At 53.1% G+C, this 123169-nt stretch overlaps 1 protein-coding gene and 3 long non-coding RNA genes across 9 annotated transcripts; 3 read left to right on the top strand and 1 right to left on the bottom strand.

Moving 5' to 3' along the window:
* The first annotated feature begins 52475 nt into the window (after nt 1-52475).
* On the top strand, nt 52476-117236 carry ARHGAP39 (Rho GTPase activating protein 39). 4 transcript variants are annotated; one of them, XM_062634179.1, is made up of 13 exons: nt 52476-52516; nt 77189-77620; nt 85932-86012; nt 95310-96717; nt 102059-102620; nt 105481-105573; nt 108475-108548; nt 111560-111759; nt 113600-113691; nt 113777-113946; nt 115316-115708; nt 116415-116440; nt 116594-117236. In XM_062634179.1, the coding sequence occupies exons 1-11, from the start codon at nt 52476-52478 to the stop codon at nt 115508-115510; spliced, it is 3348 nt and encodes a 1115-aa protein (XP_062490163.1). In that variant the 3' UTR covers nt 115511-115708; nt 116415-116440; nt 116594-117236. The 4 variants fall into 4 exon arrangements, with proteins under 4 accessions (XP_062490163.1, XP_062490162.1, XP_062490164.1 ...); XM_062634178.1 differs by lacking the exon at nt 116594-117236 and having other exon boundaries at nt 116415-116572; XM_062634180.1 differs by lacking the exons at nt 105481-105573; nt 116594-117236 and having other exon boundaries at nt 116415-116572.
* On the top strand, nt 102627-104417 carry LOC134171704 (uncharacterized). Of its 3 annotated transcripts, none has more exons than XR_009967702.1 (4): nt 102627-103245; nt 103422-103520; nt 103762-103780; nt 104089-104417. It is a non-coding gene; the product is annotated as an uncharacterized LOC134171704 (long non-coding RNA). The 3 variants fall into 3 exon arrangements; XR_009967703.1 differs by having other exon boundaries at nt 102627-103281; nt 103413-103520; XR_009967704.1 differs by lacking the exon at nt 104089-104417 and having other exon boundaries at nt 103422-103613; nt 103750-103993.
* On the bottom strand, nt 117233-119041 carry LOC134171702 (uncharacterized). The gene is made up of 3 exons (XR_009967701.1): nt 119014-119041; nt 117425-117548; nt 117233-117335 (listed from the first exon to the last, which is right to left on the bottom strand). It is a non-coding gene; the product is annotated as an uncharacterized LOC134171702 (long non-coding RNA).
* A 570-nt stretch (nt 119042-119611) lies between these two features.
* LOC134171701 (uncharacterized) lies at nt 119612-120875 on the top strand. The gene is made up of 3 exons (XR_009967700.1): nt 119612-119900; nt 120131-120595; nt 120676-120875. It is a non-coding gene; the product is annotated as an uncharacterized LOC134171701 (long non-coding RNA).
* Nucleotides 120876-123169: the final 2294 nt, after the last annotated feature.

Genomic DNA, 123169 nt, shown 5'->3' with positions numbered 1-123169 from the left:
CCGCAGGGTGTAGCTTTGGAGCCCAACCCCACCCTGCTGCTGTGGGTGCAATGGGGGGGGGGGTGTGTGAATATTCCCCCCCCGGTTTTGGTGCATTGGGGGGGGGGGGGTGGAGTGCTCCCCCTGGTTCCCTGTGGATGCGGGGGGGGGGGGATGGATCCCAACCCCACCCTAATTTCCAGGGGTTGCTGGTGAAGGGGGGGGTGTATCCCACCCTCTGCTCCCTATGGAGAGGCTGTTTCCCACCTTACTTCCCTTTTGGGGGGGGGAGGCTGGATCCCACCCATCTCCCCATGGAGGGGCTGGATCCCACATTCTGCTCCCCATGGAGGACCTGGGTCCTTCCCTGGGGGGGGGTTGGATCCAGCCCTTCTCTTCATAGGGGGTTATGGAGGGGGCTGGATCCCACCCTCTGCTCCCTATGGAGAGGCTGTTTCCCACCTTGCTTCCTTTTAGAGGGGGGGGCTGGATCCCACATTCTGCTCCCCATGGAGGACCTGGGTCCTTGCCTGGGGGGGGGGGGCTGGATCCAGCCCTTCTCTTCATAGGGGGTTATGGAGGGGGCTGGATCGCACCCTCTGCTCCTTGCAGGGGTTCTGGAAGGGTTGGATCCGATCCCATCCTGCTCCCTATGGATGCTTTGGGGGGGGGGGGGGTGTGTGTGTGTATCACTGCATGGGCTGGATCCCTCTCCATGGGATGCATCCATGGGAGGTATTTTTATGGAAGTGCGAGGTGTGGCAGAGCGAAGGAGGGTGCATGGAGCCGTAGGGGGGGGGGGGGAAACAGGGTGGCATTCCAGTGGGTGTGGATGCAGGGATGAGCTGGGAAGAGGGTGCAGGCAGGGATGGGGCTGCAGCAGCGCTGGGTGATGGGGGGGGGATGCGCTGATCCTGGAGCGGGCAGGACTTGTGGTGGTTGTGTTGGAATTGGGGCTGTAGCCGCTGTTTTGGGGGGGGGGGGTCCCCTATCCTTGCGCTGTTCTGCTGCTTCCCCGGCTGCAGAAATGGGGATGGGGAATTTTTCCCCCCCTTCTCCTTCCTTGGCGAGAGCAGGAATCAACCCTTGAGTGACCTCTAGAGAGAAACCCGCATCAGCTGCGCTCCGGTTCCTCACCTGCCACACGCAGCTGGGGAAGAAACAGCCCTAAGGATGCTTCCCAAAGCACATTTGGGAAGCTCGGGGGGGGGATTTGGGTCCCTGCAAGCAGCAGGTGGCTTGGACCGGGGATGCTCCGCTCCTGGGTGTCTCCGGAGCAGGTTCCAAGCGCGATGCGCTGCTGGGCTCGGTGCCCCATGGGGTTGCTTCTCCCATCCATGGGGTGGTTGGGGTGGTGGTGGTGGGGTGTTGATCTGCTCCATGAAGGCGGTAGCTGCAGCTGAATGTTAATGCATCACATGATGGTTAAACCCAGCGTGATTGCACCTTGCTGCAAATCTGTTGCTGAGAGCTGGTTCCGTTGGTGCTGATGGGGTGGGGGGGGAAGCGACAGCCTCACAGCCCCATCCTCTGGCTGCTGGGAAGCGTCTCACCCCTGCTTTTGGGGGGGAACTGACATTTGGTGTTTGGGGGGGGTGAATTCGCCAATGGATGGGAGATCTGGGCTTGTGCTCGCAAGATGTGGCTGATAAATCATAGAATGGTTTGGGTTGGAAAGGACCTTAGGATCATCCAGCCCCAACCCCCCTGCCATGGGCAGGGACACCTCACACTAAACCATGGCACCCAAGGCTCTGTCCAACCTGGCCTTGAACACTGCCAGGGATGGAGCATTCACAACCTCCCTGGGCAACCCATTCCAGTGCCTCACCACCCTAACAGGAAAGAATTTCTTCCTTATATCCAATCTGAACTTCCCCTGTTTCAGGTTTAACCCGTTACCCCTTGTCCTGTCACTGCAGTCCCTAATGAAGAGTCCCTCCCCAGCATCCCTATAGGCCCCCTTCAGACACTGGAAAGCTGCTATGAGGTCTCCACACAGCTTCTCTTCTCCAGGTTGAACAGCCCCAACTTCCTCAGCCTGTTTCCATACAGGAGGTGCTCCAGCCCCTGATCATCCTCATGGCCTCTTCTGGACTTGTTCCAACAGTTCCATGTCCTTTTTATGTTGAGGACACCAGAACTGCACACAATGCTCCAGGTGAGGTCTCACAAGAGCAGAGTAGAGGGGCAGGATCACCTCCTTCGACCTGCTGGTCACGCTCCTTTTGATGCAGCCCAGGATACAGTTGGCTTTCTGGCTGCGAGCACACACTGAAGCCGGCTCATGTTCATTTTCTCATCAACCAACCCCCCCAAGTCCTTCTCCTCAGGGCTGCTCTGAATCTCTTCTCTGCCCAACCTGTAGCTGTGCCTGGGATTGCTCTGACCCAGGTGTAGGACCTTGCCCTTGTCATGGTTAAACTCCATGAGGTTGGCATCAGCCCACCTCACAAGCGTGTCAAGGACCCTCTGGATGGCATTCCTTCCCTCCAGGGTATCAACCGAACCACACAGCTTGGTGTCATCACGCGCACTCAATCCCACTGTCCATGTCAGCAACAAAGATGTTGAACAGGACCGGTCCCAATGCTGATCCCTGAGGGACACCACTCGTTACTGGTCTCCAAATCCCTCTTGGAGTTCTCTTCCCACATCTTGTTCTGTGCTGTATGCATCTTGACTTCTCCTGTCTACATAAAACACATCCACTTCTTCCTCATCGCTTAGGATGGGTGCAAGAGGGAGGGCTCAAGACACCAACCACTGTTACCCTTCCTCAAAGCACAGACCCATGGCGGTTTGGGCATCCTTGCCCATCAGCAACCGGTAACTTCTTATGTGTTGGCTGGTCCATGGGCTCTGTTGATCCAGAGCCCCATTCCCAGCCTCAGACTTAGAATCCTGGAATGGTTTGGGTTGGAAATGACCTTACGATCATTCAGTTCCACACACCCACACCACCACCCACCCACCCCCCCCAATCCATTCAGTATGGGTTACTTTAACTCTGTGCTGGAGTTTGAGTTGCTGATGGCTCATTCCAGCAGTACCTGGTCTGTTTTTCAAGTCTATATGACTCTTTAGTGTGAATCCAGATGGCTTCAGTTATGTGAATACCCTTGGGAGAGATGGTTTCAGTGCTCTTCTTACTTCGGTGCTGAGGTTTGGGCAGGAAGGTGTATGTTGAGGCCCTCATTCTCCAGGGAGGTCTCTGCTCTGATGCTTCCGAGGGGGTATTCCCTCTGAAATCCACGGTTGCTGTGCTCTTCCTGCTGCCGATCAAGCCAAACCAAGGGCTAGCCTGTCTGCGAGCCAGATGCCTTCCTGTAGCTCTCCCAAAAGAGCTTGGAGATGGCTTCAAAGGAGCTTTTCAAAGGAAGCTGCTCGCGAGACATCAAGATTTGCCAGTGGCTTAGAAAGAGGGGAGGGAGCGGCTCACTGATGAAATGCATAGTGCCGATATTGGTGCTGGCGGCTGGATGTTGGTGACTTATTGTTAACTTCCTTTGAGGAGCCTGTAACTAATTCCATGATATACACGGCTTAAATTAGGTCGTCAAATACCTTAATAAGAGAAGCAGAGATGCCACAGTGCCCCCTAAGCTCCAGCTCTAAGGGAGCAGAGGTGCAGCCGGTTGGCCATGAGCTCTGAGCTGTGGAGCTTGCAGCTCAATAAAAGGCGGTTCAGAGATGCAGGAGGAGGCCACGGGGATGCTCAGGGGCTGGAGCAGCTCCCATATGGAGCCAGGCTGAGAACACTGGGGCTGTTGAGCCTGGAGAAGAGAAGCTGTGTGGAGACCTCAGAGCAGCTTCCAGTGTCTGATGGGGGCTGCAAGGATGCTGGAGAGGGACTCTTCATCAGGGACTGCAGTGACAGGACAAGGGGTGATGGGTTCAGAGTGAAACAGGGGAAGTTCAGGTTGGAGATAAGGCAGAAGCTCTTCCCTGTGAGGGTGCTGAGGTGCTGGCACAGGGTGCCCAGAGAAGCTGTGGCTGCCCCATCCCTGGCAGTGTTCAAGGCCAGGTTGGACACAGGGGCTTGGAGCACCCTGCTCTAGTGGAAGGTGTCCCTGCCCCATGGCAGGGGTTGGAGCTGGATGAGCTTTAAGGTCCCTTCCAACCCAAACCAGTCTGGGATTCTATGATTGGTGGACAGGAGCCACTTCCTACTGTGGCTGCAACCACAAAGTGGGTTTGATGGTTAGTCCTAGAGCTGTTGAGTTTAACAGTGGTGCTGGGTGTTCTCTGCCCCATCTTTGTGAAGGTTAATGGAGATATGTGCATGTACCCTAACAAATGTGGCATCCTGGGAGCAGTGAGGTGATACAGGTTGTGTATGTGGCAAAGATGGCTTTTCATTCTGGTTTAAAAGGAAATCATTCTTCTAGCCTGTACTGGGAATCTGGGACCTGTGACTGTAGCTCTAACTCTATGAGTGGTAAGGTAGCTCTATCTTGAAGCAAGAATATAGGGCCTAGACCTGATGGTTGAGAAAGGTTCTCCAACCTGCCAATTAGTTGTCTGGAAGCCCTACATTTTAGGTAATGGAGCTGAATCCCAGATTCTTCCAAGAGAATAATACAAACCACAATATTTTATGGACTACCTGGCTTGTATGGGAAAATATCAGCCACAGTCAGTTTGAGAGGAGATCTCCTGGGCATGTGTTGTCAAACAGCCCTGCACAAGGGCAGGGCTGCTCTGCCATGATCTGATGCATGGCCGGTTTGATTCCCTGTTTCTGTGGCTGATCATCCACGTTAAAAAACCTGGGAAAATGGGGGGCAGCCCCAGCAGCCTGTTTGTACATCCCTATCTTATATATATAAGATATATAGATACATGTATATATCTCAAGATCCTGAAGCTGGTTCTGGCAGCATCATAGCATCATGGAACGGGTTGGGCTGAAAGGGACCTTAAAGCTCATCCAGTCCCAACCCCTGCTATGGGCAGGGATCCCTTCCACTAGAGCAGGGTGCTCCAAGCCCCTGTGTCCAACCTGCCCCAGGGATGGGGCAGCCCCAGCTTCTCTGGGCACCCTGTGCCAGCGCCTCAGCCCCCTCAAAGTGTAGAAGGTCATGTAGGTCCTTTTAAAGGTGAGCCTGATTCCCTTGGGTAGGACCCCAGGGAGGGAGTTATCTCATCTCTGTGCTTGTTTCAAGCTTTGTGAGGAGCTATCCCAAGGAATTAGGTGGATCCAGACTCCTGTGCCTGGGTTTGGAGGGTCCTGCTTTGGTCTCAACCAAGTCTTTCAGCTGCACGCCATTGATTCATGCCACCACGTGGTGTTGTCAGCTGGGATGTGTCTGTGGAGTTGAAGTCCTGAGCGGTGGAAGCAGGCAGCATGTTGGTGTAGACAACTTCCCCTGCTTTAGATGGTCCCCAAGGAGCAGCTCCCTAAATCCCTGTTCTAGGAACGTCCCCACGTGGCTTCTCCTTGTCCGGATCAAGTGCCATGACCATTATTTCCCCTGGGTCAGGCTGCTCTGACTCCTCCATCTGTATTTAGGCTGCTGAAGCTGGAGATCCAGGGCAAGTTCTTCTGGGTGAAGGTTCCAGGTAAACTGTAATCTAGATAGCAGACATCGTGTCTCAGGAGTCTTGTTTTGAGACTGCTTTGGGCAAGGCTCAAGCCCTCATACCGTGCTGGCAATCAGCTTGTGTTAAGCCCAAAGGCTTGTGGCGTGTTGCTCCTCTTCTGAAAGGTGAAGGCCTTGGTTCACTTTTGGTAACTTGTGAACTTGATGCAAGGGGAGATGGGTTTAAGGTGAAACCAAGGTTGGAACTGGGTTGAGCAGGGGCTGGAACTGGATGAGCTCTCAGGTCCCTTCCAACACAAACAGTTCCACGCTTCTATGGACATAGAGAGTTTTTAACAAACAAAACCCAACAACCTTTAATGAAACCACCAAATAAACCCCAGCCTGCAGGGTCTAGGCTGAAAGTGATGGATAACGTTATAGGGCTGCAAGTGCCTGACACTGCAGCAGCTCCATGGAGGGGCATGGCTCTGGGGGGGACGGACCATACATCATCCTGTGTCAGGTTTTGGGGGCTTGCTTGTGCCCGCTGTCACTGCACAGCAGTGTTTTTATGGAATGCTGCTTTAAACAGGCTTAGGCCAGACAATAAATATCAGCAGGAACGTCACTCTGGCTGCTTGCTGAAGATCACTGCAAATGTCACCATGACCTCTTTCCTCCAGAGCGACTCATTTCTTCCTCTCCTCGGCAGCGATGCTTTGCATCCTGCTCTTTTGCTCCAGTGATTATTCCCTTACATGCTCTAGATAACGCATTGAAGCTAGAAAGGAAGAGACCTTTCCTCTTCCTCTTCTCAAAAAGAAGCCTTTCCGCTGCAGTCCTGCTCTTTTCCCACTTGGCATCTGATCCAGGCTGGCTATTTTTAACTCCAAGGCGCAAGCGAGGAAGGGATGAACGTCCTCCAGGTGCTGAGGGGAGCAAGTGGAGCGCTCTCGAGGCAGCATCTGCACCATGCCCTTGGAATTCCTCCTGGACCTGCTCCCAGGAACCCCCGAAGCTGGTTTGCTCTTCCCAGCTCCTGGCTGGAAGCGAAAGAACCACAAGGGGAGGTGCCTCGTTTCTCAGGTTCTTCATCCTTCGCTGTTTCTCTGACCTTAATAGAGCTGGTGACTGTGTTTATTCTCTTCCTCTTGCTGCTGGGGCTCTTCCTGCCCTTTAAATGTTCTCACAAACACCTCTGCAAGAGGCAGTCCTTATGGAGGCCGGATTTTTAAGGGGTCGGACACATCGCTCTGGCTTTAGGGGGCTGGAGCACCTCCTGTATGGAGCCAGGCTGAGAACATTGGGGCTGTTGAGCCTGGAGAAGCGAAGCTGCGTGGAGACCTCAGAGCAGCTTCCAGTGTCTGAAGGGGGCTGCAAGGATGCTGGAGAGGGACTCTTCATCAGGGACTGGAGTGATAGAACAAGGGGTGATGGGTTCAAAGTGAAACAGGGGAGGTTCAGGTTGGAGATAAGGAAGAAGTTCTTTACTGTGAGGATGTTGGGACACTGGCACAGGGTGCCTATGGAAGCTGTGGCTGCCCCATCCCTGGCAGTGTTCAAGGCCAGGTTCAACACAGGGCCTTGGAGCACCCTGCTCTAGTGGAAGGTGTCCCTGCCCATGGCAGGGGTAGGGGCTGGATGAGCTTTAAGGCTCTTTCCAACCCAAACCATTGTATGACATTGTATGAGCACCATCCCAGCTGATGAGCAGGCAAGTGGAGATCCCCATCTCTGCGTTGTCTAATGAAAAATGAAATGAAAAATCAAATTAAAAATGCTGTTTTCCACTTGTTAAAGTGTTTTTAAACTGTAAATGGCAAGGAGATGGGAGTGGGGAGAGGGGACTTGTGAACTGTGACGTGTAGTGACCCAGTGGTGTAATGCAGAGAGCAGAAACCACTCTTCCTGCAGAGAAAGATGTGGAAATTTCTGATTGTTGATTAACGTCTCATAAAACTCACGGCCAATGAGGCCTGAAATAGGCTGTCAGAGGGCGAGGAGGGTTTGCTTATTGTATCTTACAGACAGGGTGATCCTGCAAGGGTTTGTCCCTGCATTGAGCAGTGATTGGAAGTTACGTTTCGGCTGCAGAGCAGAGATTTTTGACTTCTGGCTGATGTTAACGTTTGCTGAGTCTTTAAAACACTGTTTGACTGTGAAGAACGCCCTTGCTGGGATGAAGGGGAGGTGTAAGGAGCAGGGATAAGTGGTATTTGGGCTTGAATATGGCATAGAGGGAGGATGCCAGGGGGTTGGCTGCTCTCCTGGCCACCAGTGAATTAGTCAGGCTTGGACCAGTGTTGGACCTAAAGGTGGTTTGAAGTCTCCTCCCTTATGGTGCCGTGTGTAGGGACTGGGGGTTGTAATTTAGAGTAGAAACCTCAGGATGTCCTGGGTAAAAATGCAGCATCGGAACTTAGAGTTTCTGACCTGGCTGGGTGTATTGTGCATGTGTGTGTGGAGTGGTTTGGGTTGGAAGGGACCTTAAAGCTCACCCAGCTCCAACCCCTGCCACGGGCAGGGACCCCTTCCACTAGAGCAGGGTGCTCCAAGCCCCTGTGTCCAACCTGGCCTTGAACACTGCCAGGGATGGGGCAGCCCCAGCTTCTCTGGGCACCCTGTGCCAGCGCCTCAGCACCCTCACAGGGAAGAGCTTCTGCCCAAGAGCTCATCTCAGTCTCCCCTCGGGCAGGTTAAAGCCATTCCCCTTGGCCTGTCCCTTGTCCCAAGCCCCTCTCCATGTTTTCTGCAGCCCCTTTAGGCACTGGAGCTGCTCTCAGGTCTCCCCAGAACCTTCTCTTCCAACCTCGATGCTGTCCCTATTCTACAGATGGGAAGAGACCTTGATGTTTTCAACAGCCATGCAGTAAAATCCCTCTGGACTCGGATCTCCACTCTCTTCCCCATAACTGGTTCTGACCCTCCTTTGCCCCCCAAGCAGCACAGCAACATGTCAGAGCCCGTGCGGTGCGGGCCCTATAGAAATCACCCGTGCCTGCTCCATCTGTGCTCCTGTCGGACGCGCGCGGCTTCTGGGCCGCCTCTTCCCGAGGTGCTGACGTCTCTCTGCCCGCCTCGTCGCCTTTGTATGGATCCTCCCTGCCTGCTCCCAGCTCTGCTTGAGCATCAACATGCTTGGGAACCCAAGCTTTGCACCATGCGCAGGCGTTGCCCTGCCAGCTGCAGCTGGAGGTTTATGGGCTTTATTGATCTTTCCATGGTGTTTCTTGCAAGCCCGCGAGGGAGAGGTCGTTGCACCGCATGGCGAAGTGCCACGGCTGATGGACTGCGGTCCCTTCCAGAAGAGGAGGATGGGCAATAAGGGGTGTGGAAATCGGGGTAGGATTGAGGTTGCTTGAGTCTGAAGGCGGGCTCCAAGGGTGATGGAGAGGGATGCGTCGTCAGGGATTGTAGCGATAGGGCAAGGGGTGATGGGTTCCAATTGAAACAGGGGAGATTTAGGTTGGAGATAAGGAAGAATTTCTTCCTTACATCCAACTTTCAAGGCCAGGTTGAATGGGGCTTGGAGCAAGCTGCTCTAGTGGAAGGTGTCCCTAAGCTTTAAGGGCCCTTCCAACCCAAACCAGCGCATGACTCTCCAAGTCAACCCATGGTCTCTCTGGGTTGTTTAGGCCAAATAATCCCTCTTTGAAGTCTAAATCCTGTAAAGGCCTAGGAATGAAGCAGCAACAGCAGTGTGCTGAGGCACGAAGTTTGGGCTCAAAAGGCAGAATGCTGCTTCTTGAAGAGCCTGTTTTGCTTCCTTTGGTTCTGCTGGCGTTGGGTTGGGTTCGGTTATTTTTTGGTGTCCATCTGTTGGATTACTCACAGTGAGGAGCGCAGCTCGAGCTTGGGAGGATGTGCAGATGTATCATCAGTTTTATTAGTAATTAAGCTGTCTCTTAAGTACTTTCTGAGTCCTGAAGTTGGCTTCCTGGCTGCTGCTGTTTCTGCTTCATAAGCTGCTTTGCTGCCTGTAATCCAGTGTGGGTGCATCTGTGAATCCACAGCCCCTCAAAGGCAGGGACAGGAGTAAATCCTGTAGAACCTTTTCCATGTACTGCAGTGGCCAAGGCTTTAATAGTAAGAATACAGCAAAAACACAAACTCCTCTGACTCTGGCAGCGTTTCCTGTGCTCAGGAGCATTTGGGAAGAATTAGAGGAAAAAGGAAAAGACAAACAAGGAGAGTAAAGCCTGTTGGGAGCAGAGGAGAGGAGGAATTTGTGCTACGCGCATCTCTGACCGGATCAGCAGGCTCTTGGCGAGGCGTGTGGTTTTCTTCCTAGGAAAGCGATGGGATTTGGGTGGAATGAGCATAAAGCAGGTTGTTTGCTGAGGCTGCTGGACTTGGACTCGCTGCTTTGCATCCCTTTGGCTACCTTTGACTGCTGCTGCTTGCTGCCTGGGGTGTTTTACTGGAGTTGAGATCATGTTTTGGCCTTTGCTGGGGTGCAATCCAGTGGCTGTGTGGGGAGGAGAGCAAGAGGTTGCTGGAGTCAGGCTGCTGGTGGTTGTCTCTCAAGGCCATCCACAGCTGAACAGCTAAAGGAGCCATCCACCTGGCAAGCTTCCTTCTTACTGCAGTTTTCTATCCGAGGCAGGAAGGATGCTGAGGTCGGAGTGGTTTGAAACCCCTTTGCAACATCCCGAGTGGGTTTCTTGCCTTTCTCCTTCATGGCAATATATAGAATGGTTTGGGTTGGAGGGGACCTTAAAGCTCTTCCAGTTCCAACCCCTTGCCACAGGCAGGGACCCCTTCCACTAGAGCAGGGTGCTCCAAGCCCCTGTGTCCAACCTGGCCTTGAACACTGCCAGGGATGGGGCAGCCCCAGCTTCTCTGGGCACCCTGTGCCAGCGCCTCAGCACCCTCACAGGGAAGAGCTTCTGCCTAAGAGCTCAGCTCAGTCTCCCCTCTGGCAGGTTAAAGCCATGATGCTTTGTCCTGTTGCTCCAGGCCCTGCTCAAAAGTCTGTCCCCATCTTCCTTATAAGCCCCTCTTAAGCAGTGGGAGGCAACAATTTAGGAGGGTCTCCATCCAGAGTTACTCATTGGGACTGGTGGAGCAGCGACCACCAATGGCCTCTTTCTGCCTGTTTCCCCTTCTCGTGCTCTGAGCTCTCTCAGTGACATTCCAGCTCTGGTGCAGAGCTGGTGAGGTTCTGAACCCCCGTGGAGTTTCCTGATACAGGCTGTGCTGTGTGTGGGCGAGGACCTCTGCGTGATGGGCTTGTCTGGGGTGGAGGTCTTGGCATTGCTGTCTTGGAGTCTCCCATGTAGATGATACAAGGATCAGAGTAGCATCACTATGAGTGTGGCTTGCTGCAGTGGGGCATCAAAAGCCTGTAAGAAGCTCTTTATTTTGCTTTAAATTTCAGCTTAAAAGGACTCTCATTCCACCCCTGCCCCATCCAAGGCTGCAGAGAGCATTTGCTTCCCTGCTTCCACCTTCTGTGCCATTTCCAAGGGATGTTGTTGGATCTGTCAGGCTGTGAGGCAAAATTGCAAATGAATCCATCAGCGCTGCTCTCGTTTAGAAGCTTTTTCTTTTCCCCTTTCCAGTCCTGCAGATCTGCCATCTCCTGAATGTAATGTCACCTTGAGGTTGAGGAGTTCGTGTTGTAGCCTGCCTGCGTATCAGATATAGGGAAGTAGGTGCAGCACGTGCTCAACAAGTAACCCTCCATGGGAAGGAGAAGTGGTTTGGAGAACACTTTGGGACGTTTTCTGGTTTATCTTCTCTTTTTGCCTTATCTAACAGGAAGTTCTGTAGGCTTTTTGCTCAAGGTGAGTAATGTGCCTCCAACTTCAAACCGTGACAAGTGCCTCTGCAGCAATTATTTTGCTGTCAAGCTTGTGCTCACCTCAGCACTGCACCTTCCTTCTTCAGCTGGAAGGGAGAAGGTGCTTGGACAGGGTTTTTCATCACAGACAAAGGTGGGAATGAGTTCTGTAGGAAGAGGAGACTTGTGCTGAATGTATTAATTGGGGTTATTGAGAAGGTACAATGCCTGCCTTGCCCGGAATGTGTTCTACCATTGGGCTTCAAACCGAGGCTTGACAAAAGGGGCTTCTCTATGAGTTCTTAGCTGTCAAAATGTAGGTTTGGGTACTGGAGGTTGAAAACAGCCAACCATGTTCCCAGGCATGACTTAGAGCAGAGCAGAGAATGAGGTTGAGGAGGGCTTGCGTGGAGAGGGCTATGGGAGGAACACGAAATAAGCCCCGTTTCCCCCCGCTGCGTTGTTCCTTCATCCCCAGGTTGGCATCTGCTATCACCTGAGGAGATGACACTCAAACCAGGAAACCTGACACAGACCCTTGCTAGAAGCCAAGCTTGGTGTGCAGGAGGAACAGGTCTGGCAGCAGAACCCGCTGTTGTCTGATGCTCCTCTGTGTAGGAAGCACCTGGTCCAGACCCGTAAGCCACAGGTTGTATTTGTCTCGCTGTGGCTGCCTCGTTTCATGCGGTCAGTGCTGGTAGGTGTATTGTGAGCATTCATGGCTATTAACTGTAAATGTCCCTGCCTGTTACTCCCATCTGGAATACTGCATCCAGCTCTGTGGCCTCCAACACGAGAGGGATGTGGAGCTGTTGGAGCGAGGCCAGAGGGAGGCCATGGGGATGCTGCGAGGGCTGGAGCAGCTCTGCTCTGGAGCCAGGCAGGGAAAGCTGGGCTGGGGCAGCCTGGAGAAGAGAAGGGGAGACCTTAGAGCAGCTCCAGTGCCTAAGGGAGCTACTGGAACTGCTTGGAACTGGATGAGCTTTAAGGTCCTTGCCAACCCAAACTGTTCTGAAACAGAGGGGACAACACTTCAGCTTAGCCTATTTATCTGGCTTGTAGCACCTCACGCCAGGGTGCCAAAATGAAGTAGTTTTGTTTCATTATCAACTCTAGGGATGGTTACACGTAATATTTGCAGGTCTCCAAGCTAATGCAAAGTGAGCCTGCTTCCATTCTAAAGCCTTGCCTTGTCACCAGGCACTGGGAGGGTGCTTTGAAGCGTGCAGTTACACTGCCAGACCCAAGACTCACCTGTAGTACCCAAGTAGTCTTGCTTTGTGTGTCAATCGCCCTGCAAAACTATACCCCAAAAGGTTGGGTTTTTCCCCTATTTTAAAGTCTTAATGAATGATCTTTCCACTGCACAGGGGGAAAATTTATACAGCGTTATCTGCAAGTGTGTTTTTTAGCCACGGTGTCCACGTGCTCCGAGTGCAGATGGAGAGACATATGCCAGGAGTATCCAAAAGTGCATCTATGGATTTCTGTCTTTTCCCTATTGCTAAAAGGATTCAAATGGATCCAGACCCCTCCATTTGCTTAGAAGAAACCTTGAAGAAGAACCCAGGATGCTCACTGAAGTAAGAGACACTCATGGAATGGTTTGGGTTGGAAGGGACCTTAAAGCTCATCCAATTACAAGCAGTTCCAGTAGTCATTTAGGCACTGGAGATGCTCTAAAGTCTCCCCTCAGGGAGCTTTTTCCAGGCTGAACAAGCCCAACTACTTAAGCCTGGAATTCTGATTCCCTTCTTTGTCCCCTTTCTCAGACATGGAAGGTGCAAAATGCCTCAATGGGGAATATTGAGGCTCGGGCGGTGTGTTTAATAAGCTGGTGCCATGAACAGATGTCCTGGAATTGGATTCATCCTGGAGAATCTGTCGGCTTGGGAGACGGACTGACAGAGGCTACTGCAGCTCTGCCCATTGAACTAATTAAAGGTTATTGATGATTCATGTATCTCCACCCACAGAACGATGATCCCAGTGCTGCTTTCTCTGCTCGTAATCTGTTTCAGGCTACTCGGTAGGGTAGAGATCCTTAACCCGTGGGATTACCTGGAGCGCTGCATCCAGCTCTGGGGTCCCCAACACAAGAGGGATGTGGAGCTGTTGGAGAGAGGCCGGAGGAGGCCATGGGGATGTTGGAGCAGCTCTGCTCTGGAGCCAGGCTGAGAGAGCTGGGCTGGGGCAGCCTGGACCAGAGAAGGGGAGACCTTAGAGCAGCTCCAGTGCCTAAAGGGGGTACAGGAAACCTGGAGAGGAGCTTGGGATGAGGGATGCAGGGATGGGATGAGGAGGAACGGCTCCAGCTGGAAGAGGGAAGAGTTAAGAGATGGGATGTTGGGAAGAAGTTCTTTGCCACGAGGGTGGTGGGGCACTGGGAGGGGTTGAATAGAGAAGCTGTGGCTGCCCCATGCCTGGCAGTGTTCAAGGCCAGGTCGAACGGGGCTTGGAGCACCCTGCTCTAGTGGAAGAGGTCCCTGCCCGTGGCAGGGGTTTGGAGCTGGATGAGCTTTAAGGTCCCTTCCAACCCAACCCATTCCATGATTCTCAGCATTTTTGCATCCCATCCTAAGGTGGGCCTTTGGCTCTGGTGTCTGTCGCATCCCTGCTTTCATGTGGTCTCCACTCATTCAGCTCTGTTTCGCGTGGCTGCCGGTTTCTTGCCTAGCAGCAGGATGTGGTTTCTAGCAAAAGCACCATCTTTGCTCTGCAATATTGTTTTATTTCCCTTGATCCTTCACTAGATTGGCAACTTCAAGTCAACGCTCACAGTGCTGACCTGCAGGTGTGAGTACGGGCATGCAGGGTTTACCCCAAAGTGAGGAGATGCCTGTGTGTGTCTTCATCGTGAGGACATAGCACTGAATTTAGGCATATTTGGGGCAGTTCTACTTCATTTCCACTGCACTGATTGTTTTACACGTAGAGATCCAGTGGGGCTTAGGCAGCGACTTGAAATGCTAGAAGTTATTTGGGCACCTGTTGGTTGTGATTAGTAAAAGGCATTGATACCATGTTGAGATACCAAAACTGAAATTAATGTCTCCCAGGTATGTTAGCATGGTCCTCCAGTGAATGTATGTCATCGTGGTATGCATCTTGCTCAGATTGCAGGGTTTCATGGCTAAACCCCCGCAAAAACCCTGCTTCAGTTGTGATTTGCTGCAGAATTGCATCATGGAGGCCTTCAAACCCCGAGGTTTGGTGTCCTGAAGCCAGGCATCCACCCCAGGAGGAGCTCAGCCCCTTGAAACAGGGAATAAAGTGGGGACCTGGGGTAGTATCAGCTGCTTTTTAGCTGTGGATTCCCACACCTCTCCATGGGATCATACGTGTGAAGGGCCAGGAGCATCGTTCCTGAGCTACATTTGGCTTGGAATCTTGACCGGCATGAAACCACTTTGTCTGTTTGGGAGTATAATGGTTTAGGCTTGGGCTCAGGCATGAGTTGAGGAGGGAAAGGAGGTGAAATAGGGTTGTTTATGGCAAGTTGGAGCAAAGGTTTACTAGCCCAGTATCCCATCTCCTGACAGGGAGTGTTGTCATCAGCTTCTGTGCTCCTGGGAGGTCGGGATGTAGGAATTGCAGCTCTGGGTCCTTGACTTTATCAGAGAATCATTGAATCATGGAATGGTTTGGGTGGGAAAGAACCTTTAGAGATCATCCAGTTCCAACCCCATTGAGTCATAGAATCAACCTCATTCAATCATGGAATGGTTTGGGTGGGAAAAGACCTTTAAAGATGATCCAGTTCCAACCCCATTGAGTCACAGAATCAACCTCATTCAATCACAGAATGGTTTAGGTGGGAAGGGACCTTAAAGCTCATCCAGTTCCAACCCTCTGTGATGGGCAGGGGCACCTTCCACTGGAGCAGGTTGCTCAAAGGGGTTTGTGAGTGATGGCAGAGCTTTTAAGGGGGCTCCCAACAAAGCTCTGGTACATATCTTGGCTGTGTTGGGAGCATCTGAACTTAAATATCTTTGAGGTGAACATCTTCTAGTGGTTTAAATATTCAGATGTTAAATATTGCTAAATATCCTTTATTTTCCCATTCCCTAAGTGATGCTTTAATCCTACACTTGCTGAAATATAATTGCCCTGCTCTTCTGCGAGTAGCCTCTTGGAAGATCTTTATCCCGGAGCTATGTGAAGGCTGGGTTATCTCCTGGTTTTTAAAGCCAGCCTTTATGAGAGGCAAAGGCACAGCTCCCTCCACAAGGTTGAAGGAGACCTTCCCTTCCTCCTTAGCAACTCTAGTGTGGGTGCAAACTAGCACCTATAACGAAGTTATGGACCAAGTAACTTGGTTGGTAGCATTCAGAAGGATATCCAGAGAGTGTTTCATGCTGTTCAGCATCCCAGACATGTTATAAAATGAACCCTTTTGCTGGGAAGAAGAGGAATTGGCTGCTGGAAGACAAGATGCAATGAACAGCAGGGATCAATGGCAGTCAATTAAAACCTGTCCTCCCTGGGCTATGAAACTCTGAGAACATCTGTCCGTGGCACATTTAAGGTGAGATGTGGCTGTTTGAGCTGGTTTTCTGATGTTTAACTGGGTCTGTAAAGTCAAGGCTACGTGAAGCCTTAAACCTGTTTTGGCTTGAGCAGCATCCATGCAGTGAGCTACCCTCCTCAGGGTCAGGAAATCATAGTTTCTTTCTAATATATCCCAAAGAAGAGTGAATATAAAGGCACAAACGTGCAAGAGGGCTACAAAACCCTTGTCAGCAAGTAGAAGGTAAGAAAGGAATGCACAATAAATGGCTTAAACCTTGTATAGGTGATAAGTAGTAGGGACAAGGGATGTCAGGGAGTCAGGGTGGATTGGCCAAGTGGAAATGTGGGGAAAATGTAGTGTTAATGCAGACGGACATGAAGTAGGAAGAAGCAAAGTGGATGTGAAGGAAGGAGAGGATGCTCCAGGGTATGCATCAGAGTTGCGTGCAGCAAGAGGACGTAGAGGCTTTTTGATAGTGATAAGGGCTGAAGGGAAGTGCAGGCTAAGGGAACACGGTGACTTTGGAAGTGGTGGTGAGGAGGGCATGGGCAGAAGTTCATTTCCTAAGTGGCTGCTGGGTTCTTGAATGATCTTTGTGTTTAATGTGCTGCTTTTATGTCTTTGATGCCACTCGGAGACAAGGCATGTGGGTACGACAGGGAAAAAGGGGAACATGAGATATATCCCAGGAAAACTTAATTCAGGCAGAATATAGGGAGGATTTAATGTCTCTTCTGGCTTTTTTGGGGGGAGGGTGGTTGAAGTTAGATATTCTTGTCATGGGATGCCGTGAGGGTATTTGGTTAAGCAGTGCAGAAATAGATGAGCTTAAGAATGGCTGTCCTGGATAGTTGTCTGACGTGGTGGGATCTAGAGTGCCCTGCCCAAGCTTCGTGAGGGTGCTGAGGCGCTGGCACAGGGTGCCCAGAGAAGCTGTGGCTGCCCCATCCCTGGCAGTGTTCAAGGCCAGGTTGGACACAGGGGCTTGGAGCACCCTGCTCCAGTGGAAGGTGTCCCTGCACGTGGCAGGGATTGGAGCTGGATGAGCTTTAAGGTCCCATCCAACCCAAACCATTCCAGGATCTTAAAAGGCCTTTTCCAACCTAAACAATTCCATGATTCTGTTGAACACTTGGAAGTGATGCACAGCACTAATTTGCCTTTATTTTTAATTGCAAAGGCAAAATGAATGAAAGGCAGACAAGGTAGAACTCAGTTCAGGTTGGGTTCTGCTCTTGCTACCTTGGTTGCAGACCCTCATTGATATCAGTGGAGGAAGGAGATTAAAACAAAGCTCTCCTGATGTTGCTGGTAGCTGAATATGCTGCTTTCTTCTTGTGGAAGTCTCTTCTGAAGACTGAGTGCTGCCTTTCAGAGCAGAGCTATTGCGATACTTGCAGTATTTTTGGCTTGGGAAGATAATGAAGCCTTAATGCAGCAATCCATTTGATATAGAAGATCAAAAGACACAAAGAACTCGAGTTAGAATCCAAGCGTGGCAGGACACAGAAATAGAAATGACAAAGCGTGGGGGATCTCATCTCTTAGCCGTCGTCTTCCAAGCATTCCTTTTGGTTTACCGGCTGGGCAGCTCCAGATGCATCCCTTAAAGGAGGAAAGGGGTGGGATGGGTTCCAAGGAGCCTCTGTATATTAAACAAAGATAAATCCAGTGTATTGGTACTTTGAAATCTCTTCTCAGACTATTCATAAAGCTTCAAGCCCCAATAGGTTTCCAGGGAGAGCAAAGACGTGTTTGTGGCTATCCAGCTTGCTGAGGTGCCTGCTAACATGAGATGTGGGATGGAGGAAGAGGGGACACATCATGACACACAGCTTGAATTGCTTTGTTGGTAGAATCCAGCCTGCACTTTCCAACTGGTGCTTTTATGGTTCCTGGGGAGCTGAGCCTGAATTTACCTTCCTAAGGCAGGCAACTTGATGGTGCCGAGTACGCCTCTTCCTTGAGCTCAGCTCTTAACCTGGAGGAAGGAGCTCCAGTTTAGCTGTATTGTTGCCCTAGCTTCTATCCCCTTTAATCCACTGTATTGAAATCTGTTCCTAAGGGATGCCTCTTCTTTGTATTCCTTGGGATAAATGGAGTAGAGATGTTAAATGCAGACTCTTCCAAACTTGGTCAGCCCGTTTGTGTGATGCACTTTCTGCCCTTTCAGGTTCACTTATTGCTCACAAATCTTCTTTTATCAGCTAAAAAGAAGGAAGAGCCTTAAAGTGCTTGATAGGGTGAAAATGTCAGGAGCAGGTTTTTACATCTGGCTCAGGAGCGATCCTATGGCACCCGGAGAAGGAGAGAGAAGGGGAATTGAAAATACTCAATACTTCATGAGCCACAGTGCACGAAAGTGTCTAATGCAGCCGTAACCTGATTTGGGGTTTTAGAGCTCCCTGTATTGATTTGCCACTTAAACTGTTGTGTTCTGTGTCCATTGTGCAAGGAGGGAGGAAGAAGACAATGCTTTATAACTGAATTCCTGCGGACACACAGAGTGCTCTTAGATTAATGGCTGGGCCATCGTCGAGGTGCTTACTGGTGCTCGCATGGTGCTGGGGCTGTTACTGGTGTGTAATTGTGTTTATTTCTATGTAAAGCCACTGTGGGGCTTGGGGTTTTTCATGTTTCAAGTGCAAAGAGGAAAACGGGGGAGCAGGCAGGATGATTTGGGGGCTTTTGCTTTAGGATGCATCTCAGTGGCTGTCTACCCGTGTCCTGTCCACCTCAAATCCCACCCTTGCCTGCTTATTGGGGAACAAGCACGTCTTCAACTTGCCTCACACTTGTCTCTGCTTCCAGCTCTTCAGTCCTAGAGCCATTTATCAGCCTAAGTAGCAATCAATTATAAATGGGCTAGAAAAAAACCCACCCTTGATGTTTAAGAATTTCCTCTTCTCTACTCATCTTGCCTCATTTTTAACTGCAATTTGTGACCGTGCCTTTTAAAAGCACGGGTCATTGACTTTGAGATGGCAAAATTCCTTCAGCTCTGGTGTGGCCCTGAGCAATTAGTGTCTGGAAAGGCCGAACTGAGCACAGTGGGAATGTTGGGTGATTTGAAGCTGTTGCTTGGAGCTGTGGACGCTCAGACCCGCATTCAGCTTGTCTGGAAGTTCCTATTTCCCCTTTAAAATGCATTGCCCAGCCGAGTGGAATAGTCTTGTCCCATTGCTGAAGATCTCGTGTTCAGCAGAGGTAGCACTGCCAGGGTGTCTGTCTTTGGGCAGTGACCTTTGGTGTGCTTGGAGCGCAGCATCATCGGCAACCTTAGGCCCAATGGCTTTAACCTGCCAGAGGAGAGACTGAGCTGAGCTCTTAGGCAGAAGCTCTTCCCTGTGAGGGTGCTGAGGTGCTGGCACAGGGTGCCCAGAGAAGCTGTGGCTGCCCCATCCCTGGCAGTGTTCAAGGCCAGGTTGGACACAGGGGCTTGGAGCACCCTGCTCCAGTGGAAGGTGTTGGGGTTGGAGCTGGATGAGCTTTAAGGTCCCTTCCAACCCAAACCAGTCCGGGATTCTCTTCTGCGTCTGCCACCTTTGAAGAAGTTGTGCTTGGTGACCGGTCAGGCGTTGGTGCTGTTGGTGGAGAGCGGATGAGATTTACTGCACGCTGCTCGCTTTAACCTGCGGTCCCATTTGTGGCCATCTCCTCCTCCAAGTATTGAGAAGCAAGTCAAGAAAAGGAGCTGAGGGCCCCATCGGGGGGGCAGGGTTTGGTACAAGGCTTGAGTGAAAATAGAGCAGAGCAATGGGGACTTCTGACTGTGTCACGACTTCAAAGTGGGGGTTTCCTGGATTCTTTTTCCAGAATAGCCTTTCTAGATCATGTTGCCTTTCACTGTTGGCAGCACCTACTTGTCCATATTTCATCTTGCTTTTCCAAGCAGTATGTTCTTTGATTGCCTCCATGTTAGACAGGCTTTCCTCTCAAACATCTCGGAGCCCAGACCATCCTCTGTGTAGCCAGTGTCAAGCTGACTACACGCGTTCTCCATCGACACGTCACATGAACTCACTTGGAGGGCATCCCGAGCGGTTCAGACTTTGGTTTCTGGTGGTAAATCGTTTCTGCTGAACTGTGGGAGAGGTGTGTGCAAAGAGCACTTTGATAGGGAGAGGTGGGAGCATCGCCCGAAACCCGGACTGTGCAAGACAGGCAAAGCCTGTTTTGAAGACAACGTCTTCTCCGTGCTTAAATAACAACTGGCATCACCCAAGCCCCATAAAATAACATGGTCAGGTTTGCCTACAGGGAACCTGGAGGGGGGCTTTGGACAGGGGATGGAGGGACAGAGAAGGCTGCCCCATCCCTGGCACTGCTCAAGGCCAGGTTGGATGGGGCTTGGAGCACCCTGCTCTAGTGGAAGGTGTCCCTGCCCATGGCACGGGGCTGGAGCTGGATGAGCTTTAAGGTCCCTTCCAACCCAAACCATTGTCTGATTCCATGACGGTTGCTTATCCTGAAAGGCACCAACCAGACACTGTTTCCTTCTAGTTGCTAAGTAGTGTCTGGGTGATGATTTGACTAATTTTCCCCGCTGCGTTGCTCTGCTCAAGGGATCTAATCAAGGAGCAAATTGCAGGTCTGGCTGATTCCACTTATCGTGCTGCCTTGCTGTTCAGGTTCAAGGGACCTGCTTGGCTTTGTCATTTGAAAGCAAGCTCCTAAATATATGGATGTGTTTTTTTTAGGGTGGTATTAGTGGATTAAAGGCTTTACCATCGAGCTTGGGCATACAATAGCTGCTGGTGTGAGTCGCTGCTCCATCAAAGCGGCGCTGCGGCAGCGCGCACGCAGGCTGTCTGCCAGCAAAGCGCTGCCACTGTGTAACCCCAGGAAGCTTTTTGGGCTCTTTGAATGGGCCCAGTGGTGTGGCAGGTTAAGAACCTTTCCATGGAGATGCCCTGTGACAGCCGCTGTGGAATAACATCCCGCTTGAATCGCTGCTGCGCCCGTAATCACGTTAAATACAGCCGTTCTGTCCAAATCCCCTTGTCATTCCTGAAAATGCCATTACATAGCATCCTTTTAACCTGGTTACCTGCTTTATTTATGGCTTTTCAAAGGGTTTCCTTCCTTTCCTCTGCCCTGTTTTCCCTGGCCAGCTCTGCTGCAAGCATGACATGGGTAGAAGAGGAATTTTCTGCTTTCCCACAGGGACAGAAGTCTGATTTGCTCACGTAAGGCATCACTCAAATAATCAAGCCTTTCTGGTTCTTTGTTCCTGGTGCCTATTATTGGAAAAGGATGCTGCTGGGAATTGCTGAGGACTCCTACAAAGGACTAGGGAGGGGTTGGATAAAAAAGGAGCAGGTTCAGGAGAAGGATTTGGTAGCCTGTAGTCCTTTCTTTCTTGCCGCGTATAGTGTGTGGGAGTTGAGAGTTGGGTTACTTGTCCTATGTAATAAAACCAGGTCTAGCAGTCCTGGGCCGTGTTATCCCAAAACTGCTGTAACCATTTTTAATGCTGCCACATTCCCAAATTGACAGAATAGGGAAAAGAAGTGATTTTCATAACAATAACTTCCCTGTTTCCCTAGCCTGGAGCTCCACATCTTCAAAGATGTAGGCGATGGGTGGGTTGGTTGAAACTCTTCCAGTTCAATAGCAGCTTCTCTCCTGTTTTTGTTCTCCAGAGTGGTGGAATTTGGCTTTCTGTGTCTTTGAGCATTTGTTTCAGGGTGTTAGAGATTGGGGGAAACGGAGCACGAATTACTTTGGCCTTATATTCATAAAATCACTTAGCATTGGAAATGACCTGAAGATCTCGTCGATTCAGCCCTCTGCCATGGGCAGGAACACCTTCCACTAGACCAGCTTGCTCCAAGCCCCATCCAACCTGGCCTTAAACACTTCCAGGGATGGAGAATTCCCAGCCTCCTTGGGCAACCTGTTCCAGTGCCTCACCAACTGGTCCCAGTAGGAATAAATCCATTTTATATGGACTGGGGGCGATGGAAGTGGGGCTCTGTACTAGGGAGTTGATGGGTGCCTTTGCTTTGGCATAGCTCATCGCTACCCGAGTTGCTAGAAGCATGTTATTTAATGGATCTTCCTTATGAGCACCCAAGACCATGTTGACATCTGTGTCAGCCTCTTCCTTCATAGAACCAAGTTAACTGATGCTGTCGATGGTCACCTCAATGGGCTATCTGCTGCCCACCTTAACGTTCTGCTCTGAGGAGCCGTCTGAAAACAGGACTTTGAGAACTAAAGCTTTAAAAATACCTCTTTAAATAGGCTTTATGCCAAAGGAAGCTCCCCACGTAACTGGTACTGCAGGTATTTCAATGACTAGCCTTGCTCTACAGCTTGGGTAGCCCACAGCAGTCTCTCTTCCAACCGCAAATCCCAAAGCTTTGAGTCAGCTCCTCAGCTGTGCTAGCTCCAGTGTTTCTTCCCCCCATTACAATTCCTTTTCACTTGGCTTTCCCATTTGCCAGCACAGCAATCATTACCTGCTCTGGCACTGAAGAAATAGCCATTAATCATATTGACAGCTCTGCGTTGACTTCCAGGGCACCTATTATTCCATGGTACAAGAGCAAATCCTGGTTTACTGTGTCTGCCTCGTCCACTCAGCCGTTTCTGCTCCTTCCCTGACTGTTCACGTACTGTAAGCTTTGTACTATCCATGGTTTATCCTGTTCCTTTAGCCTAGTATTAGTATGTTGGAGGAGTTGCTGTGTGCTTGCACGAAGCCTCGCTAGTGTGTCGACATCTGTGTTTGGTGGTAGGGTGCCAAGTTGGATGGGCTTCTGGCCAGACCACTGCTATTCTTCTACTGCCTGGACATCTCAACAAGTTCAGAGGAGGTCTGGATGTGCAGGGAAGGGGGGGGCAGATCAGGAAATGCAGCTGGTCTGGTGTATCTCCTGCCTCTGTGCCCTGGGGTGGTTGGGTTGTTTCAGGTCTCAGGATTTCCTTGGGCACCTTCGTAAAGAACCATGGAATGGGTTGGGTTGGAAGGGACCTTAAAGCTCTTCCAGCTCCAACCCCTGCCACAGGTTGCTAGAGCAGGGTGCTCCAAGCCCCTGTGTCCAACCTGGCCTTGAGCACTGCCAGGGATGGGGCAGCCACAGCTTCTCTGGGCACCCTGTGCCAGTGCCTCAGCACCCTCACAGGGAAGAGCTTCTGCCTAAGAGCTCAGCTCAGTCTCCCCTCTGGCAGGTTAAAGCCATTCCCCTTGGCCTGTCCCTACATCCCTTGTTCCAAGCCTCTCTCCAGGTTTCCTGCACCCCCTTTAGGCACTGGAGCTGCTCTAAGGTCTCCCCTTAAGGAGCCTTCTCTTCTCTTCTAAGAAAGAGCAGGGTAGAGTTTGACTCAACCCCAGTAAAGATCTTAAGGTTGCGTCAGTTCTTCAGGTCCAATCTGTATCTCCCCGTGGTGTAAAAAGCCCAGCAGCTTTAGGACCTGAGCCTGCTGGGTTGGTACCCTCTTTCTTTGGAAGGTGTTTCAGTCTCTTGTACCCTTGGTGACTCCCCACCATATAATGATGTGGTTTTCCTACTTATATTAGTATCTGGTCTAGTGGAAGTTATCCCTGCCTATGGCAGTGGGCTTAGTCCTAGATGGTCTTTAAGGTCCCTTCCAACCTAAACTATTCCATGATTCTATGGTATTGCTTTGGAACCAGTTCCTCCTCTTGACTGCCAGTGTTGAGTGGAGAACCCCTAATGAATCTGTTGTATCTGGCTGCCGTGCAGCATTGCACTCGGAGGGACTCGTATGGAGTTGGATCAGGCTTCTCCAGGAGCAGGCATTACAAATAACACCAGTGATGCAGTTACCTTAAACTCAGTACTGTTGCTGAGTTCCTTCTCCCTAAAGACCCCGTTCTGCTTTATTATTATCCCCCCTTCCCTTCATCTTACCCCTTTGTGAGGCTTTAAAACACAGCCTTCCACCCCACCTTTGTTTCTGCTCCTGCCTTTGTGTGGCCACTAAACCAGGATTTGCTGGGCTGTCCCTAAGCTGTAGCAGGCCATGAGGTCTGCACAATGTCCCGGGCAGCCCCATGGGATTTGCTGGGAAATTTGCCCCCTTCCTGCCTCTGCTTCTCACTTCTTCCTTCTGCTCCATTTCTCCTCTCTTGCTTTTCTCGCACCTTTTGCGTCCTCCTTCTCAGCTCCAGCACAAACCTCTCTGCTGCCTTCCTCCCTCCAAGGAGAGCCTTGCTGTTACTGGCCCAGGGCTGCAGAACCACACAAAACCTCCCTTTCTGGCTGCTTTTCCCATAGCTGCTGGAGCCCAGTGGCACTGCAGAGGTGTGCGAGCCCCACCTGCGGATGAGGAGCCTCACGGAGCTGCGTATTTTGGGGTACAAGCGCCTCTGTCCTGCTCCCCAGGGATCAGCCCGTGGCTTCCCTTCTCCTCCCGTTGTTTTCTGGCCATTCTCTGCACGAGCATCTTGCTGCAGGTGCCTGAAGCATCGCAGAAAGGTTTGTGTTGGAAGGGACCTTAAAGCTCATCCAGGTCCAACCCCTGCCACGGGCAGGGACACCTTCCCCTAGAGCAGGATGCTCCAAGCCCCTGTGTCCAACCTGGCCTCAAGCACTGCCAGGGATGGGGCAGCCACAGCTTCTTCCTTCAACCCCTTCCAGTGTTGCACCACCTTCGTGGTAAAGAACTTCTTCCCAACGTCCCATCTCTTAGCTCTTCCCCCTTCCAATTGGAGCCGTTCCTCCTCATCCCATCCCTGCATCCCTTGTCCAAAGCCCCTCTCTGGGTTCCCTGCAGCCCCTTTAGGCACTGGAGCTGCTCTCAGGTCTCCCCTTCAGGAGCCTTCTCTTGTCCAGGCTGCCCCAGCCCAGCTCTCTCAGCCTGGCTCCAGAGCAGAGCTGCTCCAGCCCTCGCAGCAGCTCCATGGCCTCCTCTGGACTCACTCCAACACCTCCACATCTTTCCTGTGTTGTTGCCCCTGAGCTGGACCCAGGACTGCAGGGGGGTCTCACCAGAATGGAGCATTGCTCTTCCCAGCACTCTTGCCATCGCTGCGTTCCTTGCATCCACGTTGCTGTTTCTGCTCTTCTCTTACTTTGGTTTTTCTGCAGCCATTGAGCTCCTTCTACAGTCACACTTTGTCTTGTTTCCCCTTCCTGTCCTCCCACCCCTCTTGGTCTCACTACAGTTCCTTTGGTTACCTTGTAGGGAAAAGATGTTTTCAGTTCTCAGGATCTCGTGGAGTCTTTGATGATTGCATATGCAAACCTCTTTACATCTTCTTAGTGCTGCTGGTACCTTGCTGAGCCTTCCATGGGGTGTATTGTTGATGTAGCTCTGCTGCATCCCGATGGGAATTAACCACCGTGCTGGGAGACTACTGCTAGCAGCTAATCCTTAAGAAATGGCATTAACTTCTGGCTCATTTAGTAGGAGGGGGAGGTTCTTTGACCACTGTGAGCTGTAACCATGCGTTAATAAGAGGCTGAAATGAAAAACAAGGTGGAAACATAAGGTATGCAAAGGATATCCTCTGATCTTCGTGTGAGCCACAGTGAAATGGCTCAGTTGTGTCAAATAGTGATTAAATGATAAAATCCTTGGTTGCTGGAAGTATCGCAGAATCAGTTAGGTTGGAAAAGACCTTTAAGATCATTGAGTCCATTGCCCAGCCCTGCCAAGGCCACCACTGCCCCATGGCACTGAGGGTGTGTGAACACTTGCAGGGACGGTGACTCCAGTTCCAATGCCTGAGCACCCTTTGGGGCAGGAATTGTTCCTCAGCTCCATCTAAACTTGCCCTGAGGCAGTTTGAGGCTGTTTTCCTCTTGTCCCATCCCTTGTTCCTTGGGAAAAGGTTGCTTCCTCGAGAGTAACCTGGTGCTGAGCTCCTTGGGAGGGTGGTTTGAGGCTCTGTCCCTGCTGGGTGGGATGTCTTCAGTGGGGTTTTGGACGCTGTCCTTTAGCCATGAGTCTCTCTGTGCATCCTGGTGGTAGGGTGGAAGGGGGAGATTTCTAGGTTACAGAATCATGGAGCCTTCTCTTCTCCAGGCTGCCCCAGCCCAGGTCTCTCAGCCTGGCTCCAGAGCAGAGCTGCCCCAGCCCTCGCAGCACCTCCATGGCCTCCTCTGGGCTCGCTCCAGCAGCTCCACGTCCGTCTTGTGCTGTTGCCCCCAGAGCTGAATGCATGTCTGTATCTATTGGGATGATTGTAAGTTACTCCTATCCACGGATATCCATCCCATTTCCCTTGGGAAGTATACTACCATAACCCTTCCATGGAGGAACTTCCCATGGGAGACAGGTTTTGAGGGATGGAGGAGGTTGGACAAGACCTGGATCATCCAGCTCCTTGTAACTGAGGTTTACCATGAGGAGAAGGCATGGCTCCATGCAGTGGGGATGGGAACGCCATGCACATGGTACAGCTGATGGGCTACCTGGGAAACCAAAACGCACTGTATGGAGTAGGAGGAGATGAATTTTGATGTGGTAGGGAACAAAAACTGGTGTAGGCTGGTGGGGAGTTGCTCCTTGAAGATGGGAGGAATTTAACCTGGATTCTTGCACCCAGTCTGAAGAGGAGTTTCCCGTTTGAATCTGGTTTGTGGATGGGCAATGTTGGTTTTGCCCTGCTGAAAATACCTGGATCTGTGTATCCTTTATTTTGGCAGAGCCTCTAGTGTAACTGGGAGTCAGGAGCAGGGATCTGGTTGGGAAGGGATCTGATCTAAAAGGCATGGAGGCACCTGTGGAGATGAGGCCCTCAGTGATAGGTTTGGTGATGGACTTGGCAGTCCTGGGGTAAAAGTTGGACTTTGTCTTGAAGGCCTTTTCCAACCTGGCTGATTCTATGTATGTAGAAGGGAACCTGCAGGATTATATGGGGTGGGCCAAACAGGCTCATGCATGTGGTCCCACATCCCCCGTGTCTTTCAGGGAGCCCCCCTGACCATGCGCAGTGCCGCATCTGTGCGCAATCCTTCGAGGTGACTTCTTGAGCTCACCCTCAATGTCAGCTGCAGCAGGATTGTAAGCTCTGAAGCAAAGCCTGGCTTGTGATCCCATTCCACAGGTACCCTCCCGAGCTACTAATGGATGAGGAGTGTTTTGGCTACTGGCAATTAAACCCTGCTAATGATGACATTTCTCTTGCCTTCCCTCGTGACTGCAGAGGTGCAGCCCCCCTCCTGCTGCAGCTCTTTTATGAGCATCTTCAGATGCAGTTATGCAGCAATAAGGGGGGAAAAAAAGAGAGAAATATATAAATAAAACATGCGTATCTTAAGGAGACAGATTGCTGCCTTCCTCTGTCTCCTTGAGCAGATGCCAGGGCTGCGCCATGCTACGGTAGCTTCATTCTTTTCAGTGGGTACCTCCTGTAAATCACCGTTTTTATAATGAACTATTGTGTGACTGGGTGATTTGGGCCATCTAGAAAGACTTTGCCCTGCAGGGAGGTCCTCAGCTGCCTGTTTGCTGCTTGAACTCCTGCAAACCTCGAAGCATTCAAACCCAAAGGTGACCTGCAACGCAGCAGGAGTACAGGGAGCAGGAAGACGGCAGAGACAGCGTTCTTGGCTCTGGGAAAGGCTGGTTTAAAGCACGACTTCTGCTTGGTTTACTGTGTTCTTCATCACAGTCTGAGTGATCAGTGGTTTGTTGGGGCGTTCTTCATCATCATCTGAATTTTCTGTGGTTTGTTGTGTTCTTCATCACAATCTGAGTGATCAGTGGTTTGTTGGGGCGTTCTTCATCATCATCTGAATTTTCTGTGGTTTACTGTGTTCTTCATCACAGTCTGAGTGATCAGTGGTTTGTTGGGGCGTTCTTCATCATCATCTGAATTTTCTGTGGTTTATTGTGTTCTTCATCACAATCTGAGTGATCAGTGGTTTGTTGGGGACATTCTTCATCATAACCTGAATTTTCTGTGGTTTATGGGGGTGTTCTTCATCATAATCTGAATTTTCAGCGGTTTATTGGGGTGTTCATCATAATCTGAATTATCAGTGGTTTATTGTGGCATTCTTCATCATAACCTGAATTTTCTGTGGTTTATTGGGGTGTTCTTCATCATAACCTGAATTTTCTGTGGTTTATTGGGGTGTTCTTCATCATAATCTGAATTTTCAGTGGTTTATTGGGGTGTTCTTCATCATAATCTGAATTTTCAGTGGTTTATTGTGGTGTTCTTCATCATAATCTGCATTTTCAGTGGTTTATTGGGGCGTTCTTCATCATAATCTGATTTTTCAGTGGTTTATTGGGGCATTCTTCATCATAATCTGAATTTTCAGTGTTTTGTTGGGGCGTTCTTCATCATAATCTGAATTTTCAGTGTTTTATTGGGGCGTTCTTCATCATAATCTGTATTATCAGTGGTTTATTGTGGTGTTCTTCATCATAACCTGAATTTTCAGTGTTTTGTTGGGGCGTTCTTCATCATAATTTATCAGTGGTTTATTGGGGCGTTCTTCATCATCATCTGAATTTTCAGTGGTTTATTGGGGCGTTCTTCATCATCATCTGATTTTTCAGTGGTTTATTGTGGTGTTCTTCATCATAATCTGCATTTTCAGTGTTTTACTGGGGCGTTCTTCATCATAATCTGAATTTTCAGTGGTTTATTGTGGTGTCCTTCATCATAATCTGAATTATCAGTGGTTTATTGGGGCGTTCTTCATCATCATCTGAATTTTCAGTGGTTTATTGTGGTGTCCTTCATCATAATCTGAATTTTCAGTGGTTTATTGGGGCGTTCTTCATCATCATCTGATTTTTCAGTGTTTTTTTGGGGTGTTCTTCATCATAATCTGCATTTTCAGTGGTTTATTGGGGCGTTCTTCATCATAATCTGCATTTTCAGTGGTTTATTGGGGCGTTCTTCATCATAACCTGAATTTTCAGTGGTTCAGTGTGGTGGCGTTGATGCTAGTCTGAATTTTCAGCGCCGTTTTCAAGGGTTTCTAAGCAACCCCCTGCAACCATGCGTGCTTTGTCTTGGCGCCATCCCAGCATCCTCTCTCTTCCTTTGGCTTGTCACCAGCCAGGAGGCTTCCTGCTGCCTCGGAGCGGTAGGAGATGCCTGTCGATGTCCTCTGCTACAGAAACCTGTTGCCCACTGCTCATGTAGCTGGTTTGGCTCCTCCGTGGAGGTTTGCACACAGTGCTGCTGGGGCTTTGAGCCCTTCTGAGATCAGGTGAGGACCGTGGTGGCTTGAGCAGAATCCCCTTGACCTTGAAAATGGAGGGAAATGCAATAACACCACCACCACCCTCAGCGCAGGGACACCTAGCTGCTGTCAAGCAAGGCAGGTTTGGCAAGTGCTATGGAATCCTGGAATGGTTTGGGTTGGAAGAGACCTTAAAGCTCACCCAGCTCAAACCCCTGCCATGGGCAGGGACCCCTTCCACTAGAGCAGGGTGCTCCAAGCCCCTGTGTCCAACCTGCTCTTGAGCACTGCCAGGGATGGGGCAGCCACAGCTTCTCTGGGCACCCTGTGCCAGTGCCTCAGCACCCTCACAGGGCAGAGCTTCTGCCTAAGAGCTCAGCTCAGCCTCACCATTTGGCATGCGGCTTCCTCTCCGTTCCTCCTAGCCCATAGCAGATCTGACCTGAAAGAAGGCAGATGGAAAACAGGACTCATTTTCGACTGGATAGCACTTGTCTGGGGTATGAATTGTGTTCCTGGGGCAGTGAAGCTGTGTTTCCGGCTCTCCTGATGTTGCACACAAGGCTGAATGGCTGGCTTACTACCTGCAATATTATTTCCTGTTTGCGTAGCTCCTTAGACAGGTGATCTGGTTTGTGGAGTTGGGCAATGTTGGGTTTCCACCTGTAAGCAGTGACCACAGGGCTCTTGACAAAGCGATAGGATCACGGATTCTTTCCTCTCCTGATCTTTATTACTACCTGGGAAGAGTGCTTAAGAAACTGAGTTGAGAACCAGCAGAGGACTTAATTTCTGCCATTAAGAACATGTACTTATCCTTTAACTTCCCCAAATTCACTGTTACACAAGATGAGGGCTGGAGCAGCTCTGCTCTGGAGCCAGGCTGAGAGAGCTGGGCTGGGGCAGCCTGGACAAGAGAAGGCTCCTGAAGGTGAGACCTTAGAGCAGCTCCAGTGCCTAAAGGGACTGCAGGGAACCTGGAGAGGGGCTTGGGACAAGGGATGCAGGGATGGGATGAGGAGGAACGGCTGCAACTGGAAGAGGAAAGAGTTGGATGGGATCTCGGGATGAAGTTCATCACCATGAGGGTGCTGGGACACTGGAAGGGGTTGAATGGAGAAGCTGTGGCTGCCCCATCCCTGGCAGGGTTCAAGGCCAGGTTGGACACAGGGGCTTGGAGCACCCTGCTCTAGTGGAAGGTGTCCCTGCCCATGGCAGGGGTTGGAGCTGGATGAGCTTTAAGGTCCCTTCCAACCCATTCCATTCAGTGATTCTATGTTGTGCTTCTATGTGCCGAGCAGTGAAGAGCTGCAGGAGGCATCTGACACACTGATGATATTAAACTCTTCGTAGTGACTGTCCTCATCATGGCACATGACCTCACTCAATACATGGCTGCCATGGCAACTGTAAAGGTCAGTATACTTTCTAGCTAACATTTAAGGAGAGCAGATAATAGGTTTGTGGCTTGGGCAAACAAGCATCTATTTGGTGTGAAGCTTGGGACAAGAAGGCTGGGCTGGCTTGTGTGAGCTCTCCTTGAACTTACAGGACTCCAGGTGGCCCTGAAAGGAAAGGAGATGTTCAGGTGTCCTAATAGATCACTAGGAGATAGTTAAAATTCCTCTTCAGCAGCTTGTAATCATCCCTTGCACTTGTTTGCTGCTTGAGATGCCACAGCTGTGTTGTAAGGTTGGGTAGAGCAAGGCCTCCTGGCTGTCTGCTGGTGGGTTGGCCATCAGGGCTTGATGGGTTCTGATGTTCATCAGCTCCAGAGCAGCACGAGCTCAGTACTGAGCACCCTGCATGGCAGGCTTTAACCAAAACGGCCTGTAACTGCACCAAACTACCCGAGAGCCACGAAGATCCTTGACTTTCGTTGCAACTTCTTCACCTTGGTGATGGCCAACGCGGCTGGGAGGGACAGCGCGGCTTTGAGCGGGCATCTGGTGATGGTGGATGGGAAGTTGAGGCCCCTGGAGTTGGGAATCATAGAATGGTCAGGATTGGAAAGGACCTTAAGATCATCCAGTTCCAACCCCCTGCCATGGGCAGGGACAACTCACACTAAACCAGGCCACCCAAGGCTTTGTGCAGCCTGGCCTCGAGCACTGCCAGGGATGGAGCATTCACAACCTCCCTGGGCAACCCATTCCAGTGCCTCAGCACCCTAACAGGAAAGAATTTCCTCCTTAGATCCAGTCTAAACTTCCCCTGTTTAAGTTTGAACCCGTTACCCCTTGTCCTGTCACTGCAGTCCCTAATGAAGGAATGCAAGGATAGCAGAAAGAAGACAGGCCATGAACACATTGAGTCACTTGGAGATGCATCCTCTTGGCTGTGGAGCTCGGAGGCTACCACCCAGTCTGGGGTTTGGTTTGGGGTTCATTTTCTTCCTTTGAAGATAACCAGCGCTCGTGATAGGAGCATTGAAGTTCTGATCTCCTTGACCTGGTTTCCCAGCAGCTGCAGCCTCAGGATGTCCTGAAGCCACCCTGGCAGACAGACAGTCCTTGGTGCTTGTGTTAGTGTAGGAAGGTGTAAATCTGCTGGGGACCTGATTCGGCTGCAGATAACAGGAAAACTGTTAATGCTCTGGTGAGAAAGGGCTGATGGTGATAAAGAGTGTATGGGGAGGAAGACAACAAGTGTAAGACTGCTCTTCTGTTGGCCAGCACTTGTTGGCTTGAAGCAACCATGGGAAATCACAGGTCTGGGGGCTGGGTGCAGACTCTTCTGGTGATGCTGAAGTAATCATTGAGGGTGTCTTTGCTAATTCTTCCAGAAAAGGGGGGTTTGGATTGGATATGAGGAGCAATTCCTGCCCCAGAGGGTGCTCAGGCATTGGAACAGGCTGCCCAGGGCAGGGCTGCAGTCACCGTCCCTGCAAATGTTCACACCCCGTGGAGACGAGGCCTCAGTGCCATGGGGCAGTGGTGGCCTTGGCAGTGCTGGGGATGAGCTTAAAGGGCTTTTCCAACCTCATTGATTCCATGATTATTTTTTTCTTGTTAGACTTCTGGATCCCCATAGCGTTTTCATTGATCTTAAGGAAAGAAGGTAGATGGAAAGCACTCCTCCCAGCACCATTTTTAAGAGGTAAAAAGCCAAATAGAACAATGGAATGGGTTGGGTTGGGAGGGACCTTAAAGCTCATCCAGCTCCAACCCCTACCACGGGCAGGGACACCTTCCACTAGAGCAGGGTGCTGCAAGCCCCTGTGTCCAACCTGGCCTTGAACACTGCCAGGGATGGGGCAGCCACAGCTTCTCTGGGCACCCTCACAGTGAAGAACTTCTTCCTTGTATCTAACTTGAACTTCCCCTGTTGCAGTTTGAACCCATCACCCCTTGTCCTCTCCTCATGAAGAGCCCTTCTGATTTTTATTAAACAGAATTAGCAGACTAAAGCTTTAATAAAGCAGGGTTTGGATTAATCTTTCTGAACAAGTGAAGTCATGGTGTTCCTCCTGCTTGTAGACTGTGGACTCCTCTCCCTATTTTCAGGGGAGCTTTTGTAATATGGCTTTTGTAATAGTGCTTCGTGAAGCTCTCGTGTCTCTTTCTGACTAAGACCTTACCTATAAAGCCATCCCTCCCAGAGGATGGCAGAGACAAGGGCTAGTGGAGTCATCTTCTCTTGGCTTCTGACTTCTTAGATCTTGGTTTGGGCTTCTTTGAGGCAGTTTTAATTTGGTGGAGGTGAAGCAAAGTGTGTTTTACCACAGTCAGATCGCCCCCTTCACCCGCACTGATGCAGTGGAGGCTGGCAAGTGGTCAGGGGCTTGTAAGAAGCAGCATGACAAGGTATTGGTGTTCTAGAGGGAACAAGGCTCCAAACGTGATGTCCCTGAATGGGCACTTGAACGTTTTCACTGGTAGCTTTCCCAGCATCAAGCACACAAGTGGGCTTCCTGCCCTGTCAAGCTTTGGAGATGAACATTCCCTTTATCACGCTGCCTTTCTTCCCCTGTGGCACATCCCGCAGTGTGATGTTGGAGAAGCTTAAATACTGCAGGGTAACAAATGTTGTGAGGGCTGGAACCCCTCTCTTCGTCGTTGGAATGGTTCTTGTGGGGTTGCTCATTCACTAAGAGCTCAGCGTCTTGCAAAGTCAAGTCGAGAGCATTTGCTCTGGAGGACAACAGAAGTAGGGCTGCTCTTCTTATGTGGTTGACCTGTTCTTCAGTAGCATTAATGGTTATTTTAGAGACTAATTCTTTGCAGAACACTTTGTTTCCACCAGAAAATCCCATCCAACATTGTATGGATGGAAGTGATGATGAGCACTGCACGATAGGAGGTTGGAGGGAGGGGGTAGCTGGGCTCTTCTCCTAAGGAGCAAGTGCTAGGACAAGAGGAAATGGCTTCAAGCTGCACCAGGGGAGGTTTATACTGGATATTGGGAACAGTTTCTTCATGGAGAGGGTTGTCAGGCATTGGAACAGGCTGCGCAGGGCAGTGCTGGAGTCACCATCCCTGCAAGTGGTCACAGACCATGTAGATGAGGCCCTCAGTGCCATGGGTTAGTGGTCCTGGAGCAGAGAGGATGGGCTTGATCGTAAAGGTCTTTTCCAACCTAGCTGATTCTTTGATTCGAAGACTTAAGCAATGAGATGCTCATGAACGTGTTGTCCTCGACCTGTGAGAATGGCAAGGAGAACTTAAGCTGCTTTTCCAGAAGGATGAGCATGAATCGCTTGGCTCCCTGTCCTCCGTGAGTAATGCCGCAACTCCGCGGTGCTTGCAGTGATGCTTTCACAACCCACCCGTGCCATACTGTGCGCATCTAAACTTCTGCAGGGTAGCATCTTGCGGCTGTGCCTCCAGTTGGGTGCACTTAAAGTTTAAAAATCCTCTCTTCTTTAAAGCGTTGGTGGGGTTTTGTGCTTTCTAAACCCACAACCACGCTTCCCTGTGTACGGTCTTAGCACGGTTCAACTCTTGGCATTGGCATCATGGTTCTGCCAGGAGCCAAACAGAGCTGAAGGAACGTGTTTGGAACTGCTTTGTCATCTGCTTGACCTGCTGTTTCGTAAGAAGCCTTTCGGGTTGGAAATGTGCTTTCCGGTCACAAGCACACCCAAGGAGTGGGTCACTGGTGAGGATTAGTACTTTTGAATGATTGGCTTTGCATAGTCATTCACCCTGTGCAAGCAACTCAGTGGATTAAAGGCACCTGGACCACAGGGAGAACTGGATATAATGCAGACTGCTGGGAGTCCACTTTGCTTTGTGAACCATGCCTTCAAGGAAGTGTTTGGGACGGTCTTATTCTATCAGCAGAACGCTCCTTTCTGTGGGAACCTTCTCTTTGTTGCCTTGGGGTGATGCTCAGTGTTGAGAATCAGTGAGCTTAGGTAACGTGTGGGTATCAGCAGTGGTGAAAGGATCGTCCATCTCCTGGAGGTTTGCCCTTACCTCAGTGCTTTGGCATCCAAATTCACAGAAACAAACTGCTTCGGGTTGGAAGGGATGGGACAGCCACAGCTTCCCAGGCTGCTCCATGTGTTTGTATCGGGATTGCCCCAACCCATCTGCAGGACCTTGCGCCCCTGCAGACCATTATCAGAAGCTAAAATCTGCTCTAATGCACAGATTGACAGCCCTCATTTGGCCTGAGGTTATACCTTGGCTCGCAAACACTGCTTTGACTTGGACTCCCTTTGACTTTGACTCCCTGTGCAACAGCAGGAAGGGTCCTGTGTGTCTTTGTTATCCTTCCCTTCCCACTGCAGGGCCCTACAGTGGTCTGGCAGCGCTGCTTGCTGGACGGAGGGAGCCCGGGTGCTTCAGCAGGGACCTGCCAACGGGTGATGTAATGGGTTTAGGTGGCACAGGCTGCATGTCAGCGACTCGGAAGGAGGAAGGAAACCTTCTGCTGGGCGTTCCTAAACCCTTCTGCTCCAGATCCAGGCCCCAAAAGCTCACACAGTGCAGGCTGACCTTGGGTTTAGGGACAAAGCCCTGCTCTTGCAGCTGCACACAGTAAATACCCACCCAGTGGCACTTCAATATAGCTCTAGTTGAAAGGAACTTAATGGATTTCCTAACCTAATGATCCGTGTATCCTAGATTCTGGGTGGTACCTTGGAAATTTACTGGTGGGATCAGGCAGGTGATAAATAACCCCTGCTGCTGAGCTCCGTCTGCAATATCCATCACCCCTGTCGCTGGTGACCTAAGCTGGCACAGGGTTAGTGTGATGTACAGCAGGTCTGCATGCAATCATCGAATGGCTTGGGGTGGAAAGGAGCTTGAGATCATCCAGTTCCCACCCCCTGCCGTGGGCAAGGATGCTTCACGTTAGGCTTCATGCTGGAAACTCACACAGCATCTCCTCTTCGTTCCGTGGTTGGCGTTTTGCTGCTTCACCTTCCCCCCTTCACGTGCGGTCTAAGGAGATGAAAAGGATGCTGCAAGACTGAAGAGCATCCTGGCCTGTGTCAGAAGTAGTGGCCACCAGGGCAGGGATTATGCCCCTGCACTGGGCACTGGTGAGGCTGCACCTCGAATCCTGTGCTTCGGCTCTGGCCCCTCGCTCCAAGAGAGACATTGAGGTGCTGGAGCAGGGCCAGAGAAGGGCAGTGGAGCTGGTGCAGGGCCTGGAGCACAAGTGTGATGGGGAAGGGCTGAGGGAACTGGGGGGTTCAGGGTGGAGAAGAGAAGGCTCAGGGGGGACCTGATGGCTCCCTACAAGTGCCTGAGGAGGATGGAGCCAGGAGGGGCTGGGCTCTGCTCCCAAGGAACAAGGGATGGGACAAGAGGAACCGGCCTCAAGCTGCACCAGGGCAGGTTTAGATGGAGCTGAGGAACAATTCCTGCCCCAGAGGGTGCTCAGGCATTGGAACAGGGCTGCAGTCACCGTCCCTGCAAGTGTTCACACACCCTCAGTGCCATGGGTTAGTGGTGGCCTTGGCAGTGCTGGGGAGCGGTTGGACTGGATGATCCTAAAGGGCTTTTCCAGCCTCACTGATTCCATGGCTCTATGGTGCTGTGATGTTCTCACTGCTGGAGCTGGGTGAAATCAAAGAGCGGGTTCTACTTGAGCTCCCCTCCGTGCGTGTGTGTTTAAATGAAGGTCTGAATCGGTGATCTCAAAACACAGGCGTGGTGCCAGGCGAGGGCAGTAACCCAAGCCCCAGGAGCGCTCTCCTTTTATAACTGCCATTTCCCAGTTGACAGGCGAGACCGCGCCGTCCTCTGTAGGTCTTCACTGGTGTGGCGCTGATAAACAGCCATCAGTGAGAGGAGGAGAGTGACACCAGATCTGATTCCTCCTCCTCTGCCTCCTCCTCTCAACATTCCAGTTGTCAGAACCAAAAGGTTAAGTGGGGAGCAAAACCAAATAGGAAGCTTGGGCTGAGGAGGCTCCGTAACTCAAGAGCGTTTCCAGGCTCTATGGGCGGCCCTATGGAAAGGTTAAAATTTGGGATCTGGCTTGAGCGCGCGTCTCGAAATACATCTGGGTGCACAAAACGGGAGCTTAGAGGCTTTGTGGGACGAGAGGAATAAGGTTGAAGGGCGCAGAAGCCCGCGAACCCCTCTGATATTGCCTCACCACGTCGGAATGGCTCGGCCGCGGCGCGCGATGCGATGGAGAGAACAAGGGGGTCATTGAAGGGGTTGGGTGCTCAGCCAGATGGCTTCAGGGCCGTTGACAATGGCTCTTTCATCTCCTGTGCCCGAGGTCCTGTCCAAATCCAATGCAGCCCTGCGGGGAGGGAGGCTTCTGGTGGAGGGAAGGGGATGGGTTTGGGCTCGGGATGGTGGTGAGGGGAATGCAGAGCTGCTTGGAGCCCGCTGGAACCAGGGAAACCTCATGGGAGGTAGTAGGAGATGGGTTTGGCACGGGCAAGAGGGCTCCTCGTGGGCTGGGTAGGGAATTTCTCCCCCTTCGTGGCCACGTTTGTGGAGACAAGCCCCAAAATGGACGTGGGGGTTTAGAGACAGTGGGAAGAGGCAGGGATACCCGCCCTAACCTTGCACCGACTGCAGGGGATGGGGATGGTGACCAAGCCATGCTGAGGTAGCATCTCCTGATGCCACTGTTGGAAATCATGGAGTTGTTCTCACCCATCTTCCCCAATACACAGTGAAATCCATAATTTGGATGCCCCAGATCTGTTTGGCACCCACTCGAGTGCTTGTATTGCTGCCTTGCATTTCTTTGCTTTTATTTCTTGTTTCCACTTGTGTGAAGAACATGAACCCCTTCAAGAGGCCACGTGGGTACTTGAGTTAATGGTTTCCAGAGTAGATGGAGCTAGGGGTGACCCTCAGGGTCTGCGTGAGGCAGGAAGATGGAAAGATGCTTGGATTGCTTGGGGTGAAAAACTATAGTGTAATGTGTCAGATGGTATGTATGTATGTGAGTGCTTTGATTGCTGCTTCTTTAGGGTAACTTGATAAAGTCCATGCTAAGCTGCTGAGTATCCATTAGAGTGGAAACGTGAGTGGGCTCTTCACCTTGTAACACAGGCTGGGTGGAGAATGGAATGAGAGCAAGAGAGGAGGAGGAGAGCTTGGGGTGTTGGGTGAGGAGGAGCTCCCCATAACCCAGCCCAGAACTCCCCCCATGTTCTGGGTGCACCCCCAGAGTGTGAGCAGCAGCTCAGGGAGGGGATCCTGCCCCTCTGCTGCATCCAGTGGAGACCTGAGAGCAGCTCCAGTGCCTAAAGGGGCTGCAGGGAACATGGAGAGGGGCTGGGACAAGGGCCTGTAGGGCCAGGCCAAGGGGAATGGCTTTAACCTGCCAGAGGGGAGACTGAGCTGAGCTCTTAGGCAGAAGCTCTTCCCTGGGAGGGTGCTGAGGCGCTGGCACAGGGTGCCCAGAGAAGCTGTGGCTGCCCCATCCCTGGCAGTGTTCAAGGCCAGGTTGGACACAGGGGCTTGGAGCAAGCTGCTCTAGTGGAAGGGGTCCCTGCCTGTGGCAGGGGTTGGAACTGGATGAGCTTTAAGGTCCCTTCCAACCCAAACCTGGCTGGGGTTCTGTGGTTTATGCTGTGTGCAGGTGTTGAACAGCAAGAACAGAGTTAAACGATCCACTCATTTCTGTACTCATTCGTTTCACCCATTTTTTCATTGTGCCTTTAACAGGAGAATTTTCACAATGGATTCATCATTCCTTCCCCCGTAATTACTCTTTCTTTGAAAATTAAACGTGCCCAAAGAAACAAAAAGAACAAACCCTCACAAAGAATAACAGTCTGCATTTTGAGTCCTGTAGGGTTTTGACGCAGTCACACAACTCTTCTCCTGCTTTGAGACCTGGGTACCACCGATTTGGCTGTAACGAGAGGTTCGAGGTCCCCGTTTGGTGCCAGGCACATCCAGTGAATGGATTGACACAAACAACAGGTGAGGGAGAAGCAGGATTTCATGCACAGGATGGGAAGTGTAACCCTGCAGTGATTTTCCTGTCGCAAGGATGAAAACACTGCAGATTGGAATAGCAATTGCTTCGCCGTGTCTGGGGTAATTTGAAGTTCCCAATAAGCGGTGATGCAGAACTGGGATTTAATGATTCGAGCTTCATTATTGAATCCAAACCCCATTTCCTGTGAATTCCTTGGAGCCCTCCTGCCATTCACAGCATCGGGGTGGGGTGGAAGAAGCGTTTATGAATACATAACTTCACAGGGAGATAAAGGGCAATCTGGCTCCAGCCTTGCTCAGGAGCATCAGGGTACAGCTCGTAGAGGGTGAGGGGGAAGCTGGATCTCAGTGTTTGGGAGTGGGATTTGAGGGGCTTGGAAGAGTAATGTATATGCACCTTGATTTAGAGAAAGGAAGGGTCCGGGGGGACTTTGTCGCCATGGTCCAGTATGGACGGGGTGGCTCCAGAGCAGATGGAGACTCCCTTTTTATCAGGAATCACATGGAAAAGATGAGGGGTGGTGGGCACAGGTTACTCGTGGGGAGATTCCAAGGATGAACATGGGATATTTTTCACGATGGACAATGACTCATTGGAATCATGGAATCCCAGACTGGTTTGGGTTGGAAGGGACCTTAAAGCTCACCCAGTTCCAACCCATTGCTATGGGCAGGGACATCTTCCAGTGGAGCAGCTTGCTCCAAGCCCCTGTGTCCAGCCTGGCCTTGAACGCTGCCAGGGATGGGGCACTGAAACAGAAACGAACTCAAACCCGAAATGCAGAGCAGGGATCTGATGTGCTTGGGGTTTTTCTTTCAAGACCTCCCTGATCCTGGAGGCTCTGGAAGCCCTCGATGATCTCAGTGTATTTTGGCTTTAAAGATGTAGCTCTTATTTTTAGACCTGAGGGCTCCTCCGTGCCCAGAAGCACGTGCTCTTCCCTCTGATGTATTTGTTGATGAACACATCAACAGCTTCTGAGAAGAGTGGTGAGGCTCATAGGGAATAACAGCACATCAGAGATGGAGCTGCTGCAGAGCAAGATGAATCAGCCAGCCCTGTGCTGGGCTGCATCAAAAGGAGGTGATCCTGCCCCTCTACTCTGCTCTCGTTAGACCCCACTGGCAGCACTGGGTGCACTTCTGGTGTCCTCAACATAAGGACATGGAGCTGTTGGAGCAAGGCCAGAGGAGGCCATGAGGATGCTCAGGGGCTGGAGCACCTCCTGTATGGAGCCAGGCTGAGAACATTGGGGCAGTTCAGCCTGGAGAAGAGAAGCTGCGTGGAGACCTCAGAGCAGCTTCCAGTGTCTGAAGGGGGCTGCAAGGATGCTGGAGAGGGACTCTTCATCAGGGACTGCAGTGATAGGACAAGGGGTGATGGGTTCAGAGTGAAACAGGGCAAGTTCAGGTTGGAGATAAGGAAGAAGTTCTTTACTGTGAGGGTGCTGAGGCTCAGGTTGCCCAGAGAAGCTGTGACTGCCCCATCCCTGGCAGTGTTCAAGGCCAGGTTGGATGGGGCTTGGAGCACCCTGCTCTAGTGGAAGGGGTCCCTGCCCGTGGCAGGGGTTGGAGCTGGATGAGCTTTAAGGTCCCTTTAACCCAACCCATTCCATGATTCTAAATAGGAAAGGGATTTAAAGGGAGCATTTGTTCCCAAGCATGGAGCTGTGGGGAATGTCCCTTTGGGTACGTCAGGGCTTCTGGAAGGGGTTGTCTGTTGAGGGGTTGCTGCCTTCTGCAGCCTGCTTGTTCCCATGCCCCATTGCTGCCTCCAGCCTTTTGGTCCTGTAAGTGCTGGAACATTCTCCTGTGCTGGGTGTTAGACATCTGAGTGATGGGAATCCATTCCCAGGCAGGTTTGGTGCATTCAGTCATGACACTTAACAGCTGGTGGTAAACTCAGAAGATTCCAGGTACCGAGGGTCACTTACACAGTTACAGCCTGGTTTGGATTGGAAAGGACCTTTGAAGATCATCTACTGCAACCCACCTGCAATGAGTAGGGGCACCTTCAACTCGACTGGGTTCCTTAGAGCTCCATCCAGCCTCACCTTGAATGTTGTCAGGGATGGGGCACCTACCACCTCTGTGGTCCAGTGTGTCACCACCCTCATCATGAATTCCTTCTTCAGGTCTAGTCTGAATCTCCCCTGTTTTAGTTTAAAACCATCACCCCTTGTCCTATCACTCCAGGCCCTACTAAGCAGTCCAGTCTGTGTCCCCATCATTCTTCTCCCCATTCTAGGATTCTTAGGCCCTTTTGAAACACACACACACCCCCCCCCCCAAAGGTCTCCCTGGAGCCTTCTCCTCTCCAGGCTGACCAACCCCAACCCTCTCAACCTTTCCATGGGTAACTTCGAGGTGATCTGCTGCTTAAAGGGGGAAAAATCAGCACTGAAACCCCGTTTGGGTCTTCTCCTGAAGCGAGCTGGGCTCCAAGCAGGGATATGAAGCTAAGGCTGACAAGAAAATAACTGGCTCAAAGGCAGGTGATGTTTTGAGTTCCTAATGGAGTGCTTTGTGGAGCTGCAGGTGGCGGAGCTGGAATATTCTTGTCTGCCTCAGGAATTATCTGAGTTATTATTCATAACATTCCAGGAGAGCTGCAGTGGGAGGGAGCTGCTGTTAACTGTGTCGGCGACGCGTGAGTCTCTGTGGAGCTCAGAGGAGCACGTCTAAGGCGTTGCAGAGCTTAGGCAGGGCTCAAGGCTGGAATAGAGAGTGACGAGGAAGTGGAGATGAAAAGTTACAGCTGTTTGATTCCCTGGGATGCTTCCTTGGTGCATCTGCCTGAAGGAAGGCAAAACGATGGGAGAAGGGGATCTGTGTGGGCAGAGGAACCCAAATCAAAGCAGGAGGCAGGTCTCTAAAGCCAAAGGCAAGACTCTTTGAGGCACTTCTTGTGGCTGGTCCAACGGGATGGAGCTTCTGGGTGGCTTTTCTCATTGCAGCAAGCTCTGTGGGAGCAAGGAGAGGGGCAGGGAGAGGATGCGCTGCGGCGTGGGGGGGATGGTGTGTGCTGGGAATGGAGGTGCTCCCCATGGGGTTAAAGATGAGGGAGTGTGAAGCTGGGGTTAGAGTTGATAGCAGCCTTCCAGTGTCTGAAGGGGGGCTATAGGGATGGTGGGGATGGACTCTTCATTAGGGACTGGAGTGATAGCACAAGGGGTGATGGGTTCAAACTGAAACAGGGGAAGTTTAGATTGGATATAAGGAAGAAATTCTTTCCTGTGAGGGTGGTGAGGCACTGGAATGGGTTGCCCAGGGAGGTTGTGAATACTCCATCCCTGGCAGTGTTCAAGGCCAGGTTGGACAGAGCCTTGGGTGCCATGGTTTAGTGTGAGGTGTCCCTGCCCATGGCACGGGGTTGGAACTTCATGATCTTAAGGTCCTTTCCAACCCAAACCATTCTGTGAACATCATGGTGCAAGTTTGGAAGATCTGCACCTCAGCACCCTCACAGGGAAGAACTTTATCTCCAACCTGAACTTGCCCTGTTTCACTCTGAACCCATCACCCCTTGTCCTATCACTGCAGTCCCTAATGAAGAGTCCCTCTCCAGCATCCTTGCAGCCCCCTTCACACACTGGAAGCTGCTCTGAGGTCTCCACGCAGCTTCTCTTCTCCAGGCTGCACAGCCCCAATGTTCTCAGCCTGGCTCCATACAGGAGGTGCTCCAGGCCCTGAGCATCCTCGTGGCCTCCTCTGGCCTTGCTCCAACAGCTCCATGTCCTTATGTTGAGGACACCAGAAGTGCACACAGAGCTGCAGTGGGGTCCCACCGGAGCGGAGCAGAGGGCTGATACTCATTTCAGTCAAAAAACACTTGGCAAATGCAGTTTTAGAGGTGTCACAAGTCCCTGTCTCGAAATTGTGGGGTCCTCCGATGTCTTTATCCGTGAACGATGGGCTTGGGATCATAATGGTCTCTGTGACCACGAGGCCAGCATCTGATTATTTGGAAACAAAACGAGTTCTGCAGCCACGTCCAGGTCTCACCCTGGGCATCCATCCAAGGCTTTAACATAGGCTTGGGTGAACTCCAGGCATTCACCTGATGGTCTTCATTTCCATACCTGTAAAGCAAAGGCATCCACCCTTCAGATACTGCCTCAGGCTGGATCAGGCCTTTCAAATTACAACCAAAGGCTGACTAGGAGGAGCTGGAAGTCATGGCATGAGAACCCTCATAGGAGGCTCTGTAAGGAGACAAAACCCCAGCAAGGTACAGCATAAGCATCTTTCACTTGGTTGATCATTAAAAAGGAGAAGCAGGGATGGGTTTGAGTTTGTGCATGAAATGGTTGGGAGCTCACTTCCAAAACTTGGTTTGGACAGCTTGAGAGACTTGGGGTTGTTCAGCCTGGAGAAGAGAAGGCTCCTGAAGGGGAGACCTGAGAGCAGCTCCAGTGCCTAAAGGGGCTGCAGGGAACCTGGAGAGGGGCTTGGGACAAGGGATGGAGGGACAGGCCAAGGGGAATGGCTTTAACCTGCCAGAGGGGAGACTGAGCTGAGCTCTTAGGCAGAAGCTCTTCCCTGTGAGGGTGCTGAGGCGCTGGCACAGGGTGCCCAGAGAAGCTGTGGCTGCCCCATCCCTGGCAGTGCTCAAGGCCAGGTTGGACACAGGGGCTTGGAGCACCCTGCTCTAGTGGAAGGGGTCCCTGCCCGTGGCAGGGGGGTTGGAGCTGGATGAGCTTTAAGGTCCCTTCCAACCCAACCCCATTCCGTGATGCTTTGATTCTGTGCTGTTCTCTGTGCCTGTTTTCAAATGTCAGCTCTGTTGCTCTCCCGTGTTCATGTCTTGTATAAATAGACTTTGCCTCGTTGTTCCTGGAGCTTCCAGTTCCCACGCTGATCCTTATCAAAGCACATTCGTTCCCAGCCAAAGCTGGTTGGGTTTGGTTTTTTTTCCCCCTGCTTCCTTTCAAGGGATTTAAGCCCATCAAAACAAGTCTGGGGCTCGCTGCAGCGCTCAGACTGCCACGCTCATGCACTCAGCCTAGCAATGAACTGCTGAGGCCCTGCAGACTGGGTTTGGGTTGCTTTAGCCCTCCCTGCCTCTCCATTAAACCCTGGAAGCAGGAGCCGGTTCCTGCCTGGCAGCTCTGGCGTTGATAATCCCCTTCCTGCACGAGGCTCCTCCTTTGCATTCCTGGCTCCAGAGCCCCTTGAGCACTTTGATACCGTGATGGCATCAGCGCTTTTGTTTCCCTGGGGGCTTCTCTGCAGCTCAGCCCTGCTGGCACAAGGCGACGCGACCGGCTCCTCCACCGATTGCCGTGGCAGGAGCGCGCGTCGAGAGGCACCCGCTGGGCTCCACAGCAAAGCAGGGCTGGAATCAAGTTCATTTGAGGATGAGGTGGTCGCAGGGGGGCTGTAATTGCCCTGCCAGACCACGGCCAGAGAAGGACTCAGCCTAGCACCAGCCCTCCTTCGGTAGCTCCAGTCCTGGTGGCATCCAGACCTGTTTGCAACTGGTCAAAGGTTCCACTGAGACCTCCCTGCTTTTTAGCAGGGTCGTGTCTGGGTTGTTGGCTGCTTGCTTTGGATGCTGAAGTCAGAGACCCATGGAATAGTTCGGGTTGGAAAGGACCTTAAGATCATCCAGTTCCAACCCCCTGCCATGGGCAGGGACACCTCCCACTAAACCATGGCACCCAAGGCTCTGTCCAACCTGGCCTTGAACAAAGTCAACCCAAAGCTCGTAGTTTTGCCAAGAGCAGGCCTGTCTGTAGGAAATCTCCTGCTTGTTTGGCTGTCCTAGGGTCTGAGCTGCCTGCTGGCTTTGTTAATTCCAAGGGAACCATCTCATCTTAATACTAAGCCTATTGTCAGTGTGGATGTTCTACAGTAGACGCTGTGATGGACCTCTAGGAAAGCAAAGTGTGTGGGCTGTGTGCCAGGAGCATGGCTGGCATCATTTCCTCCCTCTCCGTATCATTTAATGAAGGCAGGACTTCATTAAGAACTGGGAACACCAAATCCAGACAGAAAAGCCACATGTGTGTTAGCCTGCATGGAGAACATGGAATCATGGAATGGTTTGTGGACCATTGCAATGGCAGGGACCAGAATGCTCCTCCAGTTCCAACCCCTTGCCATGGCAGGGACCCCTTCCACTAGAGCAGGGTGCTCCAAGCCCCTGTGTCCATCCCTTGAACACTGCCAGGGATGGGGCAGCCACTGCTTCTCCCTCCAACCCATTCCAGTGTCCCAGCACCCTCATGGTGAAGAGCTTCATCCCAATATCCCAGCTAACTCCTCCCTCTTCCAGTTGGAGCCGTTCCTCCTCATCCCATCCCTCCATCCCTTGTCCCAAGCCCCTCCCCAGGTTTCCTGCAGCCCCTTTAGGCACTGGAGCTGCTCTGAGGTCTCCCCTTCAGGATCCTTCTCTTCTCCAGGCTGACCCAACCCCGCTCCCTCAGCCTTTGCTCACAGGGAAGGAACCCTTGGGGTTCCTCAGGCCTAGCACATCGTTCATTTTGGGGTTCCTCTAAAGCCCGGGTTCTTTGAGCTCTTTCTCCTTCTGTCTCTTTGCACTGAGCATGCAGCAAGTGTTTAACTCCTGTTGCTGAAACGGGCACGAGGTTGTGGAAGTGGTTAGCTCTTCCACGGGGAGCCCAACCCCAGTGCTATGAGAGCACGAGGCATTTCTGCATCGTAAAGCCTAAGACAGACTCAGCGATGCGGTGATGGGTGTTAGTCAAAGGTTGTTTCCCTCCGGGGCTGTGCCATCTGTGGAGACAGATGATCTTCTGCAGGGAAGGGCGCTCCGCAGCCACCCAAGGCTGCAGTGCATCATGTAAATGGCATGAATAAAGCCTCCATCGGGTGGTCGAGTGCTTTCTGACCTCTCCCGTTCCAGTCCTGCACTGGAGGTATGATGGGAAAGGGAAGAAGCTCTTCAGAGCTCTCCCTTTTCTTAATGGTTGAGCTCAAACGTGCTACACCAAGGAGAGAAGCTGGTCCAAGAACTGAATCCCTTTAAGGTGGGTTGATTCATGCTTTATGTATCAGGAAAACCTTGTCTTCTATTGCTAGAGAGTGGTTTTGAACAACCTGGGCTACTGGAAGGTGTCCCTCTCCGTGGCAAGGGATTGGAACTGGAGGAGCCTGAAGGTCCCTTCCAACCCAAACCATTCCATGGTTTTCAGGCTTTTCAAGTCATCCTGGTCTCAACAATATGGATTGGATCTTTGAATACCCTTCAGCCTATTTATTGCCTGCCTTAAAGTCATTACATAAAGGGTTTGGAAGCAATCCTGACCCTTGCTTTCATCCGCCAAGTCTGAGTAGCATCATTGGACTAGGATCTCATGCCAGCAGCAAGCCATGTCATTTGGCAAGTGGGGGGAGCCTCTGCATTGATACCAGTGCCTCTGCTATCAAAATGCTGCTTTTTTCTTCCTGGTTTTCCCTTTTTTTCCCCTTTTCACTACGATTTCTAGTGGAATTTTCCAGTAACAGACGAGGAGAAGAACATGTACATTACTCAGATGGCTGCTGGCCAAATGGGTAATGGCTGTACCTGGAGAGCGGAGGGAGGATTGGCCTATCTCTGACCCAAATCTGTGCTCAGTGCTTTGGATCTGAAAGCAGGAGTTCCACAGCAGATACCTTCTCTGGCAATCAAGCAGAAGTAGGAAATACTCCAAGTGATGGAAATGAAAGGATGGATGGGAGGAAGGTCATGAGGCTTCAGGTGCAGACTCAGCTCGGCTGAAATCTCTAGTCCCCATTTAAGTGGATTGACTTGGTGACCCGGAGCATTTAGTCAGTAAGTATTGATAGAAATAAAGCACCAGCCTTTTGATTTATTGCCCTTGGCTTCGTGCTGCTCCTGCAATACCCAGCTCTGAGGTTCGCAGAGGTTGATTCATCGCTCTTATAGCCTGGGTGGATGAAGATCCAGCTGCTGGCATCCATGGGGTGGGGCAGGGCATTTGCATCCCCAGAGCGTGAGCAGCAGCTCAGGGAGGGGATCCTGCCCCTCTGCTGTGGGAAGGGGAGAGCTTAGAGCAGCTCCAGTGCCTAAAGGGGCTGCAGGGAACCTGGAGAGGGGCTTGGGACAAGGGATGGAGGGACAGGCCAAGGGGAATGGCTTGAACCTGGCAGAGGGGAGACTGAGCTGAGCTCTTAGGCAGAAGCTCTTCCCTGTGAGGGTGCTGAGGCGCTGGCACAGGGTGCCCAGAGAAGCTGTGGCTGCCCCATCCCTGGCAGTGTTCAAGGCCAGGTTGGACACAGGGGCTTGGAGCACCCTGCTCTAGTGGAAGGGGTCCCTGCCCGTGGCAGGGGTTGGAGCTGGATGAGCTTTAAGGTCCCTTCCAACCCAATTCCTTGGCATTCATATGGAGGGCGCTAAAAATTAACCCCATCCTGGTATCTGTAAGAACAAAATCAGGGCCCATCACTAATTGCTCACAGCTCTTAACGCCTCGAGCTTTGGCGTGCAAATAGGTCACATAAATGATGCAGGAGCTCTTAATTGTGGGTGGGAAGGGAGGGGGTGATCAGTGCCTGGTCAATGGGGATAATAGGGGTGATTGCACAAGGTTTTCCATGGAGATTTTGCCTTCATGTAACCAAATGCCTCCTGAGAAGCTGGTTTCCTCCAGTGAACGGATGAAGCAGTGCAAGTCCTTGTCTTGAGAGTGGGAAATGGGGAGGGAGAGGTTTGGATCCTGTCATCTCTCGCTTCCGTGTGGATGGGGAACTGAAATAAAAGACCAGGAAATTGCAAAGTGCTGACCCCCATCTCGTTCCTTGAGCTTCTGGGGGTGAAGGAGAGTACTTCACCATGAATAACACTAAATAGCAAGGCAGAACACAGCCACGCCGAGCAAATATAGCTCGGGTTGTCAAACTGTAAGTCAGCCGGCTGCAGCTAATTACAGCGATGTCAGGGAGCTTTGGATTCGTCAGCTGCATTGGAGATTGTAGAACTGCTTGGAAAATGGCTCTCTTAAAACCCAAAAAAGGCCCTCAAGGGACAGCAGCTTTATTGGGTTCTGGGGTTCTGGCCCAGAAAGATGCATTCTATTAATACAGATCCACAACTGTTACCCAGCCCACGCCGGAGCGACCTTAAAGCTCATCCAGTTCCAACCCCTGCCATGGGCAGGGACCCCTTCCACTGGAGCAGGGTGCTCCAAGCCCCTGTGTCCAACCTGGCCTTGAATACTGCCAGGGATGGGGCAGCCACAGCTTGTTCCAGGCAGAAAGCAGGAGCTGGAAGCAAGCCCTGGGTGATGCTGTGACTCTCTTCAGCCCTATGAAGATGGGGTGGGTTCTACCAGGTACATTTACCAAGGGAAACATCCCAGAGAACACAACAGCTAGGACTGTGTTAATCATTATATTGAGATGAGCTCTCAGGCAGAAGCTCTTCCCTGGGAGGGTGCTGAGGCACTGGCACAGGGTGCCCAGAGAAGCTGGGGCTGCCCCATCCCTGGCAGTGTTCAAGGCCAGGTTCAAAGGCGTTTGGAGCACCCTGCTCTAGTGGAAGGGGTCCCTGCCTGTGGCAGGAGTTGGAGCTGGGTGAGCTTTAAGGTCCCTTCCAACCCAAACCATTCCATGGTCTATGATTTTGCTCACTTTATCTCCACTTTCTTGAGCCACCTTCTGCTCTCTGATGTCTTAGATGTGCTCCCAGACCCCATGAAGATGGGTGGGAGAGGCTGTTATATAGATGCTTGTGCAAGGGGGATAAAAGCCACCACATCAGGTCCAGGTGATGTGTGACCAGCACAGACAGGAGTTGGTGAGCTCTGAGACATTGCTGTTCCTTGCTTTGAGCAGTCTCCATGTGGGAAAGGGTTCCTGTGTCATTTGTGGCTAGTTCCCATCTTGCTATATTTGCCCAAATCCTCCAGGTCTTCACTGTGGTTCAAGCCACCCCAAGCTTGGCCATGGTAAGAGTTGGCATCAGGATGGGAGTTGCTGCCCAGCTCCACTGTGGAGGATGTGAGATGGAGGATGTGGGCTTGTGTGGTGTGGGGCAGGATGACACAAGATGGTGGTTGACCTCTCTGATAGGGCCAGTGAATCCGGAGAGCCTGGCTTGGCTTTGTCCATCAGTGAAGGCTTTGTCCCTCAGCTCTGATGCTCCTTGTTTCAGCTCATAGGTCGTCTTCAGCACAGATTGACTCTGGACTGTGTTTCCGACCTTCAGCTCGAGGATTTCATGACCATCCCTTGGTCTTCTGTGCCCAGGGGATATTGTTGTGTTATGGATGAATAAACAGTGGCAAATGAGTGCAGAACCTCTTCTCATCCAAGTTCAGGCAGTAAAGCCCTCTCCAAACGAGCTTAAACCATTGCTCTTCAGCAATTAGGAAGCACCAGAAGAGGATGAAACCCATGGCAGGAGGTGTTGGCACCCTGGTCCCCAGGGCTTTCCTGTTTTCTAGGGTGAAGAAGGTCGCACACAGGTTGGAGCTGGATGCCCGTAATCCTCCCACTTGGGTTTAGGTTTTTAACCCCATTAAGGTGTCAGGGTCCATCAGGCAGATGTTGAGCACAGTGAACTGCAGATGTTGAGCGCAGTGAACTTCCCAAGTCATTAGAGCAGGAGCTTGTTCTCCAGAACAAGGTCAGTGTGTAACATCCTTACGTGGGCATTGATGATGGGCTTGGAGCCTTTGTCTGCCCTGGAGCCAAATGCCATCACTATGTGGGAACAGAGAGCCCTTTGTCCCAAGGGAGAGAAGCCTTTTCACGTGGCTGGTGGAGGGCTCAAGCATCCAGTGTGTGGGACAAGGAGGAGAGGTACCACTGCAAGCCTTGGCTGCTGCCTTCAGATGGAGCAGAACTCAATCTCCATGCAGTGAGTGAGCAGGTTTAGCTCTGCTTTTGATCAAGGAGAAGAAGACCCTCCTGAATTCCTAGGTCGTTCTGGTAGGAACAGGCTTGTCTTGTATGAATTCATTGCTGCTCTTTAGTTGGGATTTATTTGGACGAGATGATCATAGAAACATGGACTCAGGCTGGAAAAGCCCTTTAAGCTCATCCAGTCCAACCATTCTCAGCAGTGCCAAGGCCACCACTGTCCCATGGCACTGAGGGTGTGTGAACACTTGCAGGGACGGTGACTGCAGCCCTGTTCCAATGCCTGAGCACCCTCTGGGGCAGGAATTGTTCCTCAGCTTCATCTAAACCTGCCCTGGTGCAGCTTGAGGCCGGTTCCTCTTGTCCCATCCCTTGTTCCTTGGGAGCAGAGCCCAGCCCCTCCTGGCTCCATCCTCCTGTCAGGCAGCTGTAGGGAGCCATCAGGTCCCCCCTGAGCCTTCTCTTCTCCAGACTGAACCCCCCAGGTCCCTCAGCCCTTCCCCATCACACTTGTGCTCCAGGCCCTGCACCAGCTCCACTGCCCTTCTCTGGCCCCACTCCAGCACCTCAATGTCTCTTGTAGTGGGGGACCCAGAACCAGACACAGGATTCAAGGTGCAGCCTCACCAGTGCCCAGTACAGGGGCACAATCCCTGCCCTGGTCCTGCTGCCGCACTGGTGCTGATCCAGGCCAGGATGCTGGGGGCTTCTTGGCTGCCTGGGCACAAGGTGCTCATGCTCAGCTCCATCAGTCATTGTAGGTCCCTTCCAAAAGAATATATCCTATCCCATCCCATCCTGTCCAACCCAGCTCTATTTCCCCCCAGTGGTTTAGGAAGGGCCAAAGGGGACCATCCTCCAGGTCTGTCTTTAATTCTTACCCTGCAGCACTCTGCTGTGCTCGTGCTATCGCTCCGTGAAGGTACAATCTGTATTTAGCCCATGTGAAGGTGTCTGGAGGCTTCAGCTGCTTTGGGATGTGGAAGACTTGCGATGAGAGGAGTGACAGGAGGCTCCATCTGCCTTTGCCATGATCCAGTTCAGGACCTGTGCCCCTTGACCTGAGAAGACAAGCGTTCCTCAACGTTTGTGCTGTGGTGGCTGGTGGCTGTTCGCCCTGCCTCTGCTGCTGGTTGCAATAGCCCCTCTCATTTCGGAGCCCTCTCCTCACCTTCAAACCCCATGCTGGGACGTTCAGTTTGTTTGAGAAGGCTTTTGGCAGATTGATGGAAGGATTTGGGATTGCAGGGAGAATCCCGACAACCAAGTGCTCTGATCGTGGCTTTGTGGAATTCCCATCTCTGCAGGGCCTCGCATGTGGGTTCACCCTAAATCGTTAAAAAGAGGGAATAAAGAGCAGAGGCTCTCCCTGCTCCTGCTAAATAGGGCAGGGGTTTCCCACTTGTACGGTTTGGGAAGCGGAGGCGTTATTCAGAGCGACTTTCTCCAAGTTGCTGGGTGAGCTGAAGACAACTGGAAGCACGGTTGTGGTTTCAAGCAGTAGTTCAGGGCTCCTCTTTGAGTGGGAATAAGTCATTCGGCTTAATTAGAGCCTTATTACAATAAATCTCAGCAAAACGTGGCAAAGAAAACGGCGCATTCCTGACCTGTGCCGTGGAGAAGGTGCAGGATCCGAGACGTGGTCTGCAGGAAGCGAAGGGTGGGCAATTGGTGCTGCATGGAATAAGAGAAATACAGCTCTATGCGGTTTAAGCCCCTGGGAATGCTGCTGTGGGAGGAAAGAAGCTGAAAAGTTGTAATGGTTGTGCTGGGATCATAGAATCATGGAATGGTTTGGGTTGGAAAGGACCTTAAAGCTCATCCAGGGACCCCTTCCACTAGAGCAGGGTGCTCCAAGCCCCTGTGTCCAACCTGGCCTTGACCACTGCCAGGGATGGGGCAGCCACAGCTTCTCTGGGCACCCTGTGCCAGCACCTCAGCACCTTCACAGGGAAGAACTTCTTCCTTATCTCCAACCTGAACTTCCCCTGTTTCACTCTGAACCCATCACCCCTTGTCCTATCACTCCAGTCCCTGATGAAGAGTCCCTCTCCAGCATCCTTGCAGCCCCCTTCAGACACTGGAAGCTGCTCTGAGGTCTCCACGCAGCTTCTCTTCTCCAGGCTGAACAGCCCCAATGTTCTCAGCCTGGCTCCATACAGGAGGTGCTCCAACCCCCTGATCATCCTCGTGGCCCTCCATGTCTTAACCATGCAGTTACTATCAGTATGAACACCCCGGCATGCCTCTGACTTGAAAGACCAGAAGGACCTCTTTCAGCAGTCCTAAAGCAATCAGTAGGAACAACTCCTTCCCGAAATGGGGACTTCTGGCTGGGAGAATCATTACGCTCAGAATCCCTCCTCTTGTTTTAACTGCACTTTAATATTAAACTACTCATGATAAATCGTTCCTTGGGACATATTTTAGGCAGAAGGTGACATCAGGGAGAGGAATGTAGAGCATTAAAAATGGATTATACAGTGTCATTTCTTGACTACTTGCCTGAGATATTAAATATGGAGGAGCTAAAGCCCAGATCTCGTATTGATTACATGGAGGCTGTCCAGGTCTGCTTCTGTGCGGGCAAAAAGAGGTTTTACCTTGTTCCAGTTTCAGCTTCTGGCTTGGCAGAAGGACCTCTTCTTGTGGCAGGGCTCTTTTTCTCTTCCTTTGATGATGGGAGCCTATTCTTCATCCCCTTTGTAAGCCATCTGCTGCAGCTGCGAGCTCGAACCTAACACCCCACGAGGTCAGGCTTCCCTCTTTGTGTTCTCATCTCCCTTCTTTCCCCACCCCCGAAATAAGGCCGATCCTTTGGGTTTGAAGCTTGGGGATTAGGGCTCTTTAAAGTGGAAGGGGAATAACTCGTGTGGCCGCCGTCTCTGCTGGCTCTGTGGCAGGCGTGCTGGGAATGGGCTCTGAAGCGGGTTGAGCTCCAGCTCCCGAGATGTGTAAATGCAGGAGTGAATGGGAGCCCGAACGCAAAGCCAAAGGAACCCCTTGTTTCCCGTCGCCGCGTCACGTCTGTAGGAGCCCAGCTCATGAAGCTCCTTCTGTCTGGCTCCAGCCAACAGCTTCTCTGTGGTTCTTTCTATTGCAAAACCCGAGGGAGGTTGGGTTGGGAGGGCAGTGGCATCACCCACACGGCTTGGGAAGGGGAGGGCTCTCGGCCAGGCCCGCTGGAGATCCTCTCCCCAAGGAAGCACGCAGGGACGCGCTCGAGGAGCCTGGCTGCGGAGCAAGCCCGGCTTGGACCCTTCAGGTGGATGCAGCCCGGAGGAAGGAGGAGGTCGCCCTGAAGCCTTGGCTCCGGAGCAGGGATGATGTGAGATGGCAGATGAGGGGATGACGGGACTTCTCTGTGCAAGGAGGTGGGAATCGGGGCTATCGATGCAGCAGCTTTACGTCGCTGATGGTGCTGTGAAGGCTGCCCAGGGCAGTGGGGGAAATCACTGCTGGAAGTATTCACGATCCACGGAGACCTCAGTGACACGGGTTGTCACAGTGGCAGTGCTGGGGTAAAGGTTGGACTTGATGCTCTTAAAGCTCTTTTCCAACCTGGCTGACTCTATGAATGTGTTTCGGGAGGGCGGTTTTCATTCGCTGGGCTGGGCTCGGTCACGCTTCTGGATGTGAAAGCTTCGAGCATAAAATGCCCCTTTCTATCGCATCTTCTCTTGGCTTTATGCTGCCCCAAAGGCGACCTGGTGCCTTGCTGCTCGGAGGCTGTAATTCACGGACTTCCCTCTTGGAAGCAGTCAACAACCAAGCTTAAACTGGGGAAGTTCAGGTTAGGTACAAGGCAGAAGCTGTTCCCTGTGAGGGTGCTGAGGCGCTGGCACAGGGTGCCCAGAGAAGCTGTGGCTGCCCCATCCCTGGCAGTGTTCAAGGCCAGGTTGGACACAGGGGCTTGGAGCACCCTGCTCTAGTGGAAGGGGTCCCTGCCCGTGGCAGGGTGTTGGAAATGGATGAGGTTTATCCCAAACCATCCTAATTCTATGGCAAGGCTTGCGGGGAGCAGGGACAATGGAGGGAGGGTCCATGCAGAGCCTCTTTTCCCGGGCAGATGGAGATCTGTCAGCAGTTTTGACAGCAGAGGCTGATGGGCTCCTGGACCGAGTTTCGCTGCTGCGCTGAAGCTCTCACTGAGCAGAATTCGCCTGGTGATGATGATTGGTTGGTTTCCATGAGGTTTCTTTTTGCCCAGTATTTTGATCCCTACAGGGATGCTGGGGAGGGACTCTGCGTTAGGGGCTGCAGTGACAGGACAAGGGGTAACGGGTTCAAACTGAAACAGGGGAAGTTTAGATTGGATATAAGGAGGAAATTCTTTCCTGTTAGGGCAGTGAGGCACTGGAATGGGTTGCCCAGGGAGGTTGTGAATGCTCCATCCCTGGCAGTGGTCAAGGCCAGGTTGGACAGAGCCTTGGGTGATCTGATTTAGCGTAAGGTGTCCCTGCCCATGGCAGGGGGGTTGGAACTGGGTGATCTTAAGGTCCTTTCCAACCCTGACTGTTCTATGATTCTATGATTAGATTCACAGTCTGTTTTTTTTTTTTCATGCTTAAAGTTAAGTAACAGGATGTCGAATCCTTTGTGCACATTGCCCCCCATTGAGCACTTGCACTCACGTGGCCACCTCCTGCATGCAACCAGTGTCCGTGGCCAAAGCGACCTTCGGAAGTGCTGCGGGACTGTTGGGAGCAGGAATTCCCTGGCAAGGCGACAGCCCTGCCCTTTGTTGCCCTTTCCCCTCCTCGCTGTGCCTGCATGGAAACCCTCAGAAAGGGCTCGGAGGAACAGTGCCTGCTCTGTCCCATCCCATGCCCTGCCGATGCCGTCAAGGGCCGCGCTCTGTGCATGGGCGCACGGGACTGTCCCGGAGGCGTCACCCCATGGGAGCCCATCCCATGGGACCTCCTGAAAAGGGCTATACAGCTCCGGCCAGCTATTGTATTGCAGCCTGGGAGCAGCCCCAGGTCCTCCCCAGCGTTGCTAAATCTGCTCCGTGCTCTTTTATTCTAATGAGGGAAAGCTTTCATCTCGTATCCAAGCTCTTTCGCTGTGGCGCTGAGTGTGTGTCGCTGTCTGGGACGTGGCATCCTTTGCTTTGGGTGGGAACGGTTTCTTCTTGGTGAGCTGCTCAATTGCAGGACAAAGGGAAAGAGCTTTCCTGTGCCCTCGTTTCAGAGTCGGTGGGGTTTTATGCTCTGATCAGGAGGGGGCTGATGCCCTAATTCGTGGCTTCGCGCGCGTTGCGCGACGTGTAAATCGAACTTTGGAGACCAAAGCACTTTTGTGCTGGCTTTGTCTATTGTAATGAGGGGTGTGGTGCTCGGGGAATATTAATGAGCCCCGTGGGTGAGGTTGGGAGCCAGAAAAATGCTGCCTCCGCCTCTGTTCCCCAGCGGGAATTCGGGAGCTGCCTGCTGAGCTAAGCATGGGAAAGGGCGAGCGGTGGGGGCGATGGAGGCGGGGGGGAGGAAAAGGGTCCCCAAAAGCTTCTCCTTGGAAAACAAGGAAAGAGAACGGCTGAGGAACCTGGGGGGGGTTCAGTGTGGAGAAGAGAAGGCTCAGGGGTGAGCTGATGGCTCCCTACAAGTGCCTGAGAGGAGGATGGAGCCAGGAGGGGCTGGGCTCCGCTCCCAAGGAACAAGGGATGGGACAAGAGGAACCGGCCTCAAGCTGCACCAGGGCAGGTTTAGATGGAGCTGAGGAACAATTCCTTCCCCAGAGGGTGCTCAGGCATTGGAACAGGGCTTCAGTCACCGTCCCTGCAAGTGTTCACACACCCTCGGTGCCATGGGGCAGTGGTGGCCTTGGCACTGCTGGGAACGGTTGGGCTGGATGAGCTTAAAGCTCTTTTCCACCCTGGTTGGTTCTGTGGTTCAGATCACCTTCAGGCGCTGGGTGCAGCTTTCTTTAGTAGCTGTTTTTTTTTTGCCACGTGGGTTTCAGTCCCCCCCAGGGCTCCCCTGAGGGTGGTGGCTGCTGCTGCAATGGCAACAGCAGAATTAAGACTTGTAGCACACGTTGAACCGGGGCTTGGTTCATCTGGCTACGATGTGGTGCTTGGCATCTAGAGGTGGGCAAGTGTCTTAGAACCATGGAACGGGTTGGGTTGGAAGGGACCTTAAAGCTCGTCCACGTCCAACCCCTGCCACGGCCAGGGACACCTTCCACTAGAGCAAGGTGCTCCAAGCCCCATCCAACCTGGCTTAACAGGTCTGTGGGACTGCTGCCTTGGTGAGATGCGGTGCCTCAGAAGACACCTATCCTACCTACAGCACACCGGTGAAGAGCCGCATCCCTGAGGACGTGCCAAAGGCAGCTCGCTATCCTTAGACTATCTAAATCACAGCTCCATTACCCTGCTAGTCCTTGGGAATCCTGTCAGACTTCCTCTGGATGGAGAATGAGGCAGGAACTGATCACTCAACCAGCAGTCGCTTGGGTGCAGGGCATCAAGAGCTGCTCAGGTATGTGATGAGCAAGCCCAGCTGGCAGCAGGTTGGTTTTCAGTTGGGCGACTGCGATGGTTTGAAGAGAAAAGTGGGTTTAAAGCTTAAAAAGAGAAGGCTGCAGCCATTAAAACTGACTTAGGAGGTGGCTACAGTGATTATGGAGACCAGGAAGAAGGGAAAGGTGATAGGGAAGAGTTATCTAACAGGTAGGTGCTGACTCAGGAGGTCGAAAGGAGAAGGAGAAATGAGCACTTAGAAGTGAGATATGTGGCTGGGCAACGTGAACAGAACTTGTTCTTCACCCAGTACAGGCCTGTTATTTGATGCAAGGAATATTCTTGTGGGTAATGTAGAAGGGCTCAGCCTCCTTCTAGTGCAATTTAACTTCATGTTGTTAACTGCATCCTGGAGCAAGCTGCTCTAGAGGAAGGTGTCCCTGCCCCTGGCAGGGGGTTGGAACTGGATGAGCTTTAGGGTCCTTTTCCACCCAAACCAATCTGGGATTCTATGATTCCATTCTGAGGTCTGGAGGTTGAACACTATCCAAAAGGTCAGAGCAAGAGATGAGGTTTGAGTTCTTGGTCGTGGCAATGAGATCACTTTGTCTAAAGGATTCGTTCCCCTGCTGCCTGTTTGCCTCTGAGATCTGCTTAACCCAGTTTCTCCTCCTGCAGTGGCTGCGGTGAGGAGGTAGACTTGAGTCTGGTACCGAGCACATCATGGAGACATGTGGTGCTGTGGCTTCATTACAGGACCAGTGAGGAGCAATGGAAGGGTTAGGAGATGGACCTGCTGCTGTCACTGTGTCCCTCCTGCTTGCTGGATCCTGCCTGGATCCAAATTAGGCTGCAGCATCCCCTGCTTGACGTTGTTTGAGATGCACAGGTTGAGCCTGCGTCTCTGGCGTGCTCGGTGCTGTACTTTGTGGCTGTAGTCTACTTAGACAAGGCAGAGTAGGTCCTCTGAGGGTTGATGTGCCTCGAGTGCTGTGGCAAAGCTGAAGAAGCCCAGCAGTGGGGATAGTGCCTGCTGAAGGCCTGGGGCATAGCCTTGTGCCCTGAGAATCTCTATGGGGTGCAGAAAGCAGCATGAATGTCAATTAGATGCACCAGAAAAGCTACATGGGAATGGGAAGAGGTGTTGTACTGCCTGAAGACAGGTTGAAATCCCTTAATAGGTCTGTTCTGAAGCAGTTAATGCCCTGCTAATGGACATCATCCCACTAATGGGGAGAAGGAATCGGGAACTGGTTCCTCCATGTTGCACCAAGGACTCTGTCTGTTGTCCCCGTAGATGCTTCTTCCCCACTTCTGGTTCCAGCCTTAAACTCATTGAATCATGGAATGGTTTGGGTTGGAAGGGACCTTAAAGCTCATGCAGTTCCAACCCCCTGCCACAGGCAGGGATGCCGAAATCCAACCTAAATCTCCCCTGTTTCAGTTTGAACCCATCACCCCTTGTCCTATCACTGCAGTCCCGATGAAGAGTCCCTCTCCAGCATCCTTGTAGCCCCCTTTGGATACTGGAAGGCTGAAATTCCACATGGCTTCATTCCAAGTGAGAAACTCGGGAACTTTGAACGTTAAAAGTTCAGCATTGCCTTGCTGAAAGGATCCATGTGAATTGTGGCTGCATGCCCATGGGATTCCTAAAGAGTTAAAAGTGAACTGGAATTGTGTGGTGGTGCGGAGCAGGCATAAACTGTGGGGGAAGGCTCACAAGCCAGTACAGGATGCTGGGAACAGGCAGTAGGACACGGTGTTTTCAGCTCTTTGGACTGGCTGCCTGCTGGGCATGGGTTGAGTTCAAGCCAGGAGCTGTTCCTGCCTGCAAATAGCTCCGGAGGCTGAAAACATCCAGGGCTTTGGCAGCTCGGATTCTTCTCCCAGTGACCAGAAGCAAGTGTTCTGCCAGGCCTCGTCATGCAGATCGTCTTCTGGGTTCCTTCCTCGCCTGCATGCCCTCAGTTCTCTGCCTTCTGGCCAAGAAAAGAGACTGCAGTGATGTGAGATGTGTTTAAGAGCTGAATGCCCTCTTTGATCCGCCTTCCAGGTGATGAAACCAGAATCACCTGCGTAGCATCCTGGAATGGGTTGGGTTGGAAGGGACCTTAAAGCTCATCCAGCTCCAACCCCAACACCTTCCACTGGAGCAGCTTGCTCCAAGCCCCTGTGTCCAACCTGGCCTTGAACACTGCCAGGGATGGGGCAGCCACAGCTTCTCTGGGCACCCTGTGCCAGCGCCTCAGCACCCTCCCAGGGAAGAGCTTCTGCCTAAGAGCTCATCTCTAACCCTCTGGCAGGTTAAAGCCATTCCCCTTGGCCTGTCCCTACAGGCCCTGGTCCAAAGCCCCTCTCCAGCTTTCCCGTATCCCCTTTATCCTGGTAAGATACAGGAATTCCATGAAGCTGCACAGATTTAAGCTCTGTTTTCTGCCTTGTTTCCCCCGTCTGTGCAGCAGCAAAGGAAGAGCGGATCGATGTCCTTTACCTTTGCATGTAACCTAGGTTAAAGCAGCTCCATGCCCCAGCGAGGTGCAGAGAAGCAATTCGGGAATGACCTGGGCAAAGCCAGCATTCCGTCAGTGGGGTGCTGAGGGATGCTCTGGCAGCTGCCCACGTTGTCTGTCTGGGAGAGCTGGCGGAGATCCACACCGTGTGCTTCCAGATCCTTCCCTGGCGGATGCAATCCAGTGTTTTCCAGACCAACCTGTTCCTGAGGGATGCACGCTCCGTCTATTCCCGTGCAGTGGCCAGTCTGTGCTGATAAACAAAGGCAGGAATGGTTGGTGTGGGGCCCTTGGTCCACACTTGTTTAGCTCCTGCTCCCGAGCGAGTGAAACTTGGCATCGGTTTAATCCTCCTCCTTTTGTCTTCCCAAAGAACAAACCCCATGGCCAGTGACCAGGGAACGTTTGGAACACTCCTTAGGAGAGCACAAGAGCCCTTTGCCAACCTGCAGATGCTGCAGGAGGAGGATTCCTCTGCGTTCTGTATTGAGAAACCCGGAGAAGTGGGTTAAATCCCAGGGATCTCAGCTCAAACAGTGCTATCGGAGCAATTTATCCGGCTAATTTTGGTAAAAACTGTTATTAAATGGATTAAGGTAATTAAACATCGTTATCAGTAATGGCTTCTGTGATAACATGTCCTGCCATGGGGCTCTTCTTGTTGCGACCTCACTGGAGCAAATCAGGGCCCCCCAAAGATGATGGATATCAGTGCGGAGGCAGCGCTGGGTCGGTTTTTAGCCCTTTTGTGCTCGAATAGGAACAAAACCTCAGGTTTTGTGGTTCAGAAGCATTTGGCTTTAATTGTAGCGTGGAGTCAGCGCTTCAGAGCAGGGTTTTCTCACATTTAGGGCTCATGTGATTCACCAGGTGCTGTTTGGTTCACTTGGAAGCAAAGAGGTACCGGGGGGTGATGCTTAACAGCCGGCTTGTGCCCAGGCAGCCAAGAAGCCCTCAGCATCCTGGCCTGTACCAGCACCAGTGCGGCAGCAGGACCAGGGCAGGGATTGTGCCCCTGTGATGGGCACTGGTGAGGCTGCACCTTGAATCCTGGGTTCAGTTCTGGGCCCCTCACTACAAGAGAGACATTGAGGTGCTGGAGCGGGGCCAGAGAAGGGAACGGAGCTGGTGCAGGGCCTGGAGCCCAAGTGTGATGGGGAAGGGCTGAGGGACCTGGGGGGTTCAGTGTGGAGAAGAGAAGGCTCAGGGGGGACCTGATGGCTGCCTACAAGTGCCTGAGAGGAGGATGGAGCCAGGAGGGGCTGGGCTCTGCTCTCAAGGAACAAGGGATGGGACAAGAGGAACCGGCCTCAAGCTGCCCCAGGGCAGGTTTAGATGGAGCTGAGGAACAATTCCTTCCCCAGAGGGTTCTCAGGCATTGGAACAGGGCTGGAGTCACCGTCCCTGCAAGTGTTCACACACCCTCAGTGCCATGGGTTAGGGGTGGCCTTGGCAGTGGTGGGAATGGTTGGCCTGGATGAGCTCAAAGGGCTTTCCCAACCTCATTGATTCCATGATTCTGTGGTCATCCATCTGTTGCAAAGAAAACCAGGAGCAGGAGAACGGGAGCACGAGTTCCCATGGGAGATGCAAGAGCAAGGCAGAACGCGCCGAAACCCCATCTAACGTGGGGGGCTGAGATGGAGAAGGCATCGTTTCTACCCCATAGCACTGGGGAGCTTTCTGCTATGGGGGTGCCCTATGGGGCAGCGCTGGCAGGGCTCTAAAAGCCTTGAATAGCTCCCTCTGAATGAAAAGCCGGGAAGTTTGAGGCCTCGATTTGCCCTTTTCCTTTTGATTTAGCCCCAAATTAGCAACGAGCAATCTTTTATTCCTCTGCCCGCTCACAGCTCCTCTAGAACCTGGAGGAGGAGGAGGAGGAGGAGGAACAAAAGGCACCCAGCAGCAGCCTGTGGTTGTGAACCCAGTGTGTGGCTGTTGACAGATAGCCCTGTCGTTAGGGCAGGTTTCTATGCCCTGTGAATTCAGGCAAAGCTTTTGAACGGGGTGAATGTAAAGAGCTCCATAAACGGCCTAAAGGGATGGGATTGAGGGCACGGGTCTTGGGAAACAGGGACTTCTGAGCTCAGCCAAGGAGATGCGTGAGGGTGAGGTGGACAGGACCGAAGCATGTGAAGCTCTGCTGCTGCCTCCCTCCAGAAGCATCGCTTTGAGGGGAAGGGATTTGTTATTCCCTCTGCATCGCTGCAGGCGTCTTGACATGAAGAGGAGATTGCAGCATCCCAGCCCCTCTCTGGAGCAAGGATACATGGAAGAGTTCTCTGCTCTAGGAGCGGTTGGAACAGCACCAAAGGAGGGCATGGAGCTGCTGCTTTGGAGCCAGGCGGAGAGAGCTGGGCTGGGGCAGCCTGGAGAAGAGAAGGGGAGACCTTAGAGCAGCTCCAGTGCCTAAAGGGGCTGCAGGAAACCTGGAGAGGGGCTTTGGACAAGGAACAGGCCAAGGGGAATGGCTTTAACCATTCAGGGGGTTGGAACTGGATGAGCTCTGTTCTCCCCGTGCTAACTCAGGTGGGGTTATCCATCCTCATGCAGCCTTTGGCGGTTGTGTCCTCAACCCTTCTCCATTTGGCCACTCAGCCCTGGAGAAGTCTTCCAGCCCTCATCTGGGAACAGCAGAGGTTTTATCCTAACCATGGGATCCTTGCCCCCAAAACGTGCTGGGTGAAATGAGTCCAAGGCATGAAACCAGGAGCGTGAGGCACGTCGGGCTATGTGGGTGCTCTCCAAACCACCGCCGAGCGATGCTGTGGCGGCTGCTGCCTTTATCCTTCCTTTCCTCCCTCCTGGAATGGGGCTGGGATGACCCCAGTGCATCCGGAGGCCTTTGGATGGCAGAGGTCGGTGTGGTGCTGCTGGTTCGTAACCAGGACAGTGCGGAAAGGGTCCTGTGGCTCTTGGGAGGGAATGGGAGCGAGCTCTTTGGGATCTCCTGGAGCGTCGGAGCAGGCTGTGGGGAGCGGAGTCGTGCAGGAGGGAAGCTTTACCCTGCAGCAGACAGCACAACAGATGGTGCTGCAGCCGGATCATTCCAGGAATGTCAGCCCAGCCACGGGATAATTGGTGTGGGGGAGAAGCTCTTCCTTGCTCAGGACCAGATGGGTCTGATGCGGCTTCTTAGAGGGCTCTGCGTTAACGTGAGGGGTTAATGAGGGCTGGGCTGCTTCAGCCTGGATCCACATGGCATCTTCACCTGTGTAATGGGGCGAGAATGAAGGCAGCACCAGGGTCTTCAGCCAGGGCTGCGTCAATAGGAGCAGGACCAGCAGGTCAGGGAGGGGATCCTGGCCCTCTGCTGCATCCAGTGGAGACCTGAGAGCAGCTCCAGTGCCTAAAGGGGCTGCAGGGAACATGGAGAGGGGCTTTGGGCAAGGGACAGGCCAAGGGGAATGGCTTTAACCTGCCAGAGGGGAGACTGAGATGAGCTCTTAGGCAGAAGCTCTTCCCTGTGAGGGTGCTGAGGCGCTGGCACAGGGTGCCCAGAGAAGCTGTGGCTGCCCCATCCCTGGCAGTGCTCAAGAGCAGGTTGGACACAGGGGCTTGGAGCACCCTGCTCCAGTGGAAGGTGTTGGGGTTGGAGCTGGATGAGCTTTAAGCTCCCTTCCAACCCAAACCATTCTGGGATACTGGGGTTCCCTGATGATGTACACGGGAAGGGCGAGAGGTGATGCACAGCTCCAGCGCTGTGGTCATTTGCAAGGCCTTTGCTTGAGGCTGCTCCCTTAGAGATGCTCTGAGGTGTCCGTCCTTTAAGACTTCAGAGCCTTGTGTAGGGTAACGTCAGAGTTGGCTTGGGGGATGAATGAGGGTCTGCTCCACCTAAAATAGTTATAAAAACAGGGAAATAACGCGCTGGGTTGTAATTCTTGTTCTGCAAGCTTTCCGTGTCCCATCTGGGGTAAGGACTGAGACCTTGTGCATGATATCCTTGTCTTTGGGGGGTTTATTTGGGGGGTTTTATGGAAGATACACTCTATTCTCCCTAGTTACAGAAAAACTTGCCCCATTCTCCTCTTAAACTTGTTCCTTGCTCCTTTTGGGATGCAGAGATTTCCCTTTCCCTTGCCTATACTGACCTCTGGGAAGCTACTGTAAGAGAAGCACCTGAGATTTACAGCGGGAACGTCCTTCCTCGTCCTCACTGCCCATCCCAGCCAAGTCCTGGGGCCTATCCCATGATAGCTGCGCTGGCTGCCAAGGGGTGTGAGCCTCAGGAATCCTCTGCGTGTGCCAGAAGGAGCCTTGGGAAGCAGCAGATGCTCCCCCAGCTGCCAAGTCACTCTCCGGCGGCGGCTGCTCCGCGTCGGGATGGGGTCGTGCTCTTTGGGCAGCTCTCCTTTTACAAAGGCCCTTCCAAGGGCTGGCAAAGCACGGGGTCGTTTCGTTCCAGTTGCGCTCCTTTGGGGTGGTTGGGGTGGAAAAGTTGCCTCTTTGAGGTGAAATGTTCGTTATTGACAGCTCAGGGTGAAATGGCCAAGCTCGAGTCCAAGGAGCGGAATAAAAGCTCAGACATTTGTGTCTGCCACTCTTTATTTCAAGGTTATTTTGGCCAGGCTGGAGGTGTTCACTCTATCCTTACACTGGTTCCTTTTCCCTCAGAGAGGAAGGAGATGGGCTTTCTCACATCATCCAGCCATGGAAAGTGGTTCATCCGCTTTGCTCAGCGCTTTCTTGGGGTAGTTTGCACCATATAAAAGCAGTGGTTGCACATGGAAAAGGGGAGAAGCTTGGGAAGCACGGTGCCAAAGGGGACCTTTGCTTTCCAGGTTATAGAAGGAATAGACAGCATTCCCAGTGCTCTGCTTGGTTATTTCCTCCTGCAGGAGCTTTATGATGTACTGGGGGTGTAGGAATCCAGGACGTTTTTAGTCCCATCTTTCATCCAAACGGAGTTATCTTGTTCAAAGCTCTTTTCCTTCTGTGCCTTCATCATACCCAAAGTGGATTTCCAGATGGAGCAGGGACGCTGGGCGCATCAGGCGTTATGGAATCACAGAATGGGTTGGGTTGGAAGGGACCTTAAAGCTCATCCAGCTCCAACCCCCTGTGAGGGTGCTGAGGTGCTGGCACAGGGTGCCCAGAGGAGCTGTGGCTGCCCCATCCCTGCCAGTGTTCAAGGCCAGGTTGGACACAGGGGCTTGGAGCTGGATGAGCTTTAAGGTCCCTTCCAACCCAACCCATTCCGTGATCCTATAAATCACAGCCGGATGCTCAGGGCTCCGCTGGGAAGCTGCAGGCCCCTGTTTCTCCTCAATGGGGAGAAGATTGGAGGAAGAAGGAGAGGGGAGGGAACCTGTTTTACATCACCCTGGCAGCCTCAGTGGCGCATTGCACACTGACTGTGCAGGTTAGGTTCTGCACCGGGGCGCAAGGCAAGACACTGGAGTGATGGAAGATATGGCCAGGTTTGGGGGGGTCGGGGGCATCTCCCCTCCCTTTTGCCTCTGCTTTTTGTCCGTGGTGGTGTTTGGAGGAACAATTCGAGGCTTTTTATTTCCTCCCTCTTGTTCTGGTAGTGAAATAGGTGTAGAATAAGGAAGGGGCTTGGGCAGGGCGGTGGTGAGGAGCAGAGGCTCCAACCGCCTCGTGGTGGTCGATCTGCTCCCGTGCATCTCCAAAGGATGGGGTTGCTTGTGCTAAATGAGATTTGCTCTCTAGGGCTGCCCGTCTTTAGCGCTTGGAAGCACCGAGCGCTTCACGGTGTGCAGCGTTGCCTCCTTGTCCTATAAACGTCCCCGCATCGCTGTCGGGAAGAAGGGGGGAGTGCCGCTTGCTCCCCGTGTCCCTTCCTATCAGAGCAGGGCTGAGGGGGTTATCTGATATTTGGGCCCTTGCTGGCCATCCCTGCTGCAGCTGGGAAAGGTCATCTTGTCTTACAGGCTCTCGTGGCTGCGGTCGTGGCAGGGCGCTTTAGGGCTGGATGGATGCAGCAACTGCAAGGGGTAAATCACTGCCTTGGGAACAAGGATGGATTGTTCTCCTCCCGCCTTGGCGTGACTCACCCCGAATCACATCCCTCCTCCTCCTCCCGCTCGCTTCCTTGTGTCGCCCCGATCCCGGGCGCGATGGGGAATGAGCTGATGTCAGGGCATTGACAGGTGGCTGCTTTTGGGCCCCGAAACAAGGAGAATCCCTTGCTCGTGAGCAGCTGCTGCTTCCAGCCCAGCTCCACCACTGCTGAGGCTCAGGCGTGAGTGAGGACAAGGTCCCTCTGCCTTGCACTGAGCCAAAACACCCTTAGGACACTGCTTGGTATTTGCAAGGCAGGCATTTGACCCCGGCAGAGCTGTGCCAGTGTCTAATCCTGCCCTGGCAAGCCCATGGGGAGGAGGCACATTTAGCTCCATGTGTCAGATCTGGTGTCTGTAGGCGCCTGGTCTTTGACAGACCTCCAGTTCCTTGGGTGCGTTGGAGCTCACAAGCCCAGGGTGTGCTTTAGGACGTGATTTCCACAACTTAGGATCATGGAATCATGGAATGGGTTGGGTTGAAGGGACCTTAAAGCTCATCCAGCTCCAAGCAGAGGCAGGGACCCCTTCCGCTAGAGCAGGGTGCTCCGAGCCCCATCCAACCTGGCCTTGAGCACTGCCAGGGATGGGGCAGCCGTGGGCAGTGTATTTGCAACCCTATGCTGTGAACTGCTTTCATTTCCCCACATTACAGCTGTAAAACCCTTTTAACCTCCTGTGCTCTGATAACGCTTGAGTTTGGGAAGAGAAATCATGGAATTTTACTGCTTTGGTGGAATTTTTGTCCTTTTCCAGCCACTTGCAGAGCCCAATGACTCGGGGGACCTCCGGCAGCTCATGGCCATACATTTCCTGCTTATTTAAGAGCTTGCACAATGTCCCTGTTGTAGGAGTGCCACTGCAGAGGGGCTTCCCTACCCCAGTACTTGCTGTCCCCATCCACACTTGGGCCTTTTCGCCCTCTTTTGAAGGAGTAAATGGAGTCTTTTCCCTTCAGGATCGGGTCAGGTTGAACCAGCAGCTGCATCAAAGGGTTCCTTAGCGAAAGGGTTAATAAAGCAGGAGGTCAAGGGCAGGGTGGCTGCACGCATGGGGAGGGGAGGAAGGTTGGGATGCAGCAGCTGCCACCATCCCTGCGGGAATTCCTGCTGCTCCTTTCCCCACCGCCTGCTGCTGCCTGCCCGGAGCTCTGCCACTGCCCCCAGCTTGGCTTTGTTTTCATGGGATCATCGGGTGGAACCAGGGAATGGTTTGGGTTGAAGGGACCTTAAAGCTCATCCAGCTCCAACCGCGGGCAGGGCCCCCTTCCACTAGAGCAGCTTCCTCCAAGCCCCTGTGTCCAGCCTGGCCTTGAGCACTGCCAGGCATGGGGCAGCCAGAACTTCTCCATTCAACCCCTTCCAGTGCCCCACCATCCTTACGGGGCAGAACTTCCCAACATCCCATCTAACTTCCCTTTTCCAGTTGGAGCCGTTCCTCCTCATCCCATCCCTGCATCCCTTATCCAAAGCCCTTCTCCAGCTTTCTTGCTGCATCATCCTGGAGTCAGCTGTGGCAAAACTGGTCATGAAGACCCACCTCAGCTGAGCTGCAGTGAGGCCCATGGGTCAGCTCTGCCTGCACAAGTCTCTGCCAGGGCAGCACCACATCCACCGGGAATTTGGGCAGGAGGATTCGGGAGGTGGGAGCTTAGCTTTGTGGTGTTTGAGACACAAGCCCCCTGCTTGCTTTCACGATCTTGGAATTGAAACGGGGCTCCTCAGATGGGCAGAATTCCCTTTTGGATGAGTTTATGGGGATGGGGGTGAAGTTTCTTCCTTTGGCCCTGATTTTATCTTGGATCCCTCCAGGTCGTTGCTTGTCCTTAGGCTTTTGGCAAACGGCTTCGTGTTCAAATCATTCCATTCACACTGCTAACATCGCGCAGAGGTTATTACTATTAATAACAGCCTTCATCTTCCCTCTGAGGGTTTTGATTGGAAAAGAAAATTGAGACGGTTTTATCCTTGTATTAAGCATCCTTGGAGGCCCTTTGGGCACTTCCCAGCACTTGGGTGATCTTCAGTCTGCTCTGGAGGAGCTTCAGCCCTGGAAGTTTGGGTTTGTGACTACAACACCGACGCTGAAGTTGTACTCGCGTCTAGACCTGATTTAGGGAGGCACATATGGCGTGTTCCTAAGGGTGCCAGCACAGATGAAGGCGCTGTCCAAATAGAGCTCTCTTCAAGGTGGAAACCATCTGCTATGATGCTTACAGGAGATGCTGCCTCACCCAGCTGGTCCCACCTTGGGAGACACCCTGGAGAGCCAATTCTGCCCAAAACTGCCCTGCAGACACTGGTGCTGGGGCATCTCCAAGTGAATACGGTGTAAAGACAAGGGATGCAGGGATGCAGGGCCAGGCCAAGGGGAATGGCTTTAACCTGCCACAGGGGAGACTGAGCTGAGCTCTTAGGCAGAAGCTCTTCCCTGTGAGGGTGCTGAGGCACTGGCACAGGGTGCCCAGAGAAGCTGTGGCTGCCCCATCCCTGGCAGTGTTCAAGGCCAGCTTGGACACAGGGGCTTGGAGCACCCTGCTCTAGTGGAAGATGTTGGGGTTGGAGCTGGATGGGCCTCAAGGTCCCTTCCAACCCAACCCATTCCATGATGCTCTGAAGACAGGTCAGCATGAGATGTCTTGGTCCTTGGTCAGGCTGGAAAGATGTGCTTTGGGTACCCTCGTTTGGATGTGGTTTGGCTGGAAACATGTGTCGTCTTAGGGATTGTTTTGAAGAAAACATAGATACTTCCTAATGAAGTTCCTCTGCTGGTCTGATGGGCGTTCTGGGTGTTCAGCAGAGGTCGGTGATGGATGGGAATGCAGAATCCCTTCAGTAAATGAGAATGTTCTTCCAGAGCAGTGCATGGTTGCTTTGGGGATGCTCTCCTAGCATCCTGGAGAGGATGCTGCCTGCATACGTGGCTGCACGGATGGGTATCCTGCATAGCATCATAGAATCATGGAATGGTTTGGGTTGGAAGGGACCTTAAAGCTCCTCCAGTTCCAACCCCTGCCACAGGCAGGGATACCTTCCACTGGAGCAGCTTGCTCCCTGTCCACCCTGGCCTTGAAATGGCACGTCCCAGCCCCTTCTCTGGGAATTACACCTCCTCTTTCCCTCTCTGTCTCATCCCAGGGCACTCTCCAGGCCTCTCTTCCACCCCTCTTTCATGGGCCACAGTAGCGAATGGCTCATCCAGCTTAACCCCCCTCTCCCCCACCACATGGGCTGAGCTCTGGTCCTCACCAGAGAGACAATTTGTGTCCTTTTGCCCTCAACCATCCCCTTCCCTTTAAAACAAAACTTCTCAGAGGCTGATACCCTCCAGACCTTGACTCCTCCAGCTTGGCTCAAAGAAGCCAACGAGCTACAGCGTCGTTACTCTGCGTATGGAGAGATTGAGGAGCTGCTTTGAGAAGGTGGGGGTCAGCCCGGTGAATTTGCTGCTTTCATGCAGATACTGGATTCATCTCTGCCTGGGTTCCTTATCTGCCTTCTGGCAGCTTTCTAGGCTCTTTGTTTTTGGGGTGGTGGAAGGAAATAACGCAGAGCTCACGCTCGCGCTGTGAAGTTTGGATTGGGAGCATCGCTCCCTGCCTGAAAGAGGCTGAACTTGCTCTGATAAGAGGCAAAGCAATCAAATCCATCCTATCCTCTTCCCGAAGCCACCCTTTGAAGCCTTGAAGGTCTTTGTGTGTGAGCTGGAGCCTTTATCCTGCGTCCTCCAGGCCAGAAGGGATGTAACGCTGCCAAAGCCATCGATGCAGTTGGAACGTTGGGTGATGGGAGAGGTGGAAAAGCTTCACACGACTTCAGTTCCACTCTCTGCAGCCAAGATTTCCCTGGGAAAGTGGGAAAATGTCCAGGGCAGAGCAGGGTGATGCTTCCCCACCCCGTTCCTCGCCGCTTCTGGGGATTTCCTAATCTTGACTATCCTATTTAATAGCTACCAGTGAGCTCCTTGTCCTCCTTGAACTCATCTAATTCTCCTTTGAACCTATTTATGGGGTTTGGCTGCGTTGCTGAAGACATTCCTCAGCTTAATTAGGTTCTATGAGAAGTAATTTCCTTTGGTTGTCTTTTAATCCTACTGCAGATGACTGCAGAGCAACCAGTAAAACACATCCCGAAGTACAAGGAGTGATCCTTTCCTAAGTCCTCTTCTCTGCATTACTTTCAAGTGTAAGGAAACTGGGTTTTCAGCCGTGTCTCTGCACATCTCAAACAGTCTTTGCTTGTGTTTTATGCTGCTCTGGGACTTGTCCACCGTGAGGGTGCTGGGACACGTGGCTGCCCCATCCCTGGCAGTGTTCAAGGCCAGGTTGGACACAGGGGCTTGGAGCACCCTGCTCTAGGGGAAGGGGTCCCTGCCCGTGGTTAGAGCTGGATGAGCCTCAAGGTCCCTTCCAACCCAACCCACTGTGATTGAGGTGAGAACTTCTTCCCAAGATCTGCCAGGTTAAAGCCATTCCCCTTGTCCCATCCCTGCATCCCTTGTCCCAAGCCCCTCTCCACGTTCCCTGCAGCCCCTTCAGGCACTGGAGCTGCTCTAAGGCCTCCCCTTCAGGAGCCTTCTCTTCTCCAGGCTGATTTTTGATGTGGGTTTGCCCCTCATGTGTGAATTTGGTTTTCCTCCCATGGCCTTGACGTTGGATCCCGTTTTCCCTCCTTGTTTATCCATCAGCTCTTCCCCACACCCGCTCGCATTCCATTTCCTCACCGAGTCCTTTTCTTGAAGCTTTAATTTCCTTTCCCCATCTCCATTTTAATTTGGTTTCTATGGGAACAGAGACAAGGCTGGGAATGGAAACTGCCCACTCTCGTCTTCCTACTGGGTCTCGTGTTCTCTCTGTGCAGTGCGGTGGCTGAGAGAGGTTCAGGAGGCTCCATCCAACAGGTCCTTGTGGGAGCCAGTGGTGGGCTTGGATCAACGTGATGTTGGCTTGTGCTGGTTTATCTACACCTGGGGGCAAGAAGGCTGGGAAACCTCCATGGGAGCGTCTGTGAGCAGAAATACCTGTGGGGCAGCCTCCTGCCTTCCCAAGGACTCTTCCTTGCTGGGACAGCTCTGGCCGCAGTGGGGAATCTCATCCTAAACCATGGATCTTGGTTCCAAGTTGGGGTGTTGGAGCAAGGATGGGGTTTCTGGTGTGGGAGCCCTTACACGGTGCTTGGTCCAGCGCTGGAGAGCATTGGGTGTCAGCACCGAGTCCCCGATGGGGTCAGCTCATGGTGGGGAGAAGGAGACACGTTGAAATGATGCTCTCCCTCGATCGTCTCTTTGATGTGCATCTCAGAGGGAAACACACCTTCCCTTGCCCTGCATGGCCCCCGTGCGTGCAGCAGACCTTCAACAAGAGGTAGCCCTTGCTTTGCTCCTGTGTTGTCCAAGGGCTTTGTCACAGTTTCCCTGTGGTTAGGGAAGACTTCGTTTCATTTGTATTCACCCTTTGTTGTTGGAGAGAGCTTTGCAAAGCAGCAGAGGAATAGGCAAGGTCTCTGCAGTTCCCATGGTGATTGTAATATTCCATCTAAAAGCAGCATTCCGGGTTATCCAGATAAGAAAGGAGCTGGCAAGAGCTGTAGCTGTAGAATCATGGGTTTGGGTTGGAAGGGACCTTAAAGCTCCTCCAGCTCCAGCCCCTGCCATGGGGCAGGGACCCCTTCCACTAGAGCAGGGTGCTCCAAGCCCCTGTGTCCAACCTGGCCTTGAACACTGCCAGGGATGGGGCAGCCACAGCTTCTCTGGGCACCCTGTGCCAGTGCCTCACCACCCTCCCAGTAAAGAACTTCTTTTTTATCTCCAACCTGAACTTCCCCTGTTTCAGTCTGAACCCATCACCCCCTGTCCTGTCACTCCAGTCCCTGATGAAGAGTCCCTCTCCAGCATCCCTGTAGCCCCCTTCAGACACTGGAGCTGCTCTGAGGTCTCCCCTTAAGCACCTTTCTCTTCTCCAGGCTCAACAGCCCCATTTTCCCAGCCTGTTCCTATGGGAGACGCTCAAATTCCCAGTGTCAGGCTGGGACGTTTGGCCCTGTGCAAAACCATTCCTCCATGGACTGCCTCCCAGAAGCGCTGAAGACGTCCCTGCTTCGCTGGGAGCAGTCGGAGCTTTCTCAGGAAGCATTTCAAGTGGTCCCCCTGCAGCAGCGGTGGATCTCCATACGCGTTGTCCCAGTTCAACCAGGGCCAGGAATCCCTTAGGGGTGTCATTTAGGTCGTAAATTACTCCTGAGCTGCAAATCTCACCTTCACGTCTCCTGCACGTGAGAGGCAGCAGGGGGAGTTTAGTGCAGACACCATGGGTTCTGTCGTGTGGTGATGCCCCAACGTGTGGGAGAACAACTTCCAGGGCTGGGGCGTCCAAAAGAGCATCTCTCAAACGTGGGTCACTTGTGGTCTGCAGAGGAGCAAGTGGTCTGCAGCATCACTTGGGTGCCATGGTTTAGTGTGAGGTGTCCCTGCCCATGGCAGGGGGCTTGGAACTGGATGATCTTAAGGTCTTTTCCAACCCTAACTCTTCTATGATCCTATCCTGCACCTCATTCTCCAGCTGCCAGATTCCCTCCAGATGACTGAACTATCCCATGGTTTTCCACGCAGCACCACTGGCAATGCTTTAAACAGCAAAGGGGACGATGCAGCGCAGAGCAAAAGGTGTTTGAGGTGCATTTAAGCACCCTTCCATGCAGCAGGAAAAAGGACCCTCAGTCTGGTTTAAAGCAGCGAGTAGCAGGCTGGTGTTGGAAAGAAAGAGATCATAGAATCATGCTTTGGGTTGGAAGCAACCTTCTTGATCCCACTGGGATGGCTGTGTTCATCTCTAGGGCCCCCAGCGCAGAGCGGTACCTCCGGTGGTACCCCTTTGGAAGGATGAAGGCTGGTACAGCACAGACCTTCCCCTCCCAGCAGAGCAGGAGGTTGATGATTCTCCTTCCCCCCGCTCACCATCATCTCCTCCTAGAGCGGATGATGAGCTCCGGGGGCAAACACTAAGGGAGCTTTCCTGCAAGTGTCAGGGCTTGTTGCCCTCCGTGTGGCATTTAGCATTGATGAGACTGGAAGTCAGGGCGGGTTTCGGTTCTATTTCGAGTTAGAAATGAGCCACGCTGGGCACAAGACGTGCCCTGAAGTGTTTCATCACTGCAGCGTCTGACAAGTGCGGGCCCTTCCACTGGAGATGTCATCTCCAGTCTCCCACACACCCTGTCCAGATGACCCCGAAGCACTTCTTGCCTTTGGGAGAGCACCAGGATTTACAGCAGGAATCAGAGGATCCCAGCCTGGTTTGTGTTGGAAGGGACCTCAAAGCTCATCCAGCTCCAACCCCTGCCATGGGGCAGGGACCCCTTTGTCCTGACAGGACCCTTGTGCATCCCTTGTCCCAAGCCCCTCTCCATGCTCCCTGCAGCCCTTCCGGCACTGGAGCTGCTCTCAGGTCTCCTCACGCTGATGCTGCCGCAGCTCCTGCCTCGCTCCATCCCCGCATCCCTGCTCCAGCCCTGGCAGCGCTGCAGCCCCTGCTCGGCCCCGGCTCCTTGGGGGCAGCGGGAGGGAGCCGAGGGCTCTGCTCCATCCGGACGTGGGGCTGCAGCGGTGCCAGCACAGGGGAGGTGCTGAGCGCAGCAGGGACCCAGCTCCGAGCCCGCCCGAGGAGGGAAGGAGCGTTCCTGCGCCAGGGAAGCGCTTGGACGTGGGGCTGAGCCCTGCTCGCCCCTTCCATGGGCAGGGAAAGAGGGAAAACCCAGCTGCAGCGGGAAGGAGCCGTCGCCGTGGGGCTGGGTGGGGAAGGCTCCCACGTCCCCTGCCATGGCAGGGGCAGGCTGGACGGGAAGGTCCTGGCACAGAGCTCCTCGACAGCAGCAGCCCTGGGGCACGGGCACGAGGTGAGGCTGTCGGGAGAGGTTCCTCCTCCTGCCCCCGAGCTGGAGCAGGGCCTGGGGCACAAATGGGATGGGGAAGGGCTGAGGGACCTGGGGGGTTCAGATGGAGAAGAGAAGGCTCTGGGGGGACCTGATGGCTCCCTCCAAGTGCCTGAGAGGAGGATGGAGCCAGGAGGGGCTGGGCTCTGCTCCCAAGGAACAAGGGATGGGACAAGAGGAACCGGCCTCAAGCTGCACCAGGGCAGGTTTAGATGGAGCTGAGGAACAATTCCTGCCCCAGAGGGTGCTCAGGCATTGGAACAGGCTGCCCAGGGCAGGGCTGCAGTCACCGTCCCTGCAAGTGTTCACACACCCTCAGTGCCATGGGGCAGTGGTGGCCTTGGCAGTGCTGGTACAGAGGTTGGACTGGATGAGCTTAAAGGGCTTTTCCCACCCTGCTTGGTTCTATGATGCTATGAATATACCAAGGTAAACTAAGCCCAGGGTTCATTTCGGCTCTCTTCCCATGTTCACCAATCACATCTGAGCATCAATTGGGCTCTTTTCTGGACAGTACAAGGAAAAGATGGATTTTTGGTGCATCTCCAGGCTTTTTGGAGCCTTTCCTTTCCAATGAGGTGGAGGTTTTTTCGGCAGCACCGTGTTTCTGAGGCTCTCTGCTCACCTTCCACCCTCCTGCAGCAGTTACAGACCCCCTTAACCCAACAGCAATAAGGTATTCACTGCCTTGGACCATCCTCATTGGGATGCATAAATAGATCACCACACTGCCCAGTGCTATGGTGAGATAGGTCTGAGTCTCTTTGCCCAACCAGAGCTTGCATCTGGCTTCTCTACCACCCATCAAAGAGCTTCTTGGGGGTCAATGCAATGAATAATGATGGTAAATTCATGGCCAGGGCTTCCTCTGGTCCCCAGATGAGCTGTGCTGAACCTGTTGCATCACTGCGTTGCACATCTACCTCTTATCCCCACTGACAGCCGTGTTCCTGGGGGATTCTGGGGGTGGGCCCCATTTTGGGGGCAAAAACTCAGGCATGAAGCGCTCGGCTTTGTCCCGGAGGATTTGGGTTGTGACTTCCAGGCAGATGAATCTGGGGTTTGGGTGTCTGATGGAAGATTGTTGCTGGTGCCCAGCCCAGGGCTGAGGAAGGTGGCCCTTGGCTACTGATGCTCTGCACAGGGAGGGTGCAAGGTATTGAGCTGCTTGTGGTGATGAGTTACCGCAGGCAATTAAAAGAGTGGGGGAGAAGGAGAAGTGTGAGCACCAAATTCCCTCTCCAACCGCAGGGAAGTGGTGATGCAGGGGGAGAACCTGAACCCAGGCACTGCCCGGTGTTATTAGGCTGATAATTCACACTGAAAACCAAGAGGAAATGAAGGCATTGAGGACATTTTCCTTTGAGGTGCTGCAGGCCTTTACCTTGACTGGTTTTTGGCCCGGAATGGTCCAGTTCTTGTGGGGTCCAAACAGATTTTGCTCTTCTTTAAGCTCCACGGGGCTATTTTTATCCTATCCTACCCTATCTTATCCTATCTTATCCTACCCTATGCTATCGTACCCTACCCTTTCCTATGCTATCCTATCCTATCCTGTCCTGTCCCTATCCTGTCCTGTCCCATCCCTATCCTGTCCTATCCTATCCTGTGCTGTCCTTATCGTATCCTCTCCTATCCTGTCCTTTCCTGTCCTATCCTACCCCATCCTATCCTATCCTATCTTGTCCTATCCTTTCTTATCCTATCCTTTCCTATGCTGTCCTATCCTATCCTATCCTATCCTATCCTATCCTATCCTATCCTATCCTATCCTATCCTATCCTTTCTTATCCTATCCTTTCTCATCCTTTTCTATCTTTTCCTGTCCTATCCTATCCTATCCTACCCATCCTATCCATCCCATCCTGTCCTACCCTATCCATCTTATACTGTCCATCCCATCTCAGCCTATCCTAGCCTATCCGTCCTATCCTATCCATCCAATTGCATCCTGTCCTACACTATCCTATCCTATCCTATCCTATCCTATCCTATCCTATCCTATCCTATCCCATCCCATCCCATCCCTCTCTGGTTTCGCTTCCCTGTGATGTCTCTGCAGTTTGAGCTCTCATTTCACCCTGGAGGAGCCCTGGTTGGGGACTTTCTCTTCCTCCCACATGCAGACAGCCCAGGATGTTCCAGGAGGAAGATCCAGAGCCCTAGAGCAGCATCTGCCCTGGAGCACATGGAGGCTCTTTCAAACCAGGGTGGTCAGAGAGAAGCATTAAACCTGGAGCTGAGCATTGACGTTAATGTAAGGCCAGAGGCACGTCAATGGGAAATGCTGGGTTGGTTTCATCACGCTCAGACCCAAGGGGAAGCCTTGCATGGAAGCCTGGAGGATGGATTGGACCGTGCGGAGCTGGAGCTGGCCCCGAGCTCCGCTGTCTCGTTGCATTCAGCTGCTCACTTGGTCTGCGTCGTGCGGGATGACGTGAGGCACGGTGTGGGATTGACCCTTCTCTGACTGCTTTTGGTCTCTGTTCTGTAAGGAGAGGCTCAACCATGGCTTTTCTCTCTATGCCAGGAATGGAATCATAGACCCATGGAATGGGTTGGGTTGGAAGGGACCTTAAAGCCCATCCAGTTCAATGTACAGGGACCCCTTCCACTAGAGCAGGGTGCTCCAAGCCCCTGTGTCCAACCTGGCCTTGAACACTGCCAGGGATGGGGCAGCCACAGCTTCTCTGGGCACCCTGTGCCAGCGCCTCAGCACCCTCACAGGGAAGAGCTTCTGCCTAAGAGCTCATCTCAGTCTCCCCTGTGGCAGGTTAAAGCCATTCCCCTTGGCCTGGCCCTACAGGCCCTTGTCCAAAGCCCCTCTCCAGGTTTCCTGGAGCCCCTTTAGGCACTGGAGCTGCTCTCAGGTCTCCACTGGATGCAGCAGAGGGGCAGGATCCCCTCCCTGAGCTGCTGCTCACGCTCTGGGGGTGCACCCAGCACATGGTGGGGTTCTGGGCTCAAGCACACACTGAAACCAGGTCATGAGGAGCTTCTCATCAACCATCACCCCAAATCCTTCTCCAGAGGGCTGCTCACCATCCTCCATCCATCATCCATCCATCCATCATCCATCCATCCATCCATCCATCCTTCTATCCATCCTTCCATCCATCCATCCATCCATCCATCCATCCATCCATCCATCCATCATCCATCCATCATCCATCCATCCATCCATCCATCTATCCTTCCACCCATCCATCCATCCATCCATCCATCCATCATCCATCCATCATCCATCCATCCATCCATCCATCCATCCATCCATCCATCCATCTATCCTTCCACCCATCCATCCATCCATCCATCCATCATCCATCCATCATCCATCCATCCATCTATCCTTCCACCCATCCATCCATCCATCCATCCATCCATCTGCCCTTCCATCCATCCATCCATCCATCCATCCATCCATCCATCTGCCCTTCCATCCATCCATCCATCCATCCATCCATCCATCCATTCCCCTTGGCCTGTCCCTACAGGTCCTTGTCCCAAACCCCTCTCCATGTTCCCTGCAGCCCCTTTAGGCACTGGAGCTGCTCTCAGGTCTCCCCTTCACACAAGAGAGGGGCAGGATCCCCTCCCGGAGCTGCTGCTCACGCTCTGGGGGTGCAGCCCAGCACTAAGCAAGGATTCCACCCTTTCAGTCTGGTTTTCCAAGCTCTGGCACGTGGGAAGCTCCTGTTTCCCGCTCCAGTGTTTCAGTCCTGTCAAAGATGCTCTGAACCATCTCCAGGGCTTGCGGCCAGGCTGCAGGGGTCAGGTAATTGCCCCCTGAGGCCTTCTTCATCGTGGAATGCTTGAGTGAATTGGGCATTCCTGAAAGGCCCCCGGGGGATTGGCTCCCAGGGAGAGGCTGGCATCCATCACTTGTCTGACTCACTGGATGTGTCACATTTAAATGCCACCTCGCTTGAGAAGCTCCACTTAGCACGCTGGGGGCTCATTTTGCCTTCTCTATTTCTATACCTCTCTGAACAGCCTTGTAAATGCAGGTTAGGATGGATTCCAAGTCAAAAATCTTCTTTAACATGAGCATCCCTTGTATTTTCCTCCGTCAATCAACAGGAAAATGAAGGATTTGGGCAAGATTTGGCTGCCTGAAAGCCTGGGGCATCCCCTGCATTAGCAAAAGGTGTTGGGGGTAATCTGAAGAATGGGTTAAAAGAGCTCTTCTTTGGCACTGCAGCGTCTTTTCATCCTCTTTTGCATTTCTAAGCTCCATTTACTGCTTTGTGCTTTCTGTAACCCCACTGCACTGTGTTTCTGAGCGAGGCGGGTCAGTGCGTTGGGTTCATGGGGCCTGGGCCTTAGCTCAGCAGGGGATGGGGTGATGGGAGGGCGGTTAAACCATGTTTTCTGCTCCTTCTTTTAGTGATGAGCTCCATACTGTATATAGAGACCGATGTGAGATCCCCTCCTACTTTAATGAAGGTGCCCAGAGGGAACTGCTCGGTGTGGAGCTGAGCTCCTTCTCCCAGGATCCGGTGATGGGATGCATAGGAATGGTTCAAACCTGTCCCGGGGGAGCTTTAGGCTGGATAGTGGGAAGCATTTCTTTATCTTAAGGATGGTCAACCAATGGAGCGAGCCCAGAGGAGGCCATGGAGATGCTGCAGGGGCTGGAGCAGCTCTGCTCTGGAGCCAGGCTGAGAGAGCTGGGCTGGGGCAGCCTGGAGAAGAGAAGGCTCCTGAAGGGGAGACCTGAGAGCAGCTCCAGTGCCTAAAGGGGTGCAGGAAACCTGGAGAGGGGCTTGGGACAAGGGCCTGTAGGGATGGGATGAGGAGGAACGGCTCCATCTGGAAGAGGGAAGAGTTGGATGGGATCTTGGGATGAAGTTCTTCCCCATGAGGGTGCTGGGACACTGGAAGGGGTTAAATGGAGAAGCTGTGGCTGCCCCATCCCTGGCAGTGCTCAAGGCCACGTTGGACACAGGGGCTTAGAGCACCCTGCTGTAGTGGAAGGTGCATCCCTGCCCATTGAACCGGATGAGCTTTAAGGTCCCTTCCCTCCCAAGCCGTTCCACGATCCCGTGGGTAGGGTTGGAAATGACCTCCAAGCCCCCGTGGCTCAAGTCCCTTTGCTGTGTTTTCTCGCCTCCCTCAGGCTGGAATGGGTGGAAATCATCGAGCCTCGCACGCGGGAGCGCATGTACGCCAACCTCATCACGGGGGAGTGCGTGTGGGACCCCCCCGCCGGGGTGCGCATCAAGCGCACCAATGAGAACCAATGGTGGGAGCTCTTCGACCCCAACACCTCCCGGTTCTACTACTACAACGCCACCACGCAGAGGACCGTGTGGCACCGGCCCCAGAACTGCGACATCATCCCCTTGGCCAAGCTGCAGACCCTGAAGCAGAACACGGAGTCGCCCCGGGCGTCCACGGAGAACAGCCCCGGCAGGAGCAGCAATGTCAGCAGGGAAGGAAGCACCAGCTCCTCCTTGGAGCAGGAGCTGGAGGCCAGCGAGAAGGTGCAGGAGCAGAGGCCGAGCCGTCAGGCAACGCAGTATGCTGTGGTGAAAGAGGAAACGGAAAGGTAAAGGCAAGGTTGGACGCATGGGATGGAGCTTGGTGGTGGGGCGGTGGCAGCCACGCGGGAGCGGAGGCACCCCCGTTGTCTCCAAGGGGTGTGGAAGAGCACAAGAGCTCTGCTGTTGTGGAGAGCATTCTGTGGATGCTCCTCAAGCTGGGTTTCCCCACGTGTCTCTGCAGCAGGTCTTAAAGAGTGGGGTTTCTACTCTAGAAAGAGGTAAAACCATCTGTAGAAGGTGTTCCTCCTTGGTAGATGTTCACTGCAGAAGGTCCAGTGGAGAAGCAGTCCCTTGTCTCCTGGTTCTAGAGTGGTGTGGGCTGAAATGGTCTCCCTGGATAGCATCTCCGTGCGGTGACCATGGGTTGTCCCACTGCTCTGTGGGGCTCGTAGCAGAGGTGACTGCTCTTGTTGAGGAGTTGGAGCTGTGGCTGCCCCATCCCTGGCAGTGCTCAAGGCCAGGTTGGACAGAGCTTGGAGTACCCTGCTCTAGTGGAAGGTGTCCCTGCCCATGGCAGGGCGTTGGGACTGGATGAGCTTTAAGGTCCCTTCCAACCCAAACCAGGCTGGGATGCTTTGAAGAACGACTTAATGCTTTCTGTGGTCCACCTGCACATGCACAACACACTGAGACCTCTGCCCTGGTGCTTTGGGTCAGGCTTTGATGCCTTCAAAGCTGTGAACCAGGCAGCTCATTACTGAGTCTCTGTATCCTCTGAAAGCCTGGCTCATCGAGCATCGCTGACCCAACGGGGACCCACCAGCCCCACAGCTCCTGCTGGCAACACGTTCTCCCTCCTCACAGAAACTGTGGCTTGGGTGATCTCCCGGCCGTGCAGGACAAGAACAGGAACTCCCAGCTCAGTGAGTGCTTTCATGTGGGACCTCAGAGGCAGCTTTGCCTCCGTGTCTCGCCCATCAGGGTTGGCTTGATCTTCCCGTGGAAGATGCTCTGATAAAGGTTGAGTGTGGGGATGGCAGCGTTCCCCGCTGGGGAGGTGGGGTTGGAAGAGGTGGAGAGGTGGGATGGATGTTTTTTGCTGGCGCATGGTGGCCAGGTCTACCCAGGTCTCTTCAGGGCACGGTGATGGTGATTTAAGCCAGTCTTTGCTTGCCCATCCCACAAAATACCAAGCCTTGACCTTCAGTAGGCCAAGGGGAACGGCTTGAACCTGCCAGAGGGGAGACTTCCCTCTGAGGGTGCTGAGGCTGGCACAGGGTGCCCAGGGAGGCTGTGGCTGCCCCATCCCTGGCAGTGTTCAAGGCCAGGTTGGACACAGGGGCTTGGAGCAAGAGAAGAGCTTCTGCCTAAGAGCTCATCTCAATCTCCCCCCTGGCAGGTTCAAGCCATTCCCCTTGTCCTGTCCCTCCATCCCTTGCCCCAAGCCCCTCTCCAGGTTTCCTGCAGCCCCTTTAGGCACTGGAGCTGCTCTCAGGTCTCCCCTTCTCTTCTCCAGGCTGCCCCAGCTCAGCTCTCTCAGCCTGGCTCCAGAGCAGAGCTGCTCCAGCACGGGACAGGGGTGGTGGAGCAGGAGCTTGTTCCTGTTGCACTGTGAAGGGTTAACAGGGATCCAGCCAATGGGTTTTAATGTCCTTGGGTTTTGCTGCAGGATCAGCATCTTCCTGTAGGAGCATCATTCCCCGTTGCCTTGCACGCTGGACCACAGAAGCTGGTGTGGACGCTGCACATCCTCATCCTTCATGTCCTCCACCTCCATGCTCTTTCCTTTTCCATGCAGGTGTTTTGTGGGATGCAAAGGAGGAGGCAGGATCGCTCCAGGGGTCTCAGATGGAAAGGTTTAACCCCTGGATACCTTGCCTAGAGGAGAAGAGGAAACCAGCCATGGGGTAGAGTTGCTCCTGGCTGCTGGAGGGCTGTGTGTCCTTTCAGCCCCAGCAATTCATAGTCTTGGCCTTGCTGGGGGGTGGCATAAAGCACATTCCAGGTCTTCCAGGATTCAAAGTAGCATTAAGACAATGAAACAACCAGATGCCAATAGAGCAGAAATTCCTGCTCACTGCCCAGTTTCCATCTGCATCCCTGGTGGAGACACAGTGGTCCTGTTCCTTCAGCTTAGCCAAACCATGACACCCTTCCACGCACTACAGTCCCTTTAGCCCCCATATCCTGGCTGGAAAAATCACATTCCTTCCTTAATTTCTCCTCTGGAAAGCCTTGGGAGCTTTGCTGAGGCCTCGCTGTCAATGGGACATGTTAAAGGAGAGAATACCAAACGCCAAGGAAGCCTTGGAAGGGTTGAGGATGCTGCAGCCTGGTCTGTTGTGGCTCCTCTTGCCATGATGGGGATCTACCTGCAAAACCAGCCTTATCCCCACCAGAAAAGGGGTTGCTTTTGCTGTAGTGACTCCATGGAAGGGGAGATGCTGTTGGGTAGAAAGGGGAGATGTGGTTGAACGTGGTGGGTTTGGTACTTCCAGCTGGGAAGGGGTGGACAGGAAGCTGTAGGAACATAGAATCATTGACTAGTTAGGGTTGGAAAGGGCCTTAAGATCATCACTGTAGTGCTGGCAAATGGTTAAATCCACGTGTAGTGAATGTGGAAAGGGATGGGGGTGCTGTGATGAGGTGCTTTAGTCTATAGCAAAGCACAGAGGACAAGAGGCCTTGCTTCTGCTGACCTGCAGGAGAGCTTCTGGGGATGCTGCGATTGCACCTGATGCTCTCGAGCCCGGGACAGACAAAGCTGAAACACGAGCTGTGCAAATGAAACATTGCTTTTTGGTTGTGATGACAGCAGCCAAGGGCAGAGACAGGTCAGATGCTGGTGCTCCAAGCTTCTCACCATGCAGGGGTGTCCCTGTGCTTCAGGGATGGTTTCTGACCACAGGACATCCAGTTCTGTCCAGTCGGCTCCTTCCCTGTCTGCCCAAGTCTTAAAGCTGTGGGAAGATGCTTCAGGCAAAGAGCCCCTTTAGGCACTGGAGCTGCTCTGGGCTCTCCCTTTCAGGAGCCTTCTCTTCTCCAGGCTGCACCAGGCTCTCTCAGCCTGGCTCCAGCCCTCGCAGCATCTCCATGGCCTCCTCTGGCCTCGCTCCGTGCGCAACGATGGGAGCCGAACTCTTGGGTGAGGCCCCATCCACATCAGCACGTGGACGTGTAGAGGTGACTGTGAGTGGGCGATGCTTTCCCAGTGTAGAACTCACCACATCTCAGGATGCCAGGCCTGCTCCTCATTCCATTCTCTTCTATTTTAGGGGGAAATGCCCGTATCTTGCATTTCTTGCTCGAACCAGGGTGAAAGGTGAAACCAGGGATGCAGCTCTCATCCCTGTTTCCTTCCAGTATCCTCCCCTTGAATCCTCCACTTTCTGCTGCAAAACAGGACTCAAGATTAGATGGATATTTGCCTAAGGATACAAGGATGGAATGTGACGTCGATCCTCAAACTGCCCTTCACCCAACTCCAAAGAGAAACATCTTCTCCCTCCCATCAGGAGCAGGGGCTGTAATTAAGGGTATGAAGCCTTCCAGGGCAGTGATTAGAGCAGGGGATTAGGAGCTGGGATTTCAGTTCTATTCCTGGCCTTGCCATTGAGCTGTGCTATTTCAGGCCAGTCCCTTTCCCTTTGGTCTAAAAATAAATGGAATGCTGCTTGTGGAGCTGAAACAGTGCCACTTCCTATCCCAGGGGGGAAAATACTGAATTTCCTGTTTTTTTCCTTAAATTTAATAGATGTTTGCTGCTCTGACAGAGGTTCCAAACGACAGGAACAAGGTTGTGTCTGTAGTGGAGCCTCTGGAACCCACAGTTTAAGGTGTCGATGGAGCATCACCTTTGAATGTCCTCCATCCCAGCTGGGAGAAGGTCCACGCTGGGAGAGGGAGGAAATGGAATTGTGCCTTTTGGACGTGCTGGGTGAGGTGGGAGGGAGCTCCAGATGTGCTCCTGCCCCTTTCATGCTCCAGGGGTGGTGTTGGTGCTCCTGCTCCTGATGCTTTCTGCTGCTTCAGCTTGAAGCTGTTGGGTGTTAATGCTGAGCTCAGGCCACCTTTAGACCTGATGAGTGCTTTAAAGATGGAAGCATGGAGTGGTTTGGGTTGGAAGGGACCTTAAAGCTCATCCAGTTCCAACCACGGGCAGGGATGCACCTTCCACTAGAGCAGGGTGCTCTAAGCCCCTTTGTCCAAGCTGGCCTTGAGCACAGCCAGGGATGGAGGATCCAGAACTTCTCCATTCAACCCCTTCCAGTGTCCCAGCACCTTCATGGGGAAGAACTTCATCCCAAGATCCCATCCAACCCTTCCCTCTTCCAGATGGAGCCGTTCCTCCTCATCCCATCCCTACAGGCCCTTGTCCAAAGCCCCTCTCCAGGTTTCCTGCACCCCTTTAGGCACTGGAGCTGCTCTAAGGTCTCCTCTTGTCCAGGCTGCCCCAGCTCAGCTCTCTCAGCCTGGCTCCAGAGCAGAGCTGCTCCAGCCCTCACAGCATCTCCATGGCCTCCTCTGGCCTCGCTCCAGCAGCTCCACGTCCCTCTGGTGCTGAGGGCTCCAGAGCTGCTCCTTTTTGTGCTCACAAGGTGTTGCATCAGGGATGGGAGCCAACGGCCCTTGCTCGGCTGAAGCTGTCCTCCCCAAAGAGCAACCGTTGGGAGCTTTTAGGAGCATCCCCCGAAGCTCAGCAGCACAAGGAGCACCTCAAGCATCCGTCTTGGTGACTCCCATAGAAGGCATTAGGGTTTGGAGTCTGGCCCCACCGTAATTAGGGTTGTCTGAGATCCCATTAGTCAAATAAGGGATTAGGAGGAGTCCTGTGTTTGGGCAGATGATGGGGGGCCGGTGCAGGAGGGTGGCAGCCGGAGAGGCCCCTCTTCTCATGGCATTTGAATGACTTTGGTTTCCCCTTCTTAAGCTGCCTTCATCCCCTTGGTCGAGGCAGCATGGAGAGAGCTGCAGGAGCTCAGTGTGTGCGGGTTCTGGTGCAACACCAGCTTTGTTGCTTGCTCTGGACTGGCTCCAGGGTCTCCAAAGTCAGGATTGCTGAGCTGCAGCCTCAGCTGTGGGGAGATGGGGGCTTAGAGGGAGATCTCCTCTCACTAAGGGAAGGTGACCGTGGCAAGGGGTTGACACTGGATGACCTCAGGTCCTTTCCAACCCAAACGAGTCTGATTTGGGGGTGATGTTTGTTGCCTCTCAAAGTAGACAAACACGTCACAAGGCCTCTTTTTTACTGCAGTAAGCACTCAGGTTGGCTTTTGTGGAGGAATAACCATTTAGGTTGCATTTAGCACAAGGCAGACAGCATTTTAGTTGAATCTGGCTAATGCAAGTCGTAGGATCATGGAGTTACCGGGGTTGGAAGGGACCTTAAAGCTCCTCCAGCTCCAACCCCTGCCACGGGCAGGGACACCTTCCACTAGAGCAGCTTGCTCCAAGCCCCTGTGTCCAACCTGGCCTTGAACAGTGCCAGGGATGGGGCAGCCCCAGCTTCTCTGGGCACCCTGTGCCAGCACCTCAGCACCCTCACAATAAAGAACTTCTTCCTTATCTCCAACCTGAATCTGCCCTGTTCCAGTTTGACCCCATCACCCCTTGCCCTGTCACTTCTCTCCTGATGAAGAGACATGTGGATCTCTTGACACGTGTGCAGTGATTTCATCATCTGCATGAATATGAAGGTGCTCAGGACTGATTTGAATTGGGGTTTGGTGCCTCTACGTCTCCTTGACTGCTGCCACCCAGAAGGGAAGGGCTCTTGGTGCGGTTTATTTGAATTGACTCGAAGGGCAAGTTCAGAACCAGATCATTTTAGTTTTAGAGGAAGATTTGCTTCTTTCTGGTGAAATAAATGGGCCTGAAAAGCTGAATATGTTGACTTCAGTCCATCATATAGGACATATGTTGGTACAGAACCTTCACCTCCCATCAGAACCTGCAGGAAATACACTGAAAGCACTTAAAACACGTGGCCTTGAGTAGGGATTTGGCTTCAGCTCTTGGCCCACCTGCAAAAGATGAAGGGGCATTGTTAAGGTTACAGTTGCACCAGCCCCACCATGGCTTTTGTCTCCTTTACACGGAAGGAAAAGGACCTGGAGGATGATGCAGAGCGTGTCTTTGGTACCAGTGATGTGTGGTGGGTTCCATGTAGTCATGTCACTTGTCTGAGGTTGTGATATCTTGGTTTAAGGATGTCTCCTGATGGTTCTTTTGGTCTTCAACTTGTTCTTGCAGAGGTGCAGGCTTGGGCCCTGTTCACCAGCTGTATGGCTTAGAAGGCCAGGGATGGTGGAGGCAAGAAATGCTTGGGTTGGGAAGGAAGAGGCTACCCAAGGGGGAGCCATGCTGAGGGTGGCATTGGCAGGAGGACTGTGGTGGCATCTGCAAGGGTAGCAGCAACCTGCCCATAGACCGAGGGAGTTAAAGGTTGGTCAGCATTACCTTGACCACAGAGCAGGTCCTCTTGGACGTGGATGATGCAAAGATGGTTGGGAATGGGCAGCATGGATTTACCATGTCAGTCAAGGTTGACCAACCCGATTGCTAATGGTACGACTGCTGATCTGGATGGTCTGCCTTGACCCTAGCAAGGTGTTTGATGCACCTTGCATGGCATCCTTGTGTCCAAGTTGCACATTGGAGTCTAGACGAGGACACTGATAGGTGGGTACAAAAACTGGATCGTCAGGCTCAGAGGGTGGGTGGTGGTTGATGGCTTGCACCCAACCTGATGCTTGGCTGCAGTGGAAACTCCTCCCAGGTCCATCCTGGGACCTCTCCTCTTCCAGATCCTTATCAACAACCTGGAGAGGAGACAGAAGTCGCCCTTGTCTGCAGGTGAGCTGCTTGGCTTGAGGGCAGGGCCGGTGGTCAGAGGGACCTGGAGGAGGGAGGACAGGCTGGGAAGAACCCCCTGGAGCTCAGCAAGGCCACGTGGAGCAGTTGGGATGGACTGACCCGCTCTGGGTACCAGTTCCAGGGACCCAGGAGGCTTGGGGAGCTCTATGCTCGGTGAGCAGCAGGCATTGGTAGGAAGGGAGGCTGGTGGCATGCAGCAGACCCATAGTCTGTAGATGAAGGGAAGCCATTCCCATAGATCAAGGGAAGCAATTAATCTCCATTAGACCACAGGATGGGGTTCTCCTGGACAAGAAGAGCTTGATGAACTTGAGTGAGACACCAGGGTGGTCAGGGGCTGGAGAACATGATGTGTGAGGAGAACAGCAGGGACCTGATGTGACTTCTCCTGGAGGAGAGGAGGTTTGGGGGACACCTTAGGGCACCCTTCAACACGGTTGCGGCACTGCCACAGAAGGACCATTGACTTGTTGGTTAGAACAGGCTTTGCTCCAATGTCAGGAACTTGGAGACCCGGAACCAAACGTGGGTCTGCAAAACATCTTCAGTTATTGATGGAGAAGGAGAACATCCATGAGCTCTTTGAGCCTCCACGGTGGAAGAGTCACCAGGTCCCTGTCTCCTGCTTGTGGTCTTCCATAGGATCCCAGCCTGGTTTGGGTTGAAGGGACCTTAAAGCTCATCCAGCTCCAACCCCTTGCCATGGGCTGGGACCCCTTCCACTAGAGCAGGGTGCTCCAAGCCCCTGTGTCCAACCTGGCCTTGAACACTGCCAGGGATGGAGCAACCACAGCTCCCCAACGTGAGCCAGACCTCATGCTGGACACAGCTCTTAGTCTTGGCACTCTTCTTGCTCAAAACTTGCTGAAATCACCCCAAAATTCCTGCCCCTCCAGGTGCCTTTTCCATGTTTCTCCAAGCAGTGTGCTCAGATAAGGTGTCTCTTGGAGCTGGTTGGTCGCTGTTGGTGCTGTGGCATTCTCCCATGAGGGTTCTGTAGGCTCAGGTGTAACCAGCTGCAACGTGCAGGTGAAAACGGGCCAAAAAGGGCTTTTCTGGTGGTCATCACCTCTGCCCGTGTTGGCTCTGACCATGAGAGGAGCAAGAGCGATGCTCAAGGCATGAGGAAGGGCTTCACTTGGGAAGGACCATGGCAGGGACAAAGCAATGGGATGTTTGGGATCCACCCAAGCCTGTCTAGAGCCATTCTTCACCCAAAAAAAAGCATGCCTTAAGGGAGAATGTGGCGTTTGCAGGGTGTGAAGTGAAGCTGGAGACCACCCCCATGGAGAGCTTGGTCATCCTCTGCTCCATAACTGATAAATGACCCCGAGTTCGATGTGATTTGGGCTCCGAGTGCGGAGCCCAGGCTGGTGGGCCCAGGAGCCCACCTCCATGGATGGATCTCCATCCATCCTAGAGCAAAGGAGACTTTGCTAAGGGCAGGTGGGCGTTGTGGTGGCTGTTGGTAACTCCCTGTTCGCTCTTCCTGTGTTGCAGCTCGTCGCCTTCCGGAGTGTTTGAGAAGGAATACGACATCTATCGGGATTACAGTGCGGAAGGTCAACTCCTTCACTACAGGTAGCCCGTGTTTCCCTCCGGTGCCAGGGTTGGCTGAGGTGGGATGTGGGACAACCCATGGCTGATGTGGGGAAATGGGGCGCTAACACTGATGTCTTTGTGCTCTGCTGAGCCTCCACATCCCCTTCCCGGCGTGGGCTGATGTTTTGTAGCTTTACCACAACCCTTAAATAAACCCTAAGGTGTATTTTGATGGTTCTTTGGAGCAGGACCCATCCGTCCTCTTTATGTGGTGGTCCTCTTTTGAGTGGACCCTATCCATGAGCACAAACTGGAGCAGGACAAGAGGAGCACACAGGGCTGTCAACCCGGTCGAGCTCGTAGTCTGTGGATGTGCATTAGGCTCCACCATTAGGACTTCGGGGGATGACTCAAAACGTTCCATCACATCCACTGCAACCAGTTTCTAGGCTCTTTCCTACAGGCTTTGCATTGCCAAGAAGCAGGTTCATGTGGGTATGGATTTCATCCATCACTGCAGCAAGCTCAATGTGCTGTCTCCATAGGGCAGCTCCCAGTGCCTAAAGGGGCTGCAGGAAACCTGGAGAGGGGCTTTGGGCAAGGGATGGAGGGACAGGCCAAGGGGAATGGCTTTAACCTGCCCGAGGGGAGACTGAGATGAGCTCTTAGGCAGAAGCTCTTCCCTGTGAGGGTGCTGAGGCGCTGGCACAGGGTGCCCAGAGAAGCTGTGGCTGCCCCATCCCTGGCAGTGTTCAAGGCCAGGTTGGACACAGGGGGTCGGAGCACCCTGCTCTAGTGGAAGGTGTTGGGGTTGGATCTGGATGAGCTTTAAGCTCCCTTCCAAGCCAAACCAAGCTGAGTCCATGTTTCTATGACCATCAGCCCCAAGTGCAGCTTTGGGGTACAGCTGCCTGGGTCACCAGCAGCATCTTCAGGAGCAGGTGAGGATTTCTCTTCTCCTTGGTGCTCCCGGACCACAACTGCTGATGTCTCCCGATGGAATGAAGATTATGGGTGTCGTTAAGAGGATGAAGTCTTGCTCCATCTGTCTAGGAGGCATTTGCCTCCAAATCCCATGAAGACAGGTGATCAGCATGAACCTTTTTAACCCTTTCCTCTTCATTCCTTCTGCTTGGTGGCCCCGTTGCTTGGTGGCCTCGTTTTTCCTCCTATGGTTCTGTTGGAAAGGTTGAACTCTGCTAATCCGTGCCTGTATGTGGGATGAATCCCAGGTTTCTTGTCGTTATCCCGCATCGGTGTTGGCCAGTCAATGGGTGGAGGGCCCAAAGCTGCTGGAGATGCACTTTAGGAGCTCTCAATGTCTCCTCTCCCAGGACACGGCGCCTGAGAGCCTCTTAGATCCATGCTCCCGATGGGGTGGAGGTCCTGTACCGCGTAGAATCATCATAGACTCGTAGAACAGTGAGGGTTGGAAAGGACCTTAGGATCATGCAGTTCCAGCCCCTTGCCGTGCAGGTGCTCAGGGCTCTGTGGCCACCAGGAGCTTCCCGATGGAGGGAACTGCAGTGTTGGACATGGAGCAGCAAAGCATCAACAACCTTCTGTCCTTCTGCTCCCTGGGAAACGGGAGGTTCCCGGAATGATGGAATCAGCCAGGTGGGAAAAGCCCTTTAAGCTCATCCAGTCCAACCTCTGTACCAGCACTGCCAAGGCCACCACTGCCCCATGGCACTGAGGGTGTGTGAACACTTGCAGGGACGGTGACTGCAGCCCTGTTCCAATGCCTGAGCACCCTCTGGGGCAGGAATTGTTCCTCAGCTCCATCTAAACCTGCCCTGGTGCAGCTTGAGGCCGGTTCCTCTTGTCCCATCCCTTGTTCCTTGGGAGCAGAGCCCAGCCCCTCCTGGCTCCATCCTCCTCTCAGGCAGTTGTAGGGAGCGATCAGGTCCCCCCTGAGCCTTCTCTTCTCCACACTGAACCCCCCAGGTCCCTCAGCCCTTCCCCATCCCATTTGTGCCCCAGGCCCTGCTCCAGCTCGGGGGCAGGAGGAGGAACCTCTCCCGACAGCCTCACCTCGTGCCCGTGCCCCAGTGCTGCTGCTGTCGAGGAGCTCTGTGCCAGGACCTTCCCGTCCAGCCTGCCCCTGCCATGGCAGGGGACGTGGGAGCCTTCCCCACCCAGCCCCACGGCCACGGCTCCTTCCCGCTGCAGCTGGGTTTTCCCTCTTTCCCTGCCCATGGAAGGGGCGAGCAGGGCTCAGCCCCACGTCCAAGCGCTTCCCTGGCGCAGGAACGCTCCTTCCCTCCTCGGGCGGGCTCGGAGCTGGGTCCCTGCTGCGCTCAGCACCTCCCCTGTGCTGGCACCGCTGCAGCCCCACGTCCGGATGGAGCAGAGCCCTCGGCTCCCTCCCGCTGCCCCCAAGGAGCCGGGGCCGAGCAGGGGCTGCAGCGCTGGAGCAGGGATGTGGGGATGGAGCGAGGCAGGAGCTGCGGCAGCATCAGCGTGAGGAGACCTGAGAGCAGCTCCAGTGCCGGAAGGGCTGCAGGGAGCATGGAGAGGGGCTTGGGACAAGGGATGCACAAGGGTCCTGTCAGGACAAAGGGGTCCCTGCCCCATGGCAGGGGTTGGAGCTGGATGAGCTTTGAGGTCCCTTCCCACACAAACCATTCCAGGATTCCACGATCCAACTTCACACACAGTGAATGTGAAATCCACTTGGGCACGAGCTCAAACCCACCATTGTAGGAGCTTGTCATGCCGATGGAGACCCAGCAACCGTGTCCCCTGCTGATCTGCTCGCTGGGGACATGGCCCTCCTGGTCTCTTTGTTCTTCCCACCTCATTCATTCTAACAGTAAAGGCTGCTCCGTGCTCCGTGTTCCCTCCTCCCTCTGAAGGAGAGGAAGCTCTCATCCTGCTCAGTGACATTTGGGGCTGAGGGAACAGGCTGCTTTTGGGAGCTTGATTTGATCACACGTCTGTGATGGGGAGACCAGCCCTGGCTGCCTCCTGGGGACCTGCTTCAGCTTCCAGCAGGCTTCTGTGCCCATCCGTGCCATGTCTGACACCGACACCGGGGTGGGTTGTGCTGGGGATCTGCCACCTCGCGCTTCCTTTTTTGGCTTCCTAAGGAGCCTTGTCCCCTTCTTCCTTGAGGCCTTCATGACCCAAACCAAGGCCAGGTTGGACACAGGGGCTTGGAGCACCCTGCTCTAGTGGAAGGTGTTGGGGTTGGAGCTGGACGAGCTTTAAGGTCCCTCCCAACCCATTCCATGGTCCTGCGATGAGAACACGGCGCAAAGCAAGCCCAAGGCTGCTCCCTGCTGTGCCAGGCTGGTTTTACACCAGCTCTGGATAACCAGGAGAGCTCAGCCCAAGCCATGGCTCAGCTCTCTCCTTCCCCATCCCGATCGTTGCTCTGACATGAATGTGACCACAGAAACCAGTTTAGCATCGCTGGGGTCAATGCAGAGGTTGGGAGCTTGATCCTGGCCCTCCCACCTCTCTCCAAATAACCATTTCGCTGCCCAAACAACACAGATTCCATCTCAGTCGCGCTGGTTCCTGTAGGAGTTGGGTTGGACCAGTTTGAAGGTTTCATATGAAATGAAGTCCAAGGAGAACATGAGATTTCCAGGCTTGCAGATAAAGATGGGAACAGAGATTGCAAGTGTCGGGGTGTCCCTGCCCATGGTAGGGGGTTGGAACTGGGTGATCTTAAGGTGCTTTCCAACCCAAACCCTTCCGTGGTTGATTCTAGAAGGGTCGGACCTGTCATGGTGAGGTTGTGGCCACCACTGGTGACCCCCAATCTCATACAAGCTGTGAGAAATCAGTGTTTGAGCATGAATTTTAACATTTTAGGTACAGTTTAAGCTCTGGGCTATTTATATTTCCTTAAAGCATGTGATTTTCTACATACAAATCGTGGGGAACATCAATATTTGGAGATGACGAGCAGTGAAGTCGTAGGGATGGTGGGGTTTAATCTGTCTTCTTCCCCCTAATTTAGTCATAAATTGTTCCTAATTCATAACTTTCATACTCTTATTACAAAGTTGAGTCTTCTGCTGGGTTTTGCACGATAATAAAGGCCAGATGGTCCTCCTAAGGGCTGTTTCCTAGCTGGAAAATCAAGGGATCATCACGGGCTTCAACCTGAAGCTTGGACATCTTGCTGCTGAGGCTCTTCCCATGTTCCCACTTTTCCCTGTGCTATTTGGGGGAAGATCTTGGTGTTGCTGGCGTGGCCTCAGGCACCGTGCCAGGCACATGGAGGTTTTCCTGCTGTCGGGATCGCTGATCCCGGCTTTCACAGCGGGATGCTGATGGGAACGGTGGCCGCCCATTGCCGGCTGTGGCAGTGGTACCCAGCTAGGAGGAAACGGGGCTGGGCTGCATCCTTCATCATTCATCCTCATCATTCATCCTTCATCCCATCCCCGGGGGATCACAGTAAGTCCCATTTATCACCAGATGAGGGGATCTTAAAGCCATTAAAGCTTGGGAATGTAAGGAAAAGCCACAGGGAGGAGATGCTGCACCCGGCTTCCGCGGCCAGGAGAGGAAGGTGAGGAAGAGCAAGGGCATGGGGATGGTGGGAAGAGCCTGGGAATGGCACAAGGACCTGGTGGCATTGCAGGGGGGTGGTGGGGTGCTCAGGAATCCCAGGCTTTTCAAGTGGCTGCGAGCCCTGATGCATTCCCAAGCCTTGGAAACCGATCTGCTCGAATTAATCATTCAGACCTGGGATTTATCCCCTAGTCCTGCACTGATTTAATCAAAGAATCATCAGATCCTGGAATGGTTTGGGTTGGAAAGGACTATGGGGCAGGGTGAGGATCGCTTGTGTCCTGCAGCAAAAGGAACTGGAAGCAAAGGAATTCCTGGATGAGGAGCCCAGCAGCTCCTCTAATCTCTGCCATTGACATTCCAAAGGCTGGATAAGGTTGTAGAGGGGATGTTTGGGCAAGAAGGGAGACTTAAGAGCACAAATCACACGAGTGCTTTGGGAAGACCCCTCCCTTAGATAAATGACATGTTTCAATCCATGGAAATGGGGAAAACTGGGACAAGAAATTGATTTTGGCTGCTGGAAGATGAAGAGGGACCTGGGGAGCAGCTTGTCATGGAAAGGTGCATAGAGCCATAAGTGAAACCTTGCCCACCAGGAGGAAAATAGCAAAGGGCACACGGTGCCAAGCCAGCGAGGACAGAAATAGATGGAATTCCTGGAGCATTCCCTGTGCCAGGAGGGTTCGAGCCTCAGCAGGGCTCCTCCTCCTCTCCTCCAGCATCATCTTTCATTTACTGGAGGGACTGAGCTGCTCGTGGCCACCTAGAAGTGCAATTCCCACTATTCCTTCTGCAGGGATAAAATGCGATTTAGATGCTTCCCAGTGTTTTCCAGGGAAGCACCACGGAGCTTCCCGGTTTATTACTTCATATTGTGAGGGCAAGCTCTGCCTTGGGGGTGTGATTTGATGGGCAGCGCTGCTTCACATGGATCTTTATTCCTATTTCCTGTTGCCACATGCAGGTGCTGCCTGAAACATGAATGTGAGCTGCAAATCCAGGAGTTAAGAGGTGCTGTCACCTGGTTTGGGTGAAAAAACCTGGATTTTGGGTGGATTCGTGGCCCTATGGGGCTGGGGGAAGAGTTGAAGCATGAGGGGGTGGGAACTGGATGATCTTTAGGTCCTTCTCAACCCAAGCTATTCTATGAGCATCACTTGGTGCTGAGCTCTTACTGCTTTGTGGTACCTGGGTTTTTTAGCTTGGGAGCTGTTGGGGTGGGAAGAGGGCATCAGATCAAGCAGCTCTTCCTTGTGGAACTGCTGTGGATTTGTAGCTCTCTTCCTTCCTCCCTGGTGCTCCTTTTGCAGGCTGAAAACCCATGGGTGATGGGAGCAGGACAGGGTGAAGGTCCTTGCAAGAAGAGCAGTCATTGGGAAAGACAACGGCACTGGTGCAGAACCCTTCTCCATCCATAAAATCCTGGAATGCTCTGGGTTGGAAGGGACCTTGAAGCTCATCCAGCTCCAGGGGACACCTTCCACTAGAGCAGGGTGCTCCAGTGCTTGTCCCCTCGTCATTTAGCCTCTTGACCCTGGGAGATGAATCCAAGTGTTTCCTGGTGTTCCTGACCTAGCAAGGCTCTCCTCATCACCTCGCCCTGGTACTTTGGTCCATCGAGGACATGCTCCTACTGTTGTAGATGGATTCTTGGTCTGGAAGGACTCAGTGACTGCTTGAGAGCCGTCAGCCGATGTGGAGGGACCCAAACTCATGCAGGTCTTCAACAGCAAGAAGCTGGGAGGAGGCTCAGGTCCTCGGGAGCTCAAAGGCTGCTCTGGAAAGGGGAGGAAGGAAGGAAGGAAGGAATTGTTCTCCACATCCCCTGGAGCGAGGATGAAGTCGTGGGCAGCGAGGTGGTGGAGCCTCATGCAGGGAGACATTTATCTGAGCCTCTCTGGGGGCAGAACCTGGTATTTGGACTCAGTCCCCCGTTGTCTGAAGGGCAGAAGGGATGAATTGGTGTGGAAACGTAACTGGGAATGAGAGAGGAATGAACTGGGAGAGCAGATGGTGCCACTGGTACCTTCTGTGCCAGCAGGGACTGGGTGCTAACACCATGTTCTGCAGCAAAGCAGCTCAGATCCCTCCATAAAACCACCTCTGCTCTTCCTCCCGAGTGGCCCCGGTCCGGGTGGCATCTCCCAAGGACTTGAAACGTGGGTTGAGCAGATGAGCTTTAAGGTCCTTTCCAACCCAAACCATTCCAGGATTCCATGACACCCCTGTGAAGGGCAGGGTTGGGATTTCAGACTCCCCTTGAGCTATTTGGCATCCCCATAGGAGCCAAACCACAGGTTGAGGTTCATCTCCTGCCCTGTCCCCCCACCATGGACACCCTCCATGCAAAGTCTGAAGGTTTTGGACTTCCAGCTTCTTTCTAAACCATGTTGGGATCCAGCTCCAAGGGTCCTGGGATCCTGGAACCAGGGGATGGTGTTAATCCAGGCGAGGAAGTGGATGGAGGGGTTGAGCTGGGTTAATCCTGGGTGCTGCGTGGAATGGAAAGCAAGGAGAGATGGGAGAGATGGGCTGTGTATAGGTGGCTTTTCCTTCTCACCTCGGGATGGAAGATCCCAGCAAGGGGCTGGATGGGGACCATGGTGGGGTCAATCCCCACTCCCAGCAAGGACTGAGCACCCAAACACCCATGAGACAGTCCCAAACCTATCTTTGACCCAGCACTTGTCCTCAGTATGTGGCCGTGGTCGCTTTTCCATTACCATTTGGCTCCAAGAGCTCCAAGACAGGAGCAGAGGATCAGTTCAGGGTTGTCACCTAGAGATGTTCTCCAAGGGGTGGCATGGCTGTATGGGGCTTGGCTTTCCAGCCTGTGCATCCTCTGTGTACCCTGGGGGTCGTTAAAGTCCATGGAAGCTGGTGCTACTGCATTTGGGATGGTGGCAGTGCCCTGGTCTCCATCAGCAACATGCTGCTCACCTGATGGAAGAGTCTTTGGGTGCCTCAGCAGGTCCATCCTTTGGGCTTTGAGGTGTTTCAGGGCAGCAGCACAGTGGTGTCTATCACTTGTGGACCTTCATTCCATCACGGACATGCTCTTCACCTTATGGGAGAGTCTTGAGGTGCTTTGGCATGTCCATCCTCTGGGATTTGGGTTGTCCCAGTGCAGTAGTCTGATGGTGTCTATCACCTATAGGCAAGAGGGACCTTCACTCCATCATGGACACGCTCTTCTCCCGATGGAAGAGTCTTTGGGTGCCTCAGCAGGTCCATCCTTTAGGTCTTGGGTTGTCCCAGAGCAGCAGTACAATGGTATCTATCACTTGTGGACCTTCACTCCACCATGGACATGCTCTTCTCCTGATGGAAGAGTCTTTGGGTGCCTCAGCAGGTCCATCCTTTAGGTCTTGGGTTGTCCCAGAGCAGCAGTACAATGGTATCTATCACTTGTGGACCTTCACTCCACCATGGACATGCTCTTCCCCTGATGGAAGAGTCTTTGGGTGCCTGGGCAGGTCCATCCTCTGGGGTTTGGGCTGTCCCAGGGCGACAGTGTGATTGTGTCTATCACCTATGGGCATGAGGGACCTTCACTCCATCATAGACATGCTCTTCACCTTATGGAAGAGTCTTGGGGTGCTTGGGCATGTTCATCTTTTGGGTCTTGAGTTGTCCTAGGGTAGCAGCACAATGGTGTCTTATTACCTGTGGGCACAAGGGACCTTCACTCCATCATGGACATGTTGTTCATCTGATGGAAGAGTCTTGGCATACTTGGACATGTCCATCCTTTGGGTTTTGATGTGTTTCAGGGCAGCAGTACAGTGGTGTCTATCACTTACGGACCTTCATTCCATCATGGATGTGCTCTTCACCTGATGGAAGAGTCTTGGGCTGCTTTGGCATGTCCATCTTCTGGGGTTTGGGTTGTCCTAGGGCAGTAGTATAATAGTGTCTATCACCTATGGGCTAGAGGGACCTTCACTCCAACATGGATGTGCTCTTCACCTGATGGAAGATTCTTGGCATACTTGGACATGTCCATCCTTTGGGTTTTGGGTGCCCCAGGGCAGCAGTACAGTGGTGTCTATCACTTGTGGACCTTCATTCCATCATGGTTGTGCTCTTCTCCTGATGGAACAGTCCTGGGTGCTTGGGCATGTCCATCCTTTGGGTCTTAGGGGTCCCAGGGCACGTACGATGGTGTCAATCACTTGTGGACCTTCATTCCACCATGGATGTGCTCTTCTGATGGAAGAGTCTTGGGTGCTTGGGCATGTTCATCCTTTGGGTCTTAGGGGTCCCAGGGCATGTATGATGTTGTCTATTACCTGTGGACCTTCATTCCACCATGGATGTGCTCTTCTGATGGAAGAGTCTTGGGGTGCTTGGGCATGTTCATCCTTTGGGTCTTAGGGGTCCCAGGGCACGTACAATGGTGTCTATCACTTGTGGACCTTCATTCCATAATGGTTGTGCTCTTCTGATGGAAGAGTCTTGGGTGCTTGGGCATGTCCATCCTTTGGGTCTTAGGGGTCCCAGGGCACGTACGATGGTGCCAATCACTGGTGGACCTTCATTCCACCATGGATGTGCTCTTCTGATGGAAGAGTCTTGGGGTGCTTGGGCATGTCCATCCTTTGGGTCTTAGGGGTCCCAGGACAAGTACGATGCTGTCTATCACTTGTGGACCTTCATTCCACCATGGTTGTGCTCTTGTCCGGTAGACTCTTGGGTGCTTGGGCACGTCCATCCTTTGGCTCTTGAGGAGCCCCAGGGCAGCAGTACGATGATGTCTATCACCTGTGGACCTTCATTCACTGCAGTTTCTCCCCCCAGGACATCCTCCTTGCGATGGAACGCCGGCACCAAGGAGCGGATGTTGATCAAGGTGACGGACCGCGAGCCCAGCTTCCTCATGCACCAAGGCAACGGCTTCGCCCCCGACAACCCACCGGGGACCCGCTCGCGGCGCCCGTCCGGCGGCCAGCAGTCACCCAACCTGCAGACCTTCACCCCCGACGCCGACAGCTCCGTGTTCTTCCCCGAGAGGAAGCAGTCGCCCTTCCTGAAGAGGGCCGAGCACGTGGGGAGCTGCTCCCCACTGCTGGGCCGAGGGGACTCCTTCTGCTCCCCGCTCCAAGCCCAGCACCGCAAGCACTCGAGCGAGTCGCAACCTTCTTCCCCCCGCTACGCCTACGAGCCCCCTCTCTACGAGGAGCCCCCCATGGAATACCAAGCACCCATCTACGATGAGCCCCCCGTGGACATGCAGTACGAAGCCAGTGGGAGCTACAAAGCCGGCTCGCCGCAGAAGTCGCCCATCAGGAAACCTCATCCCTTCCTTCAGTCGCCCAAGCAAGGCTCCAACTCGCCCTACCAGCAGTTGGTGCTCACCAAACAGAAGTGTCCCGACCGGTTCATGAGCTTGGAGTACAGTCCCGCTGGCAAGGAGTACGTCAGGCAACTGGTCTACGTGGAGCAGTCGGGCTCCAGCCCCAAGATGAAGACGGGGTTGAGGCACAAATACTCCCCCAACCCCATCGGTGGCTCCTACTCCTTGCAACACAGCCCTTGCTTGGTCAGGGACCAACGTCTGGAGATCAAATCAGGTGACTACAGCAGCATGGAAGGACCTGAGTTCTGCCCCGGCCCAACCAGTGGCCAGGTAGCCCAAGGTGAGGACTCCATGTCATGGTCCAGCCAACAGGACACCATGTCCTCCACCGGCTACTCGCCCTCCACCAGGAAGAGGAAGAGCCGAAAGCCTTCCCTATCCCATGATCCCAACACCTCCTCCACGGATGGATCAGGGGACAGGGAGGTGCTGGGGGAGCAGATGCTGGCTGAGGAACGAGCCACCCCCGGGCCCAACAGGTCACCGTTGAACCGCACCGAGACCAAGGCGGTGGAGGCCGAGGTGGCACGAGGCTTCCCGGAGCCCTTCCTGGCACAGGCCCGCCTGGCTTGGGAAGCCCAACAAGCCCATTACCACATGAAGCAACGGAGCAGTTGGGACTCCCAGAAGGATGGTTCTGGCTATGAGAGTGATGGAGCCCTCCCTCTGCCCATGCCGGGTCCGGTGGTGAGAGCCTTCAGCGAGGACGAGGCGTTGGCGCAGCAGGAGAACAAGCACTGGAAGAGGAACACCTTTGAGAAGTTGGGCTTCCCCCAGATCCTGCTGGAGAAGAGCGTCTCCGTGCAGACCAACCTGGCTTCACCCGAGCCCTACCTGCATCCATCTCAGGTAATGTCCTCGAGGACGTCCTCAGCATTCATGGCGGGCCCTGTGCCACCAACCCTCGCGTGGCATCTCCTTCGGTTCCTCAGGAGCTTCAGGAGCTGCTTCTCCTCCCGTGGTCAGGGACCTGAGCGCTCATCGGGCTCCCAAGGGAGCTGAAAGCACCCATTGCTGGCTGTGCTGGGTGATCCTGGGACCCACACGTGGCTCATGTGCTTTGTAGTTACTCGTCTCGTGTTCCGTGGCACAGCACCATTGGATGGTAACAGTGAATACTTCCTTTACCAACCCTATGGTGGCTCATCCAGAGCATCCTCCAAGAGCTCTGGATTCTGGGGACACCCAAAATGCCACCTCAGGTTCCTATCCAGCTGGAGGAGACCCATAAGCAGGGATGTCCCTTCTGCAGACCCAGTGGAGATGGCCATGGCATTGAGAACATCAGCTCCTTTCTGCTCTCTCTACCTGCTTCCATCTTCAGAGAGGTCCTCTGCTAGAAATGGGTCTTGGCCCCTCAGGTTGTGCCCAACCACAGTGGTTTGAGGTGCTGGAGCAGCACCACTGGCCCTTGGCTTTCATGTTGAGCAGGAGGAGGCAGCACCACTTCTGAGTTGGGGTCCTGACCCACCACCCATCACCAGACCCACTCCCAAGTTTCCAGGAGGTTTTCCCAGTAGGGACTGAAAGTAATTGAGGAGCTTCATCACCCTGGCACAGGTTGTCCCATCTGATCATGGCAGCAACCCCATGGAGGTCCCACCTTGGTCTCCTCCATGGTACGTTGGGATTAATGGCACTGCCAACCTGGCTGCTACGTTGTATTTCTCATAGAAACTGGTCCTTATCAAGCTGGTCCTTCAGAGTTGGTCCTTAGAAAGCTGGTCCCTCAAAGAAGTTGGTTCTTGGCAAGATGATCCCTCAAAATTGGTCCTTAGTAACTTGGTCCTTCAGTGAAGTTGGTCTTTAACAGGCTGGTTCCTCAAAGTTGGTCCTTAGTAACTTGGACCTTCAATGAAGTTGATCCGTAGGAAGCTGGTTCCTCAAAGTTGTCCTTAGCAAGCTAGTCCTTCAAAGAAGTTGGTTCTTGGCCAGTGGGTCCCTCAAGTTTGGTCTTTTACAGGCTGGTCCCTCAAAGTTGGTCTTTAACAGGCTGGTCCCTCGAAGTTGGTCCTTAGTAACTTGGTCCTTCAGTGAAGTTGGTTCTTGGCCAGTGGGTCCCTCAAAGTTGGTCCCTGGTAACTTGGTCCTTCAATGAAGTTGATTCATAGGAAGCTGGTTCCTCAAAGTTGTCCTTAGCAAGCTGGTCCTTCAAAGAAGTTGGTTCTTGGCCAGTGGGTCCCTCAAAGTTGGTCTTTAACAGGCTGGTCCCTCGAAGTTGGTCCTTAGTAACTTGGTCCTTCAATGAAGTTGGTCCTTAGTAATCTGGTCCCTCAGAGAGATTGGTCCTTGGCAAGCTGGTCCTTCAAAGAAGTTGGTTCTTGGCCAGTGGGTCCCTCAAAGTTGGTCTTTAACAGGGTGATCCCTCAAAGTTGGTCCTTAGTAATCTGGTCCCTCAGAGAAGTTGGTCTTTGGCAAGCTGGTCCTTCAAAGAAGTTGTTTTTTGGCAAGCTGGTCCCTCAAAGTTGGTCTTTAACAGGCTGGTCCCTCAAAGTTGGTCCTTTGTAACTTGGTCCTTCAATGAAGTTGGTCCTTAGTAATCTGGTCCCTCAGAGAGGTTGGTCCTTGGCAAGCTGGTCCTTCAAAGAAGGTTCTTGGCCAGTGGGTCTCTCAAGGTTGGTCTTTAACAGGCTGGTCCCTCAAAGTTGGTCCTTAGTAATCTGGTCCCTCAGAGAAGTTGGTCTTTGGCAAGCTGGTCCTTCAAAGAAGTTGTTTTTTGGCAAGCTGGTCCCTCAAAGTTGGTCTTTAACAGGCTGGTCCCTCAAAGTTGGTCCTTTGTAACTTGGTCCTTCAATGAAGTTGGTCCTTAGTAATCTGGTCCCTCAGAGAGGTTGGTCCTTGGCAAGCTGGTCCTTCAAAGAAGGTTCTTGGCCAGTGGGTCTCTCAAGGTTGGTCTTTAACAGGCTGGTCCCTCAAAGTTGGTCCTCAGTAACTTGGTCCTTTAATGAAGTTGGTTCTTGGCAAGCTGGTCCCTCAAAGTTGGTCCTCAGTAACTTGGTCCTTTAATGAAGTTGGTCCATAGGAAGCTGGTCCTTCAAAGAAGTTGGTTCCTGGCCAGTGGGTCCCTCAAAGTTGGTCCTTGGTAACTTGATCCTTCAATGAAGTTGGTCCATAGGAAGCTGGTTCCTCAGAGTTATCCTTAGCAAACTGATCCTTCAAAGAAGTTGGTTCCTGGCCAGTGGGTCCCTCAAGGTTGGTCTTTAACAGGCTGGTCCCTAGAAGAAGTTGGTCCTTAGTAACCTGGTTCTTCAAAGAGGTTGGTCCTTGGCAAGCTGGTCCCTAGAAGAAGTTGGTCTTTGGCAAGCTGGTTCCTCGGAGTTGGTCCTTAGTAGCCTGGTCCCTCAAAGAAGTGGAAGCCTCTTGTGGTGGGCCCAGAGCAGCCCAGGCAGGGAGCTGTGTGTTGGGGGCTGTGACAAGGTCCATGCCACCAAGATGTGCCAGAAGCAGAGAAGAAAACAGGAGCAAAACAGCACTGGGAATGGCGTGGGGAGATATGGAGACCTGGCAGAGGAGGGGAGCACACAGGCCATGATGGGGCACCGCAAGTGACAGGGACATGCCCAGTGCCACCCAACCCCATCCATGTGCCACCTAATCCCCGAGCTGAAAGGAGGGATCCCAACCCCATGGGATGGGCATGGAGGTCATGGCCAGCTGCCATTGACACCTTCATCTCCTTGTTGGAGGCCCAAGCTTCCAAGTTCATTTAGGACCGTGCTGGTTAGAGCTGGACTTCGCTTTAGATCAGCTCCAACAGCAGAAGATCCATCACATTTTGGTGCCTGTGTCCTGACCACACCATCCCCTGGTGAGGACTTGGCTGATGTCCTCAGTGGTGGTGGCCCCACTCATGGACCAGGTTTTGGAAGAGCCATGGCAGCAGCAAAGCCTGAGGGCAAATGCTGCCTTTCCTTCCACCCAGAAGTGCCTTGAGCTGAGCAGCAGGTTGGAGGACACACAAGGACCTTCTGGGTGATGTGGCCTCCATAGGAACAGCAGGGATGGGTCCTCAAGGGGGGAAGCTCCCGTGTCCCCATGGCCAAGTCCCTGCTGTTGTCACCATGGTGCGAGATGAGAGCTGAGAGATATCCATGGATAAGAAGAGACCTCAACACTGGGAAGGGATGAGCTGTTGAGTGAGGAGGCCAGGAACCTGGATTGTTTGAAGCAGCAGCAGCTCTGGTGGCTTTTTGGGTGGCTTCATTGTCCTCTGCTGAACTCGCCACCTCCACGTGGCTCTTTCCACCCTCAGGTTCTACTTCCTGCTTTTCTTCTTCTGTTCCTCATCTAAAGCCCAACCTCAAGGCCATGGCACTGCTATGGTCACCTTGTGCCAGGGCCCTGCTTGAAGCCACCAACACGCTCTCCCCACCTGTGGTGGGGACAACAGTGTCACCTCTGGTGTGAGACGTCCTTCCCTACCATGGGAAGGGCTCCAGGGCCACCAAGCCCAGGAGATGCTGGCCCAGGGGCTGGCAGCTCATGAAGCCACCATGTTGGCTGGCTGCAGGACCAGGGACCAGCCCATCCCGAGTGTCCTTTGTTTGCCTTTCTCCATGGTCACCAGCTGCTTGGGGGTCCCTCCTCCTCCTGGGGTGATACCCATGGGCTGTGCTGGTTCCAGGAGAAGGACACTGGTCTCCAGGGGTGCCCTTTGCTCTGCAGAGGTCCTTCCTGCTAGGTGCTCTTCAGGCAGGGTTAGGTCCAGCTTGTGTCCCTCTGCACATAGGATTGCAAAGCAACAACATCCATGTTCCTCATGGCTTGAGGAGCCACCAGTCTCCTCCTGGGGATGTGGCTGATGGAGAACCCTCCTTGATGGTGACTTCGGGAGGCTCATTACAGGGGTGTCCCCTACCTGGTGCGCCTGAAGGGCTGGTGGAGCATGAAGCCACTTGCCCTTTGCTTCCTCCACATAGATGGCCACCAGCTGTGTCTGTCTATGACTGCAAAGCCCGGGTGACTGTGGTGCCAGGTGAGAAGGGGCTCCAGAACATGTTGAGTGGCTTCACTTGTGCCCATTGATCCCCTTCCTCCTGAGACCTGAGGAGGGGTCTTGGTCAATGGCACTACTGACCATTGAGGAGGAGATCCTTGGGTGATTGGTTGCTTTGATGGTTGGATGGATGGATGGATGGATGGATGGATGGACAGTTGCTTGCTTGGTTGGTTGGTGAGTTGGTGGTTGGTTGGTGGTTAGTTGGGTGGGTGAGTGGGTGGTTTGTTGAACGGTTGAGTGGTTGGTTGGTTGCTTGCTTGCTTTGATGTTTTGGTGGATGGATGGATGGATGGATGGATGGATGGATGGATGGATGGATGGATGGATGGGTGGATGGATGATGGATGGGTGGATGGATGATGGATGGATGATGGATGGATGGTGGATGGATGGATGGAGGATGGATGGATGGATGATGGATGGATGGATGGATGGATGGATGGATGATGCATGGGTGGATGGATGATGGATGGATGGATGATGGGTGGATGGATGGATGAATGGTTGGATGATGGATGGATGGATGATGGATGGATGGATGGATGATGGATGGATGGATGGATGGATGGATGGATGGATGGATGGATGGATGAATGGTGGATGGATGGATGGATGATGGATGGATGGATGGATGGATGGATGGATGGATGGATGGATGAATGGATGGATGGATGATGGATGGATGGATGATGGATGGATGGATGGATGGATGGATGGATGGATGGGTGGATGGATGAATGGTTGGATGATGGATGGATGGATGATGGATGGATGGATGGATGGATGGTTGGATGATGGATGGATGGATGGATGGATGGGTGGATGGATGGATGATGGATGGATGGATGATGGGTGGATGGATGGATGAATGGTTGGATGATGGATGGATGGATGATGGATGGATGGATGGATGGATGGATGGATGGGTGGATGGATGAATGGTTGGATGATGGATGGATGGATGATGGATGGATGGATGGATGGATGGATGGATGGATGGATGGGTGGATGGATGATGGATGAATGGATGATGGATGAATGGATGGACGGATGATGGATGGATGATGGATGGATTGTTGGGTGGGTTGGGTGGCTGGTTCGTCAGTTTGTTGGTTGCTTGCTGGGTTGGTCGGTTTGGCAGTACAACCAGTGCCATCAGTCACATGGACTTCTCTGGCTGTTGTCTCCTAGTCAGAGGACCTGGGTGCCTGCGCGCAGTTCGAGAGCAGCAGGCAGACCAGGAACATGATGCCCAGCGCCAGCTGCGTCTTCCCCACCTTCAACCTACGGAAACCCTCCTCGGAGACGGACATTGAGAACTGGGCCTCCAAGCACTTCAACAAGCACACCCAAGGGCTCTTCCGGAGGAAGGTGTCCATCGCCAACATGCTGGCCTGGAGCAGCGAGTCCATCAAGAAACCCATGATCATGACCAACGACCGCAACGTCAAGAAGGAAGCCTGTGAGATATTTAAACTGATTCAGATGTACATGGGGGACCGACGGGCCAAGACGGACCAGCTCAACGTGGCTTTGGAGATCGCCACCAAGGGTTGGAGCATGCAGGGGCTGAGAGATGAGCTCTACATCCAACTGTGCAGGCAGACCACCGAGAACTTCCGATACGAGAGCCTGGCCCGGGGCTGGGAGCTCATGGCCATTTGTTTGGCCTTTTTCCCACCCACTCCCAAATTCCATTCCTACCTAGAAGGATATATCTACAGGCACATGGATCCAGTGAATGACACCAAAGGTAAGGGGGAAACCACCGCCCTGGTGGCTTCTGCTGATCTTACAACCCATTTGTTCCTTTTCCCTTCGCCTTCATGAGTTTCCTGGTTGGAAGATGGGGGAGGACCTCACCCGCATCCCTCCTGGAGGTGCAGTGAACATGGTGGGGCCTTTACCACCGTGCTTTCCTCCTCAGCACATGGGAATGCAGCGTGAGACCCAACACGAAATGAGCTTTGACACCTTTGCTGCAGGTTCAGTGTCACCTCCTCTGGAGGTGGCCATAAGCGAGAGTTTCAGAGGTCCCTTCTAACCCAATCCATTCCATGAGTGAAGATTTCACCTTCATCTCCATCTCCAGTGGCTTCCTGTGGCTTCTAGAGTAGCTTTGGACCAAAAATCACCCCATGGTGGAAGGGGATCCAGCTTGATTCCCAGCTCTCAAGATGGTTTTTGGTCATGGTAGATAGAAGAGACATTTATTTGGGCTATTTGACCTCAAACTGGTGGCCGCTCTCTAGTCCTGGGCTTGGCCATTGCTGCTCCTTCATCACTGGTGCTGTTTCACGGGTGATGGGGTCTGGTCTGGCAGGAGCATGGATGGAAGTTGGGCATCACCACGTCCCGTGGGTGAGTCAGAGGTGGAGGTCCAGGAGGTCCATGGATGAGGAGGTGAGGAGGAGGTCCATGGATGAGGAGGTCCATGGATGAGGAGCTGAGGTGGAGGTCCAGGAGGTCCATGGATGAGGAGCTGAGGTGGAGGTCCAGGAGGTCCATGGATGAGGAGGTCCATGGATGAGGAGCTGAGGTGGAGGTCCAGGAGGTCCATGGATGAGGAGGTGAGGAGGAGGTCCAGGAGGTCCATGGATGAGGAGGTGAGGTGGAGGTCCAGGAGGTCCATGGGTGAGGAGGTGAGGAGGAGGTCCAGGAGGTCCATGGATGAGGAGCTGAGGTGGAGGTCCATGGATGAGGAGGTGAGGTGGAGGTCCAGGAGGTCCATGGATGAGGAGGTGAGGTGAAGGTCCATGGATGAGGAGGTGAGGTGGAGGTCCAGGAGGTCCATGGGTGAGGAGGTGAGGTGGAGGTCCATGTATGGGGAGGTGAGAAGGAGGTCCATGGATGAGGAGGTGAGGTGAAGGTCCATGGGTGAGGAGGAGGTCCAGGAGGTCCATGGATGAGGAAGTGAGGAGGAGGTCCAGGAGGTCCATAGATGAGGAGCTGAGGAGGAGGTCCAGGAGGTCCATGGATGTGGAGCTGAGGTGGAGGTCCAGGAGGTCCATGGATGAGGAGCTGAGGTGGAGGTCCATGGATGAGGAGGTGAGGAGGAGGTCCAGGAGGTCCATGGATGAGGAGCTGAGGAGGAGGTCCAGGAGGTCCATGGATGAGGAGCTGAGGTGAAGGTCCATGGATAAGGAGCTGAGGTGGAGGTCCAGGAGGTCCATGGATGGGGAGGTGAGGTGAAGGTCCATGGATGAGGAGCTGAGGTGGAGGTCCAGGAGGTCCATGGATGGACCATTGGGAAATGGAGCCTGGATGTTTCCTGGTGCCCTTTGGCTCCCTGGAGACCAGGCAGGAACATCTGGAGGACACCAACATCAGGTGGAGCTGGGATGGATCTGCCCAGCTTGGGGAGGAGAGGAACCCAACCACGGTGTCCATGGGGGGAGCTGTGGGGTGGCTGAGGAAGCCCCAGAGGTGGTGGGACAGGGTGGGGTGGCACAAGGGTTGGTACCACCAAGGTTGGGAGGCCTGGGGCTGCCCATGTCCCGTCCCCCCCGCAGCAGAGGTGTCAAAGGAAGTCCACAGCTATCGTGTCGGGTTCGGAATGTCGGCGCTGGTCATTTCCTTTGGAGTCTTCATTTATCGTTGGATTTAGTTCGTTGTCCTGGTGGTTGTGCCATGTGCAGTTGGAATTCTGCTCGTGGTTCGATCCGTCGTCGTGGTGTTGATGTTTCAGTTCTGATTCTCATTTCAATTGGTTTTAATTTCGGGTTTCCCGTGGTTTTATTTCCCTTTCATGTACTCGATTTCACGTTTGCATTTGCGTCTTTTTTTAGTTTTCATTTCCATTTATTTTCATTCTCCTTTAATATTTTAATTTTTATTTAAAATAATGAAAAATAACTTTCTATTTATTTATATTCATTTTTTCATTTCAGGTTTACTTGTTATTGCAGTATTATTTTGATTTTAATTATCTCTTATTTTCATTTTTTTATTTTATTCTGGTTCCATTTTAATTTTATTTCATTTTCATTTTTCTTTTTTGCTGCTCATTTATTTTCATTTTTACCTAGGTTTTATTGCATTTTCCTTTCCATTTTGATTTTCTTTTCATTTATTTCTATTTTTATTTAGTTTTTCTTTTTTCTTTACATTTATTTTTACTTTTAATTCTATTTTTTATTCCTTTTTAATTTTTATTTCTATTTTTATTCTATTTTCTATTCTTTATTTTTAGATTTTTTATTTTCACTTTTTATTTTTCTTCTTTTACTTTTATATAGTTTTCACTTTCATTTTCCTTTATTTCCATTTTATTTCATTTTTAACCTTTACTGTTTTCATTTACTTTCATTATATTTGCTTTTATTTTTATTATTTTAGTTTTACTTTCATTTTCACTTTTCTTTGTATTCCGATTTTTTTCAGGGTTTTGTGTATTTTCATTTTTACTTTTTATTGATCTTTCGATTTCATCTTCATGTAATTTGCATTTATTTCCGTTGGGTTTTTGTGCTTTCACGTTCCCCTCTTCTGATTGTTTTGATCATTGTTGTTCTTTATTTGCACGCGTTTCAGTCCCAGTCTCATTTCTGTTCCCGTTTCTGTTCTGTTCCCATCCTGTCGCATTCCATCCCTCCCCAATCCCCGTTTCCCAGTGACCCGGCACATAAACGACCTCCTGGAAAGGACCAATAAGAAGAAACCCAAATTGAGAAAGAAACCCAAGCCCCAGCTCGAGGAGCTCGAGGGTAGGGACGGCCCCGCGACGCTCGCACCCCGGTGACGCACAGCAGGGCCAGCCCGGGGATGTGCTGACAGGGAGATGGAGCCGGAGCCGTTTGGGCATGGATGTAGATGAGATACAGAGATAGAGATGCAGGGATTGATAGTGGAGTTAATAAATAACTCTCCGTTATGTAGATATATTGAGGTAGATTAGACACTGTCATTTGTCTTTTCAAATTGTAGATATGTTATGTATAAATGTGTAGTATTATATATCAAGTTTAGAACATTATATATATATGTTCTGTATAACATTATGGGTAATGTTATATATGGATATATAATATTACATAATATCTATCATGTATGTTATTTGTTATCTGTTATATGTAGTATCGATTATATATGGTATATATTATATAGTATAGTATATATGGTATATATTATATATTATAGCATGCAGTCTACAGTATATATTATATACCATACATAGCATACTATTACATTTTATATATGTCATTCATTATAAATTATATACTCCATATTATATATTATGTCATAATGTTATAGATATTTAATATATCATATATATCACTATATACATTATATAATGAACATATAGAGCATATATGATAACATGTAAAATATTACATCATAATATTTAATATTATGTATCATATATCATCATGTACTTGTCTATATATGATATATAATGTATATGAATATATGATATATACAGCATTATGCATTCATATATAATATTACATGCAATGTTATGTGTAACACAATACTTATATTTCCTACATAATGTTATATAAAACCACATAATCTTATATATAATGCTATTCATTTAATATACAAGATCAGATTTAATATGAATACCCCCATTTGGGCTATAAAATAAGTATAATCATTTAATATAGAATATGATAAAACATGCCAGAAATATATGAAACACCCTATGTAATATTTTTTTATAAATACAGTTTTATCATATTTTATTAGAATATCTAATATAGGATAGGGTATTAGAAACAGGAGTAATTAAATAATACATAATATTTTGGTTTTATATAATGTTATATATAATAGCATGCAGGCAATTTAGCATAATTAATATCACTAATATGACTTACAGGTTTATATTAAATATCTAATTATATAGATAAATCTATATGGGTAGACAGAACATGATTCATACATATATATATTAATATATTAGCAATTAATAACATTAATAATTGATAATTAATAAGTAATTAACAAGAGGGGAAAGTAGGGACTTCATTAAGTAGAGCCACATAGAAAGTGCTGTCAGGTTTACTCAGTGATGAATGGATGGATGGATGGATGGATGATGGATGGATGGATGGATGGATGGATGGATGGATGGATGGATGGATGGATGGATGGATGGATGGATGGATGAATGGATGGATGGGTGGGTGGATGGATGGATGATGGATGGATGGATGGATGGATGGACGGACAGACGGATGGAGGATGGATGGGTGGATGGATGGATGATGGATGGATGGATGGATGATGAATAGGTGGATGGAGGATGGATAGATGGATGGATGGATGGATGATCATGGATGGGTACCACCATCCCTGGTGCCAAAGCCGTCACTGGTGGCGGTGATGTGGCATCCCTCTTGGCTCTGGGGGGATGCCAGGTCCCCACATCAGGATGTTGGTGAACACTCAGCATCCAGGTAACACCAAGAGGTTCCTGGTGCAAGATGAGGGGCCTCAACCTGGAGCCACAGCAGTGTGGGACCTGGAACCTGTGGGTGGAGGCACCTGAGAAACAGCTTTAATGGCCACCATGAATTAAGGTTGTGTTCAGTGTCTCCATCAGTGGTGCGGATGGTGGGGTCTAGTGCGCCCTCAGCACCTTTGGAGCTGCCACCAAGCCTAGTGATGGGGTTGACCCACCTGAGGGACCTGTGTGAACCTCATGAGGTTCAATAATAGAGCAGCAGCCTGGTCCGGTGGAAGATGTCCATGCTCATGGAATGGTGGTGGACCTGGATGGTCCTTTCCAACCCAAACCATTCCATGATTCCATGAATGGGCACCAGATCTGAGGTCACCAGGTCCTGGACATCCTCCAGGCTCCCTCTTTCGGGGTGGCTTCAGACCCCACCACATCTCCATCATCTCCTCCAGGGCATTTACAGTTCCAAAACCCCACTGGAGGAACCCTTTGAAGACAACAGCACTGGGGATGGAGGGAAAAGGGATGATCCCAAGTCTTGTTTTAACCAAAAAGCACCATCAGGGGCCACCAGGAGCTGCCAACCACCAGGTCTTCTCCTGGAGCCCTTTTCCCCCTCTTTTGCCCCAATATTTAGTGGGGAAAGCACATTTTAAGCTCCTGGCCCATCCTCACCAACATCTTCTGGGGTCATCCAGAAGGTACCACCAGGTCCCCAGGGCTCTTGGCTATGGGATACAGGAGCATCTTACATTGGGATGAGCCCATCGGGATGCTCCAAGGGTTGAGGGTTGTTGAAGGGCACCATGAGGAGGGGATGGATGGTGTGGAGGGGGATGAGGGTGGAAGCGGTGGCATCAGGAGGAGAAGGGGTGGAGAAATCATCCCTGGAAGCCACAGTATCCCATATGAGGCCACCACAGTGAGTGGGGCTGGAGCTGAGGGGTCTCCATGGTTGGTGGGTACAAGGACACAAGGTTCTTGGGGAGCAGGTTGAGTTTTGGGGACCCCTCATCCTCCTCAGCCCCCCTCCCCCTTCCTCCTTGAGGAGCAGTGATGGGGACAGGGACGGAGCTGCCCCACATCCCATGGGGACCCTGACAGCATCCTGGAGCTGGGGTGGGTGTCACCTCCCCAAGCCCCCCCCATGGGCCTCCATGACCTGGAGGTGACGCCTCAACCTCTCTCTTCTCTCTTGCAGGGGTGGCAATAAGCACTTATGCCAAGTACTGCTACAACAAGCTGCAGAAGGCAGCTCTGACGGGCGCCAAGAAGGTATCACCCCACCGCTGGCCATGGGGCGGGGGGCCTGGCCCCCCATCGGGACCACCTGTGGGGCTGGTGGGGTCTGGGGAGGAGGAGGAGGGATGAAGCTGGAGAGCAATGGGAATGATGCAGCAGCCGGTGCTGGACCCATGGTGGATGCTCCAGGTACCTCCAGCGTGGTTCACGTGGAGGAACATCTGGGGTTCTCCTTGGGGTGTCCCAGGTGCTTCCATAGACCAAGGGGTCAAATAGGGATTGAGGAGATGATCCTGGGAGCTGAGGGTGGAGAGGATGCTCCAGCAGCTCCCAGGTCCCCATGGACCTCACCAATCACGTCTATCCCCATTTCCCATCGCTGCCATCAGGGCAGTGGTTGAGTCCTTCAGGAGTAGACCCTAAATAGGGATGAATTTAGAGCTTGGGGTTTTCCTCCTGGCCCCGTCAGCACCACGGCTGCCTCAGTTTCCCCATCCTCGTTTCATGGGGATGGAGAAGGGACGGTGGGATCCCACCTTGGTCCTCATGGTGACATCTGCCCGGACAAGGCCTGGTGGAGGGAGGGGATGTGGCATCCATTGGGATCACTGTGATCTGTGGAGGCAAAGACAGGGGTTGAGGAGCTCGAGGTGAAGCCACAGCTCGGGTGCCTTCTTCTGTTGGTGGCTCTGTCTGGAGAGGAGACGCTTGGGCAGATGCAGCTGATGGGGAGCTGCGTCCATCTCCTCTGCATCCCACCCAAACACATCCATCCCTGTCCATCCCACCACACACATCTCCATCCATCTCCTTTTCCACATCCCACCACACACACGGCTGCTGTATCCAACCCTTCTGCTTCCAGCCGTGTCCGCATCCATTGCGTCCATCTCTTCTGCATCCCTCCACTTGCATCTGCTCCATCCACCTCCTCTTCCACGTCCCACCACACACATGGCTGCTGTGTCCATCTCTTCTGCATCCCACCCTGCCCACATCCATTGCATCCATCTTTTCTGCATCCCACCATGTCCACATCCATTGCATCCATCTCTTCTGCATCCCATCATGTCCACATCCATTGCATCCATCCCATCTGCATCCCACCATGCCCACATCCATCGCATCCATCTCTTCTCCATCCCACCATGCCCACATCCATCGCATCCATCTCTTCTGCATCCCACCATGCCCACATCCATTGCATCCATCCCATCTGCATCCCACCATGTCCACATCCATCGCATCCATCTCTTCTGCATCCCACCATGTCCACATCCATCGCATCCATCTCTTCTGCATCCCACCATGCCCACATCCATTGCATCCATCCCATCTGCATCCCACCATGTCCACATCGATTGCATCCATCTCTTCTGCATCCCACCATGTCCACATCCATCACATCCATCCCATCTGCATCCCACCATGTCCACATCCATCGCATCCATCTCTTCTGCATCCCACCATGTCCACATCCATCGCATCCATCTCTTCTGCATCCCACCATGTCCACATCCATTGCATCCATCTCTTCTGCATCCCACCATGTCCACATCCATTGCATCCATCTCTTCTGCATCCCACCATGTCCACATCCATTGCATCCATCTCTTCTGCATCCCACCATGTCCACATCCATTGCATCCATCTCTTCTCCATCCCACCATGCCCACATCCATCGCATCCATCTCTTCTGCATCCCACCATGTCCACATCCATTGCATCCATCTCTTCTGCATCCCACCATGTCCACATCCATTGCATCCATCTCTTCTGCATCCCACCATGTCCACATCGATTGCATCCATCTCTTCTGCATCCCACCATGTCCACATCCATTGCATCCATCCCATCTGCATCCCACCATGTCCACATCCATTGCATCCATCTCTTCTGCATCCCACCATGCCCACATCCATTGCATCCATCTCTTCTGCATCCCACCATGTCCACATCCATTGCATCCATCCCATCTGCATCCCACCATGTCCACATCCATTGCATCCATCTCTTCTGCATCCCACCATGTCCACATCCATTGCATCCATCTCTTCTCCATCCCACCATGTCCACATCCATCGCATCCATCTCTTCTGCATCCCACCATGTCCACATCCATTGCATCCATCTCTTCTCCATCCCACCATGTCCACATCCATCGCATCCATCTCTTCTGCATCCCACCATGTCCACATCCATCGCATCCATCTCTTCTGCATCCCACCATGTCCACATCCATTGCATCCATCCCATCTGCATCCCACCATGTCCACATCCATTGCATCCATCTCTTCTGCATCCCACCATGCCCACATCCATTGCATCCATCTCTTCTCCATCCCACCATGTCCACATCCATTGCATCCATCTCTTCTCCATCCCACCATGCCCACATCCATCGCATCCATCTCTTCTGCATCCCACCATGTCCACATCCATTGCATCCATCTCTTCTCCATCCCACCATGCCCACATCCATCGCATCCATCTCTTCTGCATCCCACCATGCCCACATCCATTGCATCCATCTCTTCTGCATCCCACCATGTCCACATCCATCGCATCCATCTCTTCTCCATCCCACCATGCCCACATCCGTCGCATCCATCTCTTCTGCATCCCACCATGCCCACATCCATTGCATCCATCTCTTCTGCGTCCCACCATGTCCACATCCATTGCATCCATCTCTTCTCCATCCCACCATGCCCACATCCATCGCATCCATCTCTTCTGCCTCCATCCACTGCATCCATCTCCGCATCCCACCACTCATCTTCTCCTGGGGCCAGCTTCACTTTCCAACCAAGACAATGGCTGAAGGCACCAGCCCGGAGGCTGCCTTTGAGCTCTGAGCTGCTGGGCCTTGGACACCTTGCCCGGCTTGGCCGGACCTCACCGTGGCTCCATCCCCTGTCCCCATCCCACAGCGAGCTCCGGACCATGGGGACCTGGGCTTGAGCGGGACCCGCGTGGCCCAGCCCAGCCCTGGGGACTCCATCCCCCGGCGCGTTGGTGACGCCTCCGCTGTCCCCTTGCAGGGCCTGAAGAAGCCCAACATCGAGGAGATTCGCCACGCCAAGAACGCCGTCTTCAACCCCTCCATGTTCGGCAGCTCCCTGCAGGACATCATCGCCATGCAGAAGGAGAAGTACCCGGAGCGGCAGCTGCCCTGGGTGCAGACCCGCCTCTCCGAGGAGGTCCTGGCCCTCAACGGCGACCAGACCGAGGGCATCTTCAGGTAGAGGCACCGGCACCCACCAGGGCGACCACCGCAGTGGGGGAAGCCCGTAACAAGTCGTCCTATGGGGCAACCGCATCATTTCCCACATTCCCATTCACCTATGGTTGCAGGAGACCCTCAGTTTGGTGACCTTCTCATTGGGGAAGCCCATAACAAGTCATCCTATGGGGCAACCACATCATTCCCCACATCCCCATTCACCTATGGTTGCAGGAGACCCTCAGTTTGGTGACCTTCTCATGGGGGGAGCCCATAACAAGTCATCCTATGGGGCAACCACATCATTCCCCACATCCCCATTCATCTACAGCTGCAGGAGACCCCCAGCATGGTGACCTTCTCATGGGGGGAGCCCATAACAAGTCGTCCTATGGGGCAACCACATCATTCCCCACATCCCCATTCACCTATGGTTGCAGGAGACCCTCAGTTTGGTGACCTTCTCATGGGGGAAGCCCATAACAAGTCATCCTATGGGGCAACCACATCATTCCCCACATCCCCATTCACCTATGGTTGCAGGAGACCCCCAGCATAGTGACCTGCTCATGTGGGAAGCCCATAACAAGTCGTCCTATGGAGCAACGACATCATTCCCCACATTCCCATTCACCTATGGTTGCTGGAGACCCCCAGCATGGTGACCTTCTGATGGGGGAAGCCCATAACAAGTTGTCCTATGGGGCAGCCACATCATTCCCACATCCCCATTCATCTGTGGTTGCTGGAGACCCCCAACATGGTGACCTTCTGATGGGGGACGCCCATAACAAGTCATCCTATGGGGCAACCACATCATTCCCCACATCCCCGTTCACCTATGGTTGCAGGAGACCCTCAGTTTGGTGACCTTCTCATTGGGGAAGCCCATAACAAGTCATCCTATGGGGCAGCCACATCATTCCCCACATCCCCATTCATCTACAGCTGCAGGAGACCCTCAGTTTGGTGACCTTCTGATGGGGGAAGCCCATAACAAGTCATCCTATGGGGCAACCACATCATTCCCCGCATCCCCATTCATCTACAGCTGCTGGAGACCCCCAGCATGGTGACCTGCTCATGGGGGGGAGCCCATAACAAGTCATCCTATGGGGCAACCACATCATTCCCCACATCCCCATTCATCCGTGGTTGCTGGACACCCCCAACATGGTGACCTTCTGATGGGGGAAGCCCATAACAAGTCGTCCTATGGGGCAACCACATTATTCCCCACATCCCCATTCATCTGTGGTTGCAGGAGACCCTCAGTTTGGTGACCTTCTGATGGGGGGAGCCCATAACAAGTCATCCTATGGGGCAACCACATCATTCCCCACATCCCCATTCATCTACAGCTGCAGGAGACCCTCAGTTTGGTGACCTGCTCATGGGGGGAGCCCATAACAAGTCGTCCTATGGGGCAACCACATCATTTCCCACATCCCCATTCATCTGTGGTTGCTGGAGACCCCCAGCATGGTCATCTTATGGGGGAAGCCCATAACAGGTCATCTCCTTATGGGGCAGCCAACCTGTGCCCCACATCCCTATGGGGGCCCTTTTCCTCCTTGAGCAGCTCAACTTCTCCTTGCTCCGAGACCATTGGGGGTTTCTCCACGTCGGGGTCATGCCCATCCTTTGGTGTCCACCAAAGCCAAGCTGAGGTCTTGGGGTTCCCATACAAACCTCCCCTGGTCCATCACAGCAGGATGCCTCCTCCCCATGGGCAGAACCCAGGTCCCAAAACACCTCCACCTCCAGCTCTTGGGCCCCACATGAGGGACCCAAGGTGGGTCTGAGGCAGGTAGGTCCCCACCTCTTGCTTGACACCCAACATCTCTTCCCCCTTCAGGGTCCCCGGCGACATCGACGAGGTCAACGCGCTCAAGCTCCAGGTGGACCAATGGAAGATCCCAACGGGCTTGGAGGACCCCCACGTTCCCGGTAGGACCCGGGAGGGCGACGGATGAGTGCGGGGAGGTGCAGAACCCCCACCCCATAGCACCCCATGTCCTCCTTCCCCGTACAGCCTCCCTGCTGAAGCTCTGGTACCGGGAGCTGGAGGAACCCCTCATCCCCCACGACTTCTATGAGCAGTGCATCACCCACTACGAGAACCCCGAGGCGGCCATCGCCGTTGTCCACTCCCTGCCCAGGATCAACAAGATGGTGCTGTGCTACCTCATCCGCTTCCTACAGGTACGGCCGGGACCCACCGGGGTGACCCCATAGCGCTTGGGGCGGGGGGGAAGGGGGCTCCGTGGCTGTGGTTGCCCCATCCCTGGCAGGGCTCGAGGCCCGGTTGGAACACCCGGTCGAGCCCATGGTGTCACTCATGGCTGTGTTCAGGGGTGCAGGTGGGTTCTGGTGACCCCACAGCACCTTTGGAGATGCCACCAAGTCAAGGGCTGGGGTTTTGCCCACCTGAAGGACCTGGAAGGGGGTGGAGAAGTGGGAGCTGTATGGGTGTCAGGAGGGTTAGGGTTGGGGTTAGGGTTGGGGTTAGGGTTAGGGGTGGGGTTAGGGTTAGGGTTGGGGTTAGGGTTAGGGTTGGGGTTAGGGTTGGGGTTAGGGTTAGGGTTAGGGTTAGGGTTGGGGTTAGGGTTAGGGTTGGGGTTAGGGTTGGGGTTAGGGTTGGGGTTAATGTTAGGGTTGGGGTTAGGTTTGAGGTTAGGGTTAGGGTTAGGGTTAGGGTTAGGGTTAGGGTTAGGGTTGGGGTTAGGGTTGGGGTTAGGGTTAGGTTTGGGTTTGGGGTTAGGGTTGGGGTTAATGTTAGGGTTGGGGTTAGGGTGGGGGTTGGGGTTGGGGTTGGGGTTAGGGTTGGGGTTAGGGTTGGGGTTAGGGTTAGGGTTGGGGTTAGGGTTGGGGTTGGGGTTAGGGTTGGGGTTGGGGTTGGGGTTGGGGTTAGGGTTGGGGTTAATGTTAGGGTTGGGGTTAGGGTGGGGGTTGGGGTTGGGGTTAGGGTTAGGGTTAGGTTTGGGGTTGGGTTTAGGGTTGGTGTTAATGTTAGCGTTGGTGTTAGGGTTGGGGTTGGATTTAGGGTTAGGGTTAGGGTTAGCGTTGAAGCCAGGCGCAGGGCAAGGTCCTGCAGTGGGCTGGGTGTTATCTGTGGTACCGAAAGAGACTGGGCATGATGGGATGGAGAGCAGAGGACGTGGGGACAGCAATGTTGACGAATGGATGCTCCCAGCCCATGGAGTCCACCATGGAGCAGCACCCTGCCCCAGTGGAAGGCGACCATGCCCATTGTAATGGTTGGAAATCGGGGAGTTTTCAGTTCCCTTCAAACCAACCCGTTCCATGACTCCATGAGCCGGCTCCAGATTTGAGGTCCCATGGTCCTGGCCATCCTCCAGGTCCCCTCTTGTGGGGTGGCTTCAGACCCCTTCTCATCTCCATCACCTCTTCCAGAGCATCTCCATCTTGCCCATGGCAGGGGCTTAGAACTGGATCATCTTCAATCTCCCTTCCAACCCAGCCCGTTCCATGCGGTCCTCCCCCATCTCACCCAAGACCCATTGTGTCCACACACGGCCTCGCCACCCCCTTCCTCCTGCCTGCCCCATAGGTGTTCGTGCAGCCGGGCAACGTGGCGGTCACCAAGATGGACGTCAATAACCTGGCCATGGTGATGGCCCCCAACTGCCTGCGCTGCCAATCGGACGACCCCCGGATCATCTTCGAGAACACGCGCAAGGAGATGTCCTTCATCCGGGTGCTCATCCAGCACCTCGACACCAGCTTCATGGAGGGCGTCCTATAGCACCCGCCACCCGAGGTGTCCCCCCACCTTCCCGCCCCAAGACCCCACATGGACCCCACCAGAGGATGAGTGCTGGGCGGGGGGGGGTGGTGGCACCTTCACCGGCCCCCCTGCAGTGAGACATGGGATCAACCAAGCCCCATCCTGACTGTGGCACTGGTCACATCGTGACCAGCCGGAGGGGTTGGCCATGGTGGGGTCACCAAGGGATGGTCATGGTTGTCACCAATGGATTGGCTATGGTGGGGTCACCAATGGATTGGCTATGGTGGGGTCACCGATGGATTGGCCATGGTGGGGTCACCAAGGGATGGCCATGGTTGTCACCAATGGATTGGCTATGGTGGGGTCACCAATGGTTGGCCATGGTGGGGTCACCAAGGGATGGCCATGGTGGGGTCACCAATGGATTGGCTGTGGTGGGGTCACCGATGGATTGGCCATGGTGGGGTCACCAAGGGATGGCCATGGTTGTCACCAATGGATTGGCTATGGTGGGGTCACCAATGGTTGGCCATGGTGGTGTCACCAAGGGATGGCCATGGTGGGGTCACGAAGGGATGGCCATGGTTGTCACCAATGGATTGGCTATGGTGGGGTCACCAATGGTTGGCCATGGTGGGGTCACCAAGGGATGGCCATGGTGGGGTCACCAAGGGATGGCCATGGTGGGGTCACCGATGGATTGGCCATGGTGGGGTCACCAAGGGTTGGCCATGGTGGAGTCACCGATGGATTGGCCGTGGTGGGGTCACCGATGGATTGGCCATGGTGGGAGTCACCAAGGGGTTGGCCATGGTGGAGTCACTAAGGGTTGGCCATGGTGGGAGTCACCAAGGGTTGGCCATGGTGGGGTCACCAAGGGTTGGCCATGGTGTGGTCACTAAGGGTTTGCCATGGTGAGGTCACCGATGGATTGGCCATGGTGGGGTCACCAAGGGGTTGGCCATGGTGAGGTCACCAAGGGGTTTGCCATGGTGGGGTCAGCAAGGGGTTGGCCATGGTGGGGTCACCAAGGGATGGCCGTGGTGGGGTCACCAAGGGGTTGGCCATGGTGGTCACCAAGGGTGTGGCTGTGGTGAGGTCACCAAGGGTTGGCCATGGTGGGGTCACCAAGGGTTGGCCATGGTGGAGTCACCAAGGGATGGCCATGGTGGAGTCACCAAGGGGTTGGCTGTGGTGGGGTCACCAATGGTTGGCCATGGTGGGGTCACCAAGGGATGGCAGCACCCATTGGACAGCTGAGGAGCATCCCATGGGCGACGCTTCCATCCGTCCTGGGTGGTCATGGGTGGCAGCGAGGACCTGGTGGCATCTGAGCAGGGTTGGGGTCCATCCACATCAATGTTGGGGTTGGGCGGCTGGTTGAGAGCAGAGCTGTGGGGCAGCCGTGGGGCCGGGAGGACCTCCAGGTGCTGAGCTGAGCCCATGGAGAAGGTGGCACCAGGGGACCAGAGGGACCAGGAGAGGCCCAGCCCATAGGGAAGGAGACCATTGGCACAACTGGAGCTGGGTGCACCCAAGGGTGGCGCTGGGGGGGTCCCTTTGGGTGCTGGGGTCCCTTTGGGGGGCTCATTGAGGCCAGGTGCCCACCTTTGGGTGCTGGAGGAGCTGGTGGCTAGGTCACTGCCTGCACACATCATGGTGACCATCCCTACACCGGACGCATCTCACCTCATGTTGGCACCCAAAGGACCTGTTTGAGCACCCACTGTGTCTGCTGGACCCACCATCTGCTCCTGGCCTTGAAACACCCATCCTGACCCCCATCATCTCCTCCTGCTCCTCCTGTACCCATCTTGGTGCCCATCATCACCTCCTGCTCCTGCTGGACCCACTTTGGCACCCATCATCTCACCCTGCTTCTCCTGGACCTGTTTTGGTGCCCATCATCACCTCCTGCTCCTGCTGGACCGATCTTGGCACCCATCATCTCACCCTGCTTCTCCTGGACCTGTTTTGGTGCCCATCATCTCCTCCTGGTCCTGCCCAACTCATTGTGGTGCCCATCATCTCTGCTTGACCCTGCTGGACACATCTTGGTGCCCATTGTCTCTGCTGGACCCATCTTGGTGCCCATCATCTCTGCTTTACCCTGCTGGACCCATCTTGGTGCCCATCATCTCTGCTTGACCCTGCTGGACCCATCTTGGTGCCCATCATCTCTGCTTGACCCTGCTGGACCCATCTTGGTGCCCATCATCTCCCCATGCTCCTGCTGGACACATCTCAGCATCTGTCACATCCTTCTGGTCCTGCTGGAACCTTCTTGGCACCCACCACATCCTGGTTCTCCTGGAGCCATCTGGGTGCCCATCACCTCCGCTTGGTCCTGCCCAAGCCATCTTGGTACCCACCATCCCCTCCTGGACCCGTCTTGGTGCCCATCATCTTCTCCTGGTTCTCTTGGACTTGTCTTGGCATCCATCATCTCCTTCTGCCCCTGATGGACCTTCCCTGGTGCCCATCTCTGCCTTACTGGACACATCTTGGCATTTGGCATGTCCTGCTGGACCCTTCTTGGAGCCCATCATCTCCTCCTGGTCCTGCCCAGCTCATCTTGGAGCCCATCATCTCCTCCTGGTCCTGCCCAGCTCATCTTGGAGCCCATCATCTCCTCCTGGTCCTGCCCAAACCATCTTGGAGCCCATCATCTCCTCCTGGTCCTGCCCGACCCATCTTGGAGCCCATCATCTCCTCCTGGTCCTGCCCAACCCATCTTGGAGCCCATCATCTCCTCCTGGTCCTGCCCAAACCATCTTGGAGCCCATCATCTCCTCCTGGTCCTGCCCGACCCATCTTGGAGCCCATCATCTCCTCCTGGTCCTGCCCAAACCATCTTGGCACCCATCATCTCTGTTTGGTCCTCCTGCGCTCATCTTGACATCCGTCATCTGCTCCTGCTGGACCTCTCTTGGTACCCATCATCTCTACCTTACCCTACTGGACCCATCTTGGCATGCCGTGTCCTCCTGGTCCTGCATAAACCATCTTGGTGCCCATCATCTGCTGGACCCATCTTGGAGCCCATCATCTCCTCCTGCTTCTGGCCAGCTCATTTTGGCACCCATCATCTGCTTGGCCCTGATGGACACATTTTGACACCCATCATCTCCTGTTGGACCCACCTTGGTGCCCATCATCTCTGCCCTACTGGACCCATCTTGGCATGTTGTGTCCTACTGGTCCTCAGGGACCCATCTTGGTGCCCATCATCTGCTTCTGGTCCTACATAAACCCTCTTGGTGCCCATCATCTGCTTGGCCCTGATGGACACATTTTGACACCCATCATCTCCTGTTGGACCCACCTTGGTGCCCATCATCTCTGCTTTACCCTACTGGACCCATCTTGGCATGCCGTGTCCTACTGGTCCTCCTGGACCCATCTTGGTGCCCATCATCTCCTCCTGGTCCTGCATAAACCATCTTGGTGCCCATCATCTGCTTGGCCCTGCTGGACCCATGTTGACACCCATCACCTTCTGCTCCTTCTGCACCCACCTTGGCACTCATCATCTCCTCCTGCTCCTTCTGCACCCACTTTGGCACCCATCATCTCCTCCTGCTCCTTCTGGACCCACTTTGGGACCTATCATCACCTGCTCCTTCTGCACCCACCTTGGCACCCATCATCTCCTGCTCCTTCTGGACCCACCTTGGCACCCATCATCTCCTGCTCCTTCTGCACCCACCTTGGCACCCATCATCTCCTGCTCCTTCTGCACCCACCTTGGCACCCATCATCTCCTGCTCCTTCTGGACCCACCTTGGCACCCATCATCTCCTGCTCCTTCTGGACCCACCTTGGCACCCATCATCTCCTCCTGCTCCTTATGCACCCACCTTGGCACCCATCTCCTCCTGCTCCTTCTGGACCCACCTTGGCACCCATCATCTCCTCCTGCTCCTTCTGGACCCACCTTGGCACCCATCATCTCCTCCTGCTCCTTCTGGACCCACCTTGGCACCCATCATCTCTTGCTCCTTCTGGACCCACCTTGGCACCCATCATCTCCTGCTCCTTCTGCACCCACCTTGGCACCCATCATCTCCTCCTGCTCCTTCTGCACCCATCATCTCCTGCTCCTTCTGCACCCACCTTGGCACCCATCATCTCCTTCTGGACCCATCCTTGCAGGCACCATCCCCTGCCCCTCGAGGACCCTTCTTGGCACCCACCATCTCCAGCACCCCCCAGCCCCCTCATCCACCACCCCCTTCCCATTCCTTCCCCATGGCTGCCCCCCAAGTGCCTTCAGCTCCACCTGGGGCAAAGCAGAACCAAGGAGGGCACCCAATAGGTGGTGGTAGTCACACCCAATGGGTCTGAGGAGCACCCAGTGGGTTTAAGGAGCACCAAATGGATGGTGGTTGGCACCCAGTGGAGGGTGAGGAGCACCCAATGACTTGAGGAGCATCCAATGGGTCTGAGGAGCACCCAATGGGTTGAGGAGCATCCAGTGGGTCTGAGGAGCACCCAATGAGATGAGCATCCAGTGGGTCTGAAGAGCACCCAATATGTTGAGGAGCATCCAGTGGGTCTGAGGAGCACCCAATGAGCTGAAGAGCACCCAGTGAGTTGAGGAGCATCCAATGGGTCTGAGGAGCACCCAATGAGTTGAAGAGCACCCAATGAGTTGAGGAGCACCCAATGGGTTGAGGAGCACCCAATGAGTTGAGGAGCACCCAATGGGTTGAGGAGCACCCAGTGAGTTGAAGAGCACCCAGTGGGTCTGAGGAACACCCAATGAGTTTGAGGAGCACCCAGTGAGTTTGAGGAGCACCCAATGAGTTGAGGAGCACCCAATGGGTTGAGGAGCACCCAGTGAGTTGAGGAGCACCCAGTGGGTTTGAGCAGCACCCAGTGAGTTTGAGCTGCACCCAATGAGTTGTGGAGCACGCAGTGGGTTTGAGGAGCACCCAATGAGTTGAGGAGCACCCAATGGGTTTGAGCAGCACCCAACAAGTTTGAGGAGCACCCAACCAGTTTGAGGAGCACCCAATGAGTTGAGGAGCACCCAATGAGTTGAGGAGCACCCAATGAGTTGAGGAGCACCCAGTGGGTCTGAGGAGCACCCAATGAGTTGAGGAGCACCCAATGGGTTTGAGCAGCACCCAACAAGTTTGAGGAGCACCCAACCACTTTGAGGAGCACCCAATGAGTTGAGGAGCACCCAATGAGTTGAGGAGCACCCAATGGGTTGAGGAGCACCCAATGAGTTGAGGAGCACCCAATGAGTTTGAGCAGCACCCAGTGGCTTCACTCAGCACCCAACGGGTGCCAAGGGGCCACCCATCAGCATCTAGAGCCCTGTTAAGAGACCCATTCCTCACCCACTTCACTTTGAAGCCAGATGCTGGTCCCATAGGGGGGGTGCCCCATGGGTGACATGGGGGGTGCCCCATAGTGGGGGGGAGGGGGCTTTACCCCACGCTACCTCCCAGCTCCACTCACTGCCAGGCACCTGGGGGGAGGGGAAGGGGGGGGAGGGGTCCCTTTTCCCCCCCCCCCCCCCCGCCCCCATTAATTAATTAAATTAATTAATTTCTCCTTCCGTTGGGGCCTTTTTTTGTTTGTTTTTTTTTGGTTTTTTTTTCGGTCGCTTTTTGCCCGTTTTCCCCTCTTTTCGCCCCGTTTTCGTTGGTGGTTTTTTAGGGTTTCTTATCCTTATTTATTATGAGGAATTCTTGTTATTATTAAAAGGCAGAAGCTGATGTACAAATCATTAATAATTAATCATTAATAAAGTCGATCACAGGGGACACGAGCCCCTCCCCCCCCCGTGGGGTTGGGGGGGAGGGGGAGGGGGAGGAGGGGGGCCCTCCCCCCCCCCGGGTCCTGTCTCTGTACCCGGATGTGAATAAAGCTTCGGCTGGAGGCGGCTGCGGGAGCTTTCACTGGGGTCTATAGGGGGGTCTATAGGGGGTATGGGGTCTCTAGGGGTACATGGGGGTCTATAGGGGGTATGGGGTCTATAGGGGGTATGGGGGTCTATAGGGGTGTCTATAGGGGGTATGGGGTCTATAGGGGTGCATGGGGGTCTATAGGGGGTCTATAGGGGTCTATAGGGGTACATGGGGGTCTATAGGGGGTATGGGGTCTATAGGGGTCTATAGGGGGTATGGGGTCTATAGGGGTACATGGGGGTCTATAGGGGGTCTATAGGGGGTATGGGGTCTATAGGGGTACATGGGGGTCTATAGAGGTGTCTATAGGGGGTATGGGGTCTATAGGGGTACATGGGGGTCTATAGAGGTGTCTATGGGGGTATGGGGTTTACAGGGGTACAAGGGTCTCAAGTGCGGTCATGGGGTCTATAGAGGTACATGGGGGTCTATAGAGGTGTCTATAGGGGGTATGGGGTTTACAGGGGTACATGGGGGTCTATGGGGGTATGGGGTCTATAGGGGTGCATGGGGGTCTATAGGGGAGTCTATAGGGGGTATGGGGCCTATAGGGGTACACGGGTGTCTATAGGGGTGTCTATAGGGGGTATGGGGCCTATAGGGGTACACAGGTGTCTATAGGGGTTTCTGTTGGGGGTCTGGGGCCTATAGGGGTACATGGGGGTCTATAGGGGTACATATATGGGGTAGGGGTACATGGGGGTCTATAGGGGGTATAGGGGCCTATAGGGGTACATGGGGGTACTATAGGGTGTCTATAGGGGGTCTGGGGCCTATAGGGGTACACGGGTGTCTATAGAGGTGTCTATAGGGGGTATGGGGCCTATAGGGGTACACGGGTGTCTATAGGGCTGTCTATAGGGGGTATGGGGCCTATAGGGGTACACGGGTGTCTATAGGGGTGTCTATAGGGGGTCTGGGGCCTATAGGGGTACATGGGGGTCTATAGGAGCAGGTGGGTGTCTATAAGGGGGATGGGCCTCTCTAGGGTACATGAGCGTATATAAGGGGTGCATGGGTGTCTCTAGGGAGAATGGGTGTCTATAGGGATGTCTATAGGGGTGCATGGGTGTCTATATAAGGGTATATGGTGTCTACAGGACCAGGTGGGTTGTCTATAGGACACCACATGGGTGTCTATAGGGGTGCCTGTGTGTCTATAGGGTTACAGGGGTGTCTATAGGTGTACATGGGTGTCTATAGGGCACATGGGTGTCTATAGGGTTACACGGGTGTCTATAGCGTGTATGGGTGTCTATGGGGGTAGATGGTTGTGCCTATAGGGTCTCTATGGGGTCTCTATGGCATCTCTATGGGGTCTCTATGGGGTCTCTATAGGGTTCCTATGGGGTCTCTACAGGGTCTCTATGGGGTCTCTATGGCGTCTCTATGGGGTCCCTATGGGGTCTCTATGGGGTCTCTAGGGAGTCTCTAGGGTCCCTATGGGGTCCCTATAGGGTCTCTATAGGGTTCCTATGGGGTCTCTATGGGGTCTCTATGGGGTCTCTATGGGTCTCTATAGGTTCTCTATGGGTCTCTATGGGGTCTCTATGGGGTCTCTATGGGGTCTCTATAGGGTCTCTATGGGGTCTCTATGGGTCTCTATGGGTCTCTATGGGGTCTCTATGGGTCTCTATGGGTCTCTATGGGGTCTCTATGGGGTCCCTACGGGTCTCTATGGGGTCTCTATGGGTCTCGATGGGTCTCGATGGGGTCTCTATGGGTCTCTATGGGGTCCCTACGGGTCTCT

This window comes from Pezoporus occidentalis, unplaced genomic scaffold (genome assembly GCF_034315485.1).
Source record: "Pezoporus occidentalis ecotype Australia unplaced genomic scaffold, CSIRO_AGI_Poc_V1 ctg419, whole genome shotgun sequence".
Taxonomy (NCBI): domain Eukaryota; kingdom Metazoa; phylum Chordata; class Aves; order Psittaciformes; family Psittacidae; genus Pezoporus; species Pezoporus occidentalis.
The sequence above is the reverse complement of the archived record's forward strand: the minus strand, read 5'-3'. Positions and strand labels throughout refer to the sequence as shown.

What these genes read in the sequence shown, in the direction of transcription:
- ARHGAP39 (XM_062634179.1), top strand. Translation starts at nt 52,476, where the DNA reads ATGGCAGATGAGGGGATGACGGGACTTCTCTGTGCAAGGAG. An exon ending in GTGAAAGAGGAAACGGAAAG is followed by an intron (nt 77,621 to 85,931) that starts GTAAAGGCAAGG and finishes CCTGTGTTGCAG; the next exon opens with CTCGTCGCCTTCCGGAGTGT. An exon ending in CCAGCTCGAGGAGCTCGAGG is followed by an intron (nt 105,574 to 108,474) that starts GTAGGGACGGCC and finishes TCTCTCTTGCAG; the next exon opens with GGGTGGCAATAAGCACTTAT.